This window comes from Bos indicus x Bos taurus, chromosome 5 (genome assembly GCF_003369695.1).
Source record: "Bos indicus x Bos taurus breed Angus x Brahman F1 hybrid chromosome 5, Bos_hybrid_MaternalHap_v2.0, whole genome shotgun sequence".
Taxonomy (NCBI): domain Eukaryota; kingdom Metazoa; phylum Chordata; class Mammalia; order Artiodactyla; family Bovidae; genus Bos; species Bos indicus x Bos taurus.
The window spans coordinates 5201613-5342687 of NC_040080.1; the positions used below are offsets into that span (position 1 = coordinate 5201613).

The 141075-nt window shown below is 53.6% G+C and overlaps 1 protein-coding gene and 1 non-coding gene across 3 annotated transcripts; one reads left to right on the forward strand and one right to left on the reverse strand.

Moving 5' to 3' along the window:
- Window positions 1–285: 285 nt before the first annotated feature.
- PARVB (parvin beta) lies at window positions 286–116845 on the reverse strand. Of its 2 annotated transcripts, none has more exons than XM_027540555.1 (13): window positions 116634–116845; window positions 56421–56510; window positions 52878–52948; window positions 39437–39539; window positions 32751–32891; window positions 30930–31045; window positions 27848–27906; window positions 24646–24665; window positions 16989–17050; window positions 14140–14208; window positions 10132–10233; window positions 4655–4727; window positions 286–3432 (listed from the first exon to the last, which is right to left on the reverse strand). In XM_027540555.1, the coding sequence occupies exons 1-13, from the start codon at window positions 116746–116748 to the stop codon at window positions 3356–3358; spliced, it is 1098 nt and encodes a 365-aa protein (XP_027396356.1). In that variant the 5' UTR covers window positions 116749–116845; the 3' UTR covers window positions 286–3355. The 2 variants fall into 2 exon arrangements, with proteins under 2 accessions (XP_027396356.1, XP_027396357.1); XM_027540556.1 differs by lacking the exon at window positions 116634–116845 and adding an exon at window positions 79176–79253.
- TRNAC-GCA lies at window positions 107517–107588 on the forward strand. The gene has a single exon. It is a non-coding gene; the product is annotated as a tRNA-Cys (tRNA).
- Window positions 116846–141075: the final 24230 nt, after the last annotated feature.

Here is a 141075-nt window from a genome sequence, read left to right on the forward strand (position 1 = left end):
CTGGCATCTCTCGCTCGAGTTTGGAACCAGGCGCCTGGGCAGACTCGCCCGCTCCGTTCAGTAGTGTGACTCAGCCGCTGTGAGCCGCCAGCCTCTGCTCCCGTCCAGGAAACCCTCGGTGCAGCGCCCCCTCCCCGGGGACCCTTCCCCCCAGGATGCAAGCTGTCTCCTCCCTCGTCCATCAGCTGCCCCGCGGGAAGCAGGGCTGCACTGGCGTCACGGGGCCAGCGCCGAGCACGGGGTGGCCAAGGTATGACGGCTAAAGGCACGAAAGAAAGCCCGGCATGCAGACAGCGACAACGGCCTTTATTGGGATAAACCACCGCACACCGTCCGGAAAGCCGGCTCCCGCCGCCCGCCCGCGGGGCAGGTAACAACACAGCCAGGGTTTCAGTGGCTTTTATTTAATACCCAGAAATCCAAAGTAAACACCGCTTAAAACAAATCAAGGACACGAAGATACCGGCACACAAATTGGACAAGAGAATTTGGCTGCTTTAAAACAACACAGCTCTTGTGTCACGTCCAGTTAGGACCTCAGGGCACCTGGGGCTCTGGGCTCAGCACTTCGTGATGCCGTGTTCGAGGGGGAACCAGAGCTGCAAGCAGGCGCCCCAAAACCAGGGGAGGGGAGGGCGTTCAAAAGACAGGCCACCTGAACAGTAAGAGGAGGCATGTCATGACCTTTACCCATCACTGCATGGCTACCGATGACCTTGTTTCACTTAGTTCCTATGGATGAAGGTCCCTCTTCGGGGCAAAGGTGGGGAGGTCATTCACTACAAATGGGAATCAGTGGAGCAGGACGGGTTCTAGAACTTTCCCGAGTTAAGGACTAAGAGGGAAGCTTTGCATTCCAAGGAACTCCCAGCAAGTGTCAGAACAAAGTTGCTTCTGTTGCCCCAGTTACCCCAGAAGATGCTGCAGCGTGTGGGCCTCCGCAGCGGGGAGGTCCCGGGCCCTGACACTCGTGTCCTGACAGCTGTTGTCCCCAAGCCACCAGGAACGATGGGCGGATCCCAAGAGGAGGAATCTAGCCACTGCAGAGGTCACCCTGGCTTCGGCCTCAAAACTGCTTCCCAGCCCTCACCCCACATGCGCTTTCAATTCTGGTTCCGTCCAGACAGCAAAGGGAGGAAAGTGACGCGGACGGCCCGAGGGGTCCTGCACAGGTGGGCAGAAGGCACACCCACGCCTTCGCGCCAGTTTGAGAAAAAGTAATTTGGAGACCAGGGCTTTAAAGAGTCAGCATTATGAGATAAAAGTGCCTGTCTATAGTTTTCCCATATATTTATCATTCCTGTTACTCTCCTGCTTGAAACACAAGTGGGCTTGAAGTGGGCTCACTGCCCTGGGAGCTGAACCCCACCACCACCTCCCTCCCTAGAAGAATCAACGCCCCTCACCCCAACCTTCAGGACGTGGAACAGGCCGGGGGAGCTGCCCACCTGGGCTGAAGACCCCAGGCTGCTTTCCAAACCCAGGCCTCCCCTCCTTCACCCCCACTCCCACCCCTACCCCCGCAGGTCCCCAGGAACTGGCAGCGCCCCACCAGGCCCACGAGTGCCCACAGCAGGTGGAGGGGCCTCGCCTCCCTGGCACCGTGGTTCCACGCGTGTAATGAAGGCAGCACAGAATGTTCCAGCCTCGGCAATTTTGTCAACGTGGATCTTTAATGTCACCGCCTCCCGCAAGAGACGCTGTAATGCCGTTTTAATTATTTCTTTCCCCTGCTGGGTAACCTCCTCCATCAAATTGGCTATTCTGAACCCAGCCCCAGGCTGGCAGCCGCCCGAGCCCAGGCAGAACAGGCAGCTGTTCTTTAAGTCCTGAGCACTGGTACGCGATGTAATATTAATGACGTGCTCAACAGCTCTGACCTACAGCGGGAAGGCGAATATCACAGAAGACAAAGGCCCATGTTGCTGGGGTGCTGAGCAAACTCGGGGGTCCAGGTGTCATGAAAACCCCGACTCCGCAGGGAGGTGGGGGTGGGGGTGACCTAGCGGAAGACCCACCTGAGACCCAGCCTAGGGGTGCCCCTTTCTCTCCCGAGATGAGTCGGGCGAGGGGTGAAGGGCACACAAATGAGGGATCACATTTCCTTCGACAGGGCGCCCCAAGGATGCCACAGGCTGCAGAAAGCTGGGACTCGTGGAGGACAGAGGTGAACACTTCGCCTTCCCTCTTACGGCTGAGCTGTGCCCCACCCCCGACCCCACATATTGAAGTCCTAACCCCCAGGACCTCAGCAGGTGACGGTATTTAGGGACAGGGGTCTTCACAGAGGTAATTAAGGTACTGTGAGGTCATTAGGGTCCACCCCAATCCGTTCTGCCTGGTGTCCTTATAAGAGATGAGACACAGACTCACAGACGGGGGAGAAGCGTAGGAAGCGAGGGAAGACAGTGCCCGTCTACAAGCCCAGGAGGCTCTGAAGGCACCAGCTCCGCTGATACCACCATCTCAACTTCCAGCCTCTGGAACTGAGACAATAAACGTCCGTGCTCTAACTCACCCCCCAACCCGTGGCACTCTGTTACGGCAGCCCCTGCAAACTGAAACACCCTGCTTTCCAAAGGTTTTTGGAAAGGCATCCATCCTCAAAGAGGGCCTCTGGGATTGGAGACTTCCCAGCAGAGCTGTCTCCAGCTGCCTTTTAGAGCCAGCTCCAACACAGCCCACTCAGCCGCAGCAAGAGATGAAGAAACGCCTCAGAAACCCTTCCTCCCACGGACCGTGGCCGCTGGGTCCACTGGGTCCCAGATGTCTGCGCAAAAGCGAAATGCAAGCCACACGGAGCAGACAAGGAGTGAGGATGCAAGTGGACACTCCGGTCACAGCTGAGGCTTCCAAGAGGTCGGAGGGAATTTTTTTTTCAAACTGAAAAATGCTTTTTTTTTTTGTAAAAAGGCCTGGCTGCCCAGGAGAGTCCTGCCCAGGAGATGCCACCAGGGGAGCCGAGCCATCGCCCTGCTGCAAGGCTGCAGCGTGTTTCTGATGACTTGTGATCACTGACGACTGTCAGCTGGAAGGCCAGGCACCCCGCCCCCGCCTCCCAGGGGCTGAGGGTCGGGGTTCCGGTTTTTTTTTTTCTTTTCCATCTTTTGATCAACAATTGACTTGGCCCCTGTGGCACCCCAGGTGAGGCGAGGCTGCAAACTCGCAAAGCACTGGTGCTGGGAACCTGCATTTCTAAGGATGCCGCCCACTGTGGAATTACAAGGAAAGGAGGTGAAGAGAATCTACCAGAAAAAAAAAAGTGGGGTGGGGTGGGGAGCAACCACGGGCTGGGAGGGGAGGCCAGGGCACCTCCCGAAGCACGGTCTCCGCTGAGGTCACTGGCTCCACGCTGTCACTCCAGGTGCTTGTACTTGGTGAACAGGTTGTAAAGAACCCGCAGGGTGGATTTGAGATCCAGGTTTACCACATCTGCAGAAGGAAAACAGAGAAACCACTGTGGGTGAGAGAAGCTGCCCCAAGTCCTGGTGCCAGCACCTGGGAGACGTGGGGACACCCTCTACGTCCCCCGCAGAGCACTCTTGCTGTCCCCGCCACTCGCAGGCCACTTCCCGAGCCCCCAGGCCACCACCCCGTGGGATGAGCACTGGAATGGCGAGGATTCTCCTTCATCCCTTCCAGGACGGGCCCAGACAAGTCTGCGTGGTACGGGGTCTAGGACAGCCAAGGACACGTACTGGGGATGGCGGGCCATCCTGCGGGCCTCCTGGGGCAGGGCAGGCAGGAGCCATGGTCCTACCCCCTCGAGGTCAGGACCAAGGGGTGGCCCAGGAAGTCCAAGCACCTAGTTTGGTGGGAAGGGGCCCTGTCCCCCTGGGGGTTGAGGCGCCTGGTTCTGCTCCTCCCTTGCTCTCTGAGCTCCGACAAGGGCTTGGGGAGGGCTGCGGTCATGGGTCACGGGACAGAGTTCCTGTCCTCGGATGGGTGTTCGGCAGTGACCGCTGAGCCTCCCAGGGGGCGTGGGTGGCGGGTAATGAGAACACCCCACCCAGGATTCACGCTGTTACTGTCGGGCGGGGATCCAGGAGCACTGGCGTCACCTGCAAACCTGTTATAATCGGGACCTGGAGGGCCCGTTCCACAGCCCCTGAGTTGGAAGATGCTTTGAGAAGCACCCCCTCCACCCCACTCACCCACCCCAGGGCTTCAGTTGTCCGCTCAAGTTAAGAGACTCCTGGTAGAGGTCATTTAACACAGGAGGCGGGTGCGGCAGCGAGGAGGCCTCTAGCTGGGGATCTGCTGGCCTCCACTGCCACTCAGACCTCACAGGCCAAGATCGAGCCACGGCCCTGCTCACAGGCACCACTGGGCCATCAGGACAGTGACCTGACAGGCATCAAACTGCAGCCAACCTTAAATATCGTCTCAAGACATGAAGCAGCGTCTCAGTCTGAGCAAGGGCACCTGGTGGGCAATCGAACCCTGAGCCTGTGGGGCAGAGGCCGCGTCCTCCAAGTCAAGTGGTTGCTGAAGAACTGGCCTTGGTGGCTTCACCAGCACAGGACTCTAGGTCCCCGAAGCCCCGAGGGCAACAGGGAGCTGGGGTCGGCAGAGCCTGGCCTTTGAGCCACACACTCGGGGCCTGATGGGAGAGACACGGCCGGTCACCCAGCCCCTCAAAGACCTGGGTTACCTTCGGGGCGAGCCTTGGGCTTCTTAAGGCCTCCGTCCAGCATCAGCTCAAAGGCAAACGACACGTTGTGGACCTGCCAAGGAAGCCAGAGTTAGCGTCGGGGCTGCAACTGGTCCCAAGCCTGCCCACTGCCCCCCATCTCCACCAATTTTCTTCTAAGGGGATGGAAGCAAGCATGGACAGGGGAACCTTTGGAATAACTCGGCCCACAAGGACCAGGGGTGCCCAGGGCAGGACAGAGGGTGGGGAGAGGGAGGAGGAGGGAGTCTGCGGAGCACAACACACACCCGCCAGGTGGGCCTCACTCCCCTTCCCAGGGGGTTGGGAGACGCAGGAAGGAGTGGGGGTCCCCAGGCTCCGACACGCCCTCATGAAGACAAGTGACGGCAGCTTCTTTTCACAACTGAGGAACTGAGGCTCAGAAAGGGCGAGTCACCTCCCGAAGGCGCCCGGCCCTGGGCCCTGTCCCCAGCACACAGCAGTCACCTGCTGTCTGTCAGAAGGGCCTCAAGCCAGCTGAGCATGATGGCGTGCCCTCGGCAGGGGTATATCGGTAGCCCTGACCCAGAGCAGGTGCCGTGGACCCTGCTGGACCTGAAGTCAGGCCCCTGGTGGATGCTGCACAGCCTGGTCCTGACCCTCGACCTGCTCGATGCCCTGGAAACGTAGGCACATCTGCATTCAGCCCCCAAGGATGCTCGCAGTTTGCTCACTTCTGTTAATGGCTGCTGCAGAGGTTAGACACAGAGCCATCTCTGCTGAGTTTCAAGTCCACCTGAACCACGGAGATACTGGTGAGCAACCAAATCACAGCCAGCCAGATGTCTGCATCGAGTGAAGGCTGGTGGGGGCTGGGGGAAGGAGGAGGGCAGGGAAACCAAAAAGTAAAATAAATCACAGATGTCAGAGCTGGAAAGGACTTTAGGGCTCTCCTGTCATCAAACACCCTTTAAACAGCAACAGTTTCATGATTTCCCTGCCAATGAATCAGAAACACCACAAGTTTGCCTGCAAAGTGGTTTAATGATTAACCAGGAAAAAGACACTTGGCAAAATACTCCTCTGTTAGTCAAGACCACGAGAGCTCGGGGCACAGCAGAGAAGCTTCCAGGCCACGGAGGCACTGGGTGGGCAGCACTCAGAGATGTAGAGAAGGCCACCGTCCGCTGAGTATCAAACAGGAGCCCAGCCCTGGCATGGGGGACACGCCCCAGAGTGGGTGCAGGACACACACCCAGACCTGGGTGAGCTGCAAATGACCTGAGGCTCGCGGGCCACGCCGAGGGGAGACAGGACGCAGGCTGTCAGAGTCCCACCTGCAGGGCCCGGAGCCAGCCCGGAGAGAGGGCTGAACCCAGCTGGGCCTTGGAGCAGGGACACGCAAGGGAGATGACCAGAGGGTCTTAATCTCCCACTTCCCAAAGGAGGTCCTGGGTGAGATGGGTGAGACCATCTATCATCTGTGCTGAGAAAGTCCCTAAGCTCCGAGAGGCGGGGCCGGGCTTCAGCCCACACAAGTCTGGATCGGAACCTGTGCCCTGCCTCTGGGAGCATCCTGCCTCTTCCACCATCCTCTGAGATCCGGATCCCTGAGTCATACACACAACAGGTTTGGAGGCGAGACAGAGCCAGGACGGCCAAGAGGGAGAAACAGGGTAACGGTCGGGTTAGACCATCAGCCCAACGTGGGAACAGACGTCTTCCGTGGCCCCCAGGCTGGCAGGATGCGCCCCCATCACGGGTGTGGAGCATGGTCAAGTCCACGAGGCCCCTCCCTGCCCCAGGGAAAGACTGGCTGGCAGGGGGATGGGGGTGTGGGAGGCGGGGAGGGGCAGGGGTCGGGCGAGCATCCTTTCAAGGCCCACCTCTCTGCAGCTGCTCGGCCTGACCAGTGATAGGTTTTGAGCAAGACTTTCCTCTGCTTTCTTCTCCGTCCGAGGAAACCAGCAGACAGGAAGCTGCCCCTTCCCCTTCCGTTCTCTCGCAGACCCAAGCCTCAACCCCACAACCTCGCTGCCCCTGCAGAGAAGCACCCCCGGAGCCCGGCTCCACGGATCTGGCACAGAGAACAGCAGACACCTCCCGACAGGACGTGGGGCCAGTACCTTGACCGTGATCCCCGAGAGTGAGACCCCACCCCAGGCCACACTCTGAACCCCAAAGCCCCCCACTGCTCCCAGGAGGCAGTCCACGCCCGGACCCCCAAAGTGCTTTCTCTCTGTGCTGCAAAGGAGTTTCAAAAAACCAGGTGGGGAGAGAGAAGGGCAGAGGGTCCCAGAAAGGAATAGGGTCTCTTGGTTCCACCCCTGCTGATGATCCATCTGCACCCCGAGGACCCCTTTCCTCCCTGGGGACAGGGACTCCGATGAGGAAGCAAATGGGAAAGCACCCTGAAACTGCAAAGCCCTTTCTGGGATTTGTTTCCAGGAATAACCTTCAAGTCTCCAGAACACAGGCCACCCCCCCAGAGAGAGAGGGACACTGTGGAATCTTCCAGAAGATGACTACAGGCCCAAGGTACCCAGCAAAGTGACCAGCACAGAGCAAGGCTCAATGGTGGGGCTCAAACAAGAAGCGTGGGTGGCACCCACACCTCTGAGATGGCTTGATGGGGCTGCTCAGTTGTTTGCAGGAACCTCAGGGTCGGAGACGTCCCATCTCATCTTTCTAAACTCCAGTGTGATTGTTTAAAAGCACGCGCCCACGATGCATCTCGGATTTTGCTCACTGATCTGTCTCCCATCACTGCTACAAGGACTCTCAGTGCCTGGCAGAGTCTGGGGTCCCGAGGATGCTTCGAGAGGGTCTCTCAGCGTGTGTCACCACTGCCCAGCCACACTGGGGACGAGGTGCCCGGCCCCAGCCAGAAGCGGGTTCAGGTCGGTGTAGCAGGGAAAGGCCATCATCTGCGAGGTGGTTGGAGGACCTGGAGGTTAGGAAGCCCCATGGCTAACGAGGAACCTCCCAGTGGTACCATGAGGCCATCACTCGTGGGGAGGAAGGCAGAGAATCCAGGGGTGGGGCTGGGGGCTAACACGGCTGGAGAAAGACCCTCCAGAACAACGGCTTCCAGCCAGGAGAGCTCTGGAGGCCACCAGGCCACCACTGGACTCTACAAGCATTGATGGTCTCACACCATGCGGGATGTTGTCCCCGACAGCAGCTACCCGCCTCCCGCTCAGAGGTGAAGGTGGACCGAATAGGCCTTGAGCCTCCCAGGCCAGAGGGTGATGGACAGAGACTCGTCTCATCTCAGAGAGAAGGAGGCCGGGGCTGGGAGGCGCCACCCCTGCTACTGCGCAGAGCCTGTCCCGGAAAGAAGCCCAGCTCCAGTCGGCCTGGCTGACTTCACCCTTCTCACCAGCCTTCGTGCTCATTTTTGTTCAGCTCTTTGTTCAGCCTCATGAACAAAGAAAAGATCTCTCCGGAACAATGCTTCTGGAAACTTCCCTGGTGGTTCAGTAGCTAAGACTTCTGGGAACCTCCCTGGCGGTTCAATGGTTAAGACTTTGCCTACCAGCGCAGGGGACATGGGTTCAAAAGATCCCATATGCTTTGCAGCCAAAAAAATCAACACATCAAACAGAAGCAATATTGTAACACATTCCATAAGGACTTTAGAAATGGTTCAGGTCAAAAAACAAACAGAAATCCTTCTGCAGCCGGCCACATGGGCAGGAAATGCAAGATGAACTCCATGACCAAGCTGTCTGTCTTCCTGCCTCCTGACCTGCCCCATGAAGCCCCGAGCACCCCCTCACCCACTCTGTGCACCAAGGAGGGGAATGTGCCAGAACCTCGCTGATCTGCTCTGATCCATCTCAGCAGGCCAGACGGCAGCGACATTTGGCCGCGAGCAAGCCGCCCTCGCGATGCCAGAAGCAGGCTGATTGGTAAACACTGGCCCGGCTTCCAGATGCATCTCTGGCTGCCGCGCCCGCTCGCCTCGTCTGCCTCCCTGACTCACGGGTCTAGCACTTTGGGAAAATAAAATGACAGATGCTCTCGAGCTCAAGCCATACGGTGAGTCCACAAGCCAGGTTTCTAAAGGTGAGGACTAAACACTGCTGGGATGGCTGGGCCTGTGGAAGCCCTTGGCAGGAGGCAAACACCCGGTCACAAGAGTGTCCCAAATGTGAAGGCCATGCCCTTTGACCCAAACAATCCTCTTTGAGGATTTTCCTAGAAAACAATCCACAGGAATGGAAACATATATTTACATTTACATATTCATGATCGTGGCATCCAGTCCCATCACTTCATGGCAAATAGATGGGGAAAAAGTAGAAACAATAAGAGATTTTATTTTCTTGGGTTCCAAAATCGCTGTGGATGGTGACTGCACAGCCATGAAATTAAAAGGCACTTGCTCCTTGGAAAGAAAGCTATGACCAACCTAGACAGCATATTAGAAAGCAGAGACATCATTGTGCCAACAAAGGTCCATATAGTCAAAGCTATGGTTTTTCCATGTATGGATGTGAGAGTTGGACCATAAGAAGGCTGCTGCTAAGTCGCTTCAGTTGTGTCTGACCCAGTGCAACCCCATAGACGGCAGCCCATCAGGCTCCTCCGTCCCTGGGATTCTCCAGGCAAGAACACTGGAGTGGGTTGTCATTTCCTTCTCCAAGGAAGGCTGAATGCCAAAGAATTGATGTTTTTTTCTCCAACTGAGGTGTTGGAGAAGACTCTTCAGAGTCCTTTGGACTGCAAGGAGATCAAACCAGTCAATTCTAAAGGAAATCAATCCTGAATATTCATTGGAAGGACTAATGCTTATGCTGAAGCTGAAGCTCCAATACTTTGGTCACCTGATGTGAAGAGCCGACTCATTTGAAAAGACCCTGATGCTGGGAAAGATTGAGGGCAGGAGGAGAAGTGGGCAGCAGAGGATGAGATGGTTGGATGGCATCACCGACTCAATGAATATGAGCTTGGGCAAGCTCTGGGAGTTAGTGAAGGACAGGGAAGCCTGGCATGTTGCAGTCCATGGGGGTCAAACATTCGGACATGACTTAGCGACCGGACAATAATATATTCACAAGGATACCTTATTGTTTTAATAGCCAAAAAGAAACAAATGAACTGCCCTAGAGTGGAAAACAGGGAGACTGGCATCAGAGCCGCTCCATGGACATTGTGCAGCCACTGAAGATGGCGTCTAGGAAGCTCATGAAGCAGCAGGCAGACCACGCGGCACAAACAGGGGAAGGATTTGCAACTCTACTGACATTCGGCCACAATTATGAAGACCAGCATCGTCCCAGGGAGAGTCCAACGAGAACGTGGCACACATCCCCTGGATGCGTTAGGCACTGCCCACAGGGCTCCTTCCTTTCCTGAGGGTCACATGTCATCACCACACCATTTTCTAGGCAGGCTGGACTTCACAAAGAGCGGCCCAGGGATTCTACACTGCTCACTGGGATGCGCGTGTCCCGGGCCACTCCCAGGATGGAGACCGCGCACACACGTACCTTCTGATCGAAGCTGTCGGGGGTCAGGTAGAAGTTGTGCAGGGGTACGAAGTAATCTTCCAGGAGCCCCATGAGCAGCACCAGGTACACGCCGTCTGCAAACTACAGAGGAACACACGTCATGTTCTGGGCCGTGCACGGAGTCAGCAAAGGCTCTGCAGCCCCTCAAACGGGGGAAAAGTGCTTTAGAGTTAAAAAAAAAATCCATCTCTTGTTGAGGAACTCGAGCCTGCAGTCAGGTGAAGGTCCAGGGTGCAAAGCGGGCCCTTGAGACTGTATGTGATCACACGAAGTGTGGCCAAGTGGGGAGGACCAGACCACTGACCTTGGGGATAACGCTGGGTCCCACCTCTCTGGGTTGTCGTGGGGACCCTGTGAGGAGGGGGGCAGGGAGCACCGGACACGCAGGGAGTGCTCCACCTGTGCCAGCAGTGGGCACAGTTAATCCACAGCCTGCAGGGTGCCCTAGGCTTTGGTTTGGGGTTTGCTGCCCTGTTCTGCTTGCTCACTTGGTAAGCTGCCTGGGTGCCTTCTTCTAGAGGCATTCACAGCGGGACAAGACTTTCCCATGCCCTGTGATGGAGGGCTTTTGTGTGCACCCAGCACACAGGTCCATCCGAGCTGGGTCCTAATTGGTAGGCTACAGTCTCTCCCCAGATCCCAGCCTCTCGACCTGCTACATGGCCCAGCAGCACCTCCCATGCACAGGAAGCGGCCAGGAATCTAGATCCAAAGACTTTGTTCTTCGCCTGGGCTCCCCCGTTCCCAATAAGCCAGGACAGGGGGCAACTGCTTCTTTTACAGGTAAACCAGTGGAGACCAATGAAGGCAGAGCAACTTGCCCAGGGGGAGGAGAGGACCAAGGTGCAGGAGGCGGGGCCTGATCTCTGGGACAAGGACCAGCACGTGGGGCGGGGAGCGGGCAGGACCTGCCCGCCCACCCTCCCAGAGGGCATCTGCTGCAGATCAAGGACTCGTGACGAACCCAGCCTCCAGATTCTAAAGCTGTGTGGTCCAATTCAGTTTCCACTGGCCACATGTGCCCGCTGAAAATTTCCACAGGCTTTTGAATGATACTGACTTATTTCAAGTTTAAACATGTGGGGAGAAGCTCAGAGAGGTTGAGGAAGTGGCTCAGTGTCACAGAGCTAGGAAGCTGCCCTACAATCTAAAGTGGTTTTAAAAAGAAAGGAAAACACACATACACACACCCAGAGCAAGAACCGGAGCCGTTTGCTTTGACTTCCAGGACATCAGAAGTTTAACAACGAACATATTTATGAAAATACTCAGAGCCCTTTGCAACAACAAAAAGAAAAATCTGTATTTTGGGGGCCGGGTATCTCTTTTGGTGGATCACTGGCTCAAAGTATTTTTAAGATATTACCTCATGTGTGTTTGCTAAGTCACTCCAGTCGTGTCCAATTCTTTGCGACCCTATGGACTGTAGCCCAGCAGGCTCCTCTGTCCATGGGATTCTCCAGGCAAGAATACTGGAGTGGGTTGCCATACCCTCCTCCAGGGGATCTTCCCCGCCCAGGGATCGAGCCTAGGGCTCTCATGTCTCCTGCACTGGCGGGCGCGTTCTTTACCTCTAGCACCATTTGGGAAGCCCCATTACTTCCTACTGTGCAGTGACAGAAAAAAATAATGGACACACAGAGCAGACAGAGATCAATGCAAATTTAAGCTTAGAATCAGCCTAAGATGCGTGGCTGTTGATACCAGCAGGCAGAGCCATCTGGGCAGTGACCATCAGGGACAGCTGGCGAGGATGTGGGTTCTCACCACCGCCGATGAGAGTTTCAGGCGGGCAAAGCTTCCGGGCCCTCTGTGTAACTACCCACCTTTGCTCTAACAGCCCCATTTGTAGGAGTTTATCCTGAGGAAGCAGATAAAGGTATAAACAGCTGTGTCCAAAGATACTGGACACGGTATGTATCTACCAGATCAGAAAACGTCCTGTCACAAGGATTGGATTTAATGACACGCAGAACAGGAGGCAGGTACTAAAGCGATGAACACACACAGGCCAGACAACACGAAAGGCATGCGACGAAACCCACTCACTCACACAAAAAGAGGCCCACACTATTAAGTAACACTTTACAAAACAGCTGTTTTGCAAAAAAAAACAAAAACAAAAAAACACCTGACCCACAGCCATTTCAAAAAACACACTCATGCATACAAACCATCTAGCAAAAGGCACACCCAACCGTTAACTGCAGTTGGTTACCTCTGGAGAGAACGGTGAGGGAGCTGGGGCAGGGGCAGACTAAAAGGATGGATCCTTTTCAAATGAGTACACTTCTGGACTGTTAATACATCAGGCCGCAAATAATCAGGCTAAACGCGTGATATTAGTAAACTGCTAAAAAAAAAAAAAGTGTTCTTGCAAATAACACACAAATAAATATATATACGTTAGAAAATGGGCCATTCAAACATAGAGCGAGCTGCCCACGAGGAGCCATCCGTGTGGAGAAATGATCTGGAGTAAACCCCCAGTGCCGTTATCTCTGGGTGAGGGGATTACGGGGGATTTTTATTTGTTTTGCTTATCTGCATTTTCAGACGTTTCTACAATGAACCTGAATTACTTTTTTAATTAGAAAAGCAAATGAGAAAAGTTAAAGAAAGAGAAAGGAATGAATGCAATCACCCAGGGGTTTAAGAAGGATCAGCTGCACATTAGAGAAACGGGCACCGAGAACGCGAAAGACGTCAAACTCAAGCACCCAGCTAATCCCGGGGAAATTATATTTTGTCTTTAATGCTTGCCAAGTGCTCAAAACATATTTTCACGCTGCAGCTTTCGCTCTGAGTCGGGGTGGGGAGGTATACTTTCTATACTTGCGGCGGGAAAAATATGTGGTGTGTATTCACTAGAGGGATGCCAGCCAGCAGTTGCTGGCTAAGCACTAAGGGTAGGACGGCCACGGACAGCAGAAGCAGAGGCGGCCAGGGATATCCCTGGTGGCCCAGAGGTTAAGACTCCTCGCTCTCACTGCAGGGGGCTGGGGTTCGATCCCTGGTCGGGGAAATAGATTCCACATGCTGTGCAGGCAAAACAATTTTAGAAAAATTTTTAAAAAAAGAAGCAGAGGCCGAGGCAGCCACATATTCTAGTCTGAGGGACACGCACACGCAGAGGCTCCTTGGTGGGGGTGCCGGCACCTTGGAGGGCGCTGTGGTTGAATTGCATCCCTGCACCAAAAAAGACACCGATGCTGGGAAGGATTGAGGGCAGGAGGAGAAGTGGGCAGCAGAGCACCAGAAGGTTGGAGGGCATCACCGACCCAATTACACGAGTGTGACCAACCTCCGGGAGTCGGTGATGGACAGGGAGGCCTGGCGTGCTGCAGTCCATGGGGTCATAAAGAGTCGGACACGACTGAGCGACTGAACAATAACAACCACCAAAAAAGATGTGTTGGAATCCTGACCCCCCTCTCGAACCTGTGAGTGTAAATTTACTTGGAAATAGGGTCTTGGCAGAAGTAAGCGCGTTAGGGTGGGCTTTAATCCAACACGATTGTGTTTTTACCAAAAAAGGGGGGAAATTTGAATACAGATCCATGTGAAAGCCAAGATGGAGACAATACATCTGATGACTCAAGAAAGGCCCAAAGTTGCCAGCAAGCCACCAGAAGCTGGGGGAGGGGCCTGGCACTGACCACCTCCCTGCCCCCCACCCCACCCCCTCCCAGAGCCTCGGAAGGAACAGCCCTGTAGACACCCTGATTTGGGATTTCTGTCTTCCAGAACTGTGAGGTTATATGTGTTGTTTAATGGGCTTTGTTCCAGGAGCCCCAGGAATTAAAACAGAGGGTGTGGGAGAAGGTCCAGGAGGCTGGGGCTGGGACTATTTCAACCGCGTGATGGACATTCTCTGTATGACGAACACAACGCTGTCTGATTTTGTTCACGCAGCCCACCGAAGATCAGAGAGCTGGCTGGAAACCACACCAGACAAAGGATGCTTCAACCCAGAACGCGGCTCACCTGGGTCTCCAGTTCCGTCACCTCCAGATTCAGCTTGTTGAGGTGCTTGTTCACAAACGTGATGAGAGACTGCAAGGCAAAGAGACGTGGGAAACGTGAGCGCGAGATTCGGCTCCCACATCACGGGAAGGTCGCGACAGGTGCCATCTCTGGCCCTGTGAGACGCTTCCGTAACCTCCCCTGTTGGCTGGAATGAAAGGCTCGAGTCGAAAATGAAATGTTCTTACAATCACCCTTGGTTTTAATGAGATAAAACCTAAATCTACCCCAGCTGGTAAAGAAACGCACAACTCTGTCCACCAGCCCACGTGCACATGTACCATACTTAACAACCCTGCAGAAGAGTGATCTGCGCCCCCAGGATGGATGTGCTGACTCCCACTCAGGGGGAGATACTTAACTGCTTCAACGTAGGCTAGCTGTAGCCTTGAACTACAAAAGACTGAGACAGAAAGGCTGCCCGGGGCCCCCTCCGTCAGAGTTTCAGTAAACGAAGAGACCTCAGAGACTTGCTGAGTCCTGGTGTGTGCCTACACAGGGCCACTGGCTTCTCCTCTTTGGTGAAAGTTTAAAACTTGTGGCCTGCAACTTGTCTCAGTAATCAAACCCAACTTTCATGGAATCTCAGTGTCAACCCCATCTCTCCCTACCCTGGACATGATGTCACTTCCTATTCATTTAACCCAGATATACTATGTGCCCAGCACTCTGACTGGTGCTGGGGATGCAAGACAGTAAGACAGAGCCCCACCCTGATGTCTGGGGCATGATTCTCCATACATACACCCAGTGGAGGTGATGGGGAATCCAGAGATGCAGCAAAGCAGATGAAACTCAAATGTCAGGGTGGTGGTGGGGTGTCGACGAGAAGCACGTGGATCCCTGGAAGATGAGGGCGCAGGGGAGCATCTTAGCTGGGGGGTGGAGTGGGCGGAGCAGCCACCCAGGCCGTGTATACCTGTGGGAGCCCTCCAGCACCTTCCAGCGGGGGCTGGAGGTGGGTGGGATGGGAGAGAGGAGTCGGGCGTGATCTCGGAGGGACCTGGAGAGCTGGACAGGGTCCCCCTGCCTTTATTCTGGGATTCAGGAGACACTAACACGACTCCCAGTGTGGGGGTGGGGAAGGGCCAGGCTGGAAGCAGGAAGGTGTCAGGGAAACAAAAGGATTCTTCCTTGGTCATTGCTGGGATCCCCACAATACGTCTTCTCAAAGAATGAATCAGATCTTCTGCAAGCCAGGGCTTCCCTGGTGGCTCAGCGGTCGATAATCCACCCGCCAATGCAGGAGAGGGTGGGTTTGATCCCTGGGTAGGGAAGATCCCCTGGAGAAGGAAGTGGCAACCCAGTCCAGTATTCTTGCCTGGAAAGTCTCATGGACAGGGAGGTCTGGCATGCTGCAGGCCGTGGGGTCGCAGAGTTGGACATGACTGAGCTAGGGAACAACAAGTTGTGCGTGCACTGGACGGAGTCCAGGGGCCGGGTGTGGCCGGGGTTGGGCTGGGGGCACTGCTCCGAGGGCCCAGAGTACGCTGCTTGTTATCCAAGCACGTTCAGTAGGCTTCGCCCCGAAGGCCCACTTCCGCCAAGTGCTTCAAGAACTAACAGTCTCATCATCCCAGCCTGGACTAACACGTTCCAAACGCGAGTTCCGTGGGAATGTAATGTGTTCTGTCTATCCCGATACATTTAAGTCAACAGATCTCACTGCAGACAAACACGCCTGGGGAAATGCACCCCACCAAGCCCCCGCTTAGTGAAGTGAAAGTCGCTCAGTCGTGTCCGACTCTTTGCGACCCCATGGACTATCCAGTCCATGGAATTCTCCAGGCCAGAATACTGGAGTGGGTAGCCTTTCCCTTCTCCAAGGGATCTTCCCAACCCAGGGATCAAACCCAGGTCTCCTGCATTGCAGGTGGATTCTTTACCATCTGAGCCACAAGGGGAAGTCCAAGAATACTGGAGTGGGTAGCCTATCTCTTCTCCAGGGGATCTTTCCCACCCAGGAATCAAAACGGGGTCTCCTGCATTGCAGGCAGATTTGTTGCCAGCTGAGCTACCAGGGAAGCCCAAGCCCCCTCTTGGAGAATTGCAAAGCATGTCAGCATATTACAGACTGAGAAGTCCTGCATGAAGCAACCTGTGTGGGAAAACTGTTCAAGATCGAGAGCCGTCTGCGCAGAGTCGAGGGCTTAGATTTTACAAGCGGAGATCCGTCCCACCGCTGCCTTCCTGAGCATTCTGTAGGCACTCAAATAACTTGATGTGTACTGAGTCTTGATTCCTCCGGGGGGAGAGAAAGCCATCTGCCTGGAAGCTCACCATTCCCCAGCCCCTGACTCCAAAGCCTTGTTCACGCGGTTTCTTCCATCAGAGGCTGACCAGCAGGCTGCCTCCCCTTTGTGCTCCCAGCTGGGGAGACAGGCCAAATGGAGCTCAGAACAGCTCTGCCAACAGCGCCTCCTTGTTTACCAGGCACGTGGTGGCTGCAGCTTCGCGGTAACGAGGCCAGCACAAGCCAGCAGGCTGACATGCTGAAAAACATTTACACACTGAAAAAAAGCCTTGATTCGGAATGAACTGCCCCCCAGCACTGGCAGGGTAATTCACTCCACAGCAGTGGCGGGGAGGGTGGCCAGGAAGATACCCAGGAGCAGAGATGCTGAGTTAAAAAGGTGCTAATTTTATGCACCGCAGTTACGCTTTTGACTATAATTACACTTCAATCCATGTGGCAAACATTTCAGAGATTTCAAACATTTTCCCACCTCCTTCCCAGCACGGAGTTCATGCTGTTAAAAAAAAAAAAAAGCACCCAGAGATGGAGGGAAACACCCTGACTGAGAACTCACCTTCTTCACAACACTGAGCTTGTCGGGGGCATGGTCGAAGAGCGTGTCAAAGGCGTCCCGCTCTGCAGAGACACGGAGAAGGGTTTAAGGAGACGCGGGCGCTGCTCTGATCATCTCTGCATATCCCCGGAACCAAGCAGTGTCTAATCCCCCGGCATGTTCCACCTGCCTGGAAGCCTTTGCACTCCTGCCAGAGCCAAGAGGCAGGTGCTGACAAGGAGCAAAATCAAGGGAAAGACGCTTTGAAGGGTCCCTTTAACTCAGTTTCTGCCTCTGAACACAGAATACAGGGGAAGCACTCAGACATCACATCCTAGTCTCTCTCCATTTTCCCCACACACCTTGTTGATACATCTCGTGGATAAATCTGACCACCTCCCCAGGTAATCTTGGCTGCCACCCCCAAACAAGCCCTCACCTGGGGATGGTGGCTACAACTTCCTGCTGAATGGGTTCTACTCCTGCACTCCCAACTCCTCTGATCCATTCTCCCCTGAAGGCCCAGTAAGCCCTTTAAAGTTTTGCTGTTCAGTCGCTAAGCTGTGTCCGATTCTTTGGGACCCCGTGGGCTGCAGTATGCCAGGCTTCCCACTTTAAAGTGTTAATTGGATCATTTCTTTCCCCCTCCCACACTGCTTTCTTTCTATGAAGAAAGCTGAGTGCTGAAGAATTGATGCTTTTGAACTGTGGTGTTGGAGAAGACTCTTGAGAGTCCCTTGGACTGCAAGGAGATCCAACCAGTCCATCCTAAAGGAGGTCAGTCCTGGGTGTTCATTGGAAGGACAGATGCTGAAGCTGAAACTCCAATACTTTGGCTACCTCATGCGAAGAGTTGACTCATTGGAAAAGACCTTAATGTTGGGAAAGATTAAAGGCAGAAGGAGAAGGGAATGATAGAGGATGAGATGGTTGGATGGCATCACCAACTCAATGGACATGAGTTTGGGTAAACTCCGGGAGTCAGTGATGGACAGGGATGGATGGCATGCTGCAGTCCATGGGGTCGCCAAGAGTTGGACATGACTGAGTGACTGAACTGAACTGGACCCCATCCCTGTGGGGACTAAAACTCTCCATCACTCTCTCATCACTCTTATAATAAAATTCTCTCTCTCTCCCATGGGCCCACAGGGTCCACAAGTTCAGCATCACCTCCCAACACCCACCCCCCCAACCTCACTCCACCCACTGGTACCTCCCTCTGTCACATGCCCACCACCGGGCCTCTGCACCTGTTCCTCACCAGCCTCACCTCCCTGAGGTCGTCTGGGGGGCCTTCTACAACCACCTGTCTCTAAAAGAGCACCCCACTTCCACTCTCTGTCCTCTCACCCTGGTGCAACTTTCCTAGCGATTACTCACGGCTGTCAGTAAAGAATCTGCCTGCAAGGCAAGAGACCCAGGTTTAATCCTTGGGTTGGGAAGATCCCCCAAAGGAGGAGATGGCAACCCACTCCAGTATTCTGGCCTGGAGAATCTCATGGACAGAGGAGCCTGGTGGGCTATGGGGTCTATGGGGTCACAAGACTCAGACACGACTGAGCGACTAAACCTCCACCATCACTCTGTGCGAGCACGTTCTGTTTTTCCTTCTCTGCTGGACTGTCTGCTCCTTGCAGCCCAGGACCACTGTCTCACTTCTTCACTGCACCATCACTGGCTCCAGAACCGTGAAGGGCCTGCAGCCAGTGCTCAGAACAAAGGAAAAGGGCCAGGAAATCCTGCTCAGAACCCCTCGCCAGCTGCTCTTCCCCAGGGTATCTGCCTCCATGGGAAGACCCCCGGGGCCGGAAGGGACCTATCCTGCCACGTCCCAGGGACCCCGACCCATTCTACCTGCCTGCCACTCATGGGCCCAGCCATGCCTTCCAAATTAACACAGAATCAACCCCTTCTCTTTCAGTTGCAAGGCCACCAGAGGCTGGGGCGACGTGGCCGTCAGTGGACCAGACTGTCTGGGCCAGGGGCCTGCTTCCAGCCTGACACTGCCATGGCGGGTCACATGGAGGCAGACAGAGCCCACTGCCGCCTGGAGCCCAGGCAGGGGGGCGGAGGTCTCAGGGTGGGACCCAGGGCTGCAGGGGAGTCGCTGCCAGGACAGAAGGGGTGGGGATGAGGGAATCTGGAGGCCCGGGGGCCCCCCTTCGGTCCTCAAGGATACCTGGTCCCCCAAGGTGTCTGGGGGTGGTCAATGCTCAGAGAACCTCAACCAGCAGAGAGGCCCTCTATCCAAGCTGGGGCTGGGACTCAAACCCCCTGCATGGAGTCTGGGGGAGGGCTGGGGTAGGAAGAGCCCTGCACCTGTCTGGAGGGGGCTGGAACCTGGAGCTAGAGATGACCCAGGGCCTGCTTCAGGATCGCATCAACTGAGAGAGGGGAGAAATGAGAAAAAGGCAGGTCATGACCGAGGGAGCCAGAGCCTGCGCCTCTCCTGGAGGAAGCATCCCAGCTACTCCCCCGAGGCCACCCCAACGGCAGGCACTCAGCACCCACAGGCCAGGGCCCCCGAAGGCAGCTGGCCCAGCCCAGGTAGCCTCCCCCTTGGCCTTGGGGGCAGGCAGCAGGAAGGAAGGTGACAGGCAAAGAGGAAGGTGTGTATGCATGGTATGTGTGTGTGTGTGGTGTGTACACACACGTGTGCACAGGGCTGGGGAGTGTGTCTGCGGAGGGGCACCCCGCTTTTTTCACCTAAAGGCCAACAGTGACCCAAAGGCCTGACCCTGCAGGTTTTCCTCCCCCCAGCTTTTCTACTGCGGCAGCTGTAAATTATTTTTATAATCATCTAAGTCCGATTATACTCAACAAGACAGTCTGCTAAGAGGGAGGGAAAAGAAAGAAAAAAAAAAGCTAAATCTTCACAAAGCAAAACACAAACTTTAAATGCAGCTTAAGAAAACCCCCAGGAGCAGAACAGCCTTGACGTCAGCCGGATATATTTAGCCGAGCCACCGCTGGGCCAGCAGAGGCAGGGCGGCAGGGGGGCCATCGCGGGGCCTGGAGGCCGGGGCCCCCACGCCCGCTCGCCTGCCCCTGGGGGGCGGATGGCGTCACGGCCGAGGCCTGGGGAATGACAACTAATCTGGCAGAGAGCCTGGGGCCCGTGACTTAGGCAAAGCGTCTCCCTCCATGAGGTGGGGGTGAAAACAGACCCCAGCTCACCACCGGTGTTAAGGATTAAGCGAGGTAATGAATCAAGGGCTTCCCAAGTGGCGCTAGTGGTAAAGAACCCGAATGCCGAAGCCGGAGACATAAGAGACGTGGGTTCGATCCCTGGGTTGGGAAGAGCCCCTGGAGCAGGGCATGGCAACCCACTCCAGTGTTCTTGCTTGGAAAATCCCATGGACAGAGGACCCTGGCGGGGGGGCTACAGTCCATAGAATCGCAAAGAGACGGACACGACTGAAGCGACTTAGCACCCAGCACGCACAGAGAAACGGACTTCCCTGGTGGCTCAGACGGTAAAGCATCTGCCTACAATGAGGGAGACCCGGGTTCAATCCCTGGGTCGGGAAGATCTGGAGAAGGAAATGGCAACCCACTCCAGGATTCTTGCTGGAAGATCCCATGGGTGGAGGAGCCTGGTAGGCAACGGTCCTTAGGGTCGCAAAGAGTCGGACATGACTGAGCAACTTCACTTTTACTTTCACGCACAGGGTATAAAGGGAGAAGCAAGCGTGTCACTGATGTGCTCTTGTCCTGCCCCCACCCGGACCTCCCCGTAGGCTCTGGGGACAGTCACAGGGATGAACGAACAGGGGGCAGCCCTGCCCCCAGGAAGGGCACAGGCAGTCCACAGATGGGTACCAATAAAGCCAGAAAGATGCAGGAAGCAGCTGCATCAGCCAGAGCCTCAGTGTCCACCGAAGTTCAACTTCCAAAGATGCTCGGCTTACTCCAGAAGAAGTGGGCCCTGAGTCTACGTTTCTGAAATCAGAAGGGTGTCCAAAAGTCCTGAATTTCTGGCTTCTCTTGAAGAAATGGGAGCCGAGGCAAGAGTGAACTTCCATTCGCCCTCCCCTACTCCCAGCATTGATGAGCCCCCCGTGGAAGTGGGGGCGCAGACTCCCCTGTTCGCCCCCAGGCACCAGCACTCCCCGCCACACACAGCACAGAGGTGCCAGGGGTGGGGGCAGCCCTTCATCATTCAGTGTTCTCACCACTTCCCTCTTTCGTGAGACCCGTCTGGTCCCTGGGGCCCCGGAGCTTGGGGACGTGGACACAGGCCCGGGGTCAGAGGAGCCCTGATGTTAGAGTCCAGGCTTGCTAGGGCAAGAAGAGGAGGGTGTTCTGGGCAGAGGGAACAGAGAGCCAAGAGTGGGTTCCTGATGGTGTGGCCTGGGCAGGCGGCGGGGTGGCGGGGGAGGGTGTTGGCTAAGAGGGCTGGGTCCCTTGAGGGTAAAAGGAGTGGTGGAGGGTGGAGACCAGGAATGGTGTGATCCAGCTGCAGCCTCGGAAGCAACGGGGAGATGTGAAGGGGAGAGACCAGGGGCTGCAAGGAGTCCTGGAAGAAAAGGAAGAAAGCTTCTCCATCCTTCTCTCCAACTTCCTGAAGCCCGGGATGGGGAGGGGCGCCTGCAGAGAAGAGGCAGCCAGCAAGCCCGTTACCATGGAGACTGGGCTGCAGCTCCCCAGCTCCCCCGGGGAGAGAAGGGCCTCCTATCCACCCCAGCCGGGACAGCGGAGCCCGCAGAAGGCGGGTGGGGGGGGGTCCCAGGGGAGGTGCAGCGCGCCCTCCCACCCCCTACCTCGCTCAGATTTGCTAAGGTGAGAAACTGAGGCCAAGAACTGGGCTCCCTGTGAAGCCTGCGCCACCCAGCGCCCTGCCCCAAGGCAGACACGAGCCAAGGAGGGCCTGCCTGGTGTTCCTGGAACATGTGTGGTCAGGGCTGGCGATGCACGCAGGGGACACATGCCCCAGCCCACAGGAGGCTCACAGCTCAAGGCACGTGTGCGTGCTCAGTCGCATCCCACTCTGACCCCCATGGACCGGAGCCCGCCAGGCTCCTCTGTCCGTGGGATTCTCCAGGCTAGAATCCTGGAGGGGGTTGCCATTTTCTCTTCCAGGGGAGCCTCCCGACCCAGGGATCGAACCCGAGTCTCTGATATCGGCAGGTGGATCCTTTACCACTGGGCCAACCAGGAAGTCCATGACTCAAGGAGCCACGTGCCAAGGGAAAGAGGGCAGGGCCAAGCAGGGGTCCCTGACCGTCCAGGCGCCCCCATGCCTGTCAGGCACGGAGCAAAAGCGTTCCCAGCGAGCAGAGGTGAGTAAAGAGATAATGGAGGGGAGGGGGGTCAGAGGACAGGCAGGGATTTGGGCAGCGGCATCAAGGAGGGCCTCCCTGGAGGAGGTGAGCCACGCGGGAATCTAGAGGGGGAGCATTTCAGGCCAGGGTACTGCGTGTACAAGAGCCGGAAGGGGAGTGCCGGGGTGAGGGGCTGCTGAGGGTGCAAAGTGGGGGGCCAGGAGGCCAGAGCAGAGAAGAGGGGTGTCCACAGGGTGGTCTAAGGGGGCCTTGGAAGCCCCTGCGAGGGCTGCAAGGCTTTAGCTTTCGGCAAGCTGGGGGTGAGCGGAGGGAGGGGTTAAGGAGTGCAGAGGAGCCAGCTCGAGGGGCCAGTGGGGGAAGGTGATGGGGTCTTGGGGCCGCAGGGCCCGAGGGCTCCCGTGGGACACGGGCTGGCGGAAGCTGCTGCATGTCGGGGTAACCAGGAGACCCGGGGACCTGCATCAGCAGGAGCTGGAGCTGGGGGCGGGCGAGTTGCCTGTCACCCACTAATGGTCTGTTTTGCATTTCAGGAGCACAGGCAGCCCTGGACGTGACGAGGGCGACGACTCCAGGCTCCTCGGCCTCTTGAGTGCCACGGCGCACCCCCCACCACGCTCAGCCATCCCCGGGGACTCTCAGCCACCATCCAGTCCACCAGACCCCCGAGCGCTCCTTCTCAGGGCTGCCAGGGCCTTCCTGACTGAGCGTCTAGCCCCTTCTAGCATGGGAGGCTGCACACAGACCCCAGCGGAAACGATCCCCGCTGAAGCCCCCCGACTAGTCCAGGCCCCCTGGTCCTGTCCCCCACACTGAAGTGAAAACACAGGAAAGCAAGGCAACCCTTGAAGATGCTCAGAGGCCCCACTTGAGTCCCCTCTGCCCTCGACAAGCCCAAAGGCTCAGGGAGGGGACAGCAGGGTGCCCTGCGCCCACCCCCTGCACACCCAGGGCAGGGCCAGGCGCCCCCACACCTGGAGCTGCACTCCCCACCCTATTCTGCAGCCTCAGCAACTGAACACAGGAGGATTCCTTTTCACTCCCTTTTTCTTTTAACGTTTTTTAATAATATAGACATAAAAAAGACCTCCACTGCTACTTAAAAAAAAAAAAAGTGAAGACTGAATTTCCCCAGCACAGCTCAAGGACTACTTAAGGACACTTAAGGACATATAATTGCTGCATTTTCTCTGGTTCAAGACCTCTGGGAACTGAAGAGCCACTCATCCTCTTTGCACCCGAGTGGCAGGGGTACCTCTGGTCCCCATAATCACCGTGAGGCCGCAGAGGCCAAGCCCGGGGGTGCCCCCGAGGCGCACCCCTCACCCCGAGGCCCCCAGCCACAGCTAGGGACAAGCTCCCGTGGCCGGCTCACAAGGCATGCAGAAAACTTCTATTTGGTCTCTATTTTCCTCCTAACGTCTGTACTCCCCTCTCTGCTCGCTGGAGAACACGGCATTTGGGGAGTGCTGAGGGCTTCTAGATTTGAAATATCACCAAAGCGGGGAGCCTGGCTCCAGCTGCCTCTGGCTGTGACTAAGAGCTGGGGGCTTCCCCTCCCGGAGGGCTGAAACGCTGCCACGAGCTGCCCTTGCACCTGCCACCCCTCCCTGAGATGAAGATGGGATGGTGGGGCTTTCATGGGGCAGGGGACAGCTCTATGGGAACAGCCACTGAAAACCAATAGAGAAAGAGTCGGGCCCTGGGCCAAGCAGACTGAACGTCTGTTATCTCACAAAATCCACCAACAACTCCGAGGACCCATTTTACAGATGGGGAACAGTGAGGTGAAGGAGGAGGCCAAAGGTCACCCAGCCGTGACTACAGTCAACGCTGCCTGACTCTAAGGTCTGTTAAGCCGGAGATTTTAAGGTGGAAAGCTATCTACGAAAGTACATCCCAGGACTTCCCTGGTGGTCCAGTGGCTAAGACTCCGCGCTCCCAATGCAGAGGGCTCCGATTCCACCCCTGGTCAGAGATCTAGGTCCTTCCTGCATGACGCAACTAAGAGCTCGAACGCCGCAACTAAAGTTTCCACGGGCCGCAACTGAGACCCAGCACAGCCCAATAAATTAAATAAATGATCCATTTGGTAAAAAGTACATCCCATAAGGAACCTCTGAACCTCCGGCTAGCTAATGACGCTCTGTATTCACAGGGACATCCGCCCTCCCCCTTCTCCTGGTTCACTCCCGCCCACCTCACTTTTCTAATCCCCCCGCCCAGCCTCCCAACAGCTGTGAGAAGCAAACCACACTCCAAAACCCACCCTGGGCCCTGCGGCCTCTGAGTGACCGTGTGAACCCTGGGGGCTTCCTGGGGCAGCCCCACAGTGCCCAGTGACCTCAGATGCCCCATGCCCTCCCCACCCGCTCCCCCACCCAGTTACTTACCAAAGCGCCCCATCATCATCCTGCAAAAAAGAGCAGAGAGAAGCATCAGACGGTCCACAGAGCTGAGTGAGCCGCAGGGCAGAGGGTGGTGGGGATGCCCCATGGGCCCCCAGCTGGCCAGTCAGAGATGGAGTTGTAAAAATGTGAGTCCCACTTGGATAAGTTCTCTCCCACTCTAATTACAAACAGGAGGTGCTTATGTGGATTCTAAATGTTTGCACAAGACCGGCAGCAAATAGACATCTCTAAACCATCCTTTTAATGCCATTTGTTGTGAGGGGGGAGCGGGCATTTAATCGAGGGAGTAGTTAACACGGATAACATTTCAGCAGAAAACGGGTCTTTTGGCACCTTGAGCTTAAACTTTAAAATAAAATTATTATAATCCATCACATGCTCAGTCATGTCCGACTCTTGTGACCCCATGGACTGCAGCCCACCAGGCTCCTCTGTCCGTGGGATTCTCCAGGCAAGAATACTGGAGTGGGTTGCCATTTCCTCCTCCAGGGGAACTTCCCGACCCAGGGATGGAACCCGGGTCTCCTGAATTACAGGTGGATTCTTTACCACTTGAGCCATCGAGGAAGCCTCGAGTTTAACCTTTAAAATACAAGGGTGCAGACTACCCAGAGGTCACGTTCTGGAGAGTGAGGACAACGCACTTCCGGGGAAGTGGGAGACTAAAGGGTCCTGGAGAAACACAGGCTGGGCCCTGACTCGAGGCCAGAGCTGAAGCCACGAAGGATGGGCGGCTGGTTCCTCCCGGAGGATCTGAGAGCACAAACGCACAGGTGTTTCTGTGCACCAGCTTCCTGAGAGGCAAAGAGACCTCAGCCTCACCCCCAAACCCCTCTAGACTCAAGTCCTTGCCTCCACCTTATTTAACAAGTAGTCTCTGCAGCGCCTACTATGCACAGGCCATAGAGATATGGAAATAAACACCCCATGGCCCTGCCACAGGACACCTGATGGTGAGCGAGACTCCTAAGCCCACATTTCTACACAGCCCATGTGCACCAGAAATGAGACATACAGGAGATGCTACAGGAAGTAAAAGGAGCCAGCCACTCCTGCTTGGCAAACAGGGAGGGCTTCCAGGAGGAGGCGACCCATAGCACAGAGAAAACCTGGAGTCTGGGAGACCACGCAGGAGGCTGGGCAGCCTCTGCTGGAAACCTCTCTCTACCTTGACTTCGGGGCACTCCTACACCCCCGCCCCGCCCCACTGCCTGAAATTCTTTGAGAGCCACACTGTACATCTCACAAGGCCCCTAGGCTAGATTTCACATTTCTATGGACACGATCTTTCTTGCCAGCTAGACCGCCATCCTGGGAAGAGTAGAACCGCATCCTCTCAGCCTCTGGGCACCCAACACGGTGCCCATCGCACCGCAGGCCCTGTGGGTGCTGGTGACTGGTATGAATCGTTGGGGCCACTCTCCTAGGGGCTGGCTCTGGAGACAAAGCTCCCACTGCCCCCTGCTGCCCTCTCAGGGATCCCTCATCCACTGCGAGACCAGGGAAGACAGACACAGCATCTTCCCATCACTGCAGGCAAGTAAAAGTTAAGGATGTTGAAAGAGGAAATGGGGGAGAGGTGTTTAGACAGATCGGGAGGACCCGTGGTTCTCACTGATTCATCCGTCTATCTTAGCTCCATCAGAGGGAGGGAGCCCCCCACCATAAATAGGCCTGGCTGTTCCCACCCCCTTCAATGGGCCATCTGCCTCCTGCTCTCCCATCCAGGGGGACCCAGGACACGCTGTGACCCACAGAAGACAGGAACACAGCACACAGGGGGCCAGAGGCCTGCAGTTGCCCTGTCATTCTCTGGGGACCCTGAGGACACCGGAAAGAAGCCTCCTCCATGAGAGTGAAAGACACGGGGAGCGACAGAGGCCCCCACTGGCCAGCGCCAACCACCAGACTGTCAGCAAATAAAGTGACTGTTGATTTAAGCCCCTAGGTTTGGGGTGGTTATTTACACAACGATGGATAACCAAGACGCTAGCCCACTCCAGACTCCCCCCGCAAGCTGCCCTTCTCCTGCTCCCAAAGGGGTCGAGCTGCCTGCTTGAGACCCCTCCCCAGGCCAGGCTCAGCACCCCGTCCCCGTCTCCCCTCCCCTCCTGTGGGCAACAAACAGCTGTGCACACACATCAGGAAACACCCGTCTCTTCCGTCCACCTGACGGCTCCCACACCGGGGGTGGCTTCCTGTGTCGGCCTGATTTCTGAAAGACCATCCATGAATTCATGACACAGTAATTAATCACTCCCTGAACTGAGCAGGTGGGTGAGCTGAGACAATCAATTTTTAATGTCCTGTTTCATCTGAAACAGCTTTAATAGGGAGGCGCAGAGGCAGTGCATTTTAAAGGTTCTTTGTAGGGAGTCCTAAGGCCTCTTACAAACCACACGCAAAATAGATCCAATTGATTTGCTATTTTCAATAGATTTGAAGCTTTTCAGACTTCTTAAAAATCGCCCTCTGGGCTTCTCGAAAAGGCGAGATGGCTCAGGACTTTCTCAAAGGAAGCTCTAGCTTAGATGCGTGACTCTCTCCCTCTGATGGAACTAAGCTAGATGGGTGAATCCATCAAGACCACGGGTCCCCTGGACCAGTCTAAACACCTCTGCCCCGTTCCCTCTCTCAACATTCTTAAAGTTCACCTTCCAAAGTAAGGAATGACAGTCCACATCTTTGGAGAATAACTTACTTCAAAACATTAAAAATGTGGACGTTGTTAGCATGCCTACTACAAGGAGTTCACTGTTATAAATTTCCCCTCATTCTTACAAGAGATTTTGAATGTGATCAATTATATTTTTCTTTATTATTCCCTGTCTCACTCCAGAAAAGACTTCCAGCAGCGTAAAGAAGTTTTAATTCATATGCCACAGGTATTGACTCATTTTTCTATTTAGGGAGAAAATAAAAGATATGGAGTTTCTCATTTAAACACCAAAACAAACTGCTATCTTGCCCTTCTTCAGCAAGACAAACAAACAAACAAAAAAGAAAACAAAGAACAAAAATCAAAACCAAAAACACTTTGAGGAAAGTGCGCGGAAGACAGAAAGCTAGGGTGGACGCTTGGAGAAAATTCCATCCCAGGGTCAAGGGTCACGCAGAGGAAAACGGCTCCCACATGTCTGAGGGTCTCTGGCTGGAGCAGGGCCTGGGGGCGGGGTCCACTTACTCGGTGGTCGTCGTCAGCTCCTCGGTGACGTGGCTGGAGTGCAGCAGGCCTTCCCGTTTCTGAAAACCCCAAAATGAACAAGCAAATCAACCCCCGGGCAGGCAGGCAGAGCAGGAGAACATCACTGGTGGGGCAGCCACTCCTGGGGGTGGGCTGCAGGTGACCACAGGGGTGGCCCTTTAGTGGCTGGAACCTCCCCCCCCACTACCCCCCAGACCCTCTGCTCTCCACACTGCTCTTAGAGCACGCAGCTGTGGGGGTCTCAGGAGAGTCAGCCCAGCTCTCAGAGGACGCCCTGCAGCCGGGGAGGCAAGGAGCATAAAGGAATATGCATGACACGAGGGAGGCACCAGATTAAAGAACATCCGTGCACCGGGCCGAACAGGGTCTCCCAGGAGCCATGTCCATTCAGAGCCTCAGAGCGTCACCTCATCTGGAAAGAGGGTCGCCGCAGATGTAATGAGTTAAGATGAGACCGTAATGGACTAGGGTGAGTCCTGGCCAAAGACTGGAGTCCTTACGAGAAGAGAAGAGAGAGACACAGAGGGAAGAGGCCACGTGAGGCGGAGGCAGAGACCGGAGGCACGTGTCCACAAGCTGAGGAAAGCCAAGCGTGCTGGCAGGCGCTGGAAAAGGGAAGGAAGAACCCTGGCCTAGGGCCTTCAGAGGGACCCAGTCAGCACCCCGATCTGGACTTCAGGCTCTGTTATGTGAGAGGACAAACGTCTGCTTTTTTTAGCCACCGCTTTGTGGGATTTTCTTCCAGCAGCCCCAAGACACTAACACGGTGTGTGACACACCTGTTCTGGAGCCTTGCAGGTGCGGAGAGGCGATGATGGTGGTGGAGGGGAAGCCCGTGCGTCCCAGGGCGGAGCTCGGCAGTCTAACCCAAGCCCACTGTGAGCCCCTACTTGAACCCCTCCACGGATGGGGAGCTCACTTCCTGCTGGATACCTCTCCAGATCCAAGCTCCCCAGGCTCTCCTGAGCTCAGCCTCCAGGGAACTCTCACCACTGGATCTAGTGAATGGAGATAACCAGCATCAGGCGGCCGTCATCTTTCCCATGGCTTCACCCTGGCTGATTCTCAGGAGCGCCCGCGGAGGGCTGGGGGTGGGGGTGTGGCCCAGAGACATGTTATCCACTTGCTCAGACATCAAAGGTGTATCAGGCTCCCACCGTGCTCTGGATCCAGAGCCGGGTATGAGTCAGACAGACTGAATATTTTGAAGTCCATAGTAGAGACTCTTGAGAATCCCTTGGACTGCAAGGAGATCAAACCAGTCAATCCTAAAGGAAATCAGTCCTGACTATTCATTGAAAGGACAGATGCTGAAGCTCCAATACTTTGGTCACCTGATGCGAAGAGCTGACTCATTGCAAAAGACCCTGATGCTGAGAAAGATTGAAGGAAGGAGGAGAAGGGGACGACAGAGGATGAGATGGTTGGATGGCATCACCGACTCGATGGATGAAAGTTCGTGCAACCTCCAGGATGTAGTGAAGGGAAGCATGGCGTGCTGCAGTCCACGGGGTTGCAAAGAGTCGGGCAGGACTCAGCAACTGAGCAACAACAGTACAGCAGAATCTCAGTTTTATGGGGAAAGCGCTGGAGCTCAGGAAAACCAAGTGGCCTTCCAAGGCCATGTTTCCAGGCGCAAACGCAGCCTTCCCTCACTCCTTCCCTCCATGAACTGCCACGCTTCTCCCATCTCCCCATCTCGACTGGATAACCGGGCGTGGAGGGAACAGGCCAGGGGCAGCTCTAAGGCCTGAGGCGGGCCAGTCCCCGGGGCCTCCCCACCCGCTTCATTTCTCTCTGGCCATGGCCCAGAGAGTCCTCCCGTGACCTTGGTCAAGGAAGAAAGTGCCAGCAAGTGCCTGCCTGGGCCAGTAACACATTCTGCAAACCCCAAAGATTTTCTTGGACAAAAGTGCGGGCCTGAAAGGAAATATCCTGGTTACTGAGCGCAGAGAGTTCGTGGAGCCCGGAGTCTGACGTACGTGGGTTTGGGAACCACGTTCTCATGTGTCCTCGGGAAGCCTTTCCCGGCCGAGTGCCCCGGGTGAGCATCCAAGATGAGGGGACAGGCACGGGCCCCTGCCCATCACCACCTCTGACCGCAAACGCTTCCCTTCGGGAAGCAGACACGGCAGAGCGGCAGGTGAGCCTCGCCTGGGGCCCCAAGGGGCATTCCTGCCCATCAGGTCTGGGCCAGGCTTCGGGGGTGATGGAGGGGTCAGACGGCTTCGAAAAACACAGGATCAGCCAGAGCCTTGCAGACCGCAGAGACCATGAGACTGATAAGTTTAAAAACCAGAAGGGAGTGTGGCGCTGGACATCTCCACGAGAGACATCAGGTTCCAAGCTTAACCTCAGTGCTCTGGCAGAAGCAGCTGACCCTTGAAGACCCCAGCCTGCTCTCCTCCAGCGTCCCCCACACCAGGGCGACGGCCCAGGACACAGTAGGTGCTTAATACATGTTTGCTGGACGAGACTGCACACACAAAGCCAAGGCAGGGTCTATGCCCTTAAATTCAGAGGAAATCGACACAGAAGGTCCAACTCCAATCAGGCACACCCTGATGCCCCATTACATTTTTCCAAATGAAGCAAGCGAAATGACCCTCAAAAAGAGATGATGGGGGATGATGGATGTAATTGGCAGCGAACACAGAGAGGCTTTGATTGGGGTACCAGAGTATCTATTTCATTCCTCTGGTCTCAGCCCTCTCCACTGAGTAATAAGCTCATTCAAGAGGCCTGAATTCCAGCTACTTGGCTTTGCACAGAAATGAATGCTCTTTTCAAAAACGTGGAAATTAAACCTCCACGCACTCAAGCCTTTGAATCTGCCTCTCTTGAAATCAATGCCATTGTTCCTGCTCCATCATTTACCTTGAAGCCAGGGCAAGGCATGCATTTTGTCAAGAGGAAAAAAAAAGACAAAAAATAGAAGGTAGCCTCTTAGGGGAAAAAGAACAAAAAGCAGGCGAACCAGAAGAGGAACGAGGAGGAGTGCGTCTCGGACCCTCTGGGGAGGAGCCGTGGGCAAGCGGGCTGCCAGGCTGACGATACTCACCCGCACGACCACCACTTGCACGGAGACGTGTTCCGGGAGGTGAATCGGGGCCCGGAAGTGCATGGCCAGGGCCACGAGGAGGTGCAGGATAGCCACTAGATTCTTCCCGTGGATCACTGGCAGGGGAGGCAAGAAGGGGACCGTTTAGATCACAAGACAGGAACCCCAGGCCCACGTCCCAAAGCCAGTGAAACCAACCCCAAAGGGCCCGCTGCAAAGCACAGGGAACTATACTCAATATTTTGCAAGAGCCTGTAAGGAAAAAAGGGGGCTTCCCAGACAGCTCAGTGGGTAAGGAATCCGCTTGCAGTGCAGGAGAGTTAAGAGACGAGAGTCTGATTCCTGGGTCGGGAAGATCCCCTGGAGGAGCGTATGGCAACCCACTCCACCATTCTTGCCTGGAGAATCCCATGGAGAGAAGAGCCCGGGAAGGGGGGCTATAGTTCATGGGGAGGCAAAGAGTCGCACACGACTGAAGTAACCGAGCCCGCATAAGGAAACAGAATCTGAAAAGATGTGTATGGGTAACTGCATCCCTCTGCCAAACACCTGAAACTAAGCCAACTCTGGGAATCAACTATCCTTCGATTTTTAAAAAGGAAAAGGGGAGAGAAGGCAAGGGAGATGCTGAATGCAAATGAGAGCTCAGGAAAACCACAGGCGGAACCACAGGCCGCGGAACCGTGGAGCGAGCTGAGAAGCAGCCTGTGCGAATTTGCTTCATTCAGTTCTGGCTTCTCATTTTTTTCTTTCCTGTTGGCCTCAGGTGACTTATGCAACCACGTTCAAAGGCACGCTGTTCGTAGAAGGAGTGAACTGGGTGGTGGGGAAAGAGAGCGCGTGGGCAGGAACGTACAATGGGCACAGGAGGAGACAGAGGTTCAGGAGAAACAGGTCACCTGGCTGCTAACCCGCCCCAGCCACGCGCATTCTTATCTGGGCGCTTAACGGTCCTTCCTCTATGCCACCAACCGTCTCCAACAGGGGACGCCAAGCAGGGCAAACGGAGCTTGGGGGTGTCGGACGTTGACTCCAGCCCTGCCTGGGACCCTGGCTGCCAACCCAGCCCCAACAGCTCTTCTGCAGGATGTGGGCCAAGGCGTGGTTATCACTCGCCCTGTGCCAGGCTTCACTGATTTCCTCCCCCAGCCTCACAACCCAGGAGGCGGGTCTGTCCTGGGTCTCCATGCGGAGAAGCTGGGCGAACCGGACTGCAGTCTTGGTCTCACCCAAGCGCAGGGACCCCACACGGCAGGGAGAGTGTCTAAGCCGCGCCCTGGCAGCCCCGCCCTGGGGGTAAGGCTGGCGGTGCGCAGCTGGGTCAAGCCCTTTTCCAGCCTCTCATGGTCAATGCTCCACTCCTCCGGGTTTATGTTCCGGCCGGAAATACTACGATGCACGTATTCTTAAAGCAGCACGCTCGGTGACGTATTCTAGGGACCAGACTGAACCCCTCCCGAGGTCCTGCCTCGGCGAGTCACCAGTAGTACAGCTGACTGGGTGTTGGTGCCACCGGTATGTGGGGTGGAAGAACCCCTCAAGCTTCTGTCTTATAACCCAAACCCCCGCCCTGGCTCTGGAAGTCTCCCTTGACCAACCAGAAACAACCCCTCTCCACTCTAAAGCCCAGGGACATCAGAGCATCGCAGGTGTGACTTCACCCCTTATCGGTGGGCCCCCGGGACCATTGCCTTCCTCCACTCCTGGCTGCCTCTCTCAGACCCAGAAGGTGACCCGGGTGGACCCGCAGACGAATGACTAGGCGGGTAGCTCAACGGCCAGGCCCCCCAGCTCCCTGTCCCCGACCCGCCGGCCGCTTACAGTCCACGGTCCACTGGAGCGGCCGGCTGTGGGGCCGCAGCAGCTCCTGCACTGCCTCTAGCACCGTCTGCAGCTTCTGCTTCTGTCCGATTTCCGACTGGGTCACCTCGGCCACGTTCAGCTTGCAGTCTGCCAGCTTTTCTGCAACGAGAAGGACAAGGACAGAGTGTCAGGAAAAGCTGGAGGGACTCAGGGCCGCCTAGTCAACCGGCTGCCATGAGGTCTCCCCACCCCCAGCATGGCGGAGTGGATCGGATCACCCCCGGCCGTGAGGCCCACCAGGATGCTGAGCCATGGAACTCTCAACTTGCAAGTCACCGCCGTTTCTTAGAAAACTGTGCCAGCAGGAAAAGGAGGGGCGGGGAGGTCAAGGATTCAAGCGTGGGTGTCCCACCTGGGAACATCCTATGCACAGAGAATGGGCAGGATGATTCAAGGTGCAGCTGGGGAGGCGAGGAGGTGACCTGCAGGGTCCGGCCCGGAGGTGAGGAGGCTGGGCCAGCGGGCTCCGGGGGGAGGAGGACTTTGATGAGAACACAGGAAGGCCTCAGATGTGGCCCCTGCCTCCTTGCACCTTGCATGTCCGCCATTGTTCTTTTTCTAGTGCTCGGACACCACGGCGAGAAGGATTATGAGATATTCAGGTCCCTGCGACTCTTTTCTCACCAAGAGGGAGCAGTCAGGAGGAGCCGACAAACACGGTCACGTCTGCTGCAGATTCGTTTATGGAGAGTAAGACTCGGACTTCCCTGGTGGCTCAGCTGGTAAAGAATCTGCCTGCAATGCGGGAGACCCGGGTCTCTTGTCTGCGTTGGGAAGATCCCCTGGAGAAGGGAAACGCTCCCCACTCCAGTGTTCTGGCCTGGAGAATTCCATGGAATGTATAGTCCATGGGGTCACAAAGAGTCGGACACGACTGAGCGACTTTCACTTTCACTAAGCCTCGGGCTTCGAGCCTTCATTCCCCTCCTGGGTGGGGCCAGAGGGACCCCTCACTGCACTCCTGTTGAGGGGCAGGCGAGAAGGGCTCCTCATTCACTCATTCCCAGACTCGGGGGTTCCCCGATAGGTCGCCTATGCAAAGCAACAGACAGGACATCACAGGACATAATGAGATCAGGAACCCGGACGGTGATGAGAAAGTGCTGGGCACAGAGCCTGACGTGCTACGAGCCTCGGGCACGGAGGTGCCTAGGGCGGTGGCACTGCTGTGAGGGAGGTGCAAAGGCCATCACGTCCAGACCAGGCACAGGCAGGGCTTCTGTTTGGCGAGTGGTCCCCAGCAAGGTTCTGTTTAAGGTGTCTTCTCTGGAGGCCCCTACTACTTCAACACAGTCTCCCCACATCCTCCCCTCCCTCAACCGGCACAAGAAGAAGCAGTTTAATAGCTCCCTTCAGGATCCTATGATGACACGGCAATACCTGCTGGGCTCAGGACACGCCTTCACTTATTCATTCATTCATTTATAGAACAGTTACTGAGCACCTGCCATGTCCAGGTGCTGTCCTAGAGCCGGAGGCAGCACAGACCAGAGAGGGCTCTAATGGGGGGGTCATGGGGGGGTCAGCCACAGCTGAAGGGCATCGGCTCGTGTAGGGCAGGCTGTGCCGGAGGCAAGACAAAGCAGCTCAACAGAGGACGGAAGTGACTCTCGTTTTCGCATTTTCATCTCCCCCCATCTGTATCTAATAGGTCTGAGCTGAACAACCCACCGCTGTCTGTCTACATGCGTGCTCACTTGCTCTGTCAGTCCGACTCTCTGTGACCCCCATGGACTCTGCCAGGCTGTAGCCCGCCAGGGTCCTCTGTCCACGGGATTTTCCCAGCAAGAATACTGGAGTGGGTTGCTGTTTTCTCCTCCAGGTTGTCCATAAGACCCTCCAAGGTCCCCAGGCGCTCAACAGCCAGGGACAGGAGGGAGCAGAGGCCCCTGGGGAAGGAAGCAGGGCTGCAGAGAGCCTCGCCCACCGGGGAGAGACGGGGAGCCGGGCACGTCTCTGCGGTCCCTTCCAGCCAAACCTGCAGACGGAACGTCCCAGGGGAGGAGAGGTCGTCGATGGAGAAGGGAAGGAAAGGGCAGGAGCCCGCTAGAGCTGCCATCACAAAGCACCACGGGATGGGTGACTTAAATGTAGAGATTGCTTCCACACCGTCCCGGAGGCTAGAAGTCCAAGATCAAGGTGTCAACAAAGTCAGTCTCCTCTGAGGCTTCTCAAGGATGTCAGCTTGCAGACATCCTCACCTGGCCTTCCCTTTGTGTGTATATGCATCCTCATCTCCTCTTCTTAAAAGGACATCAGTCTGAAGGGTTTAGGGCCCACCCCAGTGACCTCACTTTAACTACAAAGATGCTGTCTCCAAATACAGTCCCATTCTGAGGTCTTATGACTTCAGGAGGGACACAGCTCAGTTGATAACAGAAAACAAGGCAGTTGGTTGAGGCTGATGCTGCCTGAAGCCACGTCTCAGGAAACTCCCCCTTGTGGGACAGAAGAGGTCCTTGGCGGCCCGTATCACCCGCATCCATCTGCCCACTGATGGGGCTTGCAGGAGCGGCTCAGGGCTTTGGCGTGGCCAGGACCCCTCTCTCCAGAGCCTGGGAAGAGCCAGAGGAAGATGGGGTGGGCTCTTGAGGGGGCAGGAAAACATGGGCGAATACGGGGCTCTGGATACTTATTACAGGAGGAGGCGCCTGCCTTTCCTCCAGGAGAGGAGAGAGCCTGAGTCCGAGCAGGACAGCAGCCAGCCCGGGGGCCCCTCACTGCCCATGGGTGGTCCCCCCGGACAACACTGCCCATGCAGGAGTGTCACCCCCTGGAACCTGCCCTGGCAGAGGGTCTGGCAGCTGCTCCCGGAATCCACTCTTAGGGAGAGGGATGCATTCGGGGGCCTAGTGGTGACCCACAGCTGGGTCTGCTGTCTGTCCTCATCTCCCTCCCCCTGGCTCCTCCCCGCTCCTGGCTGGACCTTTCAGAATCCTGTCCTGGTGCTTCCTCTGACGACAGACACCCCACCCCGCCCCAGGGCTCTGTCCCCAGACCTCTTCTCTCTACAGAGTGAATGAAAGTCGCTCAGTCTTGTCCCACTCTTTGTGATTTCACGGGTTATACAGTCCATGAAATTCTCCAGGTCAGAACACTGCAGTGGGTAGCCTTTTCCTTCTCCAGGGGATCTTCCCAACCCAGGGATAGAACCCAGGTGTCCCTCATTGCAGGCGGATTCTTTACCAGCTGAGCCACAAGGGAAGCCCAAGAATCCAGGAGTGGGTAGCCTATCCCTTCTCCAGGAGATCTTCCTGACCCAGGGATGGACCCCACGTCTCTCACATTGCAGGCGGATTCTTTACCAAGCCCAGAAATCAGGTTTTGGCCTTGACATTCAGCCAAGGTCAAGTTTTAGCTTTCTGTCTTTAGAAAGCAAAGAGCTCAGTGCCTCCATCAGTGTCACTGCTGGCAGCCCTGGGCCCCAGGGTCAGTGATCCCGTTGGTTACTGCCGCACCTCATCAGCGCAACAGCATCATTAACATGACCCGGCAAGACCTTGTGAAGTTCCGTTAATATCTGGATAGTCTCCTCCATTGTTCTCTTCTTCAAACAAAGTGGTGTGTCAAACCACTTGACACACAGGAGATTTCAGAACTGCCTTATCAAGGAGCACTTATGCAAGATAGTGAAACAGGATGGAGCTGCAGCTCCTCGGGAATAAAAAGGCTGCCTGAGCCAATGCCGACCTCTTGTTATACATTACAGATAACCAAACGGATGCAGCAGGACTCACGGACATCACAGCCCCTTTGGAGCAAGTCTCGCATTTGCTGAGACCAACAGAAGAGGGGACCCAAAGGGTGTGCCTGAAGCAGACAAGGACCTCCTACGAGTTACCTCCTCTCAGATGCGGCTGTGGCCCTACTCCAGAGAGGGTGCTGGCATCCTTTCCCGGCATCTACGGCTGAGATGCGGAGGCACCTTGAGAGCCAGACTCCCAGGATCACATCGTTAGATCTAAGGCTTAGGGACACAATTTTGTCAAGTGGCTGGGTGATGCATGCAAGAGGAATCAGAAACAGAAGAGTGAGTGAGCACCACACTTTTATGTTTGCTTCTGAAAATATTAGAAAGTATCTTCTTTGGGCGGTGAATAAAGCAGAGGTTCAAAGGACTATTTCAATAAAGCAGCATCATCACCAACAGCTAAGTCTTCAAGTCCAGGAGTCGGGGGAAGCTAGGTCTTTACATAGAGAAGGAAGGAAGGAGGCTGATGACCCTGGGCAGCTTCACCACCAGCTGTGGTGGACAGGGTCAGCCCAAGACCCACGCCCTCCTCCGTCCTCTGCTGAAAGTAAGCGTCTATCATCACAGATGTCCATTTCAACGGCCTTGAGAGCAATCAAGCACGCGACGCACTGAGAACCGCTGTACTGACAATCAGCTTGAAGCAACAAAGCTCCAACCACCATTTTTAATAGTCAAATGGTGACAGTGACTAAACAATCTTGACAACGATTCAGATTTGCTCTTACATCAAAGAAGTTCATTCTAAGAGGTGCGCTCTCTGCTTAGCCAAACAGAGGCTTAATCCTTGGTCCAGGGCGTTCAGCCAAACACTGAATCTGGACACTCCCTGCGAGTGGGGGCACCTGGTCCCATGGTATTAACCATCTCAGCCGTGCCCGCCTCCACTCTCTCCCTGCGGTTGGTCTGGGTAGGATGGGCATCTCAGCCCTGGCAGATGGCACACCGGTCTCCCCATCCCCACCCCCCTCGCTACTCCTGAGGGCTTTCTCATTCACTGGTTGCTCAGGCCACAATCCTGGCCATCAGTGTTCATGTCTCTGGCAGCTTTAACCTCCAAAATATCCTCTACTTCCACCCCACACCGAACCACCCCAACCAACGCCCGGGGCGCCATGACAGTGCTCTGACTGACTCCCCCATCTTCCCCTCCTGACCCCGCTCCCTGCCGTTCTGCACTCAGAAGCCTAAGCGACCTTTTAAAGCACAAACTGCGATCTCAGCACGTCCCTGCCCACATCCTCAGGGGGCTTCCTGCCGTGTGTAATAAAAGCCTCTGTCCACCGGGGCAGGTGGTCTGCCCACTGCCGCCTCCTGCAGCCTCCTTCCGCTGCTCTCTAAACACTACAGACTCCTCCTCTCTTCAGAGTCCGGGCCTGGAAGGTTCTTTCCATGCCAACTGGTGCAGAAGTCGGCTGGGAGGTCAGCTCCCCTGGGCGCTGCCCCAGACCGCCCAGCCTTTGCAGCCCACCCAGCTCCGCCCCTTGGAAACCTCTCTGATTCTCTCCATAGTGCTTGGCACTCTCTCTCTGTTGTGGCCACACCATGCGGCTGGTGGGATCTTAGTTCCCAGACCAGGGATGGAACCCACACAGCCTGCAGTGGAAACACGGAGCCCTAATGAATGGACTTCCAGGGACGTCACAGGCATTGTCTTAGACCGTCAATTTGTGTCTTAGAGCATCAATTTGTGTTCACAACAGTTCTCTCTCTCCCCTCTGGCAGAACAGGCATCGGTGGTGGGGGCATGGGGACCTTCCTCTCTTATCACCACTGAGTCTCCACACCCACCACCCTGCGGGTGAAAAGGTGTTCATTCAGCAAATGGAGGAACAACCAGAAGAGACACACCTTCTCCTTCCTCACACGCTTTCCAAGGACTGACCGAACAAGGACACCACGTCTTCAGAGCCGGGTACGTGACACGGTCCCCACGGCCTCTCAGGCCTCCCCCCCCCACCGCAAGATCACATTGTCTGTAAGCACTGCTGTGCAGAGTGTGCAAACCAGCCCGCGGGGGCCGGGCTTGAGGAAGGACACAGAGGCTGAGCCGAGTCCACGACCCGGGCAGCTGCAGAGGCTGCATCCTGCAGGTCCAGGGGCAGTCCCCTCCCCATCAGTCTTCTTTCCCTCAGGATCTCCCACACCAAAAGCACCCCCTAAATCCCAGGTCCCTGATTCAGACCCCCCTGCCCCCAGCACATCCCTGCGGAGCAAAACGCGACCCCACCCCAGTGCTGGTCCCGCCTGGAAGGAGTGACCCTTCAGGTGGTTTGTGGGGAGACCCCTGCACAGGACAGCACATGTCTGTGGGGTCATTAAGGGGCAAGGAGAGTGAGCAGGTCTGCACCCCACCAGGGCTGCCATGGACCATTAGGAGGTGAGTCCCAGTGGACACCAGGGCTGGGGTGGACCATTAGGAGGTGAGTCCCAGTGGACACCAGGGCTGCCATGGACCATTAGGAGGTGAGTCCCAGTGGACACCAGGGCTGGGGTGGACCATTAGGAGGTGAGTCCCAGTGGACACCAGGGCTGCGATGGACCATTAGGAGGTGAGTCCCAGTGGACACCAGGGCTGGGGTGGACCATTAGGAGGTGAGTCCCAGTGGACACCAGGGCTGGGGTGGACCATTAGGAGGTGAGTCCCAGTGGACACCAGGGCTGGGGTGGACCACTAGGAGGCGAATCCCAATGGACAAGGGAACACTGAGTCTTCCAGGCCACCCTCACTGGGACCCAAGAGAGGGGACCTGGAGCCCAATCGAAGCTGAAGGCCCAGGGACGCCACCTGGGAGCCGAGGGCTCAGGCCCACAGCTTATGGACAAGTGACCGATGTCACCACGTAGAGCATGGCGTGGTCCAGCTCCGGGGCCGCCCCTCCCAGGGACTCACCCAGCAGCTTCTGCAGCACCTGCCCGTCGTACAGGTCCTCCTCCAGCTGCTTCACGATGATCCTCTCCTCCACCAGCACGTCGTTGATCCAGTCGATGAGGACCTGCGGGGGGACAGGCGTTACGGCCTCGCTGGTGCCTGGAGGGCCAGGCAGTGACTAGAGCGCGTGCAGAGGGGGAGATGCCCTCAGGTCAGGCGCCGGGCGAGTCCAAGGGGAGAGGCCAGCTGCTCGCTGCACCCCCCACCCCCACCAGGCTGCCGGGGGTCCCGCAGGATTCACAGGAGGCCAGGCGGAAGGTGGCACTGGAGGGAAACTGGCTGCCTCCCAGAGGGGGACTTGGGTGTGTGCGAAAACTCAGCCGAAGGAGATGATGGTATTCACCACAGCGTGGGAGGCGAGGGGAGCAAATGAGGAACCATCAGTAACACACACGGCCCGAGGCAGGCCAGCGAGCCATAAAACGTCCACACCAGTCCTGCCCTTAATATCCACGTCAAAACCACACGGACCTAAAGCTACAAAGAGCAGGGGATCCCGAGTGGCCGCTGCTCACGGCTCTGAGAACCGCCTCCCGGGGCACACTACTTTTCTAAGGCTTTCCTGAGATAGAAGCCACATTCCACACAACGCACCCTGTTAAAACGTGCGACTCGGCGGTTGTCAGTAGACTCACAAAGTTGTACAACGGGCACATCGCCCTCTGAAGGACAGTTCCGTCCAAAGGAAACCCCGTACCGTCAGCAGTCACTCCTCCTTCCACATACCCCCGACCAGCTCCTCCCAACCACAAAACTGCTCTCTCGAGGGTTCTGCCTGTTCTGGATCCTTCATATGAATGGGAACCGCATCGCACGTGATCTTTCGGGTCGGGCTTCTTTCCCTTGCTGCTGCTGCTGCTAAATCGCTTCAGTTGTGTCCGACTCTGTATGACCCCATGGACAGCAGCCCACCAGGCTCCTCTGTCCACGGGATTCTCCAGGCAAGAACACGGGGGTGGGCTGCCATTTCCTTCTTCTCTCCCTTAGCATGATGTTTTCAAGGTTCACCCACATTGTGGCACACGCCGGGGCCTCGCTCCTTCTTACGGCCGAGTCACAGTCCGTTGCTCAGAGAGACACACTTTACAGATTCATTCACCAGATGATGGGCTTGTCACCCCTTTGGGCCTGGTGTCAGCCGAGCTACAACGAACACGGGCGTGCAAGCTTTACATGAACACACGTGTTGATTTCTCTAGACCAGCCTTTTCTCAACAAGCTTGCCTTCAATTCACAGAGTTTATATCATAAAAGAAGACAGTTTCAACTGTGAAGATATCTATGGAGACACAGGATTCCCACTGAACAGAATCTCATTTGGCTTACGCTGCTTAAGGCGCTTCTCCTCAAAATGAAAGCGATGCCCTGAACAGACTTGATCAAAAATGTATGTAGTCCACGGCTTCCCTGTGGAGCAAAACCATAAAACTGTCTAATTGGTCCCAATGACCTCCTGGAGATGGGCACTGATTGGTCCTCTCGGAGAGAAACGGAAAGAACACAAATCCAGCCTAAAGTGTCCTCTGTCACCCTCTAATACCACGCCATCTGCAAAACCGGCCACGAAGCAAATTTCTGTGGAGTATGTTCTATTTTCCCTCTAACTCAGAAATATTAAATCAGACACACAATCCCATGAAGAACAGAAGTAAAAGTAAATTAAAGGGAGGATGGGAGGAAGAAAGAGGTGCGCAGCCCTGTGGCATCCTGGTTCTGCCAAAGCCACCCCAGCAGGGGGGGTGGGAGGGAGGTGGCTCCACGCTGCAGCCCTCCTCCGTCCGCCTTCTTCAGGGAGGGAGCACCGGCCTGGGAGGCTGGGAGCCGGACGTTCCCACCCAGCGGCCTTCTCTCCCCGCCTCCAGCATCCTTCTCCCATCACCCAGCTCCCGCCTCCTCTCTGACCACCTTCTCAGTGTGCTTGTGTGTGTGTGTGTTTGGGGGGTCCCCATGACACCTTCCCACCGTCCGGATCTTCAAAGGAAATAGCCCTGGACAGCTCCTCTCCACTCTCTTCCAAGGCCAGCTCATGCCATCCCATGACATCCAGTGCTTCCCTCCCGGTCCCAGTAACCCCCTAAAGGTCCAGCCCCGTCTGCCCCATCCTCCTGCTAGTGTGTTTCATGAGCATCTCTGACTCAATGTGCTGCTTCCCCCCACCGACTCCCAAATCTCCTCCTTATCTGAGAAGCAAACAGGATACTGTGCTCCAACTTCAGGAGCCTGGATGCCACCCCTTCATTCCTTCATCCCACTTCCTGACTGCATCCACTCCTCACCATCTCCTCTCCCACCGCCTTCATCCCAACCCCCTCCCTAGGCCATTGCCACAGCCCCGCCGACCAAGCATGCTGCCTCCTCGCTGGTGCTCTTCAGATCCCCAAGCTCCTCTCGCCCCGGGCTTTTGCACACGCTAATCCTTGCAGCCTGAATGCACCTCCTCCTGCCTCCCTCACTGGCTGGCCAGCTCTCACTCATCCATCAGGTCTCAAGCTCCGTGATCATCCTCTGAGCACTCCCCACACACCCCACCCAGGCCACATTCCCCAACACAGCTCTCACTGCACTCAAGGGCCTTTCCCCAAACCTGTTCACGTTTGCAGTGAGAACACAACTTCATTTGTAACTATCTCCCTGCTGGACTTGAAGCTCCATGAGGGCAGAAACTATGACCTCTTGTCTGTGGCTCTCTCTCCAGCACCCAGTGCTCACCGCCTGGCACTGAGTCCATCAGTCAACCTGCTGAGCACCCACTGTGTGCCGGTCAGTCAACCTGCTGAGCACCCACTGTGTGCCGGTCAGTCAACCTGCTGAGCACCCACTGTGTGCCGGTCAGTCAACCTGCTGAGCACCCACTGTGTGCCGGGCCGAGCCCATCAGTTAACTTACTGAGCATCTTCTATGTGCCAGGCTCTGGGAATAAATCAGGTGAGGACTCTATCCTTGAGGATCTTACCTTTCAATCAGACATTACAAGACAAACAAATGCACACACTGTCGGGTTGTGATCGATGTTACGGAGAAAAATAAGTCAGAACAGTGTGTTAGTCATTCGGTCGTGTCCAAATCTTTGCAACCCCACAGACTGTAGCCTGCCCGGCTCCTCTGTCCATGAAATTCTCCAGGCAAGAGTCCTGGAGTGGGTTGCTATTTCCTTCTTCAGGGGATCTTTCTGACCCAGGGATCAAACCCAGATCTCCCATACTGCGGGCAGATTCTTTGCCATCTCAGCCACCAGGGAAGCATGGGTGGCACAGAGGTAAAGAGCCCACCTGCCAATGTAGGAGACGCAAGAGACGCGAGTTCAATCCCTGGGTCAGGAAATGGCAACCCACTCCAATATTCTTGCCTGGAGAATTCCATGGACAGAGGAGCCGGGCAGGCTACAGCCCATGGGGTCGCAAAGGGTTGGGGGTGACTGAGCAATCACACACACACGTCAGAATACAGTGGAGAAGCCTGACAGGCACAGCTCGGCCAGGTGACCAGGTCAACATTACAGGGTCAGTCATGTTGTCACATGTACCCTGGTGGGATGAGATGAGGGACCTTCACCTCTGTGGTCTCCCGCCCCAAACCCATGACTCTGAGAAAAACATCAGACTAAACCTAATAGGAAGACACCCTACAAAACCCCTGCCCGGCCCTCCTCAAAACCAACATGGTCATCAAAAACAAGGCAAGCCTGAGAAACTGTCACTCCCAGAGGAGCTCAGGAGGCAGGATGACTAACGTCACGTGGGTTCATAGATGGGACAAGAAAAAGTATCTCTGCTACACACTAAGGAAACTGGAATAAATGGTGCGCGTTAGTCAACAGTGATGTATTCATGCTGGTTCATTAACACAACAAATGTACCATGTTGGTCTAAGATGTTAATAACAGGCGTAAATTGGGTGTGGAGATACGGGAACTCTTACACTATCTTTGCTATTTTTCTGTAAATTGAAAATGGTTCTAAAAAATAGTCTCTGAAAAAAATTAGGCAGAGTTTGGGGCTAGAGAGGGCAGAGGGTGGCATCGTCAACTCAGTGGACGTGAGTTGAGCAAACACTCAGAGATGGTGAAGGACAGGGGAGCCTGGCGTGCTGCGGTCCACGGGGTCGCAAAGAGTCGGACACGACTGAGTGACTGAACGACAGCAGCACCAGAGCCAAGCGGTCACATTGGACCAGCTCAAGGGCCGGCACTGAGGACGTTTCTTGTGCCAGGCCGTGGGGCCAAAGGAGGCTCAACTTGCCCCCTCCTCGCTCCGGGAGTGCAGGTCCAGCCGGGGGACAGAGATGAAGGGTGAGCACCAGGCATCATGAAGAAGGCTGACCTGAGGGGTCACAGGGCCCCGGGATCAGAGGAAGCAGCAGTATTCAAGGGTGGGATAGGAAACGGCTGAACAGAAAGTGGGTGCCTGTGGGGGCGGGAGCAGGCAGGCCTGGTATCCAGGGTGGTGAGATCCCGGCCACGGAGGAGCGATCTGCTGTCACAGCGTGGACCCAGCAGAGAGGTCAGGAGGGGCCGGAGCCCATGGAGAGGCCACCAAACAGCCTCCACGCTGGGCTGGAGTCCCAGACAACCACAGCTTGGCCACGCTGCCACCGGACCAGGGGCACAATTCCAAACACCACGCTTTTCCCCCTAAGACCCGAGACCCGGCAGGTCACTGGTGGTGGCTCTCAGAGGCTGAATACCCAGCGTCCAGACCCCCGAACCCAAGACTCTTGTGTCTATGAGTCCACAGGGCCTTTTCTGGACACTTAATGAGATTTCATTGGTTTGTAATTTTTTTGCAAAGTATATGATTTAAATTTAAGGCATAAAAGTAAGTGCAGGCTTAGAGATCCTAACCCCCTTTTTGATCTCCGAAGCCCCCCTTCCGGCTTCACTCCGGTCAGAGGGATTCCCTCCCAGTTCTCCCTGCTTCTCACCTGCCGACCCCCTGCCTGAGCAGCTTTCCCTTCCTCCCGAACACCCTGCCCTTCCTTGGGCCCTCACAGCTGCCACAGAGAGACTGGGAGCCTCCTGGGGCCAGGGACCCCCGTCTGCTGTCTCAAACTGCCCCCCCACAGCACCCAGCAAAGCCCGACAGATGCTATAAATACCAGGTGTGCGTGCCTGCTCAGTCACTCAGCCGTGTCCAACTCTTTTGCGACCCTGTGGACTGTAGCCCACCAGGCTACAGTCCATGGCGTTTCCCAGGCAGGAATACTGGAGTGGGTTGCCATTTCCTCCTCCAGGGGATCTTCCCAACCCAGGGATCGAACCCACGTCTCTTGGGTCTCCTGCAATAGCAGGTGGATTCTTTACCACTGGGAAGCCCAGGTAAACAGGGACGGCTAATGAGGCTCCCAAGGTGGTTGATCACTTTTGGCTAACAATTTAAAAGATTTCGTAGGCAGAAGTTTAAAGTGCCCCCTAAGACCTCAACGGTCAGGCCCATAGGATCCCTCGGACAGCGCAATGATGGGGCTGTACCCTGTGATCAGGCTGTTATGGGACATCTGACTTCAAGAAACAGAGATTGTCCAAGGGCCTGACCTCATCAGGGGAGCCCTCTGACTTTGGTTCCAGAGGTCAGAGATCCAGAAGCCATAGAGGGATCCAGGAAGGGGAACGCCGGCTGTGACAGTGGAGAGTGAGGTGGGTGTCTGCAGGAGCAGAGTCAACTTCCGCCACCCCAGAGCCTCCAGTAAAGCACTCAGTGCGACTGGCACCCTGATTTCAGCCTCAGGAGACCCTGAGCAGAGGACCCGGCCAACCACACTGATCCCTGGACCTCAGAACTATGAGCTAACTAATAGATGTTGCTTTGGGCCACTGAATTGGTAAAAATTAACTTACACAGCAATAGAAAACGAATACAACCAGCAATCCACTATCACAACGCCAAGCACGAGCCTCACCGACCAGGAACAGTATTGCCTATAAAAACAGTGCGCTGCTGACGTCTGGGGTCTGCGCTCGAGACCCAGCTCCACTGGGGTGTTTGCTGTGTGACCTGGGGCCAGCCACTTCACCTCTCTGGGGCTTCAGAGTCTTCACTGAAAAGAAGACAGATCAGTTCCCACCCCCTGTGCGCTGTGTGACCTGGCAATTTCCTTCCCAGAAGTTTCTCCCAAGGTGCCAGTCCAAACATGCTCCTAGACATTTTCTAGCTCAGAAGCGATTCCAAATTTTGTGTGGAAAAAGCCGAATGCACAAGAGAAAAAAGCCTGGAGGGATGCAAATTAAACAATTGCCACTGCCTTCTGTTTGATTTTTACATCTTCCAGGTTTTCAGCAGTGTATATTATTCGGTAATTAGAAAGAATAATAATAGATGCCATTTATAAAAATTAATCAGTATCCAGATGGCTTCTCTGCCAAAACTGACAAGCAAATCCTAAAATGCAAATGGAAAGTCAAGAGACCCCACAAAGCCAAAACAATCTTGAGAAAGAAGAAGAAAATTGGAGAACTCACACTTCCTGATTTCAAATCTTCCTACAAAGCTAGAATACCAAAACGTGACACAGAGGTCAGTGAAACAGAAATGGGAGCCAGAAATAAACCTCACATTACAGTCAACTGATAATCCGTGAGTGGGCTGAGACAATTCAATGGGGAGAGAACGGTCTTTTTAACAAATGGTGCCAGGACAACGGGATATCCACATGTGAAAGAATGAAACTGAACCCTTCCTTTATACCACATGCAGAAATCAACCCAGAAAGGATGTCCAACTCTTTGCAACTCTATGGACCCACCCGGTTCCTCTGTCCATGGGATTCTCCAGGCAAGAATACTGGAGTGGGTCACCATGCCCTTCTCCAGGGGATCTTCCCTACAAAGGGATTGAAACCAGGTGTCCTGCATTGCATGCAGATTCTTTACCATCTGAGCCTCTAGGGAAGCCCATGATATATCCATATGATGGAATATTATTCAGCCATAAAAAAGGAATGGAGTTCGGACACATGCTGCAACACAGATGCATCTTTAAAAACACGATGCCAAATCAAAGAGGCCACACACAAAAGCCACATATTGTATGATTCCCCCTAAATGAAATACCCAGAATATGAAAATTACAGAGACGGAAGAATTCTACAGAGACAAAGTGGTTGCCAGTGGCCAGGAAGGGGGATTCAGGACTGAGTGCTGATGGATATGGGGTTTCTTTCTGGGGGTGATGAAAAGTCCTCGCTTGATAGAGGTGATGGTTGAACAACTCTGGGAGGACCCCAACAACCACTGAATTGTGCAGTACGGGAATTCTACCTCAGTACACCTGTTATTAAGAAGCTAATGTCCAGAATGCAGGTGTTAGCATCTGCCTCTGCAGGGGTCATAAACCTCGGCGATCTCACCAGTGTTACTGTCACCAGCCCTGGAGCTCTCTGCGTGTCAGAAGCCCCTTTCTGATTTACTCAGCACAACCAGCAGCACCTAGCACATAGGTGTTCAGCACTTAGACACCGTCCTAGGTGTTTAAGCTACAAACATGACCTCTGTCTCATGTGGGTCACAGATGCTTGCTGGTCCTCTCACAGCCACCAGAGGGCGCTGGTTCCTGCCCCACCACACCTCCACCCACTGAGAGTCAAACCCAGATTCACCTTCTGCCACCTCTCTGATCCCACCTCTGACCACCCTCGTCCTTGCTGTCGAAGCTCCATTCTGCCTCCCTCGTTCGCCCTCATACCTGCCCGCACGTGCTTCCAATGGGGTCTCTGCACTTGTTGCCACCCTAGGTACCAAACAGCAGGTCTCCGCCCAAACGCCCACCCTCAACCACCCACCGAAAACAGAAGGGAGAGGAAACCACCCGCTTCTTGCTTTAGGTTCCTCCCAAGTGCTCACACCACCAGGTCACATATTCATTCGTCCCTGGACACGTCCGTCTCCGCAGCTGGACCACCAGCCTGCTCAAAGCCATCGCCCCCGGGGGGGAGATTAGGAACAGAACCTCGAAGGTTCTCAAACCAACTGCAGAGCTGCCTGCAGACCAAAAGGTCTCTCGGGCACGCAGACCTTTGCCTCACCCAGGACACAGACCTGTTGGAAAACACACAGAGATGTCTCTGCTATGAGGAGACTAAAGCTTCAAAAATTCCCATTTGGATCTCTGACCTGGTCAAAGTGCAAATACAAAACCGAGACAGAAAAGGGATAAAAGTCAAATTTCACCCAACAAGCCACAGAGGTCAGCTCTGAGAAGCAAAAGCAAACCGGCCGCCCCACTTCACTGCCGCCCCAGCAGAGGTGCAGTGACCCCGGCCACCACCAGTCACGTTATCCTTGTACCGTCCAGGTCACCCATCTCAATCCTCTGTCTCACAAAAGACTTTTTAAAGATGGCAGCTGTCCTTATGTTTTCGAGATGTACTCATTTGCAAACCCCAACTCCCGCAGGCACGTGTCTAGGACGTGATATTAATGGTGCCCTTGGCACAGGGCTCTTTGCATGGACCTTCCACAAGCTTGCTTAAACTAGAATAAAAAATTACTTCCCTGAGTTCTGTCTGAATGATAATCAGGACCTGCAGCCTGTCTCCCCCAAAGCTATGACAGTTATGTTTTAATCACTTCCAAATACGCTTGTCATGGCTTAACTCACTGAGGATGCAGGCTCATTATAACCTGCAGACACATCACCAGGCATCTCTGCCCAGCGAGGACGACATCGTCTTCTGCCCGGAAGACCATCCTTGTGCAGCTGACTTTCTTCTTAGGGGCGAAAGGAGGGAGCAAACAGAACTTAATAACCCAGAAGAGTCTCGTCCAATAAACTGGGAGATGAGACGGGAGATCTGCTCCTGGGGAGAAATGCCAACCCAGGGACGACACCGCCTGCCAGCCTTGGACCAACGCAGCCACCAGGGTGGAGGCCCCTCTCTGGTGATTTACTCTGGAAAGCACAAGAACTGCCATTCCTTCTTCCGAGGATCATTAAAAATACAAAGGATCTCATCTGTAAACTGCTATCCTGCCCGGGCAGCACCAGCTATTCACCCTGTAAGAGAGTCAGGGCGCTCCTGGAGGATGCCAGCTCAAAGGACCGCAGGACGAAACCCGTGCAGAGAGGAGACAGGAGAAGTCTTTCTTGAACCCGCAGGACACTCACTTCTAAATTCGAACCACAGACCTGCCGGTGTGCCTCCCTCCCGACTCAGCCCTGTTCACACCCACGTTTCAGTGCCCAACACAGCACCCTCCAGACAGCAAGCACGTAGCATCCGATGTCACCCCCATGCGTGTGGATGGGCACAACGGTTCTCCTACTGCAATCCGAGCCAGGATTTGAATCCAGGAAGCCGACTCCAGAGCCCACCACGCCCACCCCTTCACACTGCGTCATACACAGTAGGTGCTCAAAGACGGTGCTTCAATGAACCGCCTCGCTCCTAACGCCCGGCTTAGCCAGAGCCCGGTGTGCCTGTTGGTTGGTTTGTTTTACGGGAAGCAGAGAGCAGCTCACCATGTTTTAAATGGTGACAGCCCGGAGGAGGGAGGTTCAGAGAGGCTAAGTCGACAGAGAGAGACAGGACAGCGGCCCAGACGAGAGGTTAAAAAGTGCAGGCGATGGAAAACAGAGAAAAAGCAAGGAGTCTGTGCTTCCTCTGAAAGGTCCCGCTGGTCCCAAGGCTGGGGTGTGGCCAGCTGTCAGGAGGTCAGCCGGACCTCACCCTGACCTGCTCAAGCCTGCACGTGGTCCAAGCCCAGCACCGAAAACAACCGCTTCCGGGCCGAATCCCAGCAGAGGTCCCTAGGAGGCAGCCTGCGCTGGGACCTGCTCAGATTTCATCAACCAGAAGCCTGGATAATCAGAGTCTAGGGCTTCCCAGGTGGCGCTAGTGGTAAAGAACCTGCCTGCCAATGCAGGAGACGTAAGAGAGGTGGGTTGGATCCCTGGGTCAGGAAGATCCCCTGGAGGCGGGGATGGCAACCCACTCTAGTGTTCTTGCCTGGAAAATCCCACGGATAGAGGAGCCTGGCGGGCTACAGTCAATGGGGTCGCAGAGTCAGACACAACTGAAGCGACTTAGTACCCACACACAGTGCAAGGTGGGCATTCTGAAAAGCAGTAAGGATCACACAGGCAAAGTGGACGGAGGTCTGTCTGAACCACCAGGCCTGGCCATCTGCTCCCCTCACCCAGCTCCCCAGGGCTCCTGGCGAACCACCTGCATCAGTATCCATAGGTCCCCCCAGCCCTTGCCCCTCATCCCAGACCTTGCCTTCTCAAGATTCGGATCCTGGAGGTCTGAACTGAGGCAAAAGGCCTGTCCTGCCCATGGGCTGGGCTGCACCCTCCCCCACGTGGTCCTGATGCAGAGTCTCACAACCAGCCACCAGCCCAGCTCCCCAGGCAGCACCACGGTGCGCGGTGACCTCAGGGCACCGGGATTCAGCAGGGAGCAAAACACGGACAGTCCCTGATGGCTGGGGGCACGTTCCAGAGGGAGGAGAAAGAACAAAACCAAACAAATAAACAGGCAAGTATTCCAGGCAGCAGAAATTTGAGGCAAAGAGGGCAAGAATGTGGAGGGTGGGGCGGCACAGGCAGAGAGGGAGCCAGAGAACCCATCCCTGCGGAGGAAAATTCAAGAGAAAACCAAAGGCTGAAAAACAGCGCTCCAGGCAAGAGGCTGCGGGCGCAGAGGCCAGGCACGTGGTGGGGTCCCGAGAGCCGCCCTGGGGTGTGATCTCCAAGCCCCTGGCACGTCCTGCCCAACAAAGCATCCTGGTTTACATGGGGACCTTGGCGGGCAGGAGAGGACCAGTGTCTGGGAGGAGTGGGCTCTCAGAACTGCCCACCGGGTAAGAGAGGGAGAAGAGAATATTCCCCACCCTTTCCATCTTTAGTCCTCCTTTGCCCCCCAAGGTATTAATGCCCCACATCCCCAGCCCCTCCAGTTGGCACACTCTACAACCCAGACGTGGGCCTGTACCTGAACTGGGAATCTGGGGGACGTGGAGCTGCCAAAGCCTCCTCGGGACCCCGTCGGGCTGGCCCCGGATGCAGAGATGCTGTGGTCACTCCGTGTGGGCTGACCAAGGACGCGCAGCTGCCCAGCACTCACCCCAAAGAGGCCAAAACTGCCTGCAGTCTTAGGAGGCAAAGCAGAGGCGGATGGGGCTGAGCGAACCTGGAAGGGGCAGGAAGCGGCTCTGGATCCCATACAGCAGGGAGGTGGCTTGTTTGTCTTGCATCCCTGGGGTCCAGCGCAGCTCCCTGACCCCCAGCCAGGGCTCAGGAGATGAGGCCTCAAATGGACAGAGTCATTCAGGATCGGACACTTCACACCGGTTCACAGGATCACCTGGGGCAGAGGCGGGGAGTTACTTCTCTCTGAGTCCCCATGTGGATGTAAGGATGATACCCAGCTCCCTGGGACTTGTTTCAAGGAGTTGATGCTCACGGGCTGTCAAGCTTTGCTCAAATGTCGAAGAAGGAAAAAATCAGAGCAGGCACGTGATGGTTCATTTTAAGTATCAGCTTGGCCGGGATGGACGCCAAGGCAGCTGATGAAACATTTGTTCTGGGTGTGTCTGTGCTGGGGTCTCCGGGAAGAGATCGGCATTTGACTCGGTGGCCTGAGTAAAGCAGGGGGGCCCTCCCCAGCATGGGGGGGTGGCACGCAATCCAGGGAGGGCCTGAACTGGACAAAAAGGTGGAGGAAGGCTACATTCTGCCCTCTTTGTGCCTGGGGCATCCGTAGCCTGACCTCTCGGACCCACTTTCCTGGGCCCCCACTGGCAGAGGGCATATTAAGGGACTTCTCAGTCTCCAGCATCACGTGAGCTGATCCTTATAATAAATCTCTATAGAGAGACAGAGATATAGATAGAAACACATGCAGACAGAGAGATAAGACAGGTAGAAGGAGACAGAGAGAGGTAGAGAGACAGGGCCACCTCCCACGGGTTCGGTTCCTCTGGGGAACCTGACAAGCACAGACATCCCCTTCTCCTACTTAAATGCCACCCACGCTGGTCCAGTGGTTGAGAATCCGCCTTCCCGTGCAGGAGACGGGGCTCCATCCCTGGTTGGGGAACTGAAATCCCACATGCCGTGAAGCAACTAAGCCCGCGCACCACAACCACTGAGCCCGCGTACCGCAACCAGAGAAGCCCACGTGCCGTAACTGAGACCCGACACAGCCAGATAAACAAATAACTAACGTTTTACACACATCGCCCGAGGAGAACACCGTGGTGGCTGAAATGCAGGGTCATTTTTCCTCACCAACATTCTTCAGTTCAGGAAAAAACCAAAGTGGTATTTGGCAGGGGGGGATCTAAACCAGGCAAATCTAAACGAGGCGATTTAAGTCGTTCAGCACCAACATGCTGGGATGGGCCCTAAAACAGGCTGGAGAAGGAAACGGCAACCCACTCCAGTGTTCCCGCCTGGAAAAACCCCATGGACCGAGGAGCCTGGTGGGCTACATTCCACAGAGTCGCAAAGAGTGGGACACGACTTAGCGACTGAGCACACGACGCACGCACTGAAACAGACATTCTCTGTCTCGATGTTTTAAACAGCCACAACTTGCAAGGCTTCTGTTTATCCTGAAGAAGCCCTCGTGAAAAGGCAGTTGTGTCCCAACCGCAGCGGTTAAGGGGGAGAAACTTTTGAAGAGCCCCCTTTGATGGGATGTGTGAGTGGCACTGTCCTAACTGCATCTGCCCAGCCCGAGTCTGCTGGGTCGGGGCTTACAGGGTGAGGATGCGGACAGAGCCCTTGCCAGCCGGGGGATTACCTCTGAAGCCCTGCTGAGGTTGAGATCAGAGTGGTCAAAGTTCAATCTGCGCTTGGAGCCTGACTAACGCTACCAATGAACCCTCACAGCTAGGCGGGGCTCGAGAGACCCCTGGGGAGAGACACGTGGCTGCAGCGGCCCCGAGGGAGCCCAGAGCCAGCGCCCGTCCCCCACCCCTGCTTCTCTGACTTTCAGGAACTAGGTGGCTGTCCTCTCGCCTCGCCTGTTCCCGAGCGTCCAGACGTGGCTGAATCTGCCCACTGCCCAGAGCAGGGGTGTCACCATCCGATGAGGACCCACAGGAGCATCCAGAAGGACCCACGGGCCCGCTTTTCAGAGCCTCCTCTGAGCTCCCCTCTTGCTCCAGAGTCTGATGCCTTGATCTCGTCTGCAAGGTGCTATGAGAGTTCACTGCGGCTGCTCGTTCCCAATCTTAAGAAAAGGGTCCCCGCGTCCTTGGGTACAGCACAGGAGGGTGAGCGGGCCATCTGAGAGCCCCTGGGGCCGGGCACCCCTGGGAGACGCTCCAAGCCGTCCTGTCCACCGAACGCAGCATCGAGGCCCCTTGACCAGCCCCCCGGCTTCACTCCTTTGACCCAGAAGAGCCTGAACCCAAAGTCTTGCCCTCACAGGACAGGCCAACCAGGAGGCTCACCCTCACCTTGACCAGCTCCTTGAATCTGGGGTCGTCCCTGGAGGTGGGGTCGATTACCGTGCGTTCCTCGTTCTCCTCTGTGGGGACAAAGGACAGACGGGTTAGCGTTGGTGGGGGCAGCTGGCTTCCCTCACACAGATGGGGGGATCGAGAGCAGAGACACCCCCAAGGTCTTCTCACGGAGCAGCCCTGCAGCCAGGCACACGGCCGAGGTGGGCGGGCCTATCTTCCAGGAAGCCATGGGGCACCTACCCTGGTATTTTGGGAGAAGCGATGGGGTGCTGGGGGAGCGCTGATTCAGATCCGGAGAAAAGTCACTATAAATAAACCTGAGGAAGAGTTGTCCTTCACCAAGAAAGCTTGCTGCTACGTACGATGGTATGGACAAAAACATTTGGCGGGAAGGGTACTGAAAAAAAAGGGCATTTCACAGCAAAGCGTGTTTATCCATATTCTGTTTCTGTTTTGTTTTTCCCTCCATGGTTTGGCCTTGACCATGGACGATGGGCACCAGCGAGCTTGGACAGAGAGGTGACACGGGGTAATACGTGGACACGCATGCACGCTCTGTTGCTCAGTCGTGTCCGACTCTTTGGGACCCCATGGACTGTAGCCCGGCGGCTCCTCTGTCCATGGGATTTCCCAGGCAAGGATACTGGAGCAGGTGGCCGTGCCCTCCTCCAGGGGACCTTTCTGACCGAGGGATCAAACTTGCATCTCCTGCATCGCAGGCCACTGAGCCAGCAGGGAAGCCCAGTAAGTGGACAGCCGAGGGGAAAGACTGGCAGACACCAGACACAGAACAAAACTGACCCTGAGCATTAGAAGGAAAGAGAAGAGGCACGGCCTCTGGCCCTTGGGACGTGCAGGTAGAGAGGACCAGGGTCCCGGGGCCCACACAGGCCCCACGCCTGGGACTGTCCACGGCGGTAGGGATGACTGGCTTTGAGGGACAGAGACTTCACAGCAGCAAAGTTCAAAGCCTGACAGAGGCCAAGCACTGTTTTTGGTCGTGCAGACTTGGTGCTTGAGAAGGAGGCTCCAAGTAAGCTGCAGGGGCCCACACAGGGCCCTGATGAGGCCCTAGCAGCCTCCCACCGCTCCCCGGGTCAAGGCCAGCATCCTCCACGCAGCCCCCCAGGCCCTCTGCAGCCTCTGTCCCCAGCTCTCCCCGGCGCCCTCAACCCAGTCCCTCCAGACTTCGCTCGCCCTTCAGCAAGCCTCTCGCCACCATCGACCACAGGGCCTAGGCACTTCCTACTCCATGTCCAACACCTTCTCCCCCAACTCCACTCCCCAGTCGCTCAGCTCTCAGCTCCCAGTGCTGACTAGGCTGGTTCTTATCAAAGTCACAAGAGCTTCAGGGGCCAGCAGGACCTCACAGAGGGAACTGAAGAGCACTGACTCCCAGCCAGGAGCAGCGGTTTAGGCAAACGGTAAGACAGGAGAGTTCGGGCCCAGGGAAAGGCAGGGTCAAGGCATCACGACAAACAGCAACCTGCCCTTCGTTTCCTAAGCATTTCCTAAGTCTGTTTCCTAAGCGCTTCTGTTGGTCTAAAGCAGGTCCTCAGCCAGGAGCAATTGTGTCCCCAGGCCCCCAAGGGGCCGCAGCGATGTTTGGAGGCATTTTCATCATCCTCACTTGTGGTGCGGGGTGGCGGGGTAAAAGCTACAGGACTCTAGTGGGTGGAGACCAGGGATGCTGAGCAAAACCCTGCAACACGAGGGACAGCCCTCCATTAAAGAACTGTGTGTTTAGTCACTCAGTCGTGTCCAGCTCTTTTGTGACCCCACAGACTGTAGCCCATCAGGCTCCTCTGCCCAAGGGATTCCCCAGGCAAGAAAACTGGAGTGGGTTGCCATTTCCTTCTCCAAGGGATCTTCCCAACCCAGGGATCGAACCCGCGTCTCCAGCACTGGCAGGTGGATTCTTTACCACTGAGCCGCATAAGGAGTCTTCGTGACATCAAAGAATTATGCTGTGTCAAATGTCCATAGTACCCAGGGTCGGGGGAGGTGATTTCCAGACAGTGCACGTCGGTTTCCCCCGGGAGAGAGTCACCTGCCTGGGCAGCAGCTGCAGCCAGCCTGAGGACACAGCACGAGAGGGTCTTCAGAGGGCTGAGGGGAAGCCCCGGAGGACCCACGCGTCTCCGAGCCCGCCCAGCACTTGGCCGCAGGTCGGCCGTCTGGACGGCCTTTGTGTTTCTTTCTCACCAGCTCCTGCTGGCCTGGCCTTGTACTGGGAACCACAACAGAGGCATCCACCAGGACTTCCCTTTGAACCAGGGACTGGAAAGGAGCAGAATGTTCCAAGACAGCCTTCCAGATCCGTCAGATCCCAAAGCACGCGCTAAGGAAAAACGTGTCCAGGCCGTCACCTCATCAGTGTTGGCGGGGACGTGGTCCCAGGGAGGTGGGCACAGGGCCAGGACCACTCGGCAGGTCCCACCCAGCAAGCCCCTGGTGTTGGGAGGCCCCTCCAGCTTGCATAGAGATGGGGCAGGTATTAATACTTTTTCTGATTTTCTGTATTTTTTTATATTTTTTTGGACATGTATGCACTGCTTTCTTAATCTTTCTTTTTCGCTGCACGGGGTCTCATTGCCGCGTGGGGGCTACTCAAGTTGCGGTGCGTGGGCTTCTCATTGCGATGGCTCCTCTTGCTTCCCTTGTTCTCTTGTAATTCCCCTGTTACAGGCTCTAGGGCATGCAGGCTTCCGCACTTGCAGCACAAAGTCTCAGCACTTGCAGCTCTTGGGCTTAGCTGCTCCACAGCAAGTGGAATCCTCCCAGACCAGAGATCGAACCCATGTCCCCCGCACTGGCAGGTGGATTCTTATCCACCGGACCACCAGGGAAGTCCCGTTCTGTATTTTCAGATGCTTCGACATCCCGGGGCCTTAGGGACTTACGGGGACTCCCCGCTCAGAGCCAGCTGCCTCCCAAGACAGCAAATGTGTCCCCTCTGAGTGCCTTTCAATGGAAACAACCAACCCAGAGCCCACCCCCCGCACCAGCCAGCTCTCTAACTGAGCTCCCATGGGGCTCTTACACACCCAGCCAACAGCCCCTGCCCTAATCACCTGAGACCAGGTACAGACTCCTCAGGGCAGTTCCTGTGTCCCGGAGGTCCCTGAAACTACCCGAACCAGCAGATCAAACCTGCTCATGAACTCTGCTCACCCACTCTGTCCTGTGAAAACCACAATAAAGGTGTCTGCTCGTCCTTCCCTGACACTGCTGCCCTCCCCTGGCACCCGGGGAACCGTGAGTGCAACAAACCTTCTTTTCAAGGACAGTTGGCTCCCCGATCTCTTGGCCCGTCATACTTAAATACTAATAAAGCTGACATTTGCAACCAGAGAGGCCGAAACCTACAAGGGAAAGCTCGCTTTGTTCCTGCAGACTTTTTTCTAAACACGACCTTGAGCTGAGAGCCCGGCGTGAGGTCTGATCACAAGGCTCCTCGTCGGCCCTCCCAGACCGACCGCACACCCAGGGAAGTGCAGCTCGCCCAGGACAAGGAGCTGGCGGAAGCGACAGTACCGAGCAGGGAGTCTTCGGGGTGGACCTCCACTGGGGCGGGGCACATGGGCGAGTTGATGGCATTCTTCCCTTCTTCCTGGAGGTCACTCACTGTCAAGAGAGAGAGAAAGGGCAAAACCAGTGAGTATAAATGAACTAGCACGTCTTCACACGTTGGCAGTGGAAACAGAAATCAACTCGTGTTTTTAAGGCATTTAACAAACATTCCTAGATGGCTGGTTGCCCAGAAAGAGTCCGAGGAAAAATGCCCCGAACCAAGAATACATTCTACAACTCCTCGCCCACGCCGGAGAGTGCCCAGTTCCGGCCAAGCCCTGCCACGCTGTTCTCACCGCTCTTCGGAACACATGACTAAGACACGGAAGCTTCTGGATGCTTCCAGATCTTGCCCAGGGCTGCTGGGGTGGACACAGCTTGGATCGCGGTGACAGGGTCTGAGAAGGCAGGGTCCCTCCCCCGACTCGGACAGTTGTGGACTCCGGGTGTGAAGACCCTCCCTGCAGGCACACAGGCAAGCCCAGAGTCAGAGGCGGTGCTGCTGTCCATGGCCAAGTTCACGGGACAGAGTCCTGCTGGCCTGACGCCCGGGGATGCCCAGGGTCAGGAGCAGTGGAACACACGGCAGAGTCTAACAAACTGGACCCAGAGACCTGGAGTCTCCTGAAGCTTCGCAGGGACCGCAGGGCTGGCTCCGCAGTGAGTGGGGTGGCCTCCATCCACAGAGCAGAGAAGGTCCCTGCCGCCCCCCCACCCCACCCCTGTGCTAGAGACCCTCCAGGAAAGTAGCTCGAGTCTCACTGGCCAGGACGTCACCCCGACACCGGGGGGCTCACAGCCTCAGCCTTCAACACCACGTTCCTTCCACTGGCCCCAACTGCGTCAGACCCGAGGCTCCAGCCCCCAGCCCCCATGCAGTGGGTGCAGGGGGCCCTGGGATCTGCCCCCTTTCCAGCCCTTGGCTGAGAACCGCTGGGCAACAGTCCCCCACCACGGACCACACAACCAGCCTCTCCCTCGGTGATCTCCAAGGACGAGGGCCCCGGCTTTCTCCTCCGTTTTGTGTATTTATTTTTAATAGTCATTGATCTACAATGTTGCATTAGTTTCCAGGCCTTCTCCTCTGTAATGAAAAGGCCTCAGAGGTGGAGACCTATTTCCCCGTTCAAATCGAGGTCACCTTGAACACCTCCAATTCTGGGACCTGGAGGGGCAGGGGCACAGAGAAGCCAGGCGACAGGCACGATGGCCTCGAGCAGGCAGGCACGTCTGGGAACCTCTCTGCCTGTCTTCTCAAACGTCAGGACCCCCGCAAGGACTGAATGCAGTGATGAACGTGAGACCCTGAGGTTGGAGCCGGGCACGCCCTGGGCTCCCTGGACTCAGCCACAGACCCAGCTCTGGGGCCAAGGCCGCCTCTGCCCTGCATGAGGATGACGGCAGTAGGGCCCAGGATGCCGGCTTCCAACGTCAGGAAGACCCTGATACAAAACTAAAAAGCCAGGGGGTGGGCCGAGGCTCTCCGGCACACACACAGTCTACAGCAGCAATGCTTTACACAAGAATTCACAGCAAAAGGTGGAAACGGCCCACGTGTCCCCCGACAGATGAACAGGCGCACCAATGTGGTCCAAACACACAACCGAACGTGATCCACCCACAGAAAGGAAAGGCATTCAGGCACATGCAGCCACGGAGCCATGAGGACACTGTACTGAGGAAAATAACCCAGACACGAGACGGCAAGCCCTGCGTGGTTCCACAGACACGAGGTCCTGAGAGCCAGATCCAGAGCGACCGAAAGTAGAATGCTGGGTGTCCTGGGCTGGGCACAGAGGGAAATTATGGGCAGTCAGGGGGTAAGGGGGGCAGAGCTTCACTTTGGGCAGATGGAAGAGGTCTGGAGGTGGATGGGGGTGACGGCTACGCAGCATTGCGAATGTACCCACTGAACTCTGTGCTTAAAAAGGATTAAAAGGGTAAATTGTACGTTGTGTGTACGTTACCACAATTTAAAAGGAGAAGAAAAAGTGGGCCCCTGCCAACAACAGTCTGGAAGGCCGACGCCCTGCAGCTGGAGGCGTCACAGTCTCTCCCCCGCCCGCGCCCCACATCCTAGGAGCAGAAAGCCACCTTTTTATCCCCGCATCCCTGGCCGAACTCTGTGCAAGAAGCAGACACGTGGGAAACACCTTCACGAGCAAATGGGTTTGAGACGCACACACGCCCACCCGGCTCCCCAATCCAAAGATCCCCAACCGGTCACTCAGACCCCCGAGAAAACAGACCGAGCTTCAGCAATTACTTTTCCTGCAGAGTTTCCAAGTTACAGAGTCTTTGAACCAGCGAAGAGCTTTCCAAGGCAGAAAAGGGAAGCGGGGAAAGGAGGTTTTTCACAAAAGTCCTTGAAAGGGGACGTGGATAGTGGCCGGGGCCCCTTACTCCTGCCTCCTGGGCCGATGTCACCAATGGAGAACAGAGAGGCCAGGGAGGTCCCTCCCGGTCAAGTCCGTCTGTGGTGGTTCTGTTCTCCGAGGAAAAAGAACGGAAGACCTGGGTGTCACACAAGCAGAGGACTGCATAGGCGGGCTTCAAGTCCCAGGTGAGCTAGGCAGCTGAGTCCTTACAATGAGCCCGCAGGTCCTCCCAGAAGCCCCAGACCTGCCTCTCAGGTCATCCACTCTCCTGGACACCGGGCCTGGGCCAGAGCGACCAGTGGTGGGTGGGGGTGCGGGGGTGAGGAAATAAAGAGATGCTTCCGGAAGTCCTGCCGCCTGATCTCAGCAATAAGGAGGCGTGGAGGGGGGAGGGCGCGGGAACGGCATTTTCAAAGCAGAGAAACTGGGTCACATGAAAACAGAGAAATTTTCACACCGCCCTTGAACATCAAAGATAACACTAAACAGGGCTCGGGATCTGGCGGCTTTAATGGATGAGAAATGCTCGCACAAACCTGCCCAGAACTCAGGGCCAACAGCACATTCCTCAGGCCCGTGAAGCATAAAGCCCCAAGGAACAGAAGTACGGTCTGTGACCACCGAGCCCCGGGTCAGATCTCACCGTACCCTCTGCGGACGTGTGGCCTCCAACAAGACCCTTCACCTTGCCCAGCCTCAGTTTCCCTGTCTGGAACATGGGAAGGCAGCAGCACCTACCTCATAGGGGCTTCTGAGGAATGAGTTCATCCCAGGGAGAACCAGGGAAGGCTTCCTGGAGGAAGCAGTATCTGAACTTGGCCTTGAAAGATGGCAAGAACCCGGAAAAGGGACTTTGGGCATCCATGCAAAGCCCATGGACGACAGATCAGAGAAGGGATTCTGGAAGCCCTACGTGGCGGCCGCATCCATGCTGAAACCCAGCAGGGTTCTTCCGGACTCTGCTACTATGCACAGCCTGGGAACCCTGGGGGACACAGCCCCTTCACCGAGGAGCCTTCAGTCCGAGTCTAATGATGGTTTTATGAGGGTCAGTCTGGAGTCTGGAAGGAGGGCGCCCCTTGAACTACGGCTTTTCCCCGAGGCCCCCACTCCGCCAGGTCAGTTCAGTTCAGTCGCTCAGTCATGTCCGACTCTGCGACCCCATGGACTGCAGCACGCCAGGCCTCCCTGTCCACCACCAACTCCCAGAATTTACTCAAATTCATGTCCATTGAGTCGGTGATGCTATTACACCATTTCATCCTCTGTCGTCCCTTTCTCCTCCCGCCTTCCATCTTTCCCAGCATCAGGGTCTTTTCAAGAGTCAGTTCTTCGCATCAGGGGGCCAAAGTATTGGAGTTTCAGCTTCAGCATTGGTCCTTCCAATGAATATTCAGGACTGATTTCCTTTAGGATGGACTGGTTGGGTCTCCTTGCAGTCCAAGGGGCTCTCAAGAGTCTGCTCCAACACCACAGTTTAAAGGCATCAATGCCAGGTCAGTGGCTTTCCGCTAATCCCAGGAATATCTTGGCTTTGAAAGCACTGGTCCATTTGCCAGAAAGTCAGACACTTCAAAGACCGGAAATGCCAATGATCTTGCGTCTCAGAGATAGATCCGCCAGCGTGTGGTATGCACGTTGGGTGTGGGCGTTCAAAGGGCCTGGGGTCCAAAGTCCCAGGGCCAGGGACTCACTGTTGTGCTAAGGGTCTGCCCGTATCCACACTAAACCCAGCAAGCAGTGCGTTCCCAACCAAGGTTCACCTTCCCGCAGTGATACTCGGCTCTGTGGGCTACATGGGCGACACAGGGCTGCGGAGGAGCCAGGAGGGCTGGAGGCTGGGAGAGGCTCAGAAGGCAATCCGGGAGAGGCCCTGATCGCTCCGGTGCCCCTGTGGGGACAGCCACACCTCACCCAGCCCCGGGATGCAGAGCGGGCTACGCAGACCACCGTCGCCAAAACCCAGGAGCTTTCAGAATAAAGCTGGAAATTTAGGGTTTGGGGCAGAATCTCCCAATTTATAAACGCAAGCAAGTAATTCAAACTCTGTGGCCCAGACAGGGGCCTCCAATTTGCAATCCCAGGTCACAGTAAATGTCCAGCCCACACTCCTGCCTGTCAATGGGAGAGGGCCAGCGTTTCCTGAGCACCTACTGAGTACCAGGCACCTTCCATGCCTTCCACTCATCTAATCTCCCAACGCGTCTGTGAGGGAGTGGCTGGCCCTGGCTTGGTCCTTGCTGGGCCAGTGTCTATGAAGGCATTTGATATATACCAACCATGAGCCCTGCAGGCAGGACTGAATCATTTCTACCTGGTCTTCACTCACTCTGCCCAGCTATGTCCTATCCACCTTCAAGCCTCAGCTTGCTGGCCGCCTCTTCCAGGAAGCCCTCCTGGGTGCTCCTCGCCCATTCCAGGCTCCCTTCTGCCCAGCTCGCATCCCACTGCTGCTGCTGCTGCTGTTACTTCAGTCGTGTCCTATACCCACCTCTTTCCTGGACCATCTGCCCATCAGTGATGGCTCGGCTCCTGCACATAGTAGGTGTTTACATTTGAGAAGCTGCACAGTGAGGGGCTTGGAACCTGGGAGCCAGTCTGTTGTTTAACTGCTCCATGCCTCAGTTTCCATCTGTGAAATGGGCCTGATTCACCCCCAGAGACGGAGAAGGTAATGACCACGCAGAACAATGTCTGTCACGCAGCAAGCTCTCAGTAAGCACTAGCTTCCAGCTTCTGCCAAACAGAAGGAGGCCTATGTGTTTCCAAACCCCATCTTCCTTCCATCACGCCACCCAGAGACCAGGCAAGGTTTAAAACACACACCACCTCTCCTGATTGGAATGACAAATGCATGAAAAGGAGAAAAGAGAATCAAAAACTAAAACCTCAAACGTCTCACAAAGGGCCTGCCATTTACACCCCAGGCTGAGCGCAAAGGTTCCATCCTTGATTTTTTTTTTAATCTTTTTCTTCCTACGGGTTCCACTTATTTATTTATTTATGCCCAGGCTCTTTCCCCTCCAAAAAAGGCTTTTAGGCAGCTTTTTCCTTTTTTTTCCTTTCCCCTTTTGACATTATTAAGAAAACACAACTTTGAAAGCAGGCTGCTTTTTAAAGAGCAAGGTTACCCTCAAGGGAAAACACAGATCTGAAGACAAAAAGGTTCCTTGCTCCATGAGGGGCACTGGGGCGGGAATGGGGAGCACAACTTACCCCCTGTAAAGACGGGGTGCAGGACTCTCCCCTGGGGCTGACCTGCTGGGGGTTCAGCGAAGATGCGAAGACCCCACGGTAGGCGAGCCACAGCCCTTGGAGACCGAAGTGCTGACACTCCATTCTGGAAGCCTTTCCAAGTGCGTCCTTTCAACACGGCAGACACGTCTGCCACCGATGAGGGCTTTTACACCATATATACCCACATCCTGGTTTTCCCAGAGAACAAAAGGACGGGGGGAGAGTTTCCAGCGGGCCGTCTGAACCAAGATCAAAGAGAAACCCCAACAAAAGCGGCCGCATGCCCACCCCTGGCTCCCCAGCTAAAAGAAGAACTTGGAAATGGCAGGAAAGCTGTCTCAATTTGGGGCACTTAACCAGCCCGTTTCAAGACGTGCCCACTTGCAGTTATGACAGATCCTACTTGAGGAAACGGAGTGGTCCTCAGAGCTGCCAGGAAAGACAAAGAAGGATAAAGGAGGGGGTGTTCCACGTGACTCCATGGACCCCAGATCTCTGCCCCTGCCACCCCTCCCCTCCCCAGACCCCTGTCCCTCCCACCCCACCCCTCCCCAGACCCCTGCCCTCCCACCCCACCCCACCCCCAGACCCCTGCCCTCCCACCCCACCCCCAGAGCCCTGCCCCTCCCACCCCACCCCTCCCCAGACCCCTGTCCCTCCCACCCCACCCCCAGACCCCTGTCCCTCCATCCCACCCCCAGACCCCTGCCCTCCCACCCCACCCCCAGAGCCCTGCCCCTCCCACCCCACCCCTCCCCAGACCCCTGTCCCTCCCACCCCACCCCCAGACCCCTGTCCCCCCATCCCACCCCCAGACCCCTGTCCCCGCATCCCACCCCCAGACCCCTGTCCCTCCCACCCCACCCCCCCAGACCCCTGTCCCCCCATCCCACCCCCAGACCCCTGTCCCTGCCTCCCCAGCCCCCAGACCCCTGTCCCCCCATCCCACCCCCAGACCCCTGTCCCTCCCACCCCACCCCCCAGACCCCTGCCCTTGCCACCCCACCCCCCTAGGCTGGGGAGGGAGAGTCAGGGTTAACTCCATGTGTGTTAGAAGGACCCAACAAAATCTCTGTTAAATAAAGCTCTCCGTCCACGGGACACAAAAGCGTCAGGCACGACTGACGTGTGTGACTTCGCACCCACACATGCTTCCCCGGGGAAGGGAGAGCTTTCTACGACTCTCCACCAACTCTCAGCGCTCAGAGGGATTGCTTCTTCACAGAAGTTACACAGTTTATCAGAATAACTAAGTTCATCAGCCATGAAGGTCTTCCTAACAGAGCAGCTCTTCTAAAAATAAATGAAGTTGTATTCCATGTGGGGAGCTCACAGCTCAGTGGAGAGACCATAGGGCCCAAATGAGACCTTAATAAGCACGATGACACCCACAGACTCGACAGCTGGTTGGGGGGATCCAGACTCGACAGCCCTGCCTGACAGCCAAAGACCAGGTGATCAAATGACCGGATGGTCATAACTCAAGAGGATGAGCTACTTCCGCCGTATCGTCCTCGTAAAGGCCTTGATACAGGAGGCCCAACCCTTCCCGGGAAGTCAAGGCTCCAGCTCCAGGATTCTCAGGATTGCGACAGATGGATGCCTGCATGCTGTCCAGGGTAAAAGGCGGGGAGTGCTAACAGTGCCAGAGACAGCCGCTGCCCTTCCCGACCCAGACATAGGGAAAGAGACTTTCAGCCATCCACACGGCAAAACCTTTCCAGTGGTGGATCTGGTTTGTTTTTACTGAGGAAGACAAGCTGGCCCCGTCTCGGGGATGCCAGCCCAACGTAACGAGCTCGGAGCATTTATGTACGTTTAACCCGCCGCAATTTCTCAGGGCAGGATGAGTGTCTGACAAGACCCTGGGAATAAGGAAGCACTGTGACTGCTGCCCGCACCATGGGGATTACTCAGCCTGAACAGTCTGATCGATGGGGTTTGCTCTGCTGCAGTACAAGGTTCCATGTCATTTCTCGAGACGAAATAAGTTGAGAAGCAAAAAGAAATATGTGAGCATTTCAACAAGGCAAAGCCCGGCGGAGGTCAACAGGCGTAGCTGACCCCACAGCAAGAGCCCGCAGCTGAAGAGCGGTCTTGCTCAGCCAGCCTCTGGTTTTACAGCAGCCGAGCTAAGGACCGCTGGTGGCCCATGAGGCCGGCCCTGGTCCTGGGGGGAGGCTGGTGTGGGCGGAACACGTGGGAGGGTGTGTCCTGGCCCTTCCGCCCAACCGCCTGGCTCAGCCCCGGGCACGGAGGAGACTCTCGAGGAACAAATGGACAATTACTTAAGTGCAATGCATGTGATGGTGTTGAGTTTGGCTTTTTTTTTTTTTTAAGAATTTTTTTTTTTTCAATGAGGACCATTTTTTAAAGTCTTCATCAAATTTGCTGCAATACTGCTTCAGTTTTAAGTTTTGGTTTTTTGGCCACAAGGCACATGGGATCTTCACTCCCTGATCAGGGATTGAACCCGCGCCCGCCCCTCCCTGCAGTGGAAAGTGAAGTCTTAACCCACTGGACCACGAGGGAAGTAATGTGATGGTGCTGACTTTTAAAAAGCAGGTTCCAAAATACGACAGCATGATATTTATGCAAAATACGGAATCAGAAAACTCAAAACTGAGAATACCCTGGTGGTCCAGTGGTTAGGATTCTGGGGGGCACAGGTTCCATTCTTGGTTGGCGAAACCAAGATCCTGCATGCTCCATGGCACAGCTAAAAAAAAAAAAAAAAACTCAAAAATTTATTTGTAAAAAAGAAAATGCAAAGCTATGTATTTCTATTGTACACAATGAATTCATAGAAAAAGGAACGGAAGGATGTGCGCCAACATGACCAGAACAGCATCCCCTGTGAGAGGGCCGAGACGTAAGGACAGGAGGAGGCCAGGGAGGCTCTGCCATGACGGCGTTCACACGGTACTCGCAAAAATTAGAGCTAAAAGAAGGGACAGCAAACGGATGCTCTATAGCAGGGACTCAAAGGAGACAGCAGTTCTGCAGGGAAAGAGATCAGAGGCCTACCAGAGGAGGCGAGGCTGCCCGTGGAGCTGATTCTAGGGCCAAGACTGCAGGCGAAAGGCCCCAGTGTGTGGGCGAGAGCAAAGAAGAAAGAAGCAGCCACCAAGACGTGGGACTTAGAACCAGCCTCTGCAGCGGCGGCATCTCGGGTCCTGCCCTTGGGGCGACCGTGGACCGCGCCTCACTAGGATGGCCAGCCAGCTTCCCACAGACCCTCTCTTAGCCTCTTCCCACCCCAAGTCAGCCTCTCCCCTTCTGCAGGTGACCATCTGCACTCCACTTCTTCTCCTCTCCAGCATCCATGTGCCTGTCTTCTGGTGAAGCAGGGCTCAGGTATTCTAGATCTCAGCCAGCGGGTACGCTGACTCCCCAGAACACAGTCAGGGAGGGGACTGGCCCAGTGAGAGCTAACAGCTGCAAGAAGACTTCCCTAGGAATGCAAAATGATGGGCACTCTTTCGCCTTGGCCTTGACCTAGAGAGGATGTAGGTGGAAGCCACCCCCATCATCTTACCACCACTCAGAAACTGGCAATGAAGGCACTGGGTCCGCAGAGCTGAGGGAACAGAGTTGAGCCGTGCCATCTGTCTGCTGGATCAAGCCTTACCTGAGGCTGGTGACCTCAAGGCCTTTCTATCAAATGCACCAGTGAGTTCCATTTATTCTTAATCCCCTTTCAGTTGGATTCTCTGTCATTTGCAGACTGTCTGGCTGTCACTCCCTGGTAAAGGGAAGCCCAGAACTCCCACTGGCTCCAGGATAACCAAACCCGTGAGAATGGTACCCAAAGACTCCTGGTGAATGAACCCCACCCCCCGTCGAAGGGCAGATACAGTTCCCATGCTTTTTCATCTCCCAGTGAGGTCACTCCTTTGCCCCAGCTGTTTCACCACCAGAAATGCCCAGCCAACTCCACCCGGGACCCCAGATTCTTCAGGGAAGCATTCTCTGCACCCTCCACCCTGTGGGCAGAGTTAGGGTGCCTCCTCCGGGTCCCCTCAGCTCCCAGCGCGCATGACAGCTTCCATCCCTCACCCCCCGAGAGGAAATCGTGCTGTGCCCACTGCCCTGTCCCACTGGCCAGGCACTGTTCAAAAGCTGGCACACGACAAGCATCCGATAAACATTCATAGAATAAATAAGTGACTGTAAATGCATTTACGCAGGTAAAATGGAGCCGGATAGAGAATGTAGGTAAGAGACGCAAAGTCAGAAGAACTGGAAACAGGCTGTTCTTGCGAAACATTCCACCTCCAGCCACTTAATTGGGTGGAAAAAGAGCGTTTGCATTAAGGCTTACATTAGCCCGGCAGTCGTGGGTCACCAAGAACCCAATTACTGCGATGCGGCTGCACGGAGAGTGAGGACCCAAGAGGAAGGAATTTGCTCTGCAATTAGGGACTTACTGGGACAGGCTGCCCCTGGGGCAACACTCCCAGACCTCGCCCGCTAGAACACGCTTCCACCAGCCACCTGCTTTCACATCCCCAGCGGGGCCCCCAGGAAGGAAGCGCTCCCCCAGCTCCAGGACCCCAGGTCTTCCCAACACTGAAGCCTGCTTAGGTGCAAACACAGAAAAGGCTGGAGTTCTCACAGATCACTCCCTCTGCCCAGAAGCAGTCCTTTTCCTCCCCTGAGCCCTGCGTGATCAGAAAACTGTGAGAACCACAGAAAAAAATGAATTGTCTTTGAGAAGGAGAGCAGGAAGAAAGACTTCTAGGTGAGCCTTCAACAGCAGGTGTACCGTACAAACCACCCGGCGAGCAGAAACCAGGACACCGGAGGAGACCCGGGCTTCTTGCTCATAAAAGGATGGCTGATCCTTTAGGGACCAATGATGACTTGATCATTTTTTCAGACCGAAAGCAAGAGGGTCAACTGATTCAAGTCACCTCTCCGAGGTATCAGGGAGAAAGAATCCCCCAGGGGCCTGAGACGGGGGATGGGTCTGAGGGTGTCTGCTCCTGTCCCCCACTCCAGTCCACCCCATCACCCCCGCCCGTGTCTCCAGATGTTCTCAAATGCAGGCCCATGGAGTCACTCCTCTGCCCACAGACTGCCCTGGTCCTCCACTTCTCCCAACGCAAAACCCAAACCCCTCCCCATGCCATCCCACCCCCAACCACTGCAGAGCTCGGGGCCAGGTGTGGTCACCCCTCCCGTCTTTGCCACCAGTGCCCCGCCGCCCCCAGGAGCACCGTGTCCAGTGGCTGAGCCTGGCTGCAAAGCCCACTGCAAACACCCCTTCTTTCCTGGCCCTGCTCAGAGGCGCCCAGGCCCAGGGTCGGTGCTGGTGCAGACAGAATAGCAGAGAGAGGGGAGAATTTGGAGACTCATCACAGAACATCCCGTGACCTTGGGCTTTAAGTCCTCCTGCCTTTCACCATCTCACCTCTGCAGAGGGGTTAGAACCAGACCTCTCGTAGTGACCACTCCTTTAACGAGGCGGCGCGTCCAGCAGCAGCCACGTGTAAGTGTGGGTCTCTCCCGTCCCCGTCCCCTTACCTGCACCTGCGCTGGGCAGCCAGGAGCGCTGAGCATCCTACAGAGTCACCCGCTCGACAAGTCTGAGGGCGCACCAGGCACACGCCAGCTCAAGGTCGCGCAGCCCAGAGCTCCCAAGTTTACCCATCGAGTGGACGTGCAGATGTCCTCCTGGTCGATTATGAGCTCCCAGAGGCAGAGGTCAGGTCCATTCACCTCTGTGTCCCCAGAGGTGGGCCCTGCACACAGAGGAGCCCCCTAAAGGAGCAGAATCAAAGCAGACCTCGTAAAGCCCGAGTTATCTGCCCACGTCGAGGTGTGAAACAGTCTCACTAATTAGCATTCAGGATGACAGGGGCCACACCCCCCCGGGGTCACCAGTTCTTGAAGAATCCAACGTCGCTCCATCCCCCTCACCACATGCCAGGCACGTCTCACCTCGAAGATCCTGCACACCCTGCTCAGGCATCACCACCACCATCTCTCAGGTCGCTGAGCACTTCAAGCAGACACTAATTAGGCTGCATTGGAACAAAACTGCAACTCTACAGAGAACATCAAGGTGGCAGGTGGATGGGACCAGCCACTCAGCCTGACCTGAGCCCCCCACGCCTGTTCTGAGAGGTGCAAAGTGTGAAGGGCCTCCCGAAGTCAGCCAGTACAGAGCCGGGGCCAGACGCCACCCAGAGGACCCGTGCCCAGTGATCAACACGTGACATGGAGCGGGAAGCTCGGAGCCCCCAGGAGGCTCAAAAGCATTGCTCATCTAACTCAGAGTGACTTTAAAACACAGTCGCGTGCCAGAGGCGGGGGCATCAAGCGGGCCCAGTCAGGTGACTTGCCTTTCTGGGGATGTGGAGGGTGCCGGTCTCCCCGGGAACCCCGAGGGCCACCATCATGTAGCAGGCTCTCCTGAGCCCCTGGGGAATCGTGTGCATCACCCCACCCCTCTGACGAACACCTGGACCACACTCCTGAAGCCAGCCTGCCCCGACCCTCAGGGGGCCATCCCGCTTTGCCTCCTGTTTTCTCAGCCCCCTTGACTCAAGTCCCTGATAGTCACAGCACCCTGGTCACATTCGTCCTAACCTGATGGCAAATCCTGTGACGTGCACGCTCTGTTCTCTTAATCTGGGGACGGTCCATCTGTCACATTTCCACCAATCAGCCGCGCTGGTTCTGAGTAGTTGAAAGTGATATCAATCACCGGTCATGAAAATCCATCATTAATTAACGATAAAGGAGAGAGAGTCTAGAAAAAGTGGAAGGAGGAAGCAAAGGGGTGAAACCCCAGAAAAACATAGAATTACCAAAAACAAGGGCTGCTGCTGCTGCTAAGTCGCTTCAGTCGTGTCTGACTCTGTGCAACCCCAAAGACGGCAGCCCACCAGGCTCCCCCATCCCTGGGATTCTCCAGGCAAGAATACTGGAGTGGGTTGCCATTTCCTTCTCCAATGCATGAAAGTGAAAAGTGAAAGTGAAAGTGAAAAGTGAAAAGTGAAAGTGAAAAGTGAAAGTGAAGTCGCTTAGTCGTGTCCGACTCTTTGAGACCCCATGGACTGTAGCCTACCAGGCTTCTCAGTCCATGGGATTTTCCAGGCAAGAGTACTGGAGTGGGGTGCTATTTCCTTCTCCAATATATAGTGGTGCTGCTGCTGCTGCTAAGTCGCTTCAGTAGTGTCCGACTCTGTGCGACCCCATAGACTGCAGCCCACCAGGCTCCCCCGTCCCTGGGATTCTCCAGGCAAGAACACTGGAGTGGGTTGCCATTTCCATAGTGGCACATATCTGCTAATCCCAAACTCCGAGTCTATCCCTCCCCACCCGCTTTGGTAACCATGAGTTTGTTTTCCATGTCTGTGAGTTTGTTTGTAAATAAGCTCATTTGTATCATGGCTTTGGATTTCACAAAGAAGTGATATCATATGATATTCGTCTCCGTCTGACTTTCTTCACTTAGTATGATAATCTCTAATCCACCCATGTTGCTGCAAATGGCCTGAAACTAACATAATATTGTAAATCAGCTATGTGCAGACATGCTGAGTTGCTTCAGTCATGTCTGACTCTTTGCAACCCCATGGACTGTAGCCTACCAGGATCCTCTGTCCATGGGATGCTCCAGGCAAGAATACTGGAGTGGGTTGCCATGCCCTCCTCCAGGAGATCTTCCCAACCCAGGGATCAAACCCAAGTCTCTTACGTCTCCGGCATTGGCAGGCAGGTTCTTTACTACCAACGCCACCTGGGACGCCCAAATCAACTATATTTCAATTACAAAAAGAAAAAAAACCACGTCTCAAGGCCATCTCCCCTTGCGTGTGTCAGCCATGGTCTCGGCCCCTTGGAGATGTGTCCCACCCACTCGGAGATGCCATGAAACCTCAGCGGGACCAGCCCGATGAGGTTAACACACTCAGAGAGAAATGTGCTTCGCAGGAGAAAACAAGAGCGGTGGGGAAGATAATACCGGTGAAGCCAGTTGGGCCAGTCCCCGAGCCTCGGAGCTCATATTAATTAGCCAGATCGTTAATGTCCCATCGTACCCAGGCAAGACCAAAGTGTGCTCTGCTGAGGAAATAAGAAGATTAAACCATTAAGTCATTTTAAGAAAAAGAACGGATTCTCTGTGCACCTGCCGCCGGAACAAACGCTCCTGGGGGAAGAGCGCTTGGGATCCGCGGGCGGGAAACAGGAAGCACGGCGCCCTCTGGCGGCTCGCGTCCGCCTGCAGCCTGGAGCCCGGCCCCGCTGAGAACCCGCCGCTGGGCAGAGGCGCGCCTTCCAAAGACGGCCAGTTCTGGGGGTGCTGGAAGCCATGCCCCTCTGGGGCTGGCGGGTCCACCCGGAATGGATGCCACTCTGAGGGCGACAAAGTACAAGGGCCTTGAGGACCCACTGTGGTTCCCGGGGTCAGGCCTTTGGAGAGAAAGCCCCAGAGGAGCAAAGCAGGCGGCTACAGGCATGTGGAGATGCCCGCCTTGCTATCCCGGACCAAGCCAGGTCCCTACCCCCGACCCCACCACCCTGATCTGTTCCCTTCCTTTCCTTTCCAGTGTTAACACACTTGACGCACATGTGCTTCTGTGCTTCTGAATCCGTGACCATAGCGCCTTCAGGGCAGACGGAAGGCCTGAGGCTCTCCCAGCTCCCTGCACAGGGCCCAGCCCAGAGGAAGCATCAGTAACACTCGGTGCATGAACGGTGAATTCATGAATGAATGAAGGTTTCAGGACTCCAGCCTCCCTTTCCGGTTTCTTTTTGGAACTCGTAGGAGCTATTTTCTGGGAAAGACTGAGGGCAGGAGGAGAAGGGCGTGACAGCTAGCATCACCCATTCACTGTAACAGGAGTCTGAGCAAACTCTGGGAGACAGGGAGGGATGAGGAAGCCTGACATGCTGCAGTCCATGGGGCTGCAAGGAGTCGGACACGACCTAGAGACTGAACAACAACATGTAGGCTGCATAATGTCCCCTCCCCGCCAAGGAGGTCCCTGGCCTAATCCCTGGAAACGGCGACCTTATGAACAAAAGCAACTCTGTCCGTGTTATCAAGTGAAAGATCTTGCGATGGGAGATGACCCCCGATTATCGGGGTGAGCCCAGTGTCATCACAAAGGTCCTTGTGAGAGAAACACAGGTGGATCTGAGTCAGAAAAAGGCAACGTGACAACGCAAACAGAGACAGCCTGGAAGCTGCAGGGCCGCTGGCTTTGGAGATGAGGAAGGGACCGTGAGCCAAGGGCCGTGAGCGCCTCTGGAAGCGGGAAAAGGGTTCTCCCCTGGAGCCTCCGGGAGGGACTCAGCCGAGCAGGCACCCTGACTTTAGGACTTACGACCCCCAGAGCTCTCAGGTGTTAAGTCTGTGCTGCCTTAAGCCGCCCTATCCATGGTGATTCATCACAGCAACCAGGAGACACTCATACAGACCTGAGGAGCCCCAGCCACTCCACGCCATTGCAGAAGGGCCCAGGACACCCTCCGGCCGCACCTGCCTTACCGAGCGCCTGCTCTGGGCGAGGCACCTGGCCAAGCTCCAAGGGCACAGCAGTTACTGAAATAGGTCACAGCCTCGGCCACCGGAACAGAACCAACAAGCACGAAGGAGGCATCGGGCCAACGACGCGGACGAAACCACAGCTGTCCGCCACGTGTGGCTCACGTGACAGTGAGGCGGAGGAGGCCGGCTGCTTGATGGCCAACGCACTAGCCCGTACTCAGGTGCAAGAAGAGCAGGACTGACTCACCACCAGTGAGAGCCGAAGTCGCTTCCCCACCAGCGCCTTCTCAGCCCAGCAGCCGCGGGCGAAGGCCGAGTGGTGGGGGGAGGGGGCGGGTCAGACGGCCCACCGCTCTCCTCCCCCCTGGAACAGCCAGGGATGTGCTAACTGCTTGACCTTTTCGGCCACAGCAGTGCCCCAGAACCCCTCCCGGCCCTGGACCTTTGTGTATCCTCTCTGTCCCCCCAGGGCACCCGGCTTCTCCCTCCTGCCTCCATCCTTCCAGGAATCGGGTCCATCAGGCCCTCAGGCCATTTTCAGACACTGGCAGAGTGCGCGAGCTCTTTCCCCAGGTCATCTTTCAAGTCACTGAAAATAGCAAATACCAGCCCAGATGTCAGAGTCGTCGCCAGGCCTCTGGACCCAGGCCCAGGGGATCTTCCCAACCCAGGGATCAAACCCGAGTCTCTTAGGTCTCCTGTACCGTCCACAGTACAGCTGCATCCAAAGCACATTCAGAAGCCGATGGAGGAAAGGATGCCCATCGCAGGAAGTCAACTGTCTTCTGCTGCATCCGAGTACCTCCCTTGCTTCTCCCAGCATGAGAACACTGGCCAGAGAAAGAGGCGGCGGGGTGGGGATGGGTAGGGAGGAAGAGGACAAGGACTCAGTCGGGTGTGAGGATCCAGGTGAACTACCCATCTGGGTTCGTGGCCTTGAGCAAGTTAACTTCTCCCGGTGTCAGTTTTCCCGTCAGGAGAAATGGGGACACGACCTTAAGTGAGGGCTTCTCTGGAAGGAGGGAGAGCCCCCCGGCCAAGTTTCTTTGACATAGTGTCGCCCCTAAAGTGAGGACACAGACAAGGCTTGTAGGGTGTTGGGCCAGGACCCAGAGCTGGAGCCTGAGACTCCAATCCAGTGCTCCCGCCGTGCGGCTCTGCACGACAGCCCCCGGCTTTCAAGCACCCTACCTGGACACACTCTAGGCTGTGACACGTGGAGACAGGAGGTCATGTTGGCATCTGGTGCGTAGGGGCCAGGGATGCTGCTGGACACCTGCCATGTCTGGGACACCCCCATCCCCATGGGGGGTCATCCAGGGCAAAACGTCTGGGGTGCTGAGGTGGGGAAATCCTGCTGGACCCGACTTGGGAACCGCAGAGGGTGGACAGGTGAGGGGTCAGGACACTGCATGGCTGTGCAGCACCCACAGGGAGTCAGCATCTAAGGACAAGCATGGGCATCCTTCAGCCTCAGGACCAAGGCTGGGCAGGGTCCCGGACCCCAGACCCTCCCCTCAGGGAGCCCCCAAACATCCTCAGCAACCTGGCCGGGGGTCAGAGCAGACAGCTGGGAGGCAGGGGGACTGGGCAGTGAGGGATGCTCCCCATCCCACACCCCCTTCCTTCCTAAGGGGTGAGCAGCTAGTGGGGGTCCTGGCCATTCTGTGCCACAGGCTGGGATCTGCCTGCCCTGGTCCTTACTCCCCAGGACTGCAGGCAGCTCAGCTGGCTACTTGCCCGAGGCCCTGGCCTCCCACCTCTGGTTGCCCTGGCAACTGGGCACCCTTCCTCCCCAAGGAAGCCATGGGCTCTGGCAGGGTTGGCATGCTGGACTCTGCTGACAGCTGGGGGCAGGCAAGGACAGGCAGACTGGCCAAGTGTGAGCCAACATCCTGAACGGGCTGGACAGCTGCTGCCCGGAGGCTCCGCTGGCCCAAGCCCAGAATCACAGCGCTAAGGGACCTTCTTCTGCTGGCCTGGCTCACTCAGATCCACAGAACAGACCGTGGAGCTCCAAACTAGAGCCTACCTAAGGCGGCCAGGCTTCCTTCAGCCCATCTGCTGGAAGCCTGGCCCCAGCTTTAGATGACCAGCCCCTCCTTAGACTTCCGGGAGCCCTCCCTGGAAGCCAACCCCAGAGTCCCCGGGGTGACTGGCACAGCAGCCCACTTCACTCCTGACCCGAAGTCATCACACTGTTGTTATTTTCTGTTTTGATAAACAGTCTGTCTCAGAAACTCTCCTACACTGTTGGTGGGAATGTAAACTGGAGCCACTGTGAAGAACAGTGTAGAGATTCCTCAAAAAACCAGAAACAGAGCTTCCCTATGATCCAGTCTCCTGGGAAAATATATCCAGACAAAACTGTAATTCAAAAGGATACCTGCACCCCAAAGTTCACAGTAGCCAAGACATGGAATCGACCTAACTGTCCACCCACAGATGAACAGACAAAGGCACAGCACGTGCATACGATGGGACACTACTCAGCCATGAAAATGAATGAGACGACGCCATCGACAGCAACGCGGCGGGCCTGGAGAGTGTCACACCAAGTGAAGCAAGTCAGAAAGAGAAGACAAATACCACACGATGTCACTCATACGTGGAATCTAAAACAAGACAAACGAACCCATCTACAAGAGAGAAACAGGCTCACAGATACAGAGAACAGACTTACGGCTGCAAAGGAGGAGGGGAGGGAGGGGAGGGTGGGGAGGGGGGATTGTGATTTCTGCATGGTAGATGCAAACTATTATGTGTACCTGTAACTGAATCGCTTTGCTGTCCGGCAGAAATTAACACGTCGTAAATCAACTATACTTCAATAAAATATATTTTTAAAAATAAAGAACAAATTCTCTATCTCCAGTTTGAACAGACATTCCCGAGTCCAGGGTCCTCTGTCTGCACTCTGGAAGCCCAGTTCGGGGTCTGGCACACAGTAGGCCTTCAACAGAAGCCCTCTGAATCCTGAGTAAAATACGTATCCTAACCACGCCTCCTCTCCCTCAGGGTTGCGGACTCACGAGAAAACGTGTAAAACCCTCAGCTGATGCTCAGCGAGTGCGTTGCGAGGGGACTTTCCGGGTAGCTCAGTGGTTAAGAATCCGCCTGCCAGTGCAGGAGTCACGGGTTCAATCCATGGTCCAAGAAGAACGTGCCGTGGGGCAACCAAGCCTGTGGGTCACGTCTCTTGAGCCTGCCCTCCAGAGTCTGCGAGCCGCAACGACTGAGCCCATGAGCCCTAGAGTCCACACTCCCCAGCAAAGAATAGCCCCTGCTCACCACAGAGAAAACCCATGCGCACCCACAAACAGCCAAAAATAAATCAATAAATAAAAATGGTTAAGATGGTAAATTAAAAAAAAGTACGCTGGGAGAGTTCTGACGACCTAGTACATGGAGGACAGTCATGGGCATGGCTGCAGGAAAGGGAAGTGGGCCCCGAGCCTGTCCCAGGACACAGCTTGCTAGGGTCTGCCGGCTTCCTGCCTTTCGGAAGGGTGTTCCTCCCCTCCCAGGCCTTCTAGGCGGATGAACACTTCTGTTCCCAACAGTACCCCAAGTTTAAAGGCGTGTCCCACTTCCCCAGCTGCACACGAACTTCTGTTGGGAGGGACACACGTCATCTCTTGTTCCCCTTTATGTGTCGTTATGTGTGTCTGGGACCTTAGATGGTCAGGGGCTGGGGAAAGGAGGGGTGGTTAGATGAATTCACTTTTCTTGTAGTGCTTGATTCCATTAAAAAGGAGTTCTAAAACAGGTAATAGAAAATAATCGATGCTGACAACAATATTAACTTGCCTTTAAATGCAGATTTCCTCCCCTTAATAAAAGAAGTCTGGATTTTTATGCACATTTGCCAGTGTGATCATGATGGAATTGGGCTCTGTCTGCACCTGCTCATTCACTCATCCGACAACCACTTCGTGGACGTGCCCTGAAGTCAGGCCTGGCACCAGGAGGGCCGGGCTAGGACTCAAACACAGGCCCTGCCCAGAGGCAGAGGGTCTCAGCATCCAGGACACAGATAATAGATGCTGGGGATCCAAGAGGGAACAAGTGGCAGGCAGTCCAGGCAGGCTTCCTGGAGGAGGCAGCCTTGGAGACTAATCTTAAAGGAGCCCGGCCCACAAGGCAGAGAGAGAGGGTGCTAGTCTCCATCCCCACGTTCCCAGGAGGCACGGGAAGTGTGTTCTTTTGCCCTGGGTTGTCCTGTAGCAGGAGGTTGGCTAACAAGCCGGGAAGAGAGGTGATGCTTCTGACGTCCTGCTCAGCAAACTGCCAGCTCTTCACCCTCAAGTTCCCTTCTCTTGTCCTATCCCATGCCCACCTTGAAGTCTCCCCAACCCAGAAAGGCCTGCAGGGTGGGGATGGAGACTATGGCCCGCGCCAGGGAGGAAGGAAGTCTGACTCTATCGAGGAGGGCCTGCCCGCCCCACACCCTCATATATGAGCTCACACAGGCTTCTGGGGAAACAGCCAGCTGGGGGAACGGGGCGGGGGGGCCACTACAGACCAGGGAACAGAAGCCCAGCAAGCAGGTGACCTGGCCAAGGAAGAAGCTAAATTCCTAGTGGAACCCAGCTACCCAGCCACGACATCCTCAGCACAAAGTAACAGCCGTGGGGAAGTGGCAGACACATCTTAGAAAGGTCTTAACAGTCTTGGATCCCGCAGGCAGGCACTTAGCTGGGAGGAGAGGCGGGAGGCCGAGCAGAGGTCGGCAGTGATACAGAAGAGCCAGCAGCCGCCTGGCTTCCCCGGGTCTCACTCTGGGCGGGCGGGGTGGCCGCAGGGCTCCTCGACGGAGCAAGCGGGCTGCCTCGGTCACTGTCACTTTGCCGACGGGGAAGATAAAGCCGAGGTCCTACAGGTAGTAGGAAACGGAGCTGGGATCTGGCTTGCCAGTCCCACCAGCTGAGCAGCCAGACAGATACGCATTCGCTGACTTGAGCCCCAGCATAACCTCTGTGTCCCCGTAATCAGCCTCATCAGCAGAAAGGACAGGACCAAGCACACCGGTGACGAGTGCTATCCATAAAAGTCCTCCGAGTGCAAAGACAGAGCGGGGTTCTGATCAGCAGGCTGTGCGGGGGGTGGGGGGCACGTGGCCACGGAGCCACAACAAAGGGGGGCTCTCAGCTGAGGTCCCCAAGCTTTCAGAGCCTGGGGACCCCTTTTCTAACAGAAAACTTAACAGACCACCTCCTCCTCTTTGCATCAGTCACTGTTACTTTTTCAGACAGAACATTCCAGCACGGCTTTCAGCTTTTTGAAGTCCAACAGAACCCGAAAAAAACCGGAAACCAGCAGTATTTACTGAGCAAGATCGCTATTTATTTGATCCCCATCATTATTTCCCCAAGTGAGTCCCACAGACAAGGATGCTCACAGGTGTGGTGTGAATTTAGGGTCAAGGAAGTGGAGGAAGTGGGTGAAGCAGAGCTAACCAGGAGGTTCTTCTTTCTTCTGCAGGACTTCTCAGAGCCTTGACTGTGCCTGGGGAGGGTGGAGAACTCAGTAATCCACCTCCTCGGGAAGAAAAGGCAAGAGGCACAAGCCCATCACAGCCCGGGGAGGGTGGACGGGGTCTGACCCCCTCTCCGCAACCATCCCCTCCCAGCACCCCCTGGGAAGGGCCGCCTGGCCTGGCTGAGTCACTCTCCGCCTTTTATCATCAAGTCTAAGTAAAATGAGGGCTTCCTTGGTGGCTCAGCTGGTAAAGAATCTGCCTGCAATGCAGGAGACCTGGGTTCAATCCCTGGATTGGGAAGATCCCCTGGAGAAGGGAAAGGCTCCCCACTCCAGTATTCTGGCCTGGAGAATCCCATGGACTGTATAGTCCTACAGTCCATGGGGTCGCAAAGAGTTGGACACGACTGAGTGACTTTCACTATTGTCCCAGAAGAACGGGTTCAGAGAGTAAATTAGGATCCTCCCTGCATTCAGCATCCTTAAACCCCTCCCTCAATGGCTGGTTTCCCCCCCTAGAGTCATCCTAACACACCTATGTGAAAGGTCGAGGCAAAAATCGGTCTGTGGACTTCTCTCATGGTCCAGTGAGGCGGTAGTTATTCAAATGCTCCTGGGCCTCTGACCCCAGGACAGCTGTCAACACAAGGGACACGGGTTGGATCCCTGATCTGAGAAGGTCCTCCACGCTGTGGGGCAACCAAACCCGTGCACCACAACTGCTGAGCCTGAGCTCTAGAACCCAGGAGCCACAACCCCTGGCCGTGCCCCACAGCAAGAGAAGCCACCGCAATGAGAAGCCCGCGCTCCGGGACTAGAGAGCAGGCCCTGCTCGCTGTAACTAGAGAAAGCTCGCACGCAGCAACGAAGACCCAGGAGAGCCAAAAATAAATGAATTAATGTTAAAATCGATCTGAGACCTCCTTGAGGGAAGGGGTATCTTGGTCACCTGCAGACCTGGACACCGATGACCTTTTCTTTAAGGACCCTCCAAGCAGAGGCCAGGGAAGACGTGAGTTCTTTATTCCATCAGCGGGGAAGGAGCATGTGCGGGAAGCATCTTGGTGTCTGTGGCCCAGGAGTATTTGAACAACCATCATCTCACTCTGTCCCCCAAAAGGTCCCGGGGAGACAGCCTTCAAGCCTCAAGCTGAGGTTAAGAGCTCCCACCAAACTTCAGACTCCTGTTCCCATTTGCTGTGTGACCTTGGGTGGGTTAGTCAGCCTTTCTGTGCTTCAGTTGCGCTGTAAAATAAAACTGCTATGCAGATTGCATGAGACGAAGCACATTAAGAGACAGGGATAGCTCCTAGGCCCCAACGATCTTGGCACATATCAGCTGTACCGACGTCCCCCATTTCAACTGTGGCGATTGGTGCTAATCAGGGCAGAGCTGGGCTCACCCCCAGACCGCCCCTTCCACTGATGCTGCCTCTGAAGAAAAGGCAGGCCAAATCTCCCATCCAGTGGCGACAAGAGGAGCCAGATACTGGCCCCAAACCGCCAGTTTAAAGAAAAGACAGAATCAAAAGAGAAAGAGAAAATCCATTGTATCATTAAAGAGAAATTCATCACCTTCAAGAGCCCTAAAAATTCTTAATTGCTACTTGTCCCCGACAATGCTCCCAACACCACCCCTCTATCGAGAGCCAAAGACCCACATGGCCCCCTAGAGCTATGAAAACTGCCCAACAGGCTTCATTCCGCACATCAGGCGCCGGTCCATCTGGGCCGAGGGGGCTACAAGAGGCCCCTGTTCCCACCGACCTCACACCACGTCCTCACCACCTTCCCGGGGAAGGTCGAAGAACCAGCCCAGGGTCCATCTGGGATGAATGACCCTCCACCATAAAGCAGAGAAGGAATGAAGGTTGGCCTGGGCATGGCTTCTGCTGAAAATGACGAGGAAGAAAACAGAGAGCAGGACTTCCCTGGGGGGCCCAGGGGCTAAGACTCCATGCTCCCAATGCAGGGGGCCTGGGATCGATCCCTGGTCGGGGAACTAGATCCCACAAGGAAGGTCAAGGATCCCACGTACAGGAACAAAGAGCTGGTGCAGCCAAATAAGTGAATAAAAAATATTTAAAGGAAAAAAAAGAAACAGGGAGGACTCACTGGCGAAGCAGGCGCGATCGGAGGAGGAATGAGACGCGCAGGCGAGAGTGAGGCCAGTGGGGACTCGGCAGGGAGACGGGCGAGACACACACCGCGGTCACGCGGGGGCCCCATCAAGGATGCTGACATGACTTGCAATTCCAGGGAAAGGCCCCTTTCAGGCGACTCTGAGGAAGGCCACAGGGGATCAAGCTGCCGAGAGGATGGGGTCGTTTTCACACGATAGGGCTCTGTTAACCACAAAGTCTTATTTCTATCTCTGCTGCCAACGGCTTCATGGGCAGGCAAACTACTCCCCAGGAAAAAAAAAAAACCCACAAGAAGAAGGAAGGAAGGGAGTATCCATTCCTGTGTGTGACTTAAGATGTGTTTGGCTCAGCAAAAAGCTCAACAATAGACTTTGGCCTCCAGTACGCCTGCGATCACAGCCTGGCTGCTGGGCATGTGGACAGGAGGGTCCATGAGGGGGCTCAGCCCGGGTGCCTGTCCCAACGCCAAGCAGAACGCAGCACGCAGGCCCACGTGCCCCACGGCGCCTCTCCTGGACTCTGACTGCCTCAGGAGGGCCGGCACTAATGAGAACACTTGTCACCCTGTTTCCACGACAACAGAAATCAAATACCAGAAACAAAGCCGGAGCAGGAGCTGAGGCCGCTCAAACTGGCAGACTGCTTCCTGTGGCATGGGCTTCTCAGGGTGGGGGACCGGGGAAGGTGCTAGTGTTTGGGGGCAGGGCCAGGGTGCAGAAGCAGAACCATGCCCACCTTTGCCCCAGTCTCCTCCTTGATTTAGCCACGGGACACACTGCCCGGCCTCAAGCCTGGACCGGTCACCTACCAGCTGGGTGACCATGGCAGGTCACCTGTCTGTGCCTGGTTCCCTCATCCATAAAGTGGGACTGACAACAGGGTTGGCAGAATAAATAAATTTATATATTTTCTGGTAAGAAGTGCTACTCACTCTTTTTCATTTATTCTATTAAAAAAATTTTTTTTTTGGTCGCACAAGATGTGGGATCTTAGTTCCCCAATCAGGGATTGAACCTACATCCCCTACATTGGAAGTGCAGAGTCTCGACCACTGAGCCACCAGGCGAGTCCCGCTGTTCATCGAGTATATGAGGTACATCAAGGCTGTATATTGTCACTCTGCTTATTTAACTTCTATGCAGAGAACATCATGCCAATGCCAGACTGGACAAGTCAAAGCTGGAATCAAGATTGCCGGGAGAAATACCAACAATCTCAGATATGCAGATGATACCACTCTAATGGCAGAAAGTGAAGAGGAACTCAAGAGCCTCTCGATCAGGGTGAAAGAGAAGTGTGAAAAAGATGGCTTAAAACTCAACATTCAAAGAACTAAGATCATGGCATCCAGTTGAATCACCTCATGGCAAACAGGTGAGGAAACAGTGACAGATTTTATTTTCTTGGGCTCCAAAATCACTGCAGACAGTGACTGCAGCCATGAAATTAAAAGACACTTGCTCCTTGGAAGAACAGCTATGACAAACCTAGGCAGCGTATTAAAAAGCAGAGATACCACTTTGCCGACAAAGCTCCATCCAGTCAAAGCTATGGTTTTTCCGTCTAGTCAAAGTAGTCATGTACGGATGTGAGAGTTGGACCATAAAGAAGGCTGAGCACTGAAGAATCGATGCTTTTAAACCGTAATGTTGGAGAAGACTCTTGAGAGTTCCTTGGACTGCAAGGAGATCAAACCAGTCAGTCTTAAAGGAAATCAACCCTGAATATTCATTGGAAGTACTGATACTGAAGCTGATGCTCCAGTACTTTGGCCACCTGATGGGAAGAGCTGACTCACTGGAAAAGACTCTGATGCTGGGAAAGATTGAAGGCAGGAAGAGAAGGGGGCGAGAGAGGATGAGATGGTTAGATAGTATCACCGACTCAATGGACATGAGTTTGAGCAAGCTCCAGCAGTTGGTGATGGACAGGGAAGCCTGGCATGCTGCAGTCCATGGGGTCACAAAGAGTTGGACACAACTGAGCGACTGAACAAGAAAGCAATTCCGGAAGGAAACACATGCTTGCTGTACATGCGGCCTGACTGACCCACCAATTCCCAAGTTTGCTCAAGTGGGGAGTGTGTGAGCCCAACAGGGACACTGGTGCCTGGGGCGGGCCCTCTGTGGGCAGGGGCTTTGGGGCTGTGGGCGATCACGGGACAGGGCTGCCTGGGGGACCCAGCCCAGCCCAGGCTAGGCCAGCAGCAGCACAGGATCCTCCAGACTTGGTGCAAACCAAGGGTCATCCAGAGTCAAGACCTGGGTTCCCAGACAGCCAGGAACCCAAGGCTGATACAGTTCCACAGCTGGTCGTGGTCTAACGGTTCTACCTGGGGTCCAGATGAAGGAGCCTTTCAGGGATGAATTGCGTTTCCCCCAAAATCCATTTGTTGGAGTCCTAACCCCCAGGACCTCAGAAGATGACTGAATTTGGAGAGAGAGCCTTTAAGGTCATGTGGGTGGGCCCTAAAGCCCTACAACTGGTGGCCTGGGAAGGAGAGGCGATGGGGACACAGGCACACACAGGGCTGACCAAGGGAGGACACAGGGTGGACCCCAGCCCGAAGCCAAGGAGAGAAAGCGGTCCTGCCAGCACAGCCAGCCCCCAGGGCTGCGAGGTGACAGGCGTCCGCTGTTGGAGCTGCCTAGGCGTCCGCTGTTGCGGGTGCCCAAGGGCACACCTCTTCAGCTCGAGTAGGGCCCGGGCCTCCTGTGGGCGCTCAGAAAGGAAGGCCCCGGCCCACCCTGAACAGAAGGGCCACGTCCGAGGGGACCAGAGCCCCACGGAGGCCTGCACCCAGAGGACCTCCAGGTCTGCCAGCTCTGCCACGCAGATGCCCGGAGCTGGTGCTCAGCTCCTGGAGGCAAGGATAACAGAGCATCAGTCATGAAAGGAGAACAGTCCAGGCTGTAACAGCAAACAGCTGTGTGTGTGAAAGATTACAGAAGAGTCAGGAGCCCCACGGTGTCATCTCAAAGGGGCAGGTTTAGACAATTCGAATTGAAGGGCAGCTCGCCTTTCACTTGCTCACCGTCTGTGCATCCAGGGCCTCCTGCCTGCCAGGCGCTGGGGGTCCCTGACGCTGGGCCAGGCCGGTGAAGCCCGCTCCCCATGTGCCGATTTTGGAATAAAATAGGGGCTACATCCATTCTTTCATCTGACCCTCATCATGCTCCCTAAGGCAGCCGGAAAGAGTTCTCATCACCATCCCCACTTAACGGAGCACAAAACTGAGGCAGGGGTGGTGCTCCGGGCTGCTGGAGTCGGCGCCCCACCCCAGACATGCGCTATGCACCTACTGTGTGCCGGTGTCCCTGAAGCCTGAGCACAGCAGTGACAGCACAAGGGCCTTGGCTTCAAGTGGGAGGAAGCCGATCAACAAGAAAATACGGTGTTTCAGAGGATGCACCGAGCGATGGAGACAGGCAAGGAAGCGGGTGGAAGCCACACCTTACTAAGATAACTCACACTAAACCAACCGCAGCTTAACTGGGTTTTGTTTTTTTAATTAGGGTGTGGTTAATTACAACATTGTGTTAGTTTCAAAGTAGAAAGAGTGAAAGTCGCTCAGTCGTGTCCAACTCTTTGTGACCCCATGGACTATACAGTCTATGGAATTCTCCAGGCCAGAATCCTGGAGTGGGTAGCCTTTCCTTCTCCAGGGGATCTTCTCAACCCAGGGACAGAACTCAGGTCTCCCACCTTGCAGGCAGATTCCTTACCAGCTGAGCCACCAGGAAAGCCCATGGATAGGTAGCCAATCCCTTCTCCAAGGGATCTTCCTGACCTAGGAATCAAACGAGGGTCTCCTGCATCGCAGGTGAATTTTTTACCAGCTGAGCTACCAGGGAAGGTGTACAGCAGAATGAATCAAGTATACAAATACATATAGCCACTCTTCAGGCTGTTTTCCCACTTTGGTCATTACAGAGCACGGAGTGGTGTGGCCTAGGCTGCACTGTAGGTCCTGATTATTTGCCTATTAGTGTGCCTATGCGTCAATCCTAGTCTCCTGGCTCACCCCCACCCCTTACCCCCTGGAAACCGTAAGTTTATCTGCAACACAGGTTAACTGTTCCTTCCTGCTTACAGGCTGGTTACATCCATTTCAATTGGGGCTTCCCTGGTAGCTCGGCTGGTGGTAAAGAATCCACCTGCAATGCAGGAGACTCTAGTTTAATTCCCGGGTCTGGAAAATCTGCTGCAGAAGGGATAGGTTACCTATTCAGGGGCTTTCCTGGTGGCTCAGATGGTAAAAAATCCGCTTGCAACACGGGAGACCTGGGTTCAGTCCCTGGGTTGGGAAGATCCCCTGGAGAAGGGAAAGGCTACCCACTCCAGTATTCTCGCCTGGAGAATTCCCATGGACAGAGGGGCCTGGTGGGCTACAGTCCATGGGGTCTCAAAGAATAGGACACAACTGAGCGACTAAGCGTGCGCGCACACACACACACACACACACTGATGTCCAATACAGCTGTGTCACCAGATGATATTCACCCAGAAGTCCCACTGGGTGTAACTCAAGGCCACACCCGAAACCCCGAGAATGGACCCCGAAACTCCTGCCTCCACCCACCTTTCTCACCACCGGTTTCTTTCACCTCTGGCTCAGCCCAAGCTGCTCCTGCTCCAAATGTTTACAAGGTCCTTACTGAAGGCGGTTCCTGTGGCCCAGACACTGCAGCCAAAGATGCTCCCGCGACAACCAGCCACGGAATTCTCACGCGAAAAGCCACCTGCCATTTCTGGATGTCCTTTCCACCTTCTCAGAACATAAGCAAGAAGGTCTCTGCCCATGACAAGCAGAGAAGGCGTCACAGGGGAACAACACGACCTGGGACAGCATCCCCCTCCCTTGCCACTGTGCTCGGCCACACGCCCCAAGGAGCGTGACCAGTGCTATTTAAATCCAAATGACAGCAGCCTGAGCATCTGCTGAATCCTCCTTACCTGTCAAACGAGCGAAGCGAGAGTCTTAGAAGGAAGAGCCCTACAGCATCTCGTTTTCAGCCAACACAAGCGATGCCGAGGGCGGGGTACCCTGGGTTTACGCCCAGCACCTAGATCGTGTGGCGATGGCCGTCTCCCCTCCCCTAAGGACGGGGATGGGACCCGATGTCGGATCACTGAAGGTCCCGAGGCGTCAGTGGGTGGAGTGTGTGTCCGAGAAAATGGCTGTTTGTTTGATGGCTGGAAAAGCATGCAGAATGAAATGATAAAGGCGAAGTTACTCTAAAAACGCTTGTCAGTTTGTGAGCTGTGGGCACCGCGGAAACGCAAGCCTCACAGTCTTTTTCAAAGGAAAACAGAGACACAAATCCTTCTGCTCTTTCTAAACCAAGAACACTTTTCCAGAAGGACCTCGGACTGAGCAGAGTCAAGACGAAACACAACGCACTGTCTGTGTACAATCTATCCCCACGGCTCTCTTTTCCAAGAAGACAATGGTAATAATAATAATAACCAGGTTTTAGACACAACGTGCAGGGGCCTGTGCGTAGAATTTGTTGTTTGTTGTTCTTGAGTTGCTAAGTCGTGTCTGACTCTGCGACCGCATGGATTCTAGCCCACCAGGCTCCTCTATCCATGGGACTACCCAGGCAAGCATACTGGAGTGGGTTGCCATTTCCTCCCCTAGGGGATTTTCCCAACCCAGGGATCCAACCCCTGTCCCCTGCTTGGCAGGTGGATTCTTTACCTCTAAGCCACTTGGGAAGCCCAGAATCGGTGGAATAGGGTCCCCCAAAGTTTCGCATCCACCTGGAACCCATGAATGTGACCTTATCTGGAGACGAGGCCTCTGCCAAGGTACTCAAAGTCAGATGGGGCCTACAGGATTGGGGTGGGCCCTACAAGCGGGATTGGTGGTGTCCTCACAAGCAGAAAATCTGAACATACAAAGAGGGAAGAAGGCCACGTGACGACAGAGGCAGAGGATGGAGTGATGTGCCTACGAGCCAAGGACACAGACAACTTCCAGAGCCACCAGGAACTAGGAAAAGGCAAGGAGGGGCCCCCCACCCCCAGGACGCCACCCCCAGGGCCCCACCCCCAGGACCCCACCCCCAGGACGCCACCCCCAGGGCCCCAGCTGAACTTGAGACACACAGGAACTACAAAGTGGGCTCCCTGGTTGTGTCCACTGGCTCCTGAGCGTGGCTAAGGCAGGCGCGGCCCCCAGGCAGGCCTGCTCAGAGTGCTGGAAAGCCCAGGCTTCAGGCCCCGGTCACAGACGCCCCCTGCACGCCTCTGTGCCTGGCTCCGGGCTGAGACCCAGCACGAGCCTCTTGACGGCTCTCTGGACATCCTAAGAGCACGCAGATTATTTTTAGCAGCCGTTACTGCTCTCCTGTCACTTCATTAATTTTAGAGCCAAATAACCCCGTTATATATGACTTGACTGGCTTGTAAAATTACCCTTCGTTCCAACAAATATTTATTGAGCATGCCACCGTGTGCTATATTCGGCTTGGTACATTACATTTTTCCAAAAATAATTAACTTAGCTAACGATCACAAATCCCCTAATTAAATTTGCTCTTAAATGTGTTTAATTTTCCCACAAATGGAACGAGGAGATTACAAGTCGACCATTTTTCCCAGGTTGAGACAAGAAGCAAAAAAGGGAGAAGAGAGGACTTCCCTGGTGGTCCGAAGGTTATCACTCGGCGTTTCCGCTGCAGGGGGTGTGGGTTCAATCCCTGGTCGGGGAACTAAGGTTCTGCATGCCTTGTGGAGTGACTGAAAAAAAGGAGAAGCTGCTAGCATCAGGGCCCATCCAATAAGAATTCCACCACTTGCATTCAGCCCGCTGCCTCTCTGGGCGTCTTAGGTGGTCATCCTCACACCCTGACGCTGCCTTATCACCTGCTTTGGGAAACTGGCGATGGCACAGAGAGATGGAGTAGCTCCCAGGAGGAGAGCCAGGAGCCAGGCATCCATAGCGTCAGAGTCAGCTCCTGCCCCCAGCTGCCCTCCTGCCACGGATCAGAACTGGGCCACAGGAAACTCACATGCAGCTACGTCACCCTCTCCTGAGCTCCAGGGTGACAGTGGTCCCGGCGAGTGATGTGGCACCGGGGGCCAAGGTGGGCGGCCTGGCTGCCTGGCGGGCGGGGCTGGGCAGAGCCGTGGGCGACCTCGAGAGTCACAGGGACGCGCACACGTGGCTCCAGACAAATCAAGTTCAAAGTCAGGCAAAGCCCAAGAACGTGTGTGGCCGCGCCACAGGGACACAAAACCTGCTAAGGGGCACATTCGAGGGGCGGTGGGTCCCATCCGCTGGGAGGGAGAGGCCCCAACAGGGAGGGGTGCAGACAGCATAATCTAAGCCAGGTGGTAGGATGCCAGGGACTTCTCTATTATTCTTTACACTGTACACATGTACACTTTTTTTGCAAGTGCAATACATCTCACAATAGTTTTTTTACTTTTAAAAAAATTGTGGTAGGGACTTCCCAGGTGGTCCAGTGGTTAGGACTCAGCACGTCCACTGTAGGGGACATGGGTCCGATCGCTGGTCAGGGAGCTAAGATCCTGAAAACTGCTCAGCACGGTCAAGAAAATAAATATAAATAAAATCTAAAAAATAAAGCAGGGACTTCCCCAGCGGTCCAGTGGAAGGTGGGGACGACCCCCCTTCTAGTGCAGGAGGCACATGTTCAATTCCCCGGTCAGGGAACTGAGATTCCACATGCCATGGGCAGCAGTCAAAAATTTAAAAACAAAACAAAACTTAAAATTGTGGTAAAATATAGGTAACATGACATTTACCGTTTTCAGCATTTTTAAGTGGACAGTTGAGTGGCATCAAGTGTATTTACTCTGTTGTCCGGCCATCGCCACCCACAGAACATTGCCTCTGCCCAGCTCTGTCCCCATTAAACAATAACGTCCCCCTTCCCCTCCCCAGCCACTGGCAACCACCATTCCACTGTCCGTCACTGTGAACTTGACTCTTCTCAGTGCCTCGTGGAGTGGAATCACGCAATACTTATCCTTTTGTGACTGGCTCGTTTCACTGAGCATAGCGTCCTCGAGGTTCATCAGTGGTGTGGCCTGGTGTCAGGGTTTCCTTTTTTAAGGCTGAGTCATATTCTCTTGTATGGATAAGCCACATCTGCTTAATTTCTTCCATCCGTGGACTCACAAGCTATTTTCACTTTGGGGCTGTTGCTAGTCAAGTTTGTGTCATGATCTATTTTTAAATACCAGCTTCCCAAGAAGGAGAGGGTTTGGCGGAAGACACACCAAGTGCTTCCTGGTCCCAGGCCCTGTGTCCACTCACACGGAAAGCACCCGGGGTTGCTGGCCCACAGTGCCCACGGTATGCTCTGATGGCCACTTCAGAGGCTCCAGGAAAAGGCAGAGGTAGCGATGATGCAATACCTTAAATGGTCATCTAAGAACATTCTAGAAAGTAGAACAGGTCATGCAAACGGGGCTTTTTTCATCATTGGTTTAAACCAGGGATTGGCAAAGTGCGGCCAGGGGGCCAAATCCAGCCCACCACCCACTTTTTTCTCTAATGTAGTTCTTTTATTATATATATTTTTAAGTGCATTTATTTTTGGCAGTGCTGGGTCTTTGATGCACAGGCTTTGCGCAGGCTTTCTCCAGTTGCGGCAAGTGGGGCTACTCTTCACTGCAGGGCACGGGCTTCTCACTGCGGGGGCCTCTCTTGTTGGGGAGCCTGGGCTCGAGGCACTCGGACTTCAGTGCTGGCAGCGTGTGGGCTCAGCAGTCGTGGCTCACAGGCTTAGCTGCTCTGCGGCATGTGGCATCCTCCCGCATCAGGGATTGAACCCATGTCCCCTGCACTGGCAGGCGGACTCTCATCCAGCGGACCGCCAGGCAGGCCCCTCCACCTGCCTTTACCGGCACACACCCACATCTGTATGTCTACGTGTCATCTACGGCGGCTTTCACACTATCAAGGGCGGGGCGGGGTGGTTTCGATAGAAACCAGAGGGCTCACAAAGTCTCAAGCACTGGTTCTTTGGACCTTTACAGACGAAGCTTGCCAGCTTTTCAATGATTAACAGAAATCATAACACCATCTTTTAATATTGCCATGGCGTGGAGGGTCTAGGGCTGGGGTGACAGCAGGAATGGGAATTATCTCCTCAGTTCTTAGAACCAGGGGAGGAGAGTAGGCTGAAGACCTCCCTCCGCCCACGTCTAGCCAGTAGCATCTGAGCAAGTCCAGCGTGGCCTGCCTGTCCCCATCCACACCACCTCTTGGCCAAGGCCTCCAGTTTAACCTGACTTCTCCCTGCGACCTTCAGATTTCACTCACGACCTCAACTGGCTGGAGAACCAGGCAACCGGCAGGTCGGAGGCCAGCTGAGGCTGTACGCGTGTCCTAGGGCGGCTGCGACCAACGCCCACAGACTGCGTGGCTGAAAGCAACAGACGTTCATTCACTCACAGTCTAGAGGCCAGAAGTCTGGGGACCAGGGTGCAGGCGGGACAGCACCCCCCACACACACCCAGAGGCCCCAAGAGGACACTTCCTGCCTCCTCCTGGTGTCTGGCTGTGGCCCTCAGTCCTTGGCTTGTGGCCGCATCCCTGGGCCCCCTGCTCTGTCCTCACACAGCCCGCCCACCTCACGTGACAGTGTCTTTCTCCCCCTCCTCTTCTAAGGACCCAGTCACACTGGAGAGAGCCCATCCCACCCCAGCATGACCTCATCTTTACTTACATCTTTCGGGTGAGGGGCAGGGAAGGGGCATGCCACATGTACAGCTTCTAGGATCTTAGTTCCCGGACTAGGGATTGAACCTATATCCTTTGCAGCAACGCCACAGAGTCCTAGCCATTGGACCACCATGGAATTCCCTTTACTTACATCTTAATCACATCCTCAAAGACCCTGTTACCCTAAACGGCCACATTCACAGGTCCTGGGACTAGGATTTGAGCAGCTCTTCAGAGGCCACAATTCCGCCCCATAACAGAGATCTTCACCCTTGTTTCTCTCCAGCCCTTCTTGGTCTGCTGATGACATTCACAGAAGCAAAGCGTTTCTGCCCTGAGCTTCATTTACTAATTACTGACCAGGGGATTTTTGTAGCAACTAACGCCTGCGACCAGTGATTTTTATTTTGGCCAGCTAAAAGTCATCTCTGTTACTTCGCTAACACTTTGGGGGTTATTACATTCAACAGTTACACTAACACAGCCGTAAAGTCTTCTAGTTTTCGGGAAACGTTATCTTCAACCCACTCTTCTATAGAAAGAAGCAAAGGCATATTCTCCAGCACCATGAGTTTCATTTTCACTCTCCGTATCAGAATCAATCACTAGGCTTTTGGTCTTTTTCTTGGTTTTAATACTCACATCATCTAAATCAGAACTATATGCTGAAGAACTACCATCTTCTGAGACACTGGGATATAAATCACTTGAGCAATCAGATACAGGTGCTGCATAAAATTCACCGAAAAATTCTTCTTCGATCAAAATTTTGCAATGTGTCATTTTCGAAAATTTTTACCTTTATAACATACACAAGGTCGAAACAAAAACCTAAGGAAGCAAAAATGTGAATGATAACAGCAATCATAAGTTGTCTAGTGAACCCTTGATCAATTTTAAGCTCTGACAACTTCGCCCAGAGATGTTAACTGTAACATCCTCTAAAAACACATTAAGACATCTCCGGTCAATAATGTGTTAAGTGCAGAGTCAATTATCCACAGACTCCTGCCACTGAGAGGGGAGAGGGGACACGGGCCTGTCTCCCGTCCCCACTGGGGCCACCCCCACTTGTTATGAGCCCCTGCTCACGGGCTCACTGACCCGGCACAGGTCAAGCCCATGGCCATACGCCCAGGGACAGAGTCACAGGCTATATCCGGCTCCAGCCAGGCCAGCAGAACACAGTCCTCTTTGTCATAATCCCCCTGGTGCCTATAAATAGCCCGAGCGGTGGAGTAGCTCTTCCGGGCCCTCTCTCTCGCTTCAGAAGAATTATGTCTATTTTGCAGCACAGAATTTGCGGCTACAAAGCCCATGTCTTTGATTACACAGCACCTGTCAGAGGAGACCTTTTCCACTCACCGGCAGGAGAACTTTTATGGTTTGAAGTGTCACAGGAGATCTATGCCTCTCCCTTCGTGGCTGTGACTCAGCCCAGATGGAGCCTGGCAGCCGGCTGCTCCAGGGACAGCCACAGGCCGCCGGGGACTCGATCCCGCAGATTAGACAGCTAAAGCCAGCCACCAGGGGCGCGAGCGTGGCACAGGCAGAAATAAATCCCCCCTTCCCTGGTCTCAGCTTCTGGTTTCAGTCTTCTGCCCAATGCACTCCTCCACGAGTACTTAGTGACAAATGTGTGCACACTCAGATGACCCGTGACGCTTCACAAGGTCCTTCCTCACACATTATCAAGTGTGATTCTTAAAGCAATCCTGGAGATTGATGAGGGAGACACTGCCATCCCTTGTTCAGAGAAGGGAACAGGGCTGAGCCCGGCTCAAGGTCACCAAGCTAAGGGGGGACAGATGACCCAGGTCTCACCACCAATCTGCACACGGAGTCTTAAAGGGTGCCAAACATCACTGTAGGGGAGAGGGGGCGGGGGATTTCTCTTTAAATAAATTTAAGAAGTCAGAAAGGACTAAAAACATACCCCAAATCCAGAGAGTAGAATCTATGCCATAGATCAGGAATCGGGCTTCCCAGGTGGCTCAGAGGGTAAAGAATCCACTTGCGATACAGGAGATGTAGGAGACACAGGTTCAATCCCTGGGTCAGAAAGACCCCTTGGAGGAGGGCATGGCAACCCACTTCAGTATTCTTGCCTGGAGGACTTCACAGACAGAAGAACCTGGTGGGCTACAGTCCATAGGATCGCAAAGAGTCGGACATGACTGAAGTGATGGGGCACACACACACACACACATAGACACACACATCAGGAGTCAGTCAACTATGACCCGGGGCCCAATTTTGGTCCCTGGCTGAATTCAGTAAATAAGCTTTATTGGAACACAGGCGCATCAGTTGTGTATTTTCTATGGCTGCTTGCTGGCTACAAGGGCAGAGTTGAGTAGCTGCCACAAGACTGAAATATTTGCTGTCTGGCCCTTTACAGTAATGGTTTGCAGACCCCTCTCTAGATGATGGCTGGGAGGCAGAGGAAGAAATTTGGGCAAGTCCAGCCCCAGGCGCACACCCAGGACCTTGCACGCCCATGATAGCAAATCTGCAGCTCTGTGCCAGGCTCGTTCACAGTGGGAGCATCCAGATCCAATCCCCAACAGAGACAAGCAAGGGCTGAGTCAGGCGCCAGCTGCTTGGGCACCAAACTCCACTGGCTCTGTGTTCCGGATGGCTGAGCCTGTGTGCTGGGCGGAAATCGGCTGCCTTTAATAGGAATAAAGCATCAATTTGAGTTTGATTTCCAGCCTGAACCTCCAGGGCTACCGCAGTCCCTAAAGTTCCTTGCAACACGCTCAGAAATCGTGCTCCAAATTGGATCACTCCAACAGTGAGAACAATAAAAGCCGTCGGTGGAGCCACTCCAGCCGTGGGGACGCAGCCTCACAGGGCCTTTTACCGCTGGAGAAATCAAATCAACCTCTGCCTTTGGAGGGTCCCCCTGCTCACATTTTCACCAGGTGGATATTTTTAAGCCGGTTCAAAGTGTGGAACAACATCCAAATTGAATCAGACCGGGCTAACCTGGAGATAATGGATCTTCCATTCTCAGGCAGGGCCGGAAAAGAGGACAAGGCCGGGCAGAAAAGGAGTCCCTTTGACGCCGCTTGCCAATCACAGTCATGGTCGGCGCCCTTCATTACGACACTCGAAAACTCTGAGTTCATGCAGGACCTACACTGAGAAGATAACCCAAGCAGAGCCCTGGATCCCTACTCCATCTTGGGGCCTCTGCTTCCTCATCTGCAAATGAGACTCAATCCTCATTTGATGTGTTTTGGAAGGAGGCTCACCTTGGAGCCAGAGAGCTGGACTTGCAGCTGGAGACCTAGGGGCTAGAATCAGATAATCTGAAGAGGAGCCCACCGGCCACCCCAGAGACAGGATGGGACACACAGGATACAGGACAGGATGGGCTGAGGATGCTCAGGTGACCTGACTGGAGGGAGGGGGAGGGGAGGCAGGGCAAGTGATGCAGGCGGGGCAGGGTCTCCCTGAAAGTGGGATCCGGCTGCTCTCATCGCTCAAAAGCCAATACAGAGGCAAGGCTGGTGGAAAGGAAAGTTTGCTTTATTTCAGATGTTGGCAACCAGGGGCTTCCCAGGTGGCTCAGGGGTAAAGAATCTGCCTGCCAATGGAGGAGACATTGGAGACTCGGGTTCGATCTCTGGTTTGGGAGGATCCCATGGAGGAGGGCATGGCAACCCACTCCAGTATTCTTGCCTGAAGAATCCCATGGACAGAGGAGCCTGGCGGGCTACAGTCCATGGGGTAGCACAGAGCCGGACACGACTGAGCTTGCACGCTCAGCATGGACAACCAGGGGGGTGGGAGTAGGGATTGGACATCTGTCCGAAGGCAGACTCCCCACGCACAGCCACCTCAATGAGCTAGAGATTTTACTGGCGGAGGGAGGAAGCTCCATGCAGAAATAGCAGTCAGCTCTAACAGTCGTCTTGAAATTGGTCATCAGTGGTCTGACCCACCTTATCTTGATTGTTTTAAGTGCAGTTAATCTTCTGTACCAGGGTTGGCTCGTTCCCCTTTCCTTGAGGCCAGTTCTTGGAACTGCAGCCACTTACGTCATGGCTAGAGTCTGGTCCTCAGGTAGTTAACTTCACCACCCGGTGAGGGCTTCAGTGTCTATAAGACAGCTCCCAGGATACGGCTCAGAATATCATCTACAGCCCTTGAGAAGGAACTAAGGGTCCTCGCCCATGCTTAATGACTAAACTCTTATTATTTGCTTTCTTTTGTTTCTGCATTTTCTCACTTCTGTGACTAAACTCATTCTTTGGCGAAAGTTTTTCCACAGATAAAAGTCAGGAAGAGGGCATGGGGGACAGGGACCACAGGGCCTGTTCCGTTTCAGCACCAGCTCTAATCTCTGGGCCGGTCCTCCCAGACCAGCCAGCCCCTCTGTCTCTTCTCAGGCTCGTTTATCTAAGCCAAACCTTTCTGCTTGAAACAAGGCAGCCGCATCTCCCTCACCTACCACCTAAAGGATCATGACCAGCGCTTCTCTGGCTCAAAGCTGACTCTCCCTCCATAAGGAAGTAAAGAGGATTTAAGTCTCACCCCATTCAAATGCAAGGCCCTCAGCTGGGTTTCTCTTGGGTTGGGGTGTTTTGTTTCTCTCTGTTGGGTTTCCGGCAATGGTTGCTCTCATCAGTCACTGGGCTGGAAAGGCCCCTGAGTGTCCGTGGGAAGACGGATGACCATGCCCAGGGCCTGCCTCTAAGTTCACACTCCCAAGTTAACAGCCCTGCCTCCCTCCTGTCTCACGGCAGCAAAGCTCCATGGCTTGGCATCTTTGCCAGTCCTCTTCTCTAAAAATAAACACACCTTGAAAGAGGCGGCCCAGGAAGGAGCAGGCTTCCCCACCGTGTGTGACTGGCTTGGCGCTGGTCCTCAACCTGCGTGGACAGTGCTGCTTCTGCCAGCGATGGTCAAGGCCAGAAACTGGCCTCCGAGTGGTCCTCAGTGTGGTTCATGCCTCACCGGTCACAATCCCCGCCCCACTCCGTGATCCAACCAGACACTGTCTTCCTGTCCAGGGGCTGCCCCGAGGAAGCACACAGACAGGGGCAGCTTAAACAATGGAAGTCCTGTCTCACAGTCCTGGAGGCTGGAGGCCCGCCAGCCAGCGTGGTTTCTCCTGAGGGCTCCTTGCTGGGCGTGTGGACGGCAGCCTGCTCCCGCGTCTTCACCGCTTCCCTTTGTGAGTCTGTGTCCTGTGCGTGCTCAGCCGCTTCAGTCGTGTCCAACTCTGCGACCCGGTAGACTCTAGCCTGCCAGGCTCCACCTGTCCATGGGACTCTCCAGGCAAGGATACTGGAGTGGGCTGCCATTTCCTCCTCCAGGGGATCTTCCCCACCCAGGGATCGAAGCTGCTTCCCTTACATCTCCTGCATTAGCAAGCGCGTCCTTTACCACTAGGACCACCAAGGAAGCCCTGCGTCCCGAGTTCCCCTAAAATACGGACGCAATTCACATGGGATGAGAGCCCACACTCCACCCTAACTCTGACTTAATTAGCTCTGTCAAAACCCTCCCTCCGAAGCAAGGTCACACCGCGGGACCAGGAGTTAGGACTTTAACACCCGAAGTGGGAAGGATACAACCTTCCCCTCACGACCTTCTTTATCCCTGCCCACCCACCACCCCAACACCCACCTCTCGGCCTTCCCACATGCTATTCTCCGTCTGTCCTCACTTCCTGCTAAATCCAACACATTCCCCAGCTCAGAGCTCAAGTACACCTTTGCAGGAGTGCCTGCCTCCCTGACCCCAGGCCAGGGCTGGGCCAACATACGTGCTGAGGCCCCCTGGTCCCTGGGAAGCATCAGGGTCTGGTCTGTCTGTCCTGGGGCCACCTGGGGACTGCACCAGCATTGTATAGGCTCTGTTCCCAAGGCTGCTCCATGAAAGCATGAATGAATGAGTCACTGCCTCACTGCGTTTTCCCTCAAGAAGGCAGCAGAGGAACCTTTGCCGACAAAGGTCCATATAGTCAAAGCTATGGTTTTTCCAGGGGTCATGGACCCATGTGAAAGTTGACAGTAAAGAAGGCTGGGCACCAAAGAATTGATGCTTTTGAACTGTGGTGTCAGAGAAGACGCTTGAGAGTCCCTTGGACTGCAAAGACATCAAACCAAACAATCCTAAAAGAAATCAACCTTGAATATTGATTGCAAGGACTGATGCTGAAGCTGAAGCTCCAGTACTTTGGCCACCTGATGCAAAGAGCCGAGTCATTGGAAAAGACCCTGATGCCAGGAAAGATTGAGGGCAGGAGGAGAAGGGGGCAACAGAGGACGAGATGGTTGGATGGCATCACCGACTCAATGGGCATGAGTTTGAGCAAACTCCGGGAGACAGTGACAGACAGGGAGCCTGTCGTGCTACAGTCCATGGGTCACAAAGAGTCAGACACAACTGAGCGACTGAACGACAGAGGAACCACAAGTCTGCCCCATCCTCTGGCAGCCACTCTCCCAATGTCATTAAAACCACATCCTGGAGTGACCGGGTGTGGTCTCTGAGCTTCCAGAGTGTGGTCCAGCTGAGGCGTGGGCAGAGCTTCCCCATGCAGCCCGGGTCCTCTCGCACAAGCCCTGGGGGCCTCTCCGTCCTCGCTCCCCATCTGTGAAATGGGATCATAATATGCCCTGGGGCTGCTGCAAGGACAGAGGAGCAGATAGTGTGCAGGGCTGGGGAGGGTGCTGGCTCAGAGGAGGCATCAAAAACAAGAAGGAAGGCAAACCACAGCTCCCACCAGCCTTCCGTGCAGGCCCTCGCTTATCCTCAAGGCCAGTGGAGACCAGGCTGCCGTTCCCCTGTTGTCGCTATCAGTGAGGGCCCTGAGGCTCGGTCAGCAGACTCTGGCACGGAAACCCTGCTGCTCATCAAGGAAGCTTCTAGGGCCCTTTTCATCCTGCCTCAGGTGGTTTCTTGGGGGCACCTCCCTCGATTAGCAACTGTTAGAATCTGCCCTTTGGAACTCAGGGAAGGTCATGGAACCTAGAGTCTTGCCTACCAGAAATGGCGGGGTGGGGGAGGGGGGAGGCGGGGAACGGTGGTGCAAAAAGACTTCTGTGCCCAGGAGCTGCCCAGGGCCGTGCTCGGTTTCAGCCTCAGCCTCCAAGTCCCCAGCCACGCCTTCTACTCTGTCCTGAACCAGTGGAGGAAATGAGCCTGTGAAAGCACCCTGCGGTCTCACCCAGGATTCTGCAGAACCATCCTTGTCTAGCTCCCACTCTGGCTGACCCTACTGGGATCTTGGGCTCCGAAATCACGGTGGATGAGGACTGCAGCCATGAAATGAAGACACTTGCTCCTTGGAAGAAAAGCTATGACCAACATAGACAGCATATTAAAAGCAGAGACATCACTTTGTCGACAAAGTCCCTATAGTCAAAGCTATGGTTTTTCTGGTAGTCATGTACGGGTGTGAGTTGGACCATAAAGAAGGCTGAGCACCAAAGAATTGATGCTTTCGAACTGTGGTGCTGGAGAAGACTCTTGAGAGTCCCTTGGACAGAAAGGAGATCAAACAAGTCAATCTTAAAGGAAATCAACCTTGAATATTCATTGGAAGGACTGATGCTAAAGATGATACTTTGGCCACCTGATGTGAAGAGCTGACTCACTGGAAAAAAAGACCCTGATGCTGGGAAAGATTGAAGGCAAAAGAAGAAGAGGGCAGCAGAGGATGAGATGGCTGGATGGCATCACTGACTCTATGGACATGAGTTTGAGCAACCAGCAGGAGATGAGGGACAGGGAAGCTAGGCGTGCTGCAGCCCATGGGGTGGCAAAGAGCTGGATATATCTTAACAACTGAACAACAACAATCCCTGGCTAGCACCCAGTCTGGCTGACGCAGTAAGTGCCCCTCTTTTAATCAGGTACATCCAGGGGCTGCATAAGGAGATAAGGTGTCACCGAGACAGCCTGCCTTGGCTTCATGACTGTCAGCTGCACCATCCTCTGTGCCCCGACCCCAGCCTCTATCAGACTTGCCATATGGCCACTTGAGAGCTGACTTGGTCCACCTCCAGGGCGATGGGCTTATCCCCTCCTGCAGTCAGCCCCCTGGCCGGCCCCCGACCCCCATCGGCCAAGCCCTGCCAGCTGAACGACCTCCCCTGGTTGTCAGGGATACCCATCCACAAAGGCAAGACCCCAGCAAATGGTAAGAACCAGGCAAGCGGGCAAGCGAGGGGGGCCCTGAAGTGCAAGAACCAGTTAACACCTGACACGCGAAACCGTTCCACTTACAACAGCATCAGAGACAGCCCACCAGGGACAAATCTAACCAAGCAGGCAGACCTGCATGCTGAGAACCACGTATCCCTGCAGAAGGACACGAAGGAAGAAAGGCCTAAATAAACAGAAAGACATGCCGTGTTCCTGGATTGGAAGACCTAGTACTGTTAAGATGACAATCCTACCCAATTCTGAAACTCAATGCAATCCCTACCGAAATCCCAACAGCAATTCTTACAGAAATATAACATCCACCCTAAAATTCATATGGACTCTCAAAGGACCCTGAAGAGCCAAAACAATCTTGAAAAAGCAAGAACAAAGTGGAAGAAATTTACTACGAAGCTACAGCTACAGCATACAGTGTGATGCCGGCACACAGCCTTGACACACAGAGCCCAAAACACACCCTCAGCCAACAGTGAACCGGTGTTCATTCAGTGGGGAGTAAAGAGTGGGCCTCCCTGCTGACTCAGACGGTAAAGCGTCTGCTTGCAACGTGGGAGACCCAGGTTCGAGCCCTGGGTCAAGAAGATCCTCTGAAGAAGGATATGGCCACCCACTCCAGTATTCTTGCCTGGAGAATTCCAAGGACAGAGGAGCCTGGCGGGCTACAGTCCAGGGGGTCTCAAAGAGTCGGACATGACTGAATGACTTTCACTTTCCCTTTTTCAAAAAGTGGACAGTAAGAGCGAAGGGAGAATCAACACCACAAGAGCTCAAGGTCACTCCACTGGTCACCGATCCCACCGTGGTAGCTGGTCTCGAGGGAGCTCAGTGAATGCGCTGAGGAATGACGGTGAGCCTGGAAGGCTCAAAGATTAACGAATCACAATGAACAAACGAGAGATGAGAAGCGGGGCGCTGGACAGCAGTGAAACTGAAACTCTTAGTCCTTCATCCTGTCTGACTCTCTGCAACCCCATGGAAAGCAGCCCGCCAGGCTCCTCTGTCCATGGGGATTCTCCAAGCAAGAATACTGGAGGGGGTTGCCATGCCCTCCTCCAGGGGATCTTCCCAACCCAGGGATGGAACCCGCATCTCTTATGTCTCCTCTGTGGGCAGGCAGGCTCCTTAGCAGCCTGGGAAGCCCCACCAGACACCTGTGCCAACAATAAGACCCCTCAGAAGTACTCAGGCCCCTAATACATATGGGCTCATTCCCCCTCCCTGAATCTTTCAGAGCATCATTTTAAAATCATCGTCTTGACCCTAGGGGTCATCAAACCAGTTCTGTAAGCTATGATCGGCACATTTCTCCAATGACATGAAGCAGAATCATATAGGAAAAGTCCATGTGCTTCATGGAGGATCCCATCCTCCCCTCCAGGCTAAGAATACTGGCTCGGAAACAGGCAGGGGTGCTGATCTACGAGGGAGGAAGTGGGACAAGCTCTGATATTCTGCTCTCAGCCACACACTTTTTTTTTTTTTTTGACAGCTTGATTGAGATAGAATTCACATTCCATGCAATTCACCCTTTGACAGGGTGCAATTCAATGATTTGGGGTATATTCATAGAATTTTGGAAACATCACTGCAATCAATTGAATAATGTTCCCATCACCCCACAAAGAAACCCTGGGCCCGTTAGCGGTCACTCCTGTCTCTCCTGCCCACAGCCCCTGTCAATCACCACTCTAGTTCCTGTCTCTGTGGATTTGCCTCTTCTGGACACGCCATTCGAAAGGAATCGTACAACATGCGGCCTTTTGCATCTGGCTTCTCGCACTGAGCATCAGGATTTCAAGGTTGACCCATAATGCGGCCTGTATCACTACATTGCTCCTTTTTACTGCCAAATAGTATTCCACCGTATGGGGCTTCCCTGGTGGCTCAGCAGTAAAGAACCAGCTTGCGATGCAGGAGATTGGGGTTCGATCCCTGGGTCAGGAAGATCCCCTGGAGGAAGACATGACAATCCCCTCCAGTGTTCTTGCCTGGGGAATCCCATGGACAGAGGAGCCTGGCAGGCTGCAGTCCATAGGATCAGACACAGCTCAGCGACTACAAAACCATCACCACTTTCCACCATATGGGGAGGGCACAGCATTTGTTTCCATCAGCTACTAATGGACATCCGAGCTGTCTCACTTCGTGGCAATCTCGAACAAGGAGCAAAGGCCTGACACAACCTTTAAACAAACACCAGTCTCTCCAGGGGCAGCACTCACACGCCGCTTCTGATCAAGCCAGCTAAGTGTTTACAGAAAGGATATTCTTTTCTTCCAAGGGATTTTTCTAAACAAGAAAATTAAGAGCAGCCTACAAGCAGGGCTCTCAGAAAGAAAATCTAAATAATAATTGTAGAAATGTGTCCTTGTGACGGGGCCCGAGCAAAAAATAAAACCAAGCCCAGCTGCACACAATAAGATTGAAATGCTGTGTGCGTCTCCAACAAAATTTCAAATCATTAAAATCTCATTATACTAATAATATGTTTTCTGGATCGACTTGACTAAAACACTCTCTTCCCCTAACAAAGTGGAGACGTTCCCAGAAACGGTCGCAGCGCAGGGAGTTTGAGGAGGAAGTGCAATCCCCTGGGACCCCTGGTCTCCCGGCCCATCTCTGCATGTTGTTTGCTGTCTGGACCGGATCGGACGACTGGCAGAAGTTATTGTTCTGGCCAAAGAGTTCACTTAGGTTTTTCCATGAGATGTTATGGAAAAATCTGAATGAACTTTTTGGCCAGCCCAACACAACGACTGCGCTCTAGCTTCTGAGCTCTCCTCCCTTCACTTAGGTTCTTTTTTGAGTATTTATTTTATTTTTTTATTTATTTGGCTGCACCAGGTCTTAGTCTCGGCACGCAGCATCTTTGACCTTCCCTGCGGCACGAGGGATCTTTAATTGCAGCATGTGGAATCTAGTTCCCTGACCGGGGATGGAACCCGGCCCCCCTGTATTAGGAGCAAGGAGTCTCAGCCACTGGACCACCAGGAAGTCCCTTCACTCGTGTTCTTCTCTCAAGTTTTCTTAAATAAATGCAAGCGACCATCCAAATATTAATAGGCCATGATATTTTATTCCTTCTGTTCCATTACTGCCGCCCGCAGCCTTCACTTTCTGCACCTGTTCTGTATTTGACGGATACAGTGGGGAGTGGCCACAATGGTAATTTTGATGAGACCGATGGTTGACATCTAGGTAGAGCTCATGATGTGCGAGCCTAGGCATTCTCCTAAATTTTCACAATTATAATGTTCAAAGTGTGCAGAAACATATAAAGAACTTGGCCGTGAACATCTGCACACTACTGCCTGGAGTCTGACATTTTTCTGTAATTATTTCACTGTGTATCCATCGATCCATCGCTCTAACTATCTAGCAATCTATCTGTATTAACAAATTACGACCAAAGCAGTGGCTTAAAACAATATATATTTATTATCTTAGAGTTCTGGGGGGTCAGAACTCCAATTGACTTGGGTACCAATTCCACTTCTGAGCACCAGCTGTGATTCTAACACTGGTTCCAATGTGTATGGGGCTTTTGTCCACATCAAGCAATTCTAAAGCGCTGGCCGGCTGCCTAACAATTCAATTTCACTCTCTCTGTATAAAATACATAACCAATAAGGACCTAAATTTCGCTGGCTAACCCCCTGGTGTCAGGAGGGCTGTGTTCCCTCTGGAGGGTGTAGGAGAATCTGTTTCTTGGTTTTTCCAGCTTCTACAGGTGCCCATGTTCCCTGGCTCGTAGTCCTGCAACACTCGAACTTTTGTTTCCACTGACACACCTCTTTCCCTTACACAGCCCTCCTGCCTTCCTCCTATAAGGACCGTGTGCCCACTGGGATAATCCAGGATCATCGCCCCACCCAAGCCCCTCAACTCAATCACATCTGCTAAGTCCTTTGACCATGTAAGGTGATGGAGTTAAGACTCTGGGTAACGGGATGTGGACATCTCTGGGGGCATCTCTGTGATCAGCCTGCCACACCATCATAACGTTCATGCATTTCAGACTAAACTCCAGACAGAGATACTCTGCCCCTAAACATACACATCTCTATCTAAAGTGCTGTATTTATTTATAATTCTTTTTTTCGAGTCTAAAGTGCTGTATTTATTTATAATTATTTTTTTCGAGTTGAAATGCACATACATTGAAATTCACATCAAGATAGAGACCATCCCCATCAAGATAGAGGGCATCCTCACAGCAACAGAGGATGCCATCTGCCCCTCCCCAGCCAGGTTCCAGCCCACCCCCGAGGCAACCAGCAGAGATTAGCTGCGTGCATTTAGACCTCCTCCTCCTGAGAAACGGGGCTACGGTGTGCACTCCTTGGGCCTGGCTTCTTCTGCTCGGCACTGCGGTTTGGAGAGTCGTGGCGCTGCGCACACTGGTCACGTGTTCCTTCTCACTCCCGGGAACCCTGCCCACCTCTCCATCCTCCTGTTGACGGGCGGCCGAGCTGTCTCTGGGGTTAGGTCACCGTGAATAAAGCTGCTATAAACATTTTCCTACAAGGCTTCATAAGGACACAGGTGTCTGTGTCTCTTGAGTATCTCATATTGGAACTGCTGGGTCACAGGGAGGAGGGAGGTTTAATTTTTCAAGAAACTACCAAACTGATGCCCTAAGTTTCGGCTCCACTGTAAACCCCACCTCCAGTGTGTATGAACCTTCCATCTGCTCCACTTTCTCCCTGAATTGCGGTGAGATTATTTCAGCCATGCTGGCAGGTGTGGAGTGTGTCTCTCTGCTTCTAATTTGTGGTTCGTTTCCCGGGTGACTAACGATGCTGAGCTGAGGTCTTTTCCAGATGCATGTTGGTCATTTGTATATCATCTCGGATGGAACATCTGTTCAAACCTTTATTCTTTTACTGGGTTGTCTTTCTATCATCAGTTGAAGGAGTTCTTTTTATATCCTAGACAGCAGTCCTTTATCAGACATGTGTTTTGGAAATTGTGATAATGGTGATTTGTAGTAAGAAATACATATATCTGATCTTCATCCAAATTCCTGGCCCTAGGTCCTAAACCCTAGGAATTTGCTAAGTGATGAGAGCAATAAAGGTATCTTATGTGAATGGGGCAAGTTGTGCAAAGCCCCTAGGTACTCTAAGGATGGGGGTGGAGGCCAGGGGACCCAACCATGTGGTCAGAGAGTTGGTACTTGCAGGCACTCCACCGAACTTCCGGGGAGGAGAGAAGGGCTAGAGATGGACCTGCTCAGTCTCTAATGGTCAGGGAGTTCATCACCCGTGCCTACGTAATGAAGCCTTTATAAAAGCCCAGAAGGACTGGGTACAGAGAGGCTCCAGGTTGGTGAACAAAGTAGGTACTGGGGGGCACCCCTTCCCACATACCTCACCCTGCATCTCTTCCATCCGACTGTCCCTGAGTTACATATCTTTATGATAAACCAGCAACCTACTGACTACAATGTTCCTCTGAGTTCAGTGAGCTGCTCTAGCAAAGTAATCAAACCCAAAGAGGGGGTTGTTTTATACCCAGTCAGTCGGAAGCCAGGTGACAACTTGGACTCGTGATCAGCAGCCAAAGTCGGGGGCGGTCTCGCGGGACGGAGCCCTTGACTTGTGGCGTCTGGCGCCGTCTCTGGATGGCGTCTGAACTGAGTATTTCTCACTTGAGGTATTTACAATGTTGTGTTAGTTTTCGAGCATACAACACAGCGGGGCTTCCCTGGCCGCTCAGACGGCAGAGAATTCGCCTGCAAAGCAGGAGGCCTGGGTTCAACCCCTGGATCAAGAGGATCCCCTGGAGAAGGAATGGCCACCCACTCCAGTATTCCTGCCTGGAGAAGTCCACGGACAGAGAAGCCTGGTGGCTTACAGTCCATGGGGTCGCAAAAGGTCGGAGATGAATGAAGCAACACTTTGACTTCACTTCATACCGCAAAGTAATTCAGTTACACAAACACTGTATCTATTTTTTTCAGATTCTTTTTCTTCTAAGTTATTACAAAGCATTGGGTAGACTCCCCTGTGCTGCACTGTAGGTCCTGGTTCGTTACGTACTTTATGCAGAGAGAATGGCATTGCATTGTTGGGCAGCCGGCTAGCGCTGGAGAATTGCGTGATGTGGATTTAAAAAAAACCCCACACACATCGGAATTGGCGTCAGAATCACAGCTGGTGCTCAGAAGTGGAATTGGTACCCAAGTCATAGGAATATTTCCTTCCACGCAATCGCTTGATCAGACCCAGCTGAACTTCTATCATTTCACTGAATAACCCAATTCCCCCAAATATCCTTTAAGTACTCTTTATAGAAGAGGAAACTGAGGCACGGGGTAGAGAAGTATCTTGCCCAGGTCCAGGCCCCCGAGAGCAGCAGAACGAGTTGTGACCCTCAAAGGTAGGTCCCCAGGTCAGCAGCCTTAACCACTATGCAGAGTGCCTCTTGCTCACGCAGCACATAAACAAGGACTGTGGTAAGTGGCGTTTCTTATCATCTCTGGAGAGGGGATGGTGACACGCCAGGCTGGGTGACCCAGATGAGCCGGGTGCTGGCCACAGAGCCCACAGCCTCTGGGAGGAAGACACGGGACATGGTGGGCAACTGGGCAGCACGGGGCTCCACCTTCAAGCCAACAGGGCAGGAGAAAGAGGGCATGTGAGGGCCCCGAGCCAAGGAAGATGGGGGATGGGCCAGGCGCCGGGCGGGCAGCGGAGGGCAGCAGCCTGGCCGGGGTCCCGGAGAAGCACAAAGCCGCTGGGGTTCTGCCTTCTTTCTGCAAATGCCAATGAGTCCATTCAGCACAAAGTGGATCTCGTTTGTCTCCAGAGCATCTCTCTACCATCGGGGCTGAGTGTACCTCATGCCAGGAATGATAATGACTTTGCTGCTGACCAGCTGGAAAGGTTACTGGCATCTGAATGGCTCTTCCAGTTGACAAGGTTGGTGGAGATTAAGAGCCAAGGCTGCCAAGGTTTTAATCTCACCGGACCAGCAGCGTAACCTCCTGCAGAGGACTTTACTTCTCTGGGACTCTGTTTGCTCATCTGAAAAATGGGAATAACTAAGAAGTATCCACTTATCAGCTGTGTGTGAGGATTAACTGAGTCATGGGTGGAGTGGTTAGTGCTGTGCCTAGAATATCCCAGGTGCCAACAAGCCTCAGCTGTGAGCCCTGACCTGAGGGGACTCTGTTCTGGGTAATTAAAAAAAAAAATCTTTCCCTCACTTCTTAGATGAATGCCTTTTAAGCTTGTATATATTAAGGTCTTACTTTAAAAGTAAGGTATGTCTTTCAAAGTTAAGACTTTACTTCGTTCAGGTCTCACTTTGAAAGATAATATTAATTTTCAAAACAAAAAACAGAGAGATGAAGACACTTTGAGGCTTTGGGAAAGTTGTCCTTCCAAGTCTATTTATACCAACAATGAATTCTGACCACCACAAGCCTGGTGTCCTCTTCCTCAGCCTGCTCAAAGGACACTCTGCCCCCATACTTAAAGCAGCACCTGGATGCTTCCAGCAGATCCCATGGTGATAGGAGAAGCAGCAAACACCAAGGGTGGCCTTGGCTCCATCAAACCAGACAGCTGCTTCTGGGACTGCTGGATTCAAGCAAGCCCTGAGACTCAAGAAACCGTCAGTCCCTCTTCACCTTGTTAATAACTCAATATTAAACTAAAAGCTTAGTTTAAACTTTAGTTGAGAAGGTCCCCTGGAGTAGGAAATGGCAATCCACTCCAGTATTCTTGCCTGGAAAATCCCATGGACAGAGGAGCCTGGCGGGGTACAGTCCGTGGGGTCGCAGAGTCGGAGACAACTGAGCGACTAACACTTCCTTCACTTTTCAAAATAAAAGCTAGATCCTTTGGAACTAACTTTTCAGATGAAAGTATGAAAACAACAGGCATCAACTATTAAGGTGGTGTTACTTGGGGAAACCAACATCCCTGATGCGCTCTGCTTGACGAGGAAGTAAAGCTTCAAAGATGCAGACCAAGGACAATCATTTTGAAACACCCAAGCTTGACAAGCAAGCATTCCAACTACTAACCTGCAAACATAAGAATCTGCTCAGATGCTTCCTTAGGCTGCTGGCAAGGAAGCACCATCAGGGGGCCAGGGTGGGCGAGGATGGCTGCTGAGCCGGTCTCACCCCCGAGGACCACTGAATCCCAGCTCAGAAACACCTGCTGCCTCGCAGACACAGGGATTCCCACTTCTCGGCAGCGCACACCTCAAGGGAGCGTGCACGATGCTTCCTGGTCACACTTGGGCAGGACAAGAGGTAGGATCCCAACATTCCCCGAAAGGCAAACGACTTAAAGGGTTTGTGTCACTCTGACACCAACCGCCCACTAGCACCTGCATGGGACACGCCGTGAGAGAAGCAGCCCAGAGCTGCTGACATGATGCAGGACCAGAGTGAGAAGAGGCTTCTATTCTGGAGAAGACACTCACTCAGCAGTGAACCCACCCATACCCATACCAGGCTTGACTAACTTGGTCCCAGCATCGTTTCCCCAGCCCAGATGCAGCCTCAGTCATTACCACTTGAACTGTCAGGAGGAAAGGGCTGCCAGCCCGGCCCTACCAGGAACCAGCTCTGTGTCAATATCGTACCTGTCAACATTATCAGTAACACTTGCTTCCCTGGTGGCTCAGACAGTAAAGAATCTGCCTGCAATGTAGGAGACCTGGGTTCGATCCCTGGGTCAGGAAGATCCCCTGGAAGGGAATGGCAACCCAGTCCAGTACTCTTGCCTGAAAAATTCCAGAGACAGAGGAGCCTGGTGGGCACCGTGGGGTTGCAAAGAGCTGGACACGACTGAAGAGACTCAGCATGCGCTTACAAGCACTCAGTTGCTGATAAGACCTTCATCACATTTTCTCCTCACATCACCTAAGGGCAAGAGTCATCATGATCCACGTGGGCTTGGTCAGGCAAATAGGCCAACAGACACGGAGGAACAGGCCCTCAGAGCAAGGATGTGAGTAGAGCTGGCTCCAGCCACTGGCAAGCCGCCTCCCCCAGAAACGCACCGCCTTTCCGGGAACTGAAGAGGCCTCGTGGCTCAGAAATGCAGAGCTGGTGTCTCCCCCACATTCTTCCAACTCACAAATGAGGAAGTGATGCCCCAAAGCTGTAACACAGAGATGGCAAACCGCACAGCGTCGTCACAGGGGACTCCACGACCCGGACGCTTGGAGAAAGAAGGCAGAAAATGAAAGCGCCCCTGGCCTCCAGGAGCCGGTCACGTGACGCCCCAGATGCTGTGAGTCCCAGAACCAGAAGGTGCTAGAGCCTGCCCCCATTCCATTTGCTCTTCCAACCGGGAAGCGGAACCTCCTTTAACGCTACTAACAGGGAGCATCTCCAGCCATTAAAAAAAAGAATGAAATAAGGCCATCGGCAGCAACGCAGATAAACCTGGAGATCATCATACTGAGTGGAGCGAGCCAAAGACAAATATCATATGATGCTGCTTACACGTGGGATCTAGAAAAAAACGATACACATGAATTTTACTCACAAAACAGAAACAGATTCAGAGACACAGAAGTCATATTTATGGTTACTAAATGGGAAAGGGTGAAGATAAATTTGAAGTTTGAGATTAATATACACACATCGCTATATATAAAATAATCTAAAAAACCTACTGTATAGCATTGGGAACTATATTTAATATCTTATAATAACCTATAAAGGACAAGAATCCGAGAAAAGAATATAAGTATGTATATATATGTGAGCTTCCCAGGTGGTGCCAGCGCTGAGAACCCACCTGCCAGTGCCGGAGACATAAGAGACAAGCGTTTGATTCCTGGGTCGGGAAGATCCCCTGGAGGAGGGCATGGCAACCCACTCAAGTATTCTTGCCCCTGGACAGAGGAGCCTGGCGGGCTACAGTCCACAGGGTCGGAAAGAGTTGGACACACTGAAGTGACTTAGCACGGACGCAGGCATATGTGTGTCATTGTTGTTCAGTCACTCAGTCATGTCCAGCTCTTTGCGACCCCACGGACTGCAGCACGCCGGGCTTCATGTCCAGCTCTTTGCGACCCCACGGACTGCAGCACGCCAGGCTTCCCTGTTCTTCACTGTTTCCCGGAGGTTGTTCAAACTCATGCCCATCGAGTCGAGGATGCCATCCAACCATCTCACCCTCTGTCGTCCCCTTCTCCTCTTGTGTATGTATAACTGAATCACTTTGCTATACACCAAAAACTAAGATGACATTGTCAGTCAACTATACTTTAAAAAATAAAGCAACATTTCAATGAGTCAGAAGCGACTAAAAGCTCCTAGAATTGATTGCAGTTCACATTTATATTCTCTTCCCCCAATAGCACTGAGTTCCGGCCATCAGATTAACACCACTGGGTCAACAAATGTCTGTAAGGTGCTCCTGGACTTACTGATGGGCTTCCCTGGTAGCTCAGCTGGTAAAGAATCTGCCTGCAATGCAGAAGACCCTGGTTCAATTCCTGGCTTGGGAAGATCCCCTGGAGAAGGGATAGGCTACCCACTCCAGTATTCATCAGCTTCCCTGGTAGCTCAGCTGGTAAAGAAGCCACATGCAACGTGGGAAACCTGGATTCGATCCCTGGGTTGGGAAGATCCCCTGCAGGAGGGCATGGCAACCCACCCCAGTATTCTTGCCTGGAGAATCCCCATCGACAGAGGAGCCTGGCGGGCTACGGTCCATGGGGTTGCAAAGAGTCAGACACGACTGAGCAACTAAGCACTGCACAGACTTACTAAATGTCTCTTCAGTCACTACACAATCTAGTAAATTGTAAATATACTCATTAGGAAGTAAAGCCATTTTTCATCTGAAACCTAAAAGGTCAAGCGTATGGCTAATAGAAGGAGTAAACATGCTTTCTTCAGGTATATCTTTGCTGTGATGGAACCGCACATTTTAAAACAAGAAAATAGCTGGGTAAAAGTACCTGCCCTCTGCTGACCACAGCAGGGGGGAAATCCATCACACAGAGTACTTAAAATCCGCTCACAGCTGGCGCTCACCCACTTACATCCGCTAACCATCCTTTAATTATTCTGACGACTGGACAGGGAACGCGAGGGTAAGCAACTTCGGGATGTATGATAAATATTAATTCCATGGACTGCGGACAGGAATTCAAAGCTGAGCTCCTCTGATGAATGTGGGGTTGCCAAGGCGACCTGACTCTCCTGGGACCACTCAGGTATAACCAAGATGCTAGGAGGACCACAGAGAGTTCGCTGAAAGGTAATGAACACAAAGTCATCACTCCGGGCCCAGCATCTCTACCGAAGCAAAGTTTCCTAGAGATTTCAGCAGATGGCCAGGAAAAAATAAAAAGCCCAGCGTGGGACATGCTGACGTGCCTACATGCTTCTCTCTGAAATGCCCCGGGTGCATCTGGACAACAGTGGAACAAACAAAGAGAAATGTTGGATCTGAAGATTATAAACAGAACAAAAAGCAAAGGAAACTGACAAAGGCATACCAAGCCCCCCTGAAAGCCACTTCCTCTCAGCCACAGAGAGAGAGGAAGACAGAGAAGTGATTTCCAGTGACTCCCCAAGGAGCGTGTACATTACAGGGGCCGACAGACTGACCCCGTCTCGGACCAAGAGCAGCTCCCACGGGCAGGGGCAGCCCTGCTCAGAGAGGACGCATGAGGGTTCGGAGCGAGAGACATGGCAGGGTCTGTTGGGAAGCTCACAGCCCACTGGATTCAAACAGGACCCACACTGACTTCTCTTCCCACTGAACCTTCTAGAGCCCACTGGGTACATAGCCCCAGTCCCTCAACCGCTCACCTCGCTCCCCTTCTTACCAGCCACCCTCTTTCTCTCCTGGCACATCAGGAGGTCCAACCCACGGTCACTGTGATCTGTAGCGATCACTTCCTAAGCGTCTTGTCCCTCATCAAGGTGATCATGTCAGTAAAAAGCCTCAGGTATGTCCCACCTCCCTGGACAAAGGGGACCATACTCAGTACAAATCCCTTCCCTTCGTCTTGAGGCAAAGAAAGACACTATTCCATTCTTATTTTCAAAGGTACGTGGGACGGTGTGCTGAGATCTGCCTAAAAGAGGATGTGGAAATCACTTCAAAGTCACCATCTGCCCTCAATAAGCTCTTTATGCAAACACCCCGAAAAGCTGTGAACTCCACACCTCCCCAGGTGCCTCAGCCCCGGGAGTAACTGGGAGCAGGCTCAGGAGCCCTGGGCCTCATCTAACCTGTATCTATGCAAAGTTCCTTCCATCGCAGAGCAGCCTCTGGGTCGCTGCCTCTACATCAAGCCCTGCAGCTGCGGCTTCCTCACATCTCAGGAATTCTGCAGCTCCCAGCCCCGTACACTGCCTCCAGGAAGCCCACCCTGCCTGCTCCTATACTCCAGCTGTTTCCTTACCAGTCGCCCCAATCTAGTTCACTCCACACCAGACTCTCTAAAGTAGCAGGGATACCGATTGGACACTGGCGCCCACTATTCACCAAGGATGACAGGGTCCAGTGACCACTCCAGCCTGTCCTGAGGCTGACCTTGGCCCACAAACCACACCACAGTCTGGCCACTCTGAACGGCCTGCACTTCCCCAGCGGGACTAGCTGGGGCCTCCTTCACGGCCCCTCCGATTCAGACTGGGTGTCCCCCCAGGTATCCATCACCACACCTGCCCCCGGCCCCACAGTGCCCAGACTCCCGAGGACAGGCCTGGGTCAGGTCCCTGCAGGCCACCAGCTCCCAGCTGCCAGGTTAAGATTCTCCCCCGCTGTGTCCTTAGGTCCTGGGAGCTCCGGGAGCCTCTTTCCTCTGCTGTCCTGGGAAGGAGGCGAGTGGGCCTTCACCTCCCCACCCCGACCTCCCATCCATCTCCTACCCAGAGCAATTATGGAGGACTCAACTGCAATTTCCTCTGAACTTTCACAGAAGTCTTCCGTGTCTCCTCACTCTCCATCCAGAGAGGAGGGGGTCTGCCGGGGACACCCCATCTCCCTCCAGAACCCCTACCCCCAGGTGACTCTGTGTTTGGGCCACACCTGCTTGTAACCAGCCGGCCCAGCACAGGTACCTGGCCCCCGTGGGCAGTCCAGATTCTCCCCCTTAGGAAACTGAGCTGAGAGTTTGAAAGAAAGTGAAGTTGCTCAGTTGTGTCCCACTCTTTGCAACCCCATGGACTGTAGCCTACCAGGCTCCTCCGTCCATGGGATTTTCCAGGCAAGAGTACTGGAGTGGATTGCCATTTCCTTCTCCAGGGGATCTTCCCGACCCAGGGATCGAACCCGGGTCTCCTGAATTCCAGGCAGACTCTTTACTGTCTGAGCCACCCAGGAAGTCCAAGCTGAGAACCACTGGTTTAAACTGCAGCTACCAGGTAAGGTTGTGTTTCCTCAACCATAAAGTGAGGGCAAAAGTCCCACCTTGCAGGTAACTTGTGGGCAGGTGAGAAGTCCTACCCTTGCCGGGCACCTCTGTCCAGGTGCTCTTCTTACGGAGAAGGGTTGACATGGGACGGTGTTTGGGGACAGCCCAGAGTCCACGCAGCCGGTCCCTCTGTAAAGAACAGGGCGAACCGAAGGGAACACACTGGGGTCGGCAGAGCTGGTTTCGACCGAGAGTGTCTCCTGAAGTTATTTAAAACCCAGAAAAGCAACTCTATACTTTCAACACTCAGTGCAAAGTTGCAGCCACCTGGTGTCTCTTTAGATCTAGTTCCTGAGGTTTCAGTCAATATCTTGCTCATTTATCTCTATGTGCGCATCAAGGGCTCAGAAGACGACCAGGGTGAAGAAAATCAGAAGACAAGTCGTCGCAGGGCCGGAGAAAGTGTTTACCAAAGACGCATCTGATAAAGGATTTGTATGTAAAATACACCAAGAAGTCCTAAAACTCGACTACAAGAAATCAAACCACTTGATTTAAAGAATAAGGGACTTCCCTGGCAGGTCCAGTGGTTAAGACGCCGAGTTGCCAAGGCAGGGGCATGGTTCAATCCCAGGTCGGGGAACTAAGATCCCACATGCTGCAAGGTGTGGCCAAAACAAATAAAATAAAGGATACATTAAAAAAAAAAATGGGCCAAAGATCTGAGAGGACACTTTGCCAAAGAAGCTGTACAGATGACACATGAGCCTAGAAAAAGAAGCTCCACATCATGTCATTAGAGAATGAGAACCTAAAACTGCTCTAAAAAATATAATTACAAAAAGAAAAGCAATCAGCGGACAGCAACTTCCTGAACACTTGCTTTCCCCGGAAAAGCAGGGGGGACAGCACCTGTGGCTTGGCCGTGGTGGGCTCAGCTCTCACAGGCTGGCGCTGGTCCCTGGGGTCTGGGCAGAGGGTGGAGGTCAAGGCAGGCGGGAACCTCTCAGGCAAACGGGTGGAGGCGAGCCCATCCCCACCTTCCATCCAGGGCCTCCTGGCCCCAGAGCTGGACCCCTGCCTCTAAGGACTTTACACAACTGCAAGGGCATCCGTCCTGGGGCACCCCCTCACCCCATCCTGGCCTGCGGGACTGCTGGGGACCGTGGGGAGTCTTCCTCTGCGCCTGCTCCGTCCAGCTCGTTAAACCGAACCACTTAAGCGATTGGTCCTTCAGAGTCCCCAGGCTTTCTACGGGGAGTTTTGGGGTTTTTTAACTGTTCCTCTCCACTCTTCCCAGCGCCCCACTGTTGATCACAGTTCCGTTTTCTAAGCCGGGCCACCACATGATGCGACTTGCTTCCCTCCCATAGACTATCACAGCCTTAATCATGCTATGAACTCACCCAGGGCACTTCCTGCAAGGGTTCCTCCAAGCCCCAGCACACATTTCTGAACATGACCTCCCCTGGCAGGTGACAGGACATTCACCCCCAATACGTGCCTCGGTGCTTGTCACAGCCCGAGCTCTGCAGGGTCAAATGCCCCACGCGCCGGAATCTCTAACTTCCCAGCAGTGCGGTCCTTGTCCCGGCGCCCTCCCCCTCACCTCCACCCACGCTACTGAACTCATCTTGGACTTTCTAACAAAAAGGAAATGAAACCCACCATGCAGCTGGCAGCACTCGAATCACCGTCTTCCCTACGGTCCCTGGCAGGCAAATGAGCGCCTTCCCATGGGGGGCCTGGGTGGGGCCAGGACCTGCTGCAAGTGAACCACATGAGTGGCAGGGAGGGCAGGTTGCCAAGGCAGGTTGCCAAGGCAACAGGCCCAGAGGGAGACCAGCAACTCTCCATCAATCATTCAGGACCTCATTCTCTAGCCTTCGCACCTCGGCCTCCCTCCCACTCCCCACTCCTTCCGCTCTTCCCACATGACAGACCGAAGCCGAGGAGCCCTTCCAAGGTCAGTCCTCTTGGAATTCCTGCATCCAAGCTTGATTAGCATTTGTGACCTTCTGTTTGCATGGGGGGGAACCACTGAGGGTGCCAGGCACCCCAGTCTTGAGAAATGAGGCAGGGGACCCAGCTAACTCACACAGCAAAGCAAAAGCAGCTGGGAGTTCCTGGCGGTCCAGTGGTTAGGACTCAGCGTTTTCACTGTCCAAGGCCTGGGATCAATCCCTGGTCAAGGAATTAAGATCCCACAGACCATGTGGTGTGGCCAAAACAAACAGAAAAAAAAAAAAAAAAAGCTATACTACAGAAGTATCTCTTTCCTTCTGCTGTTTCACGACTATTTTGTTCATCACACTGGATGATTCTGACTACGCTTGGTATATTCAAACTGAACCAGATTCGCCCTTGATTTTCTAGACGCATGCTAGTTCACAAAGGCAGAGACAAACATTTTGCTTTGGAACTTGGGGCTAGTCCATGAGTTCAGGCATTTGCTCTTCATGTTTCAAGGGAGTAAATGTCACCTATAAAAAGCTGTCATCATCCAGAACATTCTGCTGACTTGCTACTCTGTGAGAGATGGCTTTCCTGGTTCCTTCGGGTCTCAAACATCACCTGCTCTGAGGCCTTCCCCAGGCACCTGTCTGATTGCATTTGTATACCTTCTGCCTAGCAGATATTATTATAAATCTGTTTTATTTATTATGGCTGAGTCCCTGGTCCACGAAAGAAGAGCCTTGTCCATCTTTTCTTCCTAGGGTCCCACGGCAGGCAATGAATGAATTGGAGAGTATATAACATTTGTGTTTATAATTGCTGTAAGGCATAAAGAGGAACTGAAATGATTTTGGTGAGCGTGACAGATTATTCCCGCTGCCCCTCTGATCTGCAGATCAGAGACATAGTGGGAATGATCTAGGGTGGGGGAAGGCCATTTATCATCTCATTTAGGAGGTGTGACTTGATAGAAGTAACGCAGCCAGTCTGGATCCTAAATGTCAGGCTTCAGAGAGGAGTGACTCATCTGCTTTGTACAACTTGTCGACTGAAAAAAAATGCACAGCCTCAAAGTCAAGAGTTATGTTTTACTTGGTGGACAAAACTGAGGACATAAGCCCGGGACTAGGCTAGCTCTGAGAGAGGGCTCCGGAAGAGGCAAGGGAGGAGCCAGGATACGAAGGATCCTGTCTTTGCAGCAAAGACCAGTGAATCCAAACATCAAAAGATCACTGTTAATTAAGGAAAACGAGATATTTCAAGTTAAAGCATTTAGTACTTTTCTCTGTACAGATGTGAGAGCTGGGCCATGAAGAAGGCTGAGTACCAAAGAATTGATGTTTATGAACTGTGGTGCTGGAGAAGACTCTTGAGAGTCTCTTGGACTGCAAGGAGATCAAACCAGTCAATCATAAAGGAAATCAATCCTGAATATTCATTGGAAGGACTGATGCTGAAGCTGAAGCTCCAATGCTTTGGCTGACTCATTGGAAGAGACCCTGATGCTGGGAAAGATTGAAGGCGGGAGGAGAGGGGGACAACAGAGAATGAGATGGTTGGATGGCATCACCGACTCGATGGACATGAGTTTGAGCAAACTCCGGGAGTTGGCGATGGACAGGGAGGCCTGGCGTGCTGCAGTCCATGGGGTCACAGAGAGTCGGACTCGACTGAGCGAATGACAGCAACAGTGCACGGGAAGCTGCCCAGGTCCAGGCTCGCTGAGATCGCCCCCCGGAGTCGCCCCGCAGCTCCTGCGGCCAGTGTCCCTCGCTTCCTGGGCTGAATCACGGGGAGGGGTGCAGGGGCTGCTCAGCAGGGTTTGTCTCCATCCTGAATTTCCTCCTCCGGGCGCAATTCCACATCCTTTCACTTACTGATATGGCAGACAGCATTTTTTTCATTGATGAACTAAAGGCGAAAGGCCCTGCCCTCAGGGGGGAAACCATCTAATGTGGGAGGACTGTCCCCGGCCATGGACACACACGGACACACACACACACGGACACACACACGGACACACATGGACACACACACACACACACATGGACACACACGGACACACACGGACACACACGGACACACACACACACACACGGACACACACGGACACACACACACATGGACACACACGGACACACACGGACACACACACACACGGACACACACACACATGGACACCCACACAGACACACACACGGACACCCACACAGACACACACACATGGACACACACACGGACATGGACACACACATGGACACACACGGACACACACACACGGACACCCACACAGACATACACACGGACACACACACAGACACACACACACACGGACACACACACACATGGACACCCACACAGACACACACACGGACACCCACACAGACACACACACATGGACACACACACGGACACACACACGGACACCCACACAGACACACACACATGGACACACACACGGACACACACACGGACACCCACACAGACACACACACATGGACACACACACGGACATGGACACACACACGGACACACACACACACGGACACACACACATGGACACCCACACAGACATACACACGGACACACACACAGACACACACACACACGGACACACACACACATGGACACCCACACAGACACACACACGGACACCCACACAGACACACACACATGGACACACACACGGACATGGACACACACACGGACACACACACACACGGACACACACACGGACATGGACACACACACACACACGGACACACACACGGACACACACACGGACATGGACACACACACACACACGGACACACACACGGACACACACACGGACATGGACACACACACACACACGGACATACACACACGGACACACACACACAGGCACACACCCTGGTGGGAAATGCATGGACACACACACACACGGACACACATATGGACATGGACACACACACATGCACCCCCGAGCGGAAGGTGTGTCATGTCTGTACATGTGCTCAGCCCTCAAGGTAATAGGTCACAGACATCCCCAGGAATACACATGTCAAAGAGAGAAATTAACATGGGACCACATGAGCCTGCAAGCCTGTCCTTGGGGTACACATGTTCCTGGGGGGCACATTCGCCTGGCAGGTACAGGAAGACTCTCTAAAGCACAGTCAGTCTCCCGGTGGTTTAAAGAACTCACTGGACACCCCTGACTCCGGATTCTCTCTCTCCCAAGGTCCAGACTGTGGCCAGCTCCCACCAGCCTGGTTCACAGCCACCGCAGCATTACCCACCCTCACCCACAGGAAATCTGGGCCAGGGGAAAGACTCCCCTGGCCAGAACAAAGGGAAAAATCAGGAATGCAGTCCAGGGAGAGGCCCAGGGAACAGCCGTGTTTAAAGAACACAAACAAGAGGCCCGAAGTCACATCCCCACAGCTCTTAAAAATTGTAAGAGGTGGCAGGAAGATTTTTAGGATAATTTTCGTGGACACGCGGAGGCAAACATGGAGGGGCCTCTGCAGTCCGTTTGGGCGGGCCTCGCGGCCTCGGCCATCCCTTTCTTCCTCCCCTCTCGCCCAGGCTGGGGGCGCAATCCGTGCAGTGCACCGCACCCCGAAAACCAGCGGGCTCCCGGCAGTAGGCTCATCCCTCAGTGGTGCCCAATAAATACTCATCGAGCGGCCCCCAGGCAGGGCTGAACGCGCGGGCCTGCGGCCGGGAGAGGAAGCTAAAGAAATGGCTGGTGACCCGGGCCGCGGTGGGCGCAGGGCTGTCTCCAGCGGGCCGGGGGGCTCGTCCCCACGGCTGCTCAGCGTCCTGTCCTCAGCAGGAGCCGGCGATGCGCGTTTCGATGACGCCAGGAGCCCAAAGTGGGCTCCATGAGCCGCCGGGAGAGGGGGCGCCGCCAGGTTGGCGGCTGGTTCCCGGTCTGGCGTTTAAAGGGGGTCAAGGGCTGTCCTGAAGGTCACGGCGGCGCGCTGCGCGGGCCCGGCGAGCTTGGGGAACCATGCGCGCGGGACCCGGAGCGGAGAGGCAGCGTGGTGCCCGGAGCCGCTCAATCGGGTCCGGCGGGGACTCGGGCCGCGTGGTCCCCGCTGCGCTCCATCCGGTCCAGGCGGGGCTCGGCGCTGTGCGCGCGCGGGCGCGCGGGGCGGGTCGGCCGCCCGCATGGGTCTCGCGGAGCGGAGAGCGGCGCGGGCGCGGCTGGAGGCCGGCGGCGGGCGCACTCACCCTCCTTGGCCTTCTTCTTCCTCGCCAGCGTGCCGCCCAGCTTGCCGAGGAACGATTCGTCCTTCTTCATCCTGTGGGGCCGCAGGGCGGGCGAGCGCAGCGGCGCGGAGGACATGGGGGCGCGCGGGGACCCCGGTGGCCGGGCCGGGAGCAGCGCGTCTGGGAGCCGCCCTGGTCGCCTCCGCCGCCGCCGCCGCCGCCCGCTCGCCCCGGGGAGTGGCCGGGAGGGCGCGGCCCCGGCGCCGGCCCCCGCCCCCCGCCCGCCCCTGGCCCCGGCGGCGTCCCGCCGCCCGAGGTCTGACTCTGGGTCACCACGTCCAGCCCGCGAGAGCCGTCGGCGGTTCCCACGCGCCGCGGCACACTCACTCTCCAAGCGCAGCGGTAGTTCCGCTCCTAAATGCCGCAAATCGGACAGACCACAGGCCCTCTGCCCCCCTTTTGTTCTGCTCGTTTAAGCCCTGGACTCTGGTGACCTTACCTGGGCGCCGGGGTGGGGGGTTAGGGGTCAGCGAGGCAGCCAGGGCCACCACCTTTGCACAGCCGTGCACATCAGATAAGCGCACAAATGGGTCGTTGCATTTGCTGAGCTTTTCCCCACAACCAGGCCAGGGGCTGGGGGGAGCCCTTGTGACCTGTGCCCGCCCTTTAGAAGCTTGGCACGTGGTAGGCAATGACTACATGAGTACCCTCCTGCACACCTCACCCTGTCCCAGGGGTGATTCCGGCAGAGGAATGAGCCCTAGTGTGGAATCAGGGGCGGGTGTTCCGGAGGAGAGCAGGGTAGGAAGAGCAGAGGGGACAGTGTAGGGGGCTCCAAGGAGGAAAGAGAAGAGGAGGAGGAAGAGGTTTTCTGTGGAGGTGATGTGGTGGACTTGGGTTCTGCAGAGTTGACTCTGGGTGAGGTGGGTGGGGAAGGACTGAGCCTGGAGACCAGGTCCCAGGCTTCAACAGGAGAGACGAACAGGTTTGTGGAGAAGTTCACAGGTGGAAGGACTCCCAGGCTGGAAGGAGTGGGAAGAGTTAAGCCTGTTTCCTGCTGGGCCCAGGCCAGTGGGGCAGGGGACTTACCCAGCAGATAGAGACTATCAGAGGAGGCCTGACTGGGGAGGAGCAGGGGGTGGCCAGGTCCGGGTGTGGGTAACATTGTTTTTCTGTCTCCCCAGGGGCTGTGGAGGTTTCTTTTGGCCTGCTGATTGGTGCTAGGCCCTGCCCTCCCACAGAGAATGCGCTGACCTCAGGGGCAGAGCCTTGCCCTCCCGGAGCTGGTGATCCAGGGGGACACTCATGCCCCGCAGTTAGGAACCCAGCCAGGTGGGAGGGCAGGAAGAGTGTTATGGACCAGGGTGCTTGCCCTGCTTAACCAACAGAAATTGATCAGAGGCCAGACAAGACTTCCAGGCAGGGCTTTACTGGGGGCTCTGCTGCAGCAAGGGGGAGCAAGAACAAACCACAGGCCCCCTTCCTCACTTCCTGGGGGTGGGAAAACTGGTTCTTTATATGGGGTGAGGGAGGGGGTGTCCAGGGTCAGGTGGGAGGGGTGGCTTAGGTGGTTTGTCACCCCTTAGGTGATCTGCAAGGACATCCAACCAGTCCATCCCAAAGGAAATCAGTCCTGAATATTCATTGGAAGGACTGATTGCTGACGCTGAAACTCCCATACTGTGACCACCTGATGTGAAGAACTGACTCATTGGAAAAGACTCTGATGCTGGGAAAGATTGAAGGCAGGAGGAGAAGGGGGCCACAGAGGATGAGATGGTTGGATGGCATCACCGACTTGATGGACGTGAGTTTGAGCAAGCTCTGGGGGGTTAGTGATGGACAGGGAGGCCTGGCGTGCTGCCATCCATGGGGTCGCAGAGAGTCAGACACGACTGAGCAACGAACTGAACTGAACTGAGGTGCTGCTGGGTGCAGGGGGCAGGTGCGGTGCCTTTGCTCCTGGCTCTTCAAAAGTGGCAGTGGGGTCTTTGGGTCTCTCTGTGTCTTTTGTCCAGAACTTGCCCTGACTGCACATGCGCGCAGTTGTTTTTAGTCCTGCATTGTTTCTTGGTATTTTGTTGCTGAAGGAGAAATGTGTCCAGGTGCAGGCATTGCAGCACAGCGTCCCGGGGCCCAGGCCTGTCTCAGGAAGAAGAGAAGGGATATGGATGCCTCATCCTCTCATTAGCAGCAGGCAGGATGGAGAGAACTCGAGGGAAGACCCAGGTACCCGGGAGAGGGGAGGCGAGCCAGGGATGCAGGCTGCCCGGTGTGACTGAGTGAGCGGATGAGGTAGGGGGATCAGGGATCCCGCACTAGGAACCCTGAGGATGGTTAAAGCAAAACCCGGAGCCAGAGACCAATTCAGAAGCTACTGTAAGGGGCGAGGCCAGAGTTGCCCGTGGCAGTGGCAGAAGGAAGGGACGAATAAGAATAAACTTTCAAGGCTGCAAACCACAACCCGAGGGGAATCCTTGGATGATTGATTTAGGGACAGGGAAGGGTCAGAGGGCTCTGAGGCTTCTTAGCTGCACGGCCTGATTTGGGGTGTCACTAACCACACGGCGGATAACACAGAAAGGCGGTGAATGTGGTCACTGAAATCCTGATGGCGTCACGGCACAGTCAAGGCTAGACTGCTCTGAATGCTGAGGGAGACTGACGTCTGGGGCAGGCATTTCTGGCCCCTTTGAGAATCTGGTGTGAGGTACAGACCGTCCCCTCTAAGGAGACACACACGCAAGGTGCTGGACACTGTTCACGGATGCCCACGGTCAGCCCACCCTCCCACCGCCCCAGGCATGGCCACAGAACCCAGGAGGAGAGTGTGCGATCAGGAGAGGGGGAGGAAAAAAACTCTTGGGAAATAAAATAGGAAAAGCTGAGCTCCCGGGCATGGTCCTGGACGCCTTGTAATTGCCCAGTCGATGATTAATTGGATATTTCATCAGTGGCTCCAGCTTCCCAGGGGACACACAGAATTTACAATTTTCCTTGCTGCTGCTACTGCTGCTAAGTCGCTTCAGTCGTGTCTGACTCTGTGCGACCCCATAGACGGCAGCCCATCAGGCTCCCCCGTCCCTGGGATTCTCCAGGCAAGAACACTGGAGTGGGTTGCCATTTCCTTCTCCAGTGCATGAAAGTGAAAAGTGAAAGTGAAGTCGCTCAGTCGTGTCCGACTCTTAGCGACCCCATGGACTGCAGCCCACCAGGCTCCTCCATCAATGGGATTTTCCAGGCAAGAGTACTGGAGTGGGGTGCCATTGCCTTCTCCGACAATTTTCCTTAGGTCACTGCTAACTTGAACACCACAAAGACAGATTGGAGCCTACTTTAAAAGATGCCATTACCCCATGGAAGAATCTCTCTAGAAGATACTCAAGTCCTGCCAACCGCCCACCTATTTCAGAAAGGACTATTGGCTGCAGTCAAGTGATTCTCAGTTGGAAGAGGAACTGACTTGGGCCTCACATGACGATGGGGTTCTGGAGTTTTGTAGACATCATGTGTGTAGAAACATAATCATGTTTCCAGTGCCAGGTGGTACGTGCTGCTGAGAAATCGATGCAAAGCAGAGGCTCTTGGGTTCAGTTCATTGTCATTCCCTCCCCCGAGGTGAGGGATGGTCCTGGCAGCCTCAAAGACGCTGGACCATGGGCTCTGTTTCCCTTGCACCTCTTGGACTGGAGGATAGTCTGATTTTTTTTTAATGGTCTTGGACCTTTGACCTTTTCTTTTTTTAATTTTTGGCTGCTCTGAGTCTTCATTTCCTGGGGTGGGCTTTCTCTACTTGTGACAAGCAGGTGCAGTGCTTGGCCTCCTCATCATGGTGGCTTCTCCTGTTTCCGACCGAACAGGCTCTAGGAGATGCTGGCTCAGAGCTTGTGGCTCCCGGACTTAGTTGCCCCTCGGTGTGTGGGATCTTCCCACATCAGGGATTGAACCCGTGTCCCCTGCATTGACAGGAGGATTCTTATCCACTGTGCCACCTGGGAAGTCCTGGTTTCTTATCAAATGCAGCTTACAAGCTTTTTTACAATTATTGTGTTGGTTGTAACATATTTGTTGTTATTTTTGACTCTTGTATGCTACAGATAACAATCAAGAAGTGACTTAGTGGCTGTGGATGAATTTGGGTTCTTTTTGCAGGGTTAGAGGCTGGAGGGATTCAACTAAACCCCAGAAAGTTTCCCTCGCTCCAGGCCTGGCTCCTGGGGAATTTGCCCAGCATTCTCTCCGGAGCAGTCTAACTAAAACAACTTTCCAAATTGCTTTCAGAGCAGCAAACGTCTATATTCATTTGAAGGTTGGAAAGTGCTGGTTGTTAAGAGAGAGAATTTAATGAGAAGCAGAAAAATGATCTTAGTTCCTGTCCCCACCTACTTGACATTCCACTTCTTCACTTCAGTTCAGTTGAGCACTCAGTCATGTCTGACTCTTTGTGACCCCATGGACTGCAGCACGCCAGGCATCCCTGTCTATCACCAACTCCCAGAGTTTACTCAGACTCACGTCCATCAAGTTGGTGATGCCATGCAACCATCTCATCCTCTGCAGTCCCCTTCTCTTCCTGCCTTCAATCTTTCCCAACATCAGGGTCTTTTCCAATGAGTCAGTTCTTTGCATCAGGTGGCCAAAGTATTGGAGTTTCAGCTTCAGCATCAATCCTTCCAATGAATATTCAGGACTGATCTCCTTTAGGATGGACTGGTTGGATCTCCTTGCAGTCCAAGGGACTCTCAAGAGTCTTCTCCAACAGCACAGTTCAAAAGCATCAGTTCTTCGGCGCTCAGCTTTCTTTATGGCCCAACTCTCACATCCATACATGACCACTGCAAAAACCATAGCTTTGACTAGACAGATCTTTGTTGGCAAAGTAATGTCTCTGCTTTTTTTTTTTATTCCCCACCTAGCACTGTGGAGCTAACATGTCTCTGGGTTGTTCAAAACCCTCATGCAACAGTACTGCCATTGGCTGTGTACTCTTCCAGGGGAAACAAAGTGTTAATTGCTCAGCGGTGGCCACTCTTTGCCACCCCATAAACGGTAGCCCACCAGGCAACTCTGTCTATGGGATTCTCCAGGCAAGAATACTGATGTCTCTGTTTTTTAATGGCTGTCTAGGTTGGTCATAGCTTTTCTTCCAAAGAGCAAGTGTCTTTTAATTTCACTTGCTCCTTCTAATTTCATGGCTGCAGTCACCATCTGCAGGGATTTTGGAGCCCCCAAAAGTAAAGTTGTTCACTGTTTCCACATGTATTTGCCATGAAGTGATGGGACCAGATGCCATGATCTTAGTTTTCTGAATATTGAGTTTTAAGCCAACTTTTTCATGCTCCTCTTTCACTTTCATCAAGGGGCTCTTTAATTCTTCTTTGCTTTCTGCCATAAGGGTGGTGTCATCTGCATATCTGAGGTTATCAATATTTCTCCTGGCAATCTTGATTCCAGCTTGTGCTTCATCCAACCCAGCATTTCGCATGATGTACTCTGCATATAAATAAGCAGGGTGGCAATATACAGCCTTGATGTACTCCTTTCTCAATTTGGAACCAGTCCATTGTTCCATGTCCAGTTCTAACTGTTGCATCTTGACCTGCATACATATTTCTCAGAAGGCAGGTCAGGTGGTCTGGTATTCCCATCTCTTTAACAATTTTCCACAGTTTGTTGTGATCTACACAGTCAAAGGCTTTGGTGTAGTCAATAAAGCAGAATTAAATGTTTTTCTGGAAGTCTCTTGCTTTTTCTATGATCTAGCAGATGTTGGCAATTTGATCTCTCGTTCCTCTGCCTTTTCTAAAACCGGCTTGAACATGTGGAAGTTCACGGTTCACGTATTGTTGAAGCCTGGCTTGGAGGAATTTGAGCATTACTTTGCTAGCATGTGAGATGAGTGCAGTTGTGTGGTAGTTTGAACATTCTTTGACATTGCCTTTCTTTGGGATTGGAATGAAAACTGACCTTTTCCACTGCTGAGTTTTCCAAATTTGCTGACATACTGAGTGCAGCACTTTCGCAGCATCATCTTTTAGGATTTGAAAGAGCTCAGCTGGAATTCCATCACCTCCGCTAGCTTTGTTCACAGCTTTGTTCCACTTCTTAGCATGCCGCATGCGTATCGCCTGTGCCACAGCTTGGCATGCATTTTACATTTAGAAAATCATTATGAAAATCAGGTTACATGCAGCCACCCCCATGATAGAAAACCATTTGATTTGCTTTAAAAAAATTTTTTATTTATTTACTTTGGCTGTGCTGGGTCTTTGTTGCTGTGTGCAGGCTTTCTCTAGCTGTAGCAGGCGGGACCTACTCTCTAGCTGCGATGCTCCAGGCTTCTCACTGTGGTGGCTTCTCTTGTAGCTTCAGTGGTTGCAGCTCAGGGGCTCTAGAGCTCAGGCCCCTGAGTTGTGGTGCATGGGCTTAGTTGCTCCTTGGCATATGGGATCTTCCCGGACCAGGGATTGAACCCGTGTCCCTTGTATTGCAAGGCAGATTCTTAACCACTGGACCACCAGGGAAACCCCTCGATTTACTTTTGAACTATGGCTTCCAAAGGTTCCATCTCCTTACCCAAATGGCTCAGCGGTAAAGAATCCTCCTGCCAACGCAGGAGACATGAGCTTGATCCCTGGGTGGGGAAGATCCCCTGTAGGAGGAAATGGCAACCCAATGCAGTATTCTTGCCTGGAGAATCCCATGGACAGAGGAGCCTGGCGGGCTATGGTCCATGGGGTCGCGAAGAGTGGGACATGACTGAGCACATGTGGATGGATATAAGAATAAGAAACAAACATTCCAGGAGCACAAGCCGGATCCAGGCCCTGGGGGAGGCCCCACACCGTGTGCTCTCGGGCAAACTCAGAGCCAGGTTCTCCTGCCATTCCGTCCGTCTTCCTTGCAGATGGACAGGCTCTGGGCGATGCAGGCGGATGTCACCTGTCCTAACACTTCAGTTGCAGCAGACCAAACAAGCTGCCTGGAAAGTAACCAGACAGGAGGATGAATATACCTATGGCTATATTCATGTAATGGAATTCTAGCAAGCAATCAGAAAGAGCTGCAGTCACCGTATCTCAAAAACATGTCCAGGGACTTCTCTGGCGGTCCAGAGGTTAAGACCCCGAGCTCCCAGTGCAGGGAGGACATGTTCAATCCGACGTCAGGGAACTAATATCCCACAGGTGGTGCGATGAGGCCAAATTAGAAAAAGAAAAAAAAAATGCATTCAGCAACAAAAGCCAGTGCAAAGACGCACACTGGGGGAGTCCACTTATTTGAAGTTCAGCAGCAGGTGGCCTCTCTCCTATGCTGAGAGTGGTCAGAGCTCTGAGTGATGCACGCTGGCCATATCTTGGGCTGGCTGGGGTGGGTGGGGGCTGGGGGTCACACAGGTTGTTTGCTAAGTACAACTCCATCACCCACACACGGAGAATTGTGTGTTTCACTGTGTGTCAGTTACACCTCCATAGAGGCTTGGGGGAAAGAAAACAAATGGATGACATGCCAAGGCAAGATAATTTGAGTTCTGTTCCTTACCTGCATTTGGGTTTCATTCCTTCTCAATGCGTCTCCTGTGATAATACGGCAGCTCAGGAAGCCCTTAAAGGGAGTCTTAAAAGCTGCACGCCTTCTCCCATTTCCCTTCCAGAGAAGAAGTGATATCTTTCAAAACACGAAAAACAGCCTTTAGCTTTCGGGAAGAGAAAAGAGAGCTTGTTCGAAGGAGGAATGAAACTGTGAAATGTTCCCCTGTACTGTTCATTTTCAAACCTAGTAATTTCAGGAGACTTAGAAGTGTGTAGGCAAGCGATAGAAATACTTAATTGATTCAGTGATGGAGAAAATGCCTTATTTCCCCCAGGTTACACACCAATGCAGTCTTTCTGCCCTTTGGAGCAGCATTTTCAAGCGTGCTGTAATCATAACATCCAAAGTAGTCTTTTGAACGGCGTGATTTAATCAGTTTGCTAATTTAGTGATCTGGCAAGGGAGGAACCTGTGATTTTCGCTTTAAATGCTAGAAGCATGAAAAGATGACCACACTTGCCCAGAATCTTGAAACTGTGGTGGTAACACTTTTTTCCAGAACCACATGTGAGAGAAACACAAATGCCTGACTGCAATGATCAACAGCTTTTCACTCAAGCGATTTTGGAAACATCAGCACACTTTGAAACAAGGGAAGTTGGATTTTCATTTATTGGCAACTCCTCTGAGTCTTCTTTTTGCCTAGTAGGCAAATTAAACTACACATACACTTTGTTCCTGTAAATATTTTAGAGATGAGGAATGCATGAGAGATTGGCACCAAGTTATTAATTCCTCATCTTGCATGGGGGAGAGATTGGGAAAGTCTTCTAAAAGATTATGCCCCCTTCAAAAAAGATTGACTCCTAGTTTTCAGAGAGCAAGTTCCTTGAAAAAATGCCAACATCTCTTATGCAGGTGGGAGAACAAAGGCCCAGCCTATTAGACAGTCACACTTTAGTCTAAATTTCTTTCACCATTCATTTATCATAATGTATTATCACCTGCCTAGAAAATAAAAGGCCTTACTTTCCTCCTCCTGTCTCACTGGGCACAGTAAGGGAATAAAAGCTGTGCTTTTTTGTTTTTGTTTAATTTATTTGGCTGCATCAGGTCTGAATTGCAGTAGAGCTGGCACAAAGGCTCAGTAGCTGTGGCCTGCAGAGTAAATCACCGTGCAGCATATGGGATCTTAGTTCCCAGACCAGCAGTCAAACCCATGTCCCCTGCCTTGGAAGGCAGATTCTTAACCACTGAACCACCACGTAAGTCCTGAGAGCTGGCCTTTGTATGGAGGGAAAATGGTGAACGGTAGGGGTCCTCTAGGGCAGTGAGCTTGCTGCCAGATGGAGCAGGGGAATTAGACACCAAGCACATCATTAGAACATCATTGGGGCTGGGGAAGACAGGGGCTGGGGTAGGGATCAATAAGGAGTCAGGCAGGAAATATTTTCCACTTTTGGGGCCAGAGAGCCTTTGCAGCTCCTCAGTTTTGCTCTCATAATCTGAAAACAGCCATAGACAATACGGAAGCAAATGCGTGGCTCTGTTCCAAAACAAGTTCATTCTGCACTCAGAACTTTGGAGTTCACATTATTTTCACGTGTCATGAAACATTCTTTTGATGTTTCTATCAACACAGTTAAAACATGAACCCATTCTTAGCTCATAGGTGATACAAAAAGCAGGCTGGATTTGGAAGCAGATCGTACCCAAACTGCATTTCATTTAACTGCATTTTTTTTTTAATTCCTTTTTTTACTTCTGATCTGCATGTTTTTGCCAGAAAGCCCTAATGGTGGTAATAATGATGGCGCCACTAAGAGTCACGGCTTAAAGGTGCCAGTGACCCAGAGCCCGCTGTTTGTAACCGCAAAGCAGTGCACAAAGCCTCCCGGCACTGGAAATGCATTGTTAGCACACCTCTTCCAAAGCGGGCCAGTAACAACTGCGCTTCTTATGTCTTACTTATTCTATAAGAGTGTTTATTCTGTAAGACTCTCCACACCGTTACCCAGAGGTGGGAGTGTGTTCTGGCTGGTGGTGGTGGTGGTGGTTGTTTAGCCTCTAAGTCGTATCCAACTCTTTTTCGACCCCATGGGCTGTAGCCTACCAGGCTCCTCTATCCATAGGATTTCCCAGGCAAGAATACTGGAATGGGTTGCCATTTCCTCCTCCAGGGGATCTTCCTGACCCAGGGGTCAAACCCATGTCTCCGGCATTAGCAAACGGGTGCTTTACCGCTGGGATGGATTGTCTTTCTGGAAAATAGAAACCACTTCAACATACATCACTGAACACATAAGTTAAAGCAGAGTCCAGCGACACCATATGACATGGAGCAGGGCAGGGCTGCCTGACATGTGTGACGCCATCCACGATGTGGGGTTAGATAGAAAAGCAAGCTGTGCTTCCACTTTCCACACTCATGCACTCACTGATTTCACACACCCTGGGTGTCAAGGTGGGTACTGGGCATGACTCCAGGCCTTGGGACATACCAGGCACAAACTCGAGCAGGCCTGCCCGGTGGAGCTTAGTCTCACGGCAGAGGAATAAAGTCAGTGATTTTAAAAACCCATGAACAAGAGAAAGACAAATATCATGATATTGCTTATGTGGAATCTAAAAAAAATGATGAAATACACTTATTTATGAAACAGAAATAGACCCACAGACATAAAAAACAAACTTACGGTTATCAAAGGGGAAAGGGGAACTTAGGAGTTTGGGATTGACGTATATGCACCTCCGTATATAAAATGTATAACCCACAAGGATCTACTGTATAGCACAGGGAACTCTACTCAGTATCTTGTAGTCACCTAAAGTGGGGAAGAATCTAAAAAGAATATACATAGATGCATAACTGAATCACTTTGCTGTACGTCGAAGACTAACACCGCACTGTAAATCAACTATATTTCAAATAAAAAACTTTAAAGGAAGTTTTCAAAAAATAACCCAAGTACGTATATGTGTTATACATACGTACATTTTACACATATGTGAACCTTTACGGAAATCTGCCTTTTAATCCTCACTTTGTCAAGGGGAAATGGCTGATTTTGAACTCTGCCTTTCTATCTGGCAGAACTAACAATAACAAATGGAAATTTATGCAGAGCAAATAGAACTGATTTCAGGACTAATCAGAATACATTTTGATTGAGAAAGCGGATACTCGGCAAGCACGTCATCATCAGAGAAACGCACCATCTCGTGCATAAGGGAGACCAATTTTCATTTGTTCACGGTCACGACTCCTATATTAAGGTATGTTTTAAAGTATGTTCCGTGATTATCCACCTATCACACCTACAGTAGTTCATCACTAACTGAGACCTGAAGGCTGAGCAGCTGTAAGCAAATTATGCTCTGGAATCAGGACAGTATTAAACCGTGAAGCTCAGCTCTGTGTGATAAATTATCTTAGACTGTCAAAATTTCAAATTTGCAAGGAAATAAGAAAATGCAAGGCTTGAAAAGGCTATTCGATCTTCAGTGCTGTTTAAATATTTATTACTTACAAAGCAGAAAGAGACTCACAGACTTAGAGAATGAAATTATGGTTACCAGTGGTAAGGGTAGGGGAGAGGGACAGTTAGGGAGTTTGGAAAGAATGTGTACACACAGCTGTATTTAAAATGGATCACCAACAAAGACCTATTGTATAGCACAGGGAACTCCGCTCCATGTTACCTGGCGGCCTGGATGGGAGAATGGATACATGTAAATGTATGGCTAAGTTCCTTTGCTGTCCACTTGAAGCTATTACAAAATTGTTAATTGACTATACTCCAATATAAATTTAAAAGTTTTAAAAATTTTATTATGAAAAACTACTAAAATATGGAGCTGATTTTTTTTTTCCAGAAACACTATGGTAGCAGTAGCCTGGGCCCTCGCCCTCCAGGTGGCTGACCATGAAGCTACCTGTAATATAACCTACAAAGCGTTATAAAAGTCAGCCCCACAGACTGCAACCAAAAACACTTTTCTGCAATGAAACGCGGCAGTTTTCTTGTCATCTGAAAGAAAAAGGCAGAATGAGTCTTTATTTTCTCTAGATGAGTCATGCCTTCCATGCAGTAAATATTCAGTAAATATTTCATGAATCAGAAAAGCCTGCCCCAGAGGTGGAAACAGCCTGGTGTCCATCACAGATGAATGGATAAACGAAACATGGTCCAACCCGACATACCCACACGCAATGCCTACCCATGCAACAGCAGGGACCACCCTGAGGACGTGACGCTCAGTGAAATAAGCCAGACACAAAAGCAATACCGTACGATTTCCCTCACAAGGGCACCCAGAAGAGTCAAGTTCCCAGAGACAGAAAGTAGAAGGGGGGTCGTGGGGCGCTGGTTTAATAGGGACAGAGAGAATGGGGAGTTAGTTTAATAGGGACAGAGTTTCATCTTTGCAGGATAAAATGAGTGTGGAGGTGAAGGGCGGTGATGATGTCCGACAGTGAACTTAATGCCACTGAGCTGTGTATTTTAAATGGTTGGAATGGTGGCTTTTATCTTAAGTGTGTTTTTACCACCATTTTTTAAGCCCGTGTCTAAGGCCCCAAATAAATCGGGCCCTGAAAATAAAGGTAATGTAACAAACAGAAAGAACCGTGTGGGAAAAGCTGAGACTTTCCCAGGGAGGAGAGGTAACAGGAAAGAGAGACGGATGAATAAACCAAGCAGCTGAGATGGAAGAACAGAGAGTGGATAGTCCCCTAGAGACAGAAGAGGGTTAACCGGAGGGCCGGCCCTGGAGAAGGAGAGAATGAAGGATTGCTACACTGCCAGCCCCGAGGGGACGATGGGGAAGCGGAGATTCGCACATAAATCCTGCTGCAGAGTGGGGTGCATGGCCTGGTGAGAAGGCCCCCGGCTGAACTGCAGAGCGAGCGCAGGAGAGAGTAACCAGCTTCTGGGAAGAAGGGGCTGTAAATGATCCCTGCCCTTCCCTCCCTCCTCCCCACCCCTCCTCCCCACCCTCCTCCCCATCCTGGTCTTTCAGCCTCCAGCTTTCCAGAGCTCCCTGCTGACCCCATGATGGCCCTTCCCCCGCAATCAGGGAGTGTCGCCTCTGCTTCTGAACCCCACACAGAGCCTTGCACACACTCAGAGCCCAATCAGTGTTCACTGGATGGTTGGAAGGATGGAAGGATGGATGGATGGATGGATGAAGGGCAAATGATGGATGACTGGAGGCTGGTGGTAATTACAGCAGGAGGTTACTCCTGCCACTTGGGATAATTGTGACGTTTGCATCCACCCAGAAAAGCTTTTATCGATGGACACAAATTATTTACGGCTTCTTCGTACACTCAGTCCCAGTGACAGATGTGGGGATGAGGAAATGAGAGAAGAAGGCGTGACATGGAAACATTAGGAAGCGAAGCTTTACTGGCGCTTGCTTTCCGGCTGCCTCTTCAGGAAGGAAAGGGGGGCTGACAGAGCCTATGCTGGGGGGAGAGTGGGGTCTAGCGTTCAAGGAGGGACTGGAAAGGATCAAACCACGTCAATCCCAAACCTCCCAGGCGCTTCTGAGTTAATGCACACCAGCTGGCTGCGTGGGGCTGTGGGAAACCACAGGACCTGGAGGAGGAGCGCTGGTCCGGGCCTGAGACTCTGCATTGCTGATGCACCCCCAAGTGAAGCTGATGCCTCTGGCTTTTTGGTTCCTGTGTCACTCTCTGAGTGGGAAGGCTATACAATATTCTTTTATTAAAAGGTCACCATGGGCTTCCGGGGTAAGAAAATCGCCACCACCGCGCCCCCCCCCCCCCCAGAATATCACTTGTTTTCTCAGAAATTTCCAAGTGTATGATGCTAAAAGACTCCCCTTTAACGCATTCACTGTTTTAAAATGATGCACAGCACCGATCCTCCAGTGCACAGTGGGAACCCCAGTGACCGAGCCTGGGCCTAGGAGGTTTCAGGCATTCTCAATGTATTTTTTAAATCCTCCAACTACTCAAATAATTACTTTTTAAAAATGTATGCTGGTTGGACTTCCCTGGTGGTCTGGTGGTTAAGAAGCCAATGCAGGGGACACGGGTTCAATCCCTGGTCCAGGAAGATCCCACAGGCCGTGGGACAACTAAGTCCATGAGCCACAATTACTGAACAGTCCCTGCTCTGAAGTAAGAAGTCACAGCCGTGAGAAGCCTGCGCACCGCAGCGTGAGAAAGCCCGTGCGCAGCCACAGAGACCTGGTGCAGCCATAAGTAAATAAATACAAATTAAAAAAAAAAAAAAACCTCCAAAATAAAAAAATTAAAATAAAAAAAAAAAAGTATGCATGCGGCTCTCCTGCTCTCCTCCTTTCGTGGATGGGAGGGGCAGACCCCTGCCAGGGAGGAGGCGCCTGGGCCATCTGCTCAAGGGAAGGGACAGAAAGGCCATTGTGAGTCTGGTCGGTCGTCCCCCCACCAAAGGATGAAGGTCTCCCTTTGAAACCCGGATTCCCCTTTTTAGTAAAGGAACCATTGTCACCAGAACGAGGCTCCAAAGGCCAGGCTGGGGTGGGGGGCGTCTCTCCTATTCTGACCCCCTTCTTCACCTTCCGCCTCCTCTCCCTTCCTGACACTCCTGCTGAAAGAGCCTTCTGTTCTCTGCTGCCCCCTTCATGCCTTCATCCTCAACTGTCCTTCGCACGGTCTAATTACAGGTTGAATTGTTTCCCCAAAGCGTGTTGAAGCCCAGTCCTTGGACTGGGACCTTGCCTGGAAGTAGGGTCTTTGCAGATGTGATGGAGTTAAGATGAATCGTTAGGGTGGGCCTTCGTCCATAGACCCGCAGAGCACCCGGGAAGCTGGAGGCAGTCCACAAGCCAAGACACACCAAGGGTCCCCTGGGACACCAGAAGCTAGAGAAAGGCGTGGGAAGGTCCTCCCAGAGGCTTCAGAGAGGCCTCATGGATTTGGACCTTGATTTCGGACTTGCCATCCACAGTCAGCCCCAGGGGAGCAGAGTGATTACCCCCCAAGGAACCACATGTATTTGGAGGGTAGTCTGGCTTCCCTGGTGGTTCAGATAGTAAAAAAAAAAAAAATCCACCTGCAATGCAGGAGACCTGGGTTCGATCCCTGGGTTGGGAAGATCTGGAGGAGGACATGGCAATCCACTCCAGTTTTCTTGCCTGGAGAATCCCCATGGACAGAGGAGCCTGGTGGGCTGCAGTCCCCGGGGTCACAAAGAGTCAGACACGACTGAAGCGACTAAGAACACACTGGCTTCCCAGGTGGCTCAGCAATAAAGAATCGGGTGTGCCAAGTAGGAGACTCGGGTTCAATCCCTAAGGTTGGGAAGATCCCCTGGAGGAGGAAATGGCAACCCACTCCAGTATTCTTGCCTGGAAAATCCCATGGACAGAGGAGCCTGGCGGGCTACAGTCCATGGGGTCGCAAAGAGTCGGCTATGACTGAGTGACTGAGCACTTAGTGAAGTCAGCCAGTCCCCTGTCTAGGATGTGGGGTCATCCGGGACTCCTTCTCCTGGACCTGTCGGTCTCTTGTCTTCAATCTCGTTATCAGCCCTCCTCTCTACAAGCCTGAGCTCATGCTTTTGCATCACTCACCTGGATCACGATAAGGGTCTCTCAGCCAGGAAATCCCAAATCTGATCACAGCACTCCCTGGCTGCATTTTTCAAAGGCTTCCCAAGACCCCCAGTCCTTCCTTGGCGCTCCATGGTCTTGTCACCGCCTGACTCTCCATCTTTTTGTCCGATTCACAGCTGTCCTCAACAAGCCCTCCTTGACTCCCCAGGCTTTACACACGCAGTGTGCTCTCTCCCCACCTTGCTTCTCTGACTTGACTCCCCCCCAGGCCCAGCAGCTCACCTCCTTCTTGGTGTCTCTCCATTCCCCGGAGGCCCTTCTGGTTGAGTCATCACACTGGGTGACGTGGGTGTTTGTCACATTTACTTATTCATTCATTTGCTCATTCATTCATTCAACAAGCGTATCAAGTGCCTGCTCATATAGAGCTTCCATTCTAGGGGACAAAAGCTCACACACACACAGAGTTCAAATAGAAGGTTGTCATAAGTGAAGGGCAGGTATGCGGTTTATGGGAATCCCCTGGTAGTCCAGTGCTTATGACTCTGAGCTTTCCCTGCCTGGGGTGTGGGTTTGATAAGGTCCCACGAGCCACGTGGCCAAAACAAAAAATTATGTGGGTTTAAACACCACATTGACATTAACGATTCCCACGCTTCCTTCTTTGGTCCTGTAGCCACTGGGCTCCAGATCCACGAACCTCAGGGGTTAGCAAACGACCAGCCCAGCTATCCAGCCTGTGCCTGTTTTATAAGATCTGAGACCTAAGGGTGGTTTTTAAATAGTGAAAATATATCAACAAAAGAATGTTTCCTGGCAACTTTCTGCTCTTTTTCTTAATTTTTTTTTCTTTTTTCACAATCAGATTCTTTGCCACTATTGCAGATTTTAACATAAGAATAATCATGCTCCTTGCAGAAATGAATACATCTTTTTTGTTTTTTTGGCTGCACCATGCAGCAAGCAAGATCTTAGTTCCCCAAACAGGGAGCGAAACTTCTCCCCTTACGTTGGAAGTGTGGAGTCTTAACCACTGGGCTTCCAAGGAAGTCCCATGAACACATCTTTTAAATGCTTGATTTTTCTTTAATTCTGCTACCAATTATTTGGAAATATTAACCCAGAATATTTGAGAGAACTGTCTTTTAAATAGAAGTTTACTACTTCCCTGGGAGTTCAGACAGTAAAGAATCTGCTTACAATGCAGGAAACTTGAGTTGGATCCCTGGGTCAGGAAGAGCCCCTGGAGAAGGGCATGGCAACCCACTCCAGTATTCTTGCCTGGAGAATCCCATGGACGGAGGAGCCTGGTGGGTTTCAGTCCATGGGGTCACAGAGTCAGACACGACTGAGCGACTAACGCTTGCACAGCTGACACTCCAGAGCAAGGGGCCTTAGAGGCTGTGGGTGCTGTGCGAGGCTTATGTTCATTGCTGGATTTGAAACTTGTGTAGAACTTGGAACATTCTTTATCCTGAAGTCTTTTGTCTGCGGGTCTAGTGTGCCTTATTAATTTCAGAGATCTATTATTCATTTCCCCTCGGAGCAGTCAGGAACTTGCAAGAGAATCACTAACTTCGGCTCCCGTCACCGTGTCTCCCCGAACCATCCGGACTCCGACAGGCACCGGCAGCCTTGCGTGGGAGCTGTCAGATCTGGAGTCAGGCTTGATGAAAGAGCTGCTTTCCTTCCCGGCCTTTACCAATCTTCTGAGCTCTGTGTGCAGTTCAAATCGATTCCACTTGTTTTCCAGGCTGTCTTGGCATTTCCGTCTCATTCCTGAAGAAGGCAAGCTATAGATTTTCATGTACATGTCTTAGGATAAACATTAAGATTGGATCCGACTTAAATCGCTAAATAACACACACCTCGCCTATTTCATCCGAGTTTTTCTTTTAAAACAATATATTTTTTTTATAGAACCTGCCTGACAAACACACCTTCAGCCATGTGATCAAGGCCGATGTCACAGCCGTCAGCCACGGTGACAGCATGTGTCCTGATGTGATGGGATGAAAATGACAATTTGCCCCTGTGGTCATCCCCCTCAAGCCCACAACTCCAGTCTAATCAGGAGAAAAACAGCAGGCAAACTCCAGTTGCTTCTGCACAACCGGCCCAGGCCTCCGCCAAGCTGTCAAGGTCATCAAAAAAAGGGAAGTCTGAGAGATCCTCACCACCAGAGGAGCTAAGGAGACAGGACAACTGGGGTCATGTGGGACCTGGACCAGAAAAGTACATGGGGTGAAAACGAAGAAAATCTGAGACTAGATGAGTTAGTGGTAACGTGTTCGTGTGGGTTCATTAGTTGTAACAAACGGACCCAGACTAATGTGATGAATGTAATTAATTGCTCATTAATAATTGCAATAATTGCTCATTAATAATGAATGTGATTAATGGGCTCATTAATGTGGGAAAGCTGGGTGAGGGCGGTGTGGAAACTCTGCCCTCTTTTCAAAATGTATCTGTAAACATAGAACTGTAAGGCGGAAGGCTCAGTTTTAAAAAGTTCATCATCGATTTTTAAAGAGCTGGGTTACTCTTTTCACCTTCATTTCAAAGGAAAGATTTCCATTTTCCAAGTTTTCAAAGCTCATAAGGAAGTCAGCTGGGGAATCTGTTATGAGCAGGCGGCAGCCTTCTCCACCCTCTGTCCCCACCCAAAACCTTTGCAAATCAATTAGATATTTTTAGAATCCTTTTGGATCCGTGGTTCTTAATTTCCCTTAAATGGACTTCAGGTGTTAACCCTCCTGAGTGTTCTGGCTTCGTCAGCAGACACGAGCAGTTGCAAGCGAACCGAGGGGAAGCTGCGGGGACCCAGGGGAGCGGCCATGCGCAGATGGGGTGCCCTCCGAAAAGACATCAACAGTCCACCTGAGAGCTCGCTCACCTGTCCCGGCACCTGCTGCCGGCAGGGGGCGTTCAGGTCTCGAGATGCATTTGCCCTTCCTCTGCCTTTGGCTCCATCTCTCAGTGACCGACGTCCACCTTCAGCAATCACTTAGTTTCTTTTTTTTTAAAGTTACTCAAGCCCAGAAGAGGTGGGACTTGTTTCCTTATGTTCTCTGACAAGAGAATGACATGCAGAGAAATGAGCTCTTTTCCAGCTCCAGAGTCTCAGACACAAAGGACTGGGGAGGACTGTGCGTCAGTGGGAGTGTCCGGAGAAGCAGAACCAATAGAAGATGACATATCACTACATGTGTCTCAGGAGGGATAGACAGCTAGACAGATGTAGTCTTCTCCTATATAAACAGAGAGAGACAGAGACAGATCCCAGGGCGGGCGTCAGCCAGCCCATTAAGGATTGGAATAAAACAGAAGTTGGAGGAAGAAAGAAGTTGCCCTGTTTCCTGCCTCTCTGTTGAACTGGGACATCTCCTCTCCTCCTCTCCTGCCCCTCAGCTGGATTTGCACCCCAGCTCTGCTGGTTCTCAGGCCCCGGGACTTGGACTGAATTGTGCCACCAGCCTTCCCGAGTCTCTAGCTGGCGGACAGCAGATAGGGACTTCTCAGCCTCTGTAATGGAGTGAGCCAATTCCCTGTATTAAATCTCCTTTTATATGTATATGTATCCTACTGATTCTGTTTTCCTGGAGAGTCCTGTCTTTGTTCAGTCGGTAAGTCATGTTCAACTCTTTGCAACCCCAGGGACTGCAGCATGCCAGGCCTCCGTTCATCACCAACTCCTGGAGTTTGCCCAAGTTCGTGTCCACTGAATCAGTGACGCCATCCAACCATCTCATCCTCTGTCGTCCCCTTCTCCTCCCGCCTTCGATCTTTCCCAGCATCAGGGTCTTTTCCAAGGAGTCGGCTCTTCGCATCAGGTGGCCAAAGTACTGGAGCTTCAGCTTCAGGATCAGTCCTTCCAATGAGTATTCAGGGTTGATTTCCTTTAGGATGGACTGGTTTGATGTCCTTGCAGTCCTAAGGCCTCTCAAGCGCCTTCTCCAGCACCACAGTTTAACTCCTGGAAATGCCCAGCTACTCTCCCCCTGAGGCCTTTGTATAGGCTGTTCCTCTTCCTAGTTGCTGTTCCCTTCACCTGCTGCCCTGCCTGCTTGCTTCTCCTTCCTCACATCTCAGCTTAAGTGTCCAGTCTTCAGAGAAGCCTCTTTGGACCCCACAGAACAGGATCAACACACTCCTCCAGCACCTTTCTGGATCTCTGAGACCCACTGGAGAGTCAGCCTGGGCTCCCCCGGGGTGTTGGGGGCAGGCGGGGGCAGGGGGCAGTGGGACCACAAGACTGAGGGGGAGCTGACTCTCAGAGAGGGCGAGGGGCAGGCCCCGCAGAACAGAGGACCAGCGGCTGGCAGCTACAGGTCACTGGAAATGGCCGGGGGCAGCGGGAACCCGGGGCGGGACAGGGATGAGGGATGAGCAGACACGAGAGGCCCAGGGGATTCAGGGATAAATAAGGAGGCCGCGTGGATGGATTATAGGTTGGGGGTGGGAAGGCCCCTTGCACTCCTGCTCCGAGCCCAGCACCAAGCACGTGTATTGAGTGAATGAGCAAACGAACAGAGGAAGTGAGGATTCAAGGCCTCTGGCTCCTGGCTCCTGAGCACGAGCTTTTCCTGTTCCCCACACCCGGAAGGGCCAGAGGAGGCTGTTTCCAGACAGACAGGAGGCGAGGCCGAGCCCAGAGCTGAGGCCGCGGGGATGGGAAGGCTCAGAGTCCCGGTGGCTCGGTCCTGGCCTGGCACTGCCGCTGGTTCCTATCGGTGCTCAGGTGAGGGCTGTGCATGCAAGCTTGCGGACGAACCCGACCTCACCTTCACTAGAGCAGCAGCTCAGAAGTCTCACCCCGTCGGATCTCAGCTTGTCCCCGTTAAGGACAGCATATCCACTTTTACCCTACGTGCTCAATGTCCACTCACGCCACGGTCTCCTGACTGTGTTCTGATACTTCCAGCCGTGGCTCTGTCTGCTTAGTGTTTCAGGGAAATTACGTTTAGATGAGCGGTAATTTCTGGGTATGATAATAAGATTGAAGCCGTTGTACTTGGGTCTCTGACTCAGTCTAGGGAGGTCACCTTCTATTTCACATGATGGATGGAGCCAGGCTGGCTATTATCTCAGCCAGGCGAAGCCGGAATATTTTAATTGACCAAGCCCATCTATCTAGTGACAGAGTAGAAAATGCTTCCTTTGTTAGAAACGGATTGATGGAAAAGGAGGAAAAACTGGGTAGAGAGGCTGCAATTCTCATAGTTGATCCAGATTCGTAGAATGTACGTTCTTCTCAAAAATGATTAGTGTTTATTTCCCCAGCAGGATAATGCACGAACAGTCTTTGTTCTTTCAAGTTATCTAATGATTTGGCAAAGGAATCCGGTAATTTACTCATCAGGGGAACGCCATGTAGAGTCACAACCAGGCTTGGGGACGAGGTGACCATCGGGCCCTTTGGCAGAGCATCCTTTGTGCTTCAAGGTGGCTGGTTTGACCTCAGGAAAGCAGAGTCGAGACGGCTTCCCACGGTTCACTTCTCAGACCCACACGTATGAGTGTAAACGTAAAACACGCCTACGTTTTATTCCAAATTTAAACCAATCTTTTCTCTTTACGGTACACCCAGGTGATAATTCAGGAAAGACTCAAAATTTCTGCCCTGCTCACACCACGCTCTGGATGGTATTTACAATCCAAGCTAAAGCCCACCCACTCCATCCTCATCCCTACTCCCACCCACCCCAGTGCGGACAGCGGGTCTCAGCCCCTACTGTGTGCCAGGCCCTCCACGTACATTTCCTCCAACACAGAGGTTCCACCAGCCCCATTTCACAGAAGAGAAATGTGAGGGCAGGAAGGGGAACATGGTTTATATCTGGTAATAAAAGGAGGGTTTTTAATTCCCAGCTTGTCGCTCAGCAAAGACAAGAGTCCCTTCTCACTCAGGTCCATACAGAGCCCTCACAAGGACTCTAGGAGTTACTCTGGTCGTTTCGCAACCCTGAATATTCACTGGAAGGACTGATGCTGAAGTTGGAGCTCCAATACTTTGGCCACCTGATGTGAAGAGCCCACTTAACTGGAAAAGACACTGATGCTGGGAAAGATTGAGGGCAAGAGGAGAAGAGGGCAAGAGGATGAGATGGTTGGATGGCATCACCGACTCCATGGACATGAGTTTGAGCAACCTCTGGGAGACAGTGAAGGACAGGGAAGCCTGGCGTGCTGCAGCTCATGGGGTTGCAAAGAGTCAGACACGACTGAGTGACTGAACAACAACAAAGATGTTCCCTGGTGATTCAGTTCCCTGGGGTGACACGTGCACTCACACAAGCACGATAGTGGGTACAAGTGCTGGGGCCTGGACACGGGGCAGGGCTGAGCCCCAGCCCGCACTCGAGGTCACTGTATCCTACACCCTGGGACTGAAGCAAAAATGCCAGGTTCACTGGAGAACATCCTTGGTGAGGCAGAAACACTGGATTTCATTAAATTCCAGCCCTTTAACATTCTGTGCGCTGACACAGGGGGCACAGAGGCACGTCTGTCTCAGGGAAAAGCTGAGTGGCTGGGCTGGGGGAAAACAGCCACTCTTCCCATGAAGTGTCAATCATTGTTACTTAAGGAATGACTGATGACCTGGGGTTATTCAGATGGGTTGCTTGGCAGACATTTCCTTAAAAATGAATGAAGTGAGCTTCAAGGAAAGCAACTAACAGAATTTGCTGCCAAGGAGAGCATGGGAGCTTTCACGTGAACATTGGAACTTGGAGAAACTCGTATCTGCCACCGTGAGCTTGGCAGCTTCGCAATACTTAACCGATTCTTCTGATGAGAGTGGTGGTGACATTAATGAATGTGATCTTTTAATTTTGCATAATCATGCCATGGGTCGGTATTTGGAAGATTTGCACAACTTTGTGGGCCAGTATTTCCCAAATGACCACTGTATGATGCTACAAAAATCGTGCCTGGGTAGCAGACCCAGTTACAGTGCCAGATGGACCCATGGACTTGATGTAACTGAGTGTGAGAAGTCACTGATGTGATTTCAGATTCCAACTGGCAACTAACCTTTGAAAAACCACCACTTGTTGAGTTTTGGTGAATTATCAAAGAATATTCAGCCAAGTCATCTGAAAAGACTATTAAAGTAACCACGTCTAAGGACTTCCCTGGAGGTCCGGAGGTTAAGAGTCTGCTTTCCAACGCAGGGGACGGGGGTTTGATCCCAGTAGGGAAACAGATTCCACAGGCTTGAGGAGCAGTTAAGCTCGTGCACCACAATGAAGATTAAAAAAAAATACTCTCCTCTTTTCCAAATACCTATCTATATGAGGTTAGCGTTTCTTATATACCTAAACCACTCTAAGTGCAAGAGACTGATGCAGAAGTAGATATAAGAAACCATGTATTTTTGAAGACACCTAATAAAGAGATTTGCAAAACGGCCAAACAATGCCACTCTATTCACTCTATTTTTTGGAATAGTTGTTTTCCCTCCCATAAAATGCGATGTATGTTAGCCAGCAATGGGTTTGTTATTTTTAAATGAATTATGTTTTTCAAAATTTTGTCTTAATTTCTAGTTCAGTAAGTATTCATATCCATCTACATAAACAAAAGCTCTTTGGAGGGTCCTCCAAAATTTTTGGCAGGGTGAAGGAGTCCACAGGCCAAAAAATCTGAGAAACGCAGTCGTACACGATCATCTGAAGAGATCAGTAAAAAGATAAAAGAGGCAATATTTAGTTATTGTCCCTGAAATTAAATGTTGGTGCTGTAAACAAGCTTTTAAAAACGGTCTAATAAGTGGTTGTGTCATGGAGATCATTGACCATGTAAATATTTCATGAAGCGGTACTGATGGCTTGGGAGCGAATTTCTGGGTAAGCATCATCTGGTTCAGAAAATGCTCATCTGGCTGGGGTTCGAGTCCAGCCTGAATCACAAAGTACCCACTGCTTTCTCCTTGTATCTAACGTGGAAACACAGGCAGGGCGATCGACGGTGTTACATGTCAGCTCTGAGCTACATGGGGGCATAAAGCCTCAGAAAACCCACAGGCAGCATCCTTGGGACCCCGGGAATACAGCACCTGAAGGGACCAAACCCAAGTCCTGTCCTTTGACAGAAGAGGGCGGCAGCCAGAGGGAAGGAGTGGGTGGGGCTGGTGAAGAGCCCTAAGGACCAGGGCAGCATCAGGACGTGGGGCCCGTGGTTATCCACCTTCCGTGCCTCCTCCCTGTATCCTGTATCCTCCTTCTCCTTCCTCAGAAGCGCAGGTGCTCCCACTTCTGACGGGCCCACGGCAGGAACTATATAGATGCTAAAACAGTCAAACAGGGCCCACGGGCACCCAGGGGTGATGTGTGCTAAAGGAGAACCACTCCCAACTCCAGCCCTCTGCTGCCTGTAGCAATGAAGACTTCTTGTCGTCCGACCCACTTCTTTAGAGAAGCTAGAAATGGAAATCTTGGGTACAGCCACCTGATTTATTTATTTTTTGGCTGCGCCGGGTCTTCGTTGCTGCATGTGGGATCTTTAGTTTTGACATGTGAGCTCTTAATTGCACCACGTGGGATCTAGTTCCCCGACCAGGGATCAAACCTGGGCCCCGCCCCCCACCCCGACACCCTGAATTGGGAGCACAGAGTCTTAGCCACTGCACCACCTTAGGAAGTCCCCAGCCACCTGATTTCAAACATTTCATTTTCTTTCAAGCGCAGCTCTCTGCTTTTTGTTCTAGACTAAGGCATCCACTTCTCTTTGGTGATCTTTAACATAATGCTGAAGCTGAAGCTGAAGCTCCAATACTTTGGCCACCTGATGCAAAGAACTCACTCACTGGAAAAGACTCTGAGGCTGGGAAAGATTGAGGGCAGGAGGAGAAGGGGACGACAAAGGATGAGATGGTTGGATGGCATCACTGACTCAATGGACATGAGTCTGAGTAGGCTCCAGGAGTTGGTGATGGACAGGGAGGCCTGGCGTGCTGCAGTCCATGGGGTCGCAGAGAGTCGGACATGACTGAGCGACTGAGCTGAACTGAACCACACAGTGCATTTGAGCACATCTAATTACCCTCAAGGCAGGTTTATCTGGTCTTAAGCAAATTCACATGGAATTTAGAAAGATGGTAATGACAACCCTGTATGTGAGATAGCAAAAGAGGCACAGGTGTATAGAAGAGTCTTTTGGACTCTATGGGAGAGGGAAGAGGGGGGATGATTTGGGAGAATGGCATTGAAATATGTATATTATCATATGTGAAATGAATCGCCAGTCCAGGTTCGATGCAGGATACAGCATGCTCGGGGCTGGTGCACTGGGATGATCCAGAGGGATGGGATGGGGAGGGAGGTGGGAGGGGGGTTCAGGATGGGGAACACATGTA

Bases quoted from the DNA above. Each gene is read 5' to 3' on its own strand.
- PARVB (XM_027540555.1), bottom strand. From the start codon at position 116,748: ATGTCCTCCGCGCCGCTGCGCTCGCCCGCCCTGCGGCCCCACAGGATG. The intron at 24,666-27,847 runs GTAAGTGGACCC...TCTTTTTTGCAG, and splicing joins GAGCTGACGACGACCACCGA to GATGATGATGGGGCGCTTTG. The intron at 4,728-10,131 runs GTACGTGTGTGC...CTTCCTTGGCAG, and splicing joins CCGACAGCTTCGATCAGAAG to GTCCACAACGTGTCGTTTGC.